The sequence below is a fragment of the Rhinoderma darwinii genome, chromosome 2 (genome assembly GCF_050947455.1).
Source record: "Rhinoderma darwinii isolate aRhiDar2 chromosome 2, aRhiDar2.hap1, whole genome shotgun sequence".
Taxonomy (NCBI): domain Eukaryota; kingdom Metazoa; phylum Chordata; class Amphibia; order Anura; family Rhinodermatidae; genus Rhinoderma; species Rhinoderma darwinii.
This window is the reverse complement of record NC_134688.1, coordinates 252,968,669-253,112,847: the sequence shown is the minus strand read 5'-3', so window position 1 is coordinate 253,112,847 and position 144,179 is coordinate 252,968,669. Positions and strand designations below refer to the sequence as shown.

Sequence of the window (144,179 nt, the reverse complement as noted above, 5' to 3'; positions counted from 1 at the left end):
TAAAGGAGAAAAAGCCGCCCAAAATTTGGAACTAAATCTCTCCCAAGTATGACAATACCCCACATGTGGTAATAATTGTTTTTTTTTAATAGAATTTAATTAACCTTTGCAGGACTGATCCTTTTTTGCTTTTCAATTTGTTTTTCACTCCCCACCTTCCAAATGCCATAACTGTTTTATTTTTCCGTCAGTAGAGTGGTGTGAGTGCTTATTTTTTTTACGGTAAGAGTTGTAGTTTCAATTGCGACCATTTAAAGTACCATTTAATGTACTGGGAAACCGGAAAAAAATTATTTGCGGGGTGAAATTGGGAAAAACTATCCATTGTTTTTTGGGTATTGTTTTTACCGCTTTCACCGTGTGGTAAAAACGACAACTTAAACTTTATTCTGCGGGTCAATACGATTACGCTAATACTAAATGTATATCGTTTTTTTTATATTTTACTACTTTTACAAAGAAAAAAACTATTTGTTAAAAAAAAAAAATTGTTTTGTATCATCACATTCTGAGAGCCATAACTTTTTTATTTTTTGGTTGATTGAGTGGTGTGAGGGCTTATTTTTGGCGGGACGAGTTGTAGTTTTTATTGGTACCATTTTTGGTACATACAACTTTTTGATCACTTTTTATTAAATTTTATTTGACCAAACTGGATGAGATTGAGTTAGACGGTGACTGCATACTCGTATCTTTCGATGTGTGCAGTCTGTACACCTCAATCAATCATACCAGGGGTTTGCGTACAGTATCTGATGCACTACAGAGTTCAGATTATACCCATGAATGCATTAACCTTCGGATGTGTCTCTTGGAAATTATTCTAACTGAAAATTACTTTCTACATGGTGACACTTTTTATGCCCAAATGAGGGGAACTGCCATGGGATCAAACGTGGCACCTACATACGCAAACATGTTTATGGCAGCTTTAGAGGAAGGTACTGTCTATGTGTCTCCCCACTTCACTAGGGTCCTGAGGTGTTGGAGATACATAGACGACGTCTTGGTTGTTTGGATGGGCTTCCAGGAGGAGCTTGAGTGTTTGTTTCTTTTAGTTTCTAAATTAAATGGATAGCGACATTAAATTCACTATGGAATCTTCAGCGACATTATTGCAGTTCCTTGACACGAGAGTCTTTAGAAAAGACAATAAACTATGTACCGATCTGTATAGTAAACCTACAGACCACAATAATTTGCTGAGGTTTAAAAGTTGTCATCCTCATCCAATGATTGCTTCCCGACCTTTTAGCCAGATGTTGAGGGTCAAAAGGATTGTACAGGATCCTTCCACATTGGAAATTAGGTTGAGAGACATGTCCCAAAACTTCAAAAACCGTGGGTATCCTAAAAAATTATTGGATAACATAAGATTGAAAGTTGATGAGATTTCCAGACAAGATCTTTTGAAGAAAAGAACACAGACTAAATCACATAGATTAGCATTAGTATCTACATATTCCCACAAAAGCAATGAAATTGCAAAAATTATTTAAAAAGAATGGGGGATATTGAGGAGTACCTATGATAAGATTCCAGAATTTGTAGCTCCACCACGTATGGCCTATCATAGGACAAAATTTTTTAGAGAACGTTTGGTCCATGCGGATGTGGGGTCATCGGTTAAAAATGATCAATCCCTTTTAGCACCTATAAAATCAGGGTGTTTCCCATGTCTGGGGTGTAATAATTGTAAAAATCTGGTTAAAGGTGAGGTCTTTGTCCTTCCGATAAAAGGCACTGTATATAAAATTAAACACCATCTAACATGTAAATCAGACCATGTGATATATATTATACAATGTCCCTGCAAACTATTATATGTAGGTGAAACCACCCTGTAATGCAGAAAATGCATCAATAACCATAAATCAACAATCCGTACTAAAAAGATTGACTTACCTTTGTCTAAGCATTTTGTGGAGAAAAGCCAAGGTGAAAACGATTTTAAATTATTCATAGTTGACCATGTACCCCGCCATAGACGTGGCGGTGATAGGGTCTCGAAATTAAAACGTTTAGAGCTCGAATTGATCTTTAAATTAGATACCTATCCCCTAGAAGCCTTAATGTGGATTTTAAAATCTTCCCTAGTTTCTCTAGATAACCCATAGCCTTGCTCTGATATGAACACTTGCTTGGAGTCCCATAATGGTTTCTATGTCTCTTTCTTTCCCTCTGTTGAAAAACAATAACAGTTTGACCATTGAGTAAATATGTATATCCATTTATGGTATGAATATTTAAGAATATAACCATTTGATATGTTGCTTATATATTATTCTTAAAAATATGCCCCTTTTTTTTTTTCTTTTTCTCTTTTAGAGAATATTGCTCTCAAGTTTCACCTCTAGGACTGGCTGAAGACACATATACACTGCCACTGAAATCCTTGGTTGGCTTTTCCACTCTGTACTTGAAATGTTTCTCTTAAAATTTTCTCCATTGGGTCCGTGAAATTATATCACATCCTATTTTTTCATTATTCACAAATTACCTGTGAGATTTATATACTGTACCTTCTCCTTATGTTAATGTGGTCCTATATATATATATATATATATATATATATATATATATATATATAGATATATATATAGATACATTATAGACTATATGTATATATGTAATTGATTTGACACAATGTAAAAATAAAAAACACAAATTATATTAATCCCACTATCACATTTCCTATAATATGAATATATGATGGGATTTGATACTTACTGATATGGGGATGAACTATATTGACATAGGATTAACGGAGTTCATGGTCGTATGTAAAATTATCTTCTCTATATATATTTGACATTGCTTGTACTCTACAAGGTGAAAAGTAATTTCATAAAGTCATTTTCGAATGATAATAATTTGGGATATATACGGGATATGAGAAAACAGCAGTGCCCTCTTCCAAGATGGCGACTCACATAGCGAGTGTGAATCGCGCATGCGCAAATGGACGTTATACGTCGCAACGCACATTAGCGTAACATTGAATGTGATGTAATCTATGGACATGCGCAGTAGACAGTGTGGGACACCAACAGCCAGATGTTTTTAACAGGTTCCCGACCGCTGGCTGTATTTATACGGCCAGCGGTCAGGGTCTCTAAAGTCCGCCGTATAGACTAATTACGGCGGCACTTCAGAGACTGTGCATGCGCGATCGCGTGCACACAGCTCTATGCCCTGGCTGTTGCTAACAGCCATGGGTACTGGGCAGAATGTCAGGGGCCAATCTTTTGGCCCCTGAACATGTGATTGTTGTGACAACCAATCACAGCGATCACATGCATTTGTACGTATAAAACAGTGTGCAAACCTATCACAGCGACCGCATTTGTTTTATTTTGACTTTTCTGGCAGCAAATCTCCTGCCTCTTTTCTTCTCCTCAAACATTGTTTCAGTGTGAGGAGAAGAAGAGACTCGAGAGAATTGCTGCCAGAAGAATACAGTTACAGTTACAAAAAAAATACAGTTACACTATAAAACATTCTCTGTATAGATAGATTTCTATCTATCTATACAATCTATCTATCCATCTATCTTTTTTTTCTATCTACCTTTCTTTCTTTTATTCCATTAGAATAGGCAGGTAGGGAGTATATAATTATATATATATCCACATATATATAATATATATAGCAATAGCGGTTTATTTTTTTGTTAGTGGTAGTGTAGATATATATACCAGTTTGTGTGTTTTATAAAAAAAAAAAAAAAAAAAATTTGTTTAGTTAGTGTTAGTGTTAGTGACGTTATGGCGAGGAAGTTGTTTAGCGCCGAGGAGGCATACGCCATGCTGTGGTCTGAGTCGGAGACCGCATCAGAGATGGCGTCAGAGATGGAACCTGTTTTGGGCAGTGACGTTGATAGCGTCACTTCAGGTTCATCTTCAGGGGACGTTGTCCCTGACGCAGTTGAAACTGCAGAACATGAAAGCGCAGGGCCAAGTAGCGCTGTAGCACGGGACAGCCTGGTCCCTCCAGTCCAGGCTCTTGTATGGGCACCTGCCCCATCTTTTGGTCCTAGAATCCACGGATTTACTGCCACTCCTGGCATAACCGTGGACAATACAAATTTTGTCCAAATGGATTACTTCCATTTATTTATAACGGACGACATCCTAAATCAGATTGTCAACTAAACAAATTTATATGCCACTCAATATATAAGGCAGAAACCTTCATCCACCCATGCCAGAGATTGGACGCCCACCAATTTGCATGAATGAAAAAATTTTTTGGAGCTCACCCTAAATATGGGTATTGTCAAAAAGCCCTCCATTAGGTCTTACTGGTCAACAAGGCCCAAGCCACCCCAGTATATTCTGCAGTAATGCCCAGGTCTCGTTATGAGACAATAATGAGGTTCCTCCACTTCAACGACAACGCACAGGCCCCCCCAAGTACCGATGCAAACCGGGATCGGTTGTTCAAAATTAGACCACTGATAAATTCCCTGAATAATTTATTTCTGCAACTCTACACCCCTGAGCAGAATGTAAGCGTGGACGAATCCCTCCTCAACTTCCATGGAAGACTTAGCTTTCGCCAATATCTACCTTCCAAAAGGGCAAGATATGGCGTTAAGCTTTATAAACTGTGCGAAAGCGGGTCAGGATATACCACCGCCTTCAGGATTTATGAAGGGCGGGACCGCTCAATAAATGTTCCTGGATGCCCCCCTGATCTTTCCACCAGCAGTAAGATTGTGTGGGAGATAATACAGCCTTTGCTTCACAGGGGGTACCACCTGTACTGTGATAATTTTTATTCGAGTGTGCCCCTGTTTAGGCATTTGCATGCTGCAAGGACTGGGGCATGTGGTAATATGCGCAAAAATCGAATTGGTTTTCCACAGCAATTAGTGGGGAAGCGCATGGTAAAGGGGGACTCCTGTGCTAATGCATCTGAGGAATTGCTGTCGGTCAAGTTCAGGGATCGCAAAGACGTGTATGTGCTAAGCACGATTCATACCGCAGGAACAGTGGCAGTGAGGGAAAGGGGGGCATCATCGGACAAGCACAAACCAGTGAGCGTGTCCGAATATAACAAGTACATGGGGGGGGTGGATTTAAGCGACCAGGTTTTACAGCCCTATTTAGTAAAACGCAAAACAAAAACCTGGTACAAAAAAGTGGCCATTTATCTGTTACAGGTGGCAATCCACAATTCATTTGTGCTCTACAAAAAAAAGAGACACATACCTGGATTTCCAGGAGAAAATTATTGAAGGCCTCATATTTGATGTTCAGGACACCCGAGAATGCCCCCAGTCTGAGGATGTCACGCGACTGACTGAAAGACACTTCATCAGTCGGATTCCCCCAACACCAACCAGAAGCAACCCTCAGAAAAAGTGCCGCGTCTGCAGAAAAGACGGACACCGCAAAGATTCCCGATATTTCTGTCCCTCATGTCCCTCGCAACCAGGCCTGTGCATTGAGCCATGTTTTAAAAAATACCACACTGTTCTGCATTATTAGATTTTAGTTAATTCGTTGAAAATATATTTGCCCTACATTACGTTTTTATTTTTCCCCTGATTTTACTCCAAGGGTGAGGGAGGGAATGGGTGGGTGGGGGGTGGATGTCATGTTTGCATATTTTCTAAAGTTCATCTGCTGGAGAGCTCCATTTGCATAAACCTGCAATTTCTTATTTTAGAAAACCCCAAAAAATAAATTCCCATTATACCCCTAGAAGAATATTTTGGGATCTCTGCTTCAAGAGCAGATATTTTGGAAGTGTTATAGAAACTGTTCAGTTTTGTAAAACCAGCTTTGAAAGAAGGTGATTTGTGAAATAAGCTTCTTCTATCGTCCGCCCTCCTACATCTCTATGTGATAATAAGGCACACATATTTGGTATCCCCATGCACAGGAGAAGTGGCAGAATGTGAAAGGAGATGAATTTTGTCCATGGTCTATACTGTGTGTGGAAAATGCTATCATAAACTGACGCATTTGCTAAAAAATTGCTAATTTTATTTTGATCCATCTTATTCAAGAAACTTTCAGAAGAAAACTGGACTGTCTAAAAATATGATAAACCCCTTGAAGAAAACCCTGTGGGGTCTACTTGCGTGAATGAAGTAATTTATGGGGTGATTCTAAACTTTCAGCAGCATTAGGCACCCCAGAAAACAGTATGCTGCTATAAAATCAAGTGCAGAATTCTTTGCCCACTTTAGAGAAAAAAATAAAAATTATATATACTGACAAATGCCACTAAAACAAAGCCCTATCTGTCCTTTAAAAAGAGTGTAAAATTCAAAGATGAACTTTATTCACCTGCAGAGTTATAGTCATCTAAAGAAGCGCATAGCAAAATTGTGAAATTTGCTCTGGTCATTTAGCTGTAAAACAGCCTAGCCCTTAACCGGTTAAAGTCTGATATGTACACTTGTGATATTATTCACATGCTGTCACAGATATGTTGCCAATCTCACCGATTGGCCTTATTAATATAATATGATGATTACACTAGCTACACGTATTATTCGATATATATATTCCCATGTATATATGAGTATACCCATAAGAGATTCTATTGACACAATTTTGTGTGTACCAGTTTTACAATTTTATCACCATTTTATGAAATGCATGTAATTAGATTGATAATTGTGATTTGCTTATATATGTGCAATTTGTGCTTCACTGTTATGCTTGAGAAAGGCCCACACTGAGATGAAACGTCGCACGAACGTGGAATAAAAGGATCATTTTTTTCACAAATTTGGTAGTGCTGCCTTAGTTTCTTCTGTCTATATTGAAGGGTCATTGGACTGTGACCCAAAAGGCGTGCACACAACTTCATTTTTTGTCCAGTGCTGCTGATCTATACTTGTTTTATTTAGAGCTAAGGTGACCAAAAAACAGTGATTTTGGCGTTTTAAATTCTTTATTTCTTATGGCATTCATTATGCGCTAATCAATCGTTGGTACGATTACGGTGATACCATATGTATATAGTTTTTTTTTATGTTTTGCAGCGTTTGAACAATAAATCCCTTTTCTATAAAATAATTTATTTTTCTCTGTCATCATATTCTGAGAGCCATAACTTTTTTATTTTTCAGTCAAAAATGCTGTGTATGGGCTTGTTTTTTGCGGGACGAGTTGTAGTTTTTATTGATACTATTTTGGGGTACATGCGACTTTTTATTCTATATTTTGGGAGGGGTGGTGACCGGAGACGCGGTGATACCAAATATGTGTACTGTTTTTTAACGGTTTAATTTTTTTTCCTATAATAAGAGACTTATAGGAAAAAAATATCTTTTATTTTTACACTTTTGAAAAACATTTGTTTTTCCTTTTTATACTTTCTTTTTTGACCTACAGCTCTGGTCGTTGCTAGAATACATTACATTACCTAGGTAGTGTAACGTATTCCAATTGTCAGTGTGACGTCACAGTCACTCTGACAGTAAGTCTACGAGGACCAGCTAGAGCAGAGGTCTCAAGCACGCGGCCCGCGGGCCGCATGCGGCCCCTGGGGCTGTCATCTGCGGCCCGCGGGACACAGAGCCGCTAGTATCGGCTCTGCTCCGAGACTCTGGAATTCCCTGACATCGCTGTCCACATATGAACAGCGATGTCTGGGGCTTCCCCAGAGCCGGAGTCCCGAGCAGAGCGCTGGTGTCGGCTCTGCTCCGGGACTCTGTGGAATTCCCTGACATCGCTGTCCACATATGAACAGCGATGTCTGGGGCTTCCCCAGAGCCGGAGTCCCGGGCAGAGCGCTAGTACAGGCTCTGCTCCGGGACTCTGTGGAATTCCCTGACATCGCTGCCCATATATGGACAGTGTGTCAGGGTCTTCCCCAGAGCGGAGTCCCGGGCAGAGCGCTATTATCGGCTCTGCTCCGGGACTCTGGGGAAGCCTCTGACATCGCTGTCCATACATCGACAATGGTGTCAGGGGCTTCCCCAGAGCAGGAGTCCCAGTGACGTCAGGAGCACAGCTGGAGTCCCAGGAAGAGCCTACTAGCGCTCTGCCTGGGACTCCAGCTCTGGGGTTGCCCCTGACATCTCTGTCCATATATGGACATTGATGTCAGGAGCAGAGCTGGAATCCCAGGCAGAGTGCCAGAAGCGGCTCTGCTCCGGGACTCCAGCTCTGGGCAAGCCCCTGACATCACTGGGGCAGCCTCTACAGAGGGCACTGGGGCAGCCTCTACAGAGGGCACTGGGGCAGCCTCTACAGAGGGCACTGGGGCAGCCTCTACAGAGGGCACTGGGGCAGCCTCTACAGAGGGCACTTTGGCAGCCTCTACAGAGGGCACTTTGGCAGCCTCTACAGAGGGCACTGTGGCAGCCTCTACAGAGGGCACTGGGGCAGCCTCTACAGAGGGCACTGTGGCAGCCTCTACAGAGGGCACTGTGGCATTATCTACAAGTGGGTGTGTGGCAGTATCTGAAGAGGACACTGGCATTATCTAGGGGTGTGTTGCATTATCTACAGAGGGCACTGTGGCCTTATCTACAGAGGGCACTGTGGCCTTATCTACAGAGGGCACTGTGGCCTTATCTACAGAGGGAACTGTGGCCTTATCTACAGAGTGCACTGTGGCCTTATCTAAGAGTGTGTTGCATTATCCACAGAGGGCACTGCGGCAGCATCCACAGAGGGCACTGCGGCAGCATCCACAGAGGGCACTGCGGCAGCATCCACAGAGGGCACTGCGGCAGCATCCACAGAGGGCACTGCGGCACTATCTAAAAAGGGGCTGCCCAATCTTGACGTGTGCTAACTGAGCCGCCGGACTGCATTTAGCGACACAAACTGGAAAGCTGGATTGTTGAAATAAGCACGTGGAGAAATATCTCAAATTTTAAACCTAGCGCTATTATTATAGTAATGTAGTATTATTATTCTAGTAATATAGTGTTATAGTAGTTCAAATAACTAATTGATTAACAATAATTTTGTATTGTATGAAATTTGAAAGTAATGCGGCCCGTCAACTTCCCATTTTTTCTATATGCGGCCCACTTACCCGGCCGAGTTTGAGACCCCTGAGCTAGAGGCTGGTCCTCGTAGGCTTCCATACATGGCAGACACAGAGGCCGTTATCTGGCCTCCGGATGCCATCACAAGCATCAGCAACACCCACAATTGCATGGGGGCTGCTGATGTGCTACAAACCCCCCAAATGCGGCGATCGCAATCGATGAGCCGCTGATCGGCAACAGTGGAGTGTCAGCTGTCGGGGACAATTGATCTCCCGGTTCTCGATGCACACTGTCACCGACAGTGTGCATCGGGAATGACACTGACTTCCTGTCACTCTGATAGGATGTCTATCAAGAGGCTGATCCTGATAGGCTTCCGTACATGGCAGACACGGAGGCCATTACTTTCCCTCCGGTCGCCATGCTAGCCATCTGCAAACCTCACGATTTCATTGTGAGGTCTCCCATTGTGCTAGACACCCCTAAAATGCAGCGATTGCAATCGATCGCCACATTTAAGGGGTTAATTGCCAAAATCAGCGGAAATGGGCCGCTGATTGGCACCGCTGGAACGTGAGCTGTCGGGGACAGCTGGTCTCTCGGATCCCAGTGCACACTGTCGCCGACAGTGTGCTCCGGGAACAGCGCCGTAACTGGACGTCCTCGTGCGCTAAGACACTGGCCACCCGGACGTACAGTTGCGTCGTTGTTCACCTAGGGGTTAATAAATCTCACCCATTGTGTTTTATCCGATGTTCTATAGGACTGCAGTTAAACATACTGATCATAAAGCAAGCAGTTATCATAGTGCATTAACCCTTTCACGCCGCAGCCCTTTTTCAGATTTTCATTTTCGTTTTTCCCTCTCCACATTCCAGAAGCCATAACGTCTTTATTTTTCCGTCGATATAGTACTATGAGGGCTTGATTTTTGCGGGACAAGTTGTAGTTTTTCGTAGCACCATTTATTTTGGCGTATAATGTACTAGGAAACGGGAAAAAAATTATTTGTGGGGTACAAAATGAATAAAACAGCGATTCCACCATGGTTTTTTGCGCGCCATTTTTACGGAATTCACTGTACAATTAAAAAAAACATGTTAATTTTATTCTATGGGTCAATACGATTACGGCGATACCAAACATATGTAGTTTTTTCTATATTTTACTACTTTTACAAGTAAAAACCTAAGTGTAAAAAAGAAAATTAATTTTGTTTCGCAAAATTCAGAGAGCCGTAACTTCTTTATTTTTCCGTCGATTAAGTTGTAGAAGGGCTTATTTTTTTGCGGGATAAGCTGTAGTTTTTAATAATACCATTTTGGTGTAAATGTGACAGTTTGATCACTTTTTATTTAATTTTTTGTGGGAGATTAGGTGACCAAAAAATAGAGATTCTGGCATTTACATTTTTTTTTTTTTACGGCGTTCGCCGTGCGGGTTAAATAATGATATATTGTGATAGTTCAGACTTTTAAGGACGCGGCGATACCAATTATGCTTATTTATTTAATTTTTTACTATGCTCTAGGGGGAATATGGGAAAAGGGGGTTTTTTGAACTTTTAATTTTTAATTTTTTTTTACACAAAAAAAACAACTTTATTTAACTCATTTTTACATTTTTTATTAGTCCCCCTAGGGGACTTCAACCAGCGATCGTTAGATCGCTTGCACGATATACTGCAATACTAATGTATTGCAGTATATCGTGATTCTGACAGTCTCCTATGAAGCCCTGCCGAAGGCAGAGCTTCATAGGAGTACCAAGATGGCGGACCTGGGGGACTTTGTCAGACCCCCAGGCAGCCGTGTAAACCAACGGCTCCCCCCGATCTCGCCGCGGGGGGCCGTTGAGACATTACAGGGGATCGCCCCCCTGTTTTTGGTAATTTAAATGCAGCGATCTCTATTGAACGCGGCATTTAACGGGTTAAACAAGCGGGATCGCGCTAAAGCGCGATCCCGCTCGTAACCCGGAAGGGTCGGCTGTAACACACAGCCGACACACTCGCTCTATGGAGCGGACTCAGCCCGTTCCATATTCCCACACCCGGCGTGCGCCGTATATATACGGCGGATGTCGGGAAGGGGTTAAAGAAACAAATACCTAAGTATATTACATTTTATAGCTAGACTAGAACTTTGTTCACAATGCTAACTATGCGTAAACAAAAAAACTCATTCTTAGGCCTCATTCACACTTTTAGTTTTGGCTTACAAATACTGATGCAAAGTACATAAGCGGAACATAAGGCCTAATGCACACGCCCGTTTTTTTTTTGTCTATGTGCTATCCGCAATTTTGCGTATAGCACAAGGACCCATTCATTTACTGTATATAACCCCATGCACATGACCGTGACGTTCACAGACCCGTATGTGGGGCTGCAAAAACTCAGGACATGTCATTTTACTACCCGTATTTGCAGCTCATGTGACCTACTCAGGGGGTTCCAGCCTACCCTCTTTTTTTTTTTTTTAACGGATCCCACAATACTGATGACACACTGATGCACCTCATGAGGTTTTTTGCGGACAAATGGACCATGAATACAAACAACAGATCCGTAGTTTTGTGTGGCTTACAAATTGTACAAATATGCAGACAAACAGTACAGGACTATGGGGCACAGGCTGTCATCAAAAATTAATAAAACATTATGTAGGAGACAGGGATTTATCAATGAAGTCTTTATAAGGCAGGTCTGGGAATCCAGGACGACATGTGGAAAATGTAGTGTGGCTGGATAAAATGTCTGCCAGCATGGTAGCACAAACCCCACAATACTCAATCAAAATGAAATAAAACATGACAACAGTTTCTTTGGATAAAAATGGCCACGGTGTTTATTAAGGGTAACCTAAGATAAAATAATTCGAAGAGAATAACCATAAATAATCGAATAAATAATAAAATATAAATATTTTGACCAATAAAAACCAAGTCCGCCCAGCATTAGCTGGGTGACAAACCCCTCTAACAAACAACGTGACGTGAAGGAATTTAAGAACAATAGGGCGGGAGGGTGGGCGACGGTCCAATCTTCAAAAACTGGCTGCTTGACCACGATGAACTGCTCCTTTTATGTCCAATTTTCCCGCCTTTAGGATTTTATCAATGACCAATCAGCTGGCCTTCCACAAAACTGCCTGGAGATAGAATCTGCCAGAACCTGCTCATGCAATTGCACAGCTGACCTAGGTCCAATCAGCTGGGACCAACTCCAAACTGCCCAGAGACAGAAACATCTGGAAACCGGCTCGTGCCACCAGCACAGCTTACCCGGGGGACACCACGATGGTAAGTACCATTCTAATATAAAATAACAAATGGAGAAAAGAGGGAAAGGGGGAGAGAAAAACATACCAAGCAAAAAAAACATATTTTATTAACAACTTATGGGGGGCCGTGCGACCATGTGTCCCCCAGGCAATAGCCTGGGGGGCCCCTGACATGGTAGCACAAACCCCACAATACTCAATCAAAATGAAATAAAACATGACAACAGTTTCTTTGGATAAAAATGGCCACGGTGTTTATTAAGGGTAACCTAAGATAAAATAATTCGAAGAGAATAACCATAAATAATCGAATAAATAATAAAATATAAATATTTTGACCAATAAAAACCAAGTCCGCCCAGCATTAGCTGGGTGACAAACCCCACAAGCCATGACATTACCAAGACATGGCCCCCCCAAAACACCGCAGCCATTCTTCAATTAAATTCTGCAGGCCCAAATTGAAAATGTCGATACCCACATCAGAAAGATGTATACAATCATTTCTGAACAGCCCGTCTGTGAGGTCTTCAAGGTCACTGTGTCTATAAGAAAGACCACCGAGGACCGACATGTATTTAGACATGGCTCTATTAATCCTTTTACGGATTCGATTAAAAAACTTATAATTTCCAGAGGACCATAGCAGTCTTGGAATAATCTCTGAAAAGGAAATAGTAGCGTCAGGGAAAAGACATTTTATCAAGGCTATATCCCTTCTCATTTCCCAAAGTAAGACCAAAGTCTTTTCTTTACCTAGGTCATTGCCTCCAGCATGGATGACAATTAAATTCGGATCCGGCCAATAAGAACTCAGTGATTTAACTAAAGAAAACACGTTCTTCCATTGCAAACCCCTTACCCCATGCCAAAAAACCGAAAAAACTAGCGGATCCATAGACAAATTTTTTGTATAGGACCTTCTCGCGGCTCTCTTCTGTGCCCAAAATATAAAAGAGTGGCCAAGGATCCAAACAACCAAACGCTTACCTGTGGATATATAATTACACTACTAACAAGTCTGGTCGAACATAAAGTTTAAATCTATTAGACTCCCACCTTCCAATTCTTTTTATAATCCCTTCATCAATTCCTAACTGTGCAGCTTCCGTAGCTGCACCTATTCTAAACGAATGGGAGGATATTTTTAAATGCTCCAACTTCAGGGACTTCAAACATTTCTTTAAAACAGAGTTAAACTGAAATCTGGACAGCTGATCCCCATTCTGATGAATCAGGAAAGCAACCCCAAGACTCGGCCTGATTGACAACCAATGTTTAACATTAGAAACTGGGCAAAGAACAGAACCCGAAAACTGATTAATTCTAACCAAACGACCTTTTCCTAATTGATCTGTCTTAGATTTTTTTTAACAATAACAAAACATGGTCAATTTTGCAACTAACATCCTGAAATGAAAGGCCCGGGACTGAAACTTTACTCTCTGCCACCAGTTCGCTTATTCTCAAGGCTGCAAAGAACATTAACACAAATGCTGTTCTAAACAAACACACTTCAAAATTACTAAAACAAACTAAATGTAACACATTGAATAATTTTAACAACAAATCTAATGAAATAGGCCTTCGTCTTTCCACAACCGGAGCTGACCTATGGTAACCTTTCAAAAGCTGCTTAACTGGGAAGAGCGAAGAAATAGCCGGACAACTGTTTAATTTAAGAAAGAAAGAGATGCCTGCCAGAGACTTAGAAATGGAGGCAAATGACAGCCTCCTACTAATCAGGCTACATACAAATTTTAAAACTAGACCTACCTCATTATGAAAGAAATTACAGTTCTCATTAACACAGAAATTAACCCACTCCTTCCAAGCAGCTGAATAATCAGCCCATGTTCTTGGAGCCAAGGATCTCTGAATATTAACATAGATTAGTCCCATATCAGATTCCATAAATGAGGAGGACACGGAATTCCACAAAGCTCCGCTTCTGGTGCCATCGTTCTGAACCACCGCCACTGACAACGAGATAATGAATCTGCTATATCATTCTTTTTTCCTTCTATATAGCTAGCTTTCAACCAGATGTTCAACTTCAGACAACATAAAGTTAAATGTCTTAATATCTTAACTACTAATTCACATTTTGAAGATAATGTGTTAATTGCAAAGACCACACCTTTGTTATCCGTAAACAACAAAATTCTCCTATTCTTAAAATAATGACCCCATACAACTATGGCTACCAAAACCGGAAATAATTCCAATAAGACAATATTTGAAGTAACTTTGCTTACACGCCAAGCACTGGGCCATAACTCAGCCGACCATTGACCATTAAAGAATGCCCCGTAGCCCATACTACCGGCTGCATCCGTAAATAAAGACAAAGAGTCAGAATCCTCAAAATTAAACTGCCAGCAACTGCGTCCATTAAATTTAGATAAAAATTCTAGCCATACAGCTAAATCTTCTTTTAGCTGAACCGTTAACCTAATATGGGACCTAGGTGACTTAAGACCCCTTGTTGAAAAATACAGTCGCTTTGAAAAAACTCTTCCCATAGGAATAACTCTAGAGGCAAAGCTCAACAACCCTAACAGTGACTGCATATCACGTAATGAACATTTCTTCCTAGCTAACATACTGACTAAAGAAACCCTTAACTTTAACAATTTTTCCTCTGGTAAACTAAATTCCATTCTCTCAGAATCTATTCTAATACCTAAAAATTCTAATGACCTACATGGAAACACAGTCTTCTCTTCAGCTAACGGAACACCAAAAAATTTCATAAACTCGACAAATTTTAACAATAAGGAATAACATAACTCAGAACTAGCATCACCTATAAACAAAAAATCATCAAGATAGTGCAGAACACCTCCATCCGGAATTTGCTTCTGCACTACCCAATGTAAAAAGGATGAAAATGCCTCAAAATAGAAACAAGATAAAGAAAAACCCATTGGTAAACATTTGTCATAAAAATAATCACCTTCAAATTGAAAACCTAGAGAGTTGAAACCTGCAGGGTTAACTGGTAGTAAACGGAAAGCTGATTTGATATCAGCTTTTGCTAAAAAAGCATTTTGACCAAACTGTCTCAATAAAGAGACAGCCTGATCAAACGAAGCATAGTGTACTGTCGCTTTAGACTTGTCAGCATCATCATTTAATGAAGCCTTAACCCCTTCAGGACCAAGCTCATTTTGGCCTTCAGGACCAGACCCATTTTTTCAAATCTGACATATTTCACTTTATGTGGTAATAACTCCGGAACGCTTTTACCTATCAAAGTGATTCTGAGATTGTTTTCTCGTGACACATTGGACTTTATGATAGTGGAAAAATGTGGTCGATAAATTCAATATTTACCAGTGAAAAACACCAAAATTTGGTGAAAAATTGCAAAAATTTGCATTTTTCTAAATGTAAATGTATCTGCTTGTAAGACAGGCAGTTATACCACACAAAATTGTTGCTAATTAACATCCCCCATATGTCTACTTTAGATTGGCATCGTTTTTTGAACATCCTTTTATTGTTCTATGACATCACAAGGCTTAGAACTTTAGCAGCAATTTCTCACATTTTCAAGAAAATTTCAAAAGGCTATTTTTACAGGGGCCAGTTCAGTTGTGAAGCGGCTTTTAGGGCCTTATATATTAGAAACCGCCAAAAAGTCACCCCATTTTAAAATCTTCACCCCTCAAAGTATTCAAAACAGCATTTAGAAAGTTTCTTAACCCTTTAAACGTTTCACAGGAATTAAAGCAACGTAGAGGTGAAATTTTCAAATTTCATTTTTTTTTGCAGAAATTCATTTTTATTCTATTTTTTTTGTAACACAGAAGTTTTTACCAGAGAAACGCAACTCAATATTTATTGCCCAGATTCTGCAGTTTTTAGAAATATCCCACATGTGGCCCTAGTGTGGTAATGGACTGAAGCACCGGCCTCAGAAGCAAAGGAGCACCCAGTGGATTTTGGGCCTCCTTTTTATTAGAAAATATTTTAGGCTCCATGTCAGGTTTCAAGGGCTCTTTCGGTGCCAAAACAGTGGAAATCCACCAAAAGTGACCCCATTTTGGAAACTACACCCCTTGAGGAAATTATCTAGGGGTATAGTGAGCATTTTGACCCCGCAGGTTTTTTGCAGAAATTATTGGAAGTAGGCCGTGAAAATAAAAATCGTCATTCTTTCAAAGATTATGTAGGTTTAGCTAATTTTTTCTAATTTCCACGAGGACTAAAGGAGAAAAAGCACCACAACATTTGTAAAGCAATTTCTCCCGAGTAAAACAATACCTCACATGTGGTAATAAACGGATGTTTGGACACACGGCGGAGCTTAGAAGGGAAAGAGCGCCATTTGGCTTTTGGAGCTCAAATTTAGCAGGAATGGTTTGCGGCGGCCATGTCGCATTTGCAAAGCCCCTGAGGGACCAAAACAGTGAAAACACCAAAAAAGTGACTCCATTGAGAAAACTACACCCCTTGAGGAATCCATCTAGGGGTGTAGTGAGCATTTTGCCCCCACAGGTGTTTCATAGATTTTATTAGAATTGGGCAGTGAAAATAAAAAAAATCATTTTTCTTCAATAAGACGTAGCTTTAGCTCCAAATTTTTAATTTTCTCAACAAATAAAGGAAAAAAAGAACCCCAACGCTTGTAAAGCAACTTCTCTGGAGTACGGCAATACCCCACACGTGGTCGTAAAATGCTGTTTGGGCACACGGCAGGGCTCAGAAGGGAAGGAGCGCCATTTGCTTTTGGTGTACAGATTTTGCTGCATTTGGTTTCTGGTCGCTATGTTGCATTTGCAAAGTCCATGTGGGACCAAAACAGTGGATCCCCCCCAGAAGTGACCCCATTTTGGAAACAACACCCTCAAGGTATTCACCTAGGGGTGTAGTGAGCATGTTAACCCCACAGGTGTTTTGCAGAAATTCGTGTGCACACGATGTGGGAGAATGAAAATGGGAATTTTTCCTTAGATACACCAATATGTGGTGCCCAGCTTGTGCCACCATAACAAGACAGCTCTCAATTATTATGCGGTGTTTCCCTGTTTTAGAATCGCCCTACATGTGGCCCTAATCTTTTGCCTGGACATTCGACAGGGCTCAGGAGTGAAAGAGTACCATGTAAAATTGAGGCCTAATTTGGCGACTTATAAAGTATTGGTTCACAATTGCAGAGGCTTTGATGTGAAATAATAAAAGAAACCCCTGAGAAGTGACCCCATTTTGGAAACTGCACCCCTCAAGGCATTTATTAAGAGGTGTAGTGAGCATTTTCACCCCACGTATCTTTTCCATAAATGATTGCGCTGCGGAAGGTACAAATTAAATAGTTTCCCTAGATATGCCAATTCAGTGTCAAATGTCATGCCCAGCTTGTGCCACTTTTTTTTTTATATACACCGTTCACCGTACGTTATAAACTACATGTTACCTTTATTCTGCGGGTCAGTACGATTCCGGCGATACCTAATTTATAGAACTTTTTTATAACTTTTTGCACAATAAAATTACTTTTGGAAAGAGAATGTATTTTTTCTGTCGCCAAGTTGTGAGAGCCATAACTTTTACATTTTCTCATCGATGGAGCTGTGTGAGGGCTTGTTTTTTTTTGCGAGACGAGGTATAGATTTTATCGGTACCATTTTTGGATACATGCGACTTTTTGATCACTTTTTATTTCAATTTTTGGAAGACAGTGACCAAAAAAACAGTAATTATGGCAGTGTTTTTGAGTTTTTTTTTTACGGCGTTCACTGCGCTGGATAAATAACATAATAATTTTATAGTTCAGGTCGTTACAGTCGCTGCGATACCAAATATGTATGGCTTTATTATTTTTTTCAATAATAAATGACTTATAAGGGAAAAAGGGCGATTGTGTTTTGTGTTATTATTTGAAACTTTTATTGTATGTTTTCCAACTTTTATTTTTACTTTTTTTACACTTTTTTTTACACTTTTCTTTAGTCCCACTAGGGGACTTGAATGTCCAACTATTTGTTTGATGTTCTAATACATTGCACTACCTATGTAGTGCAATGTATTGGAACTGTCAGTTGTTCACTGACAGCAAGCCGATCAGGCTCCGCCTCTGGGCGGGGCCTAATCAGCTTACGTAATGGCAGACAGGAGTCCATTGTTAGGGCTCCTGTTGCCATGGTAGCAGTCGCCAGCCTTGCCATCGCATGGCAAGGCTGCCGATTTTCTACAAACCTCTAGGATGCAGCGATCACAATGGATCGCTGCATCGAAGGGGTTAATGCCAGGAATCGGAGCTAGCTCCGGTTCCTGGCGATAGATCGGGGTGTCCGCTGTAACATACAGCGGACACCCACTGCTGATGACGCCGGCTCAGCTTCTGAGCCGGAAGCTGAGCCGGCGCCATCTTGCCGATGTTACCGGAAGCCTCCTGGGCCCCGCCGACGACGGGGCATAAGAGGATTCCGTTACAGGCTGATCGGGAGGTAAGCATTAGCCCTCCGATCGCCTTTGCAGCCACCGGCAACCCAGCGATCACGTTGCTGGGGTGCCGGTGGCTATAAACTCCTCACATGCTGCGATCTCTATTGAACGCAGCATGTGAGGGGTTAATCGGTCCGATCGGAGGCTAGCTCCGGTCCTGGCCGATACCTTAGGGTGCCAGCTGTAACATACAGCTGTCACCCGGTGGTGATGTCGCTGGCTCAGCTCCTGAGCCAGCTTCATCTCCATGACGTATATTTACGTGAAAATGCGGTAAGCCACCGATTTTAATGACGTATATATACGTGATCCGGCGGGAAGGGGTTAAACGGGTAAGAAAGGTGATGTATTAAACGGAATGAATTCAATTCCTTCTTAGGGACAATTCCTAAAGGTGAAAGTCTAAAGTTTGTAAACGGCGGATGTATAAAAGGACCAGCGATCCTGCCAGTTTCAAGCTCTTTCAGGATTTTCTGATGCACAATATCCTTATGCTGCTGGATGGATTTCAAATTATCCACCCAGCAACAACCAGATCCTTTGAAAGAAGGGATATCAAAACCAAACTTAAAACCGTTAAAAATTAAATTAGCTTTCTCCCTGTCTGGGAACATTTCTAGCCACGGCGCCATTCTTATTAATTTCACTGGCGTCCATGCTTTTGGATAACTATTCTTTGGAACTAGGGGGTTGAGACTGGTTTGCTCTTTTAAAACAGCGACACATTGGGTGCGAACCCCCACAAAAGGAACATTCATGTTTATACCGACAATTGTTCAACCATTTACACTGAGCTTCATTATAAGCAAAGCAAACTCCTTTCCTCAACGTATTCTGAGAACTAGGCTGCTGCTTGGGCACTGACCTTTGTGGAAGCATTAAACTAAGCCACAAACCAACATCCTTAGTGCCCCATTTTAATGAAGGGTACACTGCCATCTTCTGGCGAAACATTTCATCATAATTGTACCATGCTAAACCACCAAACTGGCGGTAAGCCTCAAGAATAATGTCTACATGCTGAAATAAATTACTAGAATTAATGAAAGACTTTTCCCCTAAAACTGAAGCATAGATACAGAACGCCTGTAGCCAGTTAAAGAAAGACTTAGGAGGAGAACGTTTTTTATCCTCATCTTTATCAGACTTACCATCCTGCTTGACAAGAGTCTCCTTCGCGGATGGTAATAAAGAAAATAAATCTATAAACTCGTTCCTCCAAATACGCTCCTTAATTGCTGGCTGTAAATGAAAACCTAATGGCGAAATATCGCAAGACATCACTTCCTTACAACAAGTTTCCGAAACACCAATTCCTTTCTCTAAAACAGGAATATTACTAAAACCAGCATTCTGTAAATGCTGACTACTATGCTTCCATACATCAGCGGGGGAACTAGCAGGAACAGCCGACTTACTGACCAAATCAGCTAATAATTTTAAAATATCAAACATTACATTAGAATTGAGGGGAGGGGGGATGGGGTGGGACAGATAAGGGGTAGCTGGCATCTCACCACTCTGTTCCACCTGTCCTGGGTCGTGCACCACTTCTGCTACCTCCTGCTGCGTGCCTGTAGATCCTGGGGAAACTTGCTGACAGGAAAGTTGACTCCTGGGACCTCTTCTTCTCCTTGATACTGGCGGGGGTGGGGAATAAGCCACCCTAGTCTTCCGGCTCCTCTTCCTCGGTTGCAGCTCTGAAGAAAAGTCCTGCGCCGCCTCTAAAACCAGTGAGGCCGGCGCTTCCGCTGTGTCCTCCACACCATCCTTGGAGCAGGAGGGGGTACCCGACCAACCTGTTGTCTCCCGTTCTCTGACTAAACTTCTGGCCAGCGGGTTAGCCAATTGCGCCGGCACTTGCTGCGCACCTCCGGCACTGTGCGCCACCTTCTTTGATGACACGGTCGGCCGCCTCCTCTCAAGCTCCGGCACCTGGAGCGAACGTCCGTAACTGCGCTCCACCCTCAGTGATGACTCTGCTGCAGACTTCATCCTCTTGGCTGCAGCTGATGACGGCACCTCGAGCGACGACCCAGCAGGAGACACTGCTTCCTCTATGTCGTTTTCCAGCCCAGTAAGTTCGCTTCTTCCCTCGACTTCCCTCGACGGCGCTGCTGCTAGGCATTGCCTCAGCCAGTTTTCTCCTCCTTCCGACTCCGCTCTTCTGATCAGCTCCATCAGCAGGACATCCATGGCGACGGTCCAATCTTCAAAAACTGGCTGCTTGACCACGATGAACTGCTCCTTTTATGTCCAATTTTCCCGCCTTTAGGATTTTATCAATGACCAATCAGCTGGCCTTCCACAAAACTGCCTGGAGATAGAATCTGCCAGAACCTGCTCATGCAATTGCACAGCTGACCTAGGTCCAATCAGCTGGGACCAACTCCAAACTGCCCAGAGACAGAAACATCTGGAAACCGGCTCGTGCCACCAGCACAGCTTACCCGGGGGACACCACGATGGTAAGTACCATTCTAATATAAAATAACAAATGGAGAAAAGAGGGAAAGGGGGAGAGAAAAACATACCAAGCAAAAAAAACATATTTTATTAACAACTTATGGGGGGCCGTGCGACCATGTGTCCCCCAGGCAATAGCCTGGGGGGCCCCTGACATTCCCAGAAACAAACACAAATGGCTGAAAAGATCTTTAACCCTTTAACCCCTTCACGACTGCCATACGGCTATATACGCTGCAACTGCCTAGGCCCCGTGCAGTTGTCACATATATAAACGTTGGCAGCATGCATCGGGGTTTAACCCCTTAATGACCAGCCTATTTTAGACCTTAATGACCAAGCAATTTTTTCGTTTTTGAATCGTCGCATTTCAAGAGCTATAACGTTTGTTTTTTTTCAGGAAGACTTGTAGTTTTTATTGGTACCATTTTGGAGTAGATGTGACTTTTTGATCACTTTTTAATCACATTTTTTTAAAGTCAGGATTCACAGAAAACAGCAATTTTTCCGTCGTTTTTTATTTACATTTTTAGGACGTTCACCGTGCGGGTTAAGTAATGTAATATATTTATAGTCGGGGTCGTTACGGACGCGGCGATACGAAATATGTGTAACTTTTTAACTGTATTTTGGTTTTTTAATAGTAAAGCCGTTTGTAAGGGGAAAAAGTGGGTTTTTCATTTTTTTGCCATTTTTTTTTTATTAACTTTATGAAACTTTTTTTTTTACTTTTTTACTAGTCCCACTAGGGGACTTCACTATTCGATCCTCCGATCGCTATTATAATACACTGCAATACTTTTGTATTGCAGTGTATTACTGCCTGTCCGTTTAAAACGGACAGGCATCTGCTAGGTCATGCCTGCGGCATGATCTAGCAGGCATTCATTACAGGCAGACCTGGGGGCCTTTATTAGAGCCCCGGCTGCCATTAGAGACACAGACACTCGGCGATCGTATCGCCGGGTGTCGGTGGGATGAGAGGGAGCTCCCTCTCTCCAAAACCACTCAGATGCGGTGCTCGCTATTGAGCACCGCATCTGAGGGATTAAACGGGTGAGATCGATACTAATATCGATCTCACACGGCAGAGCAGGGACGCTCCCAGCCCTCAGCTGCCTCTAGCAGCTGAGAGCAGGGAGATTTGACAGCTCCCTGCTGTTTACTTATTCCGAGGCCCGTTAGTGACCGACGTAAAAAGACTATGGGCCGGTCACTAACGGGTTAATGTGTGCAGAGCTCCTTCAGTGTGAGCACCTCTGCACTAATCTATGTGCCGGCACCTCTTCCACTTATGCCGGATTCACATGAGTGTGTGCGTTTTGCGCGCACAAAAAACGCAGCGTTTTGCGCACGCAAAAGGTCCATAACAGCTCCTTGTGTTAGCAGCATATGATGCTTGGCTGCGTGATTTTCGCGCAGCCGCCATTATCATGACACACTGTTTGTATGTTTGTAAACAGAAAACCACGTGGTGCTTTTCTGTTTTCATTCATAGTTTTGACTACTGTAGTGCGCATCACGCGCAGCACACGGAAGTGCTTGCGTGTGCCGTGCGTGGTTTTCATGCACCCATTGACTTCAATGGGTGCATGATGTGCGAAAAACAGGCAAATATAGGACATGTCGTGAGTTTTACGTAGCGGACACACGCTGCGTGAAAATCACGGACAGTCTGAATGGCCCCATTGACTAACATAGGTCCGTGCGAGGCGCGTGAAAATCACGTGTGTTGCACGGACGTTTTATGCGTTCGTCTGAATAAACCCTTCGTTTCATAAAACAACCATGTGTTTTTTTTAATGAAACTAAGTTTAGAAGTACAGTGCTGCTCACACTGAAGAGGTGCTGTACTTTTCTGTCCCCTGGCTCTCTCCCCCTTGTGCTGACATCTCCCCCCTTCTCCCTCGGTCCACGGCTTCTGCCCAGAGATAACGGAGCCAGTAACCTGGTTATCTGGGCGGATAATGAGCTGATGATCACCATGACTGTCTAATCATGGTGATCATAGAAGAGTTTGTTTGCTTAACAAACTTTTCAAACAGCTCTGAACTGTATGTGCACACGACAACGCCAAATAAGTCTGAAATTCCGGAGCTATTTTCAGGAGAAAATAGCTCCAGAATTTCAGACGTTTTTACAAGTACTCGCGTTTTTCGCGGCGTCTTTTACGGACGTAATTGGAACTGGTTTTTATCGGAGTCAATGAAAAACGGCTCCAATTACGTCCCAAGAAGTGTCCCGGAAAGGCTGGGTTCACACTACCTATTTTCAGACGTAATGGAGGCGTTTTACGCCTCGAATTACGTTTGAAAAAACGGCTCCAATACGTCGGCAAACATCTGCCCACTACTTTCAATGGGCTTTACGATGTACTGTGCCGACGGCCAGTCATTTTACTCGTCGCTGTCAAAAGACGGCGCGTAAAATTACAGCCTCGTCAAAAGAAGTGCAGAACACTTCTTGGGACATAATTGGAGCAGTTTTTCATTGACTCCAATGAAGAACAGCTCCAAATTACGTCCGTAAAAGATGTACCGCAAAACGCGAGTACATGCAATTACGTCTGAAATTCAGGAGCTGTTTTCTCCTGAAAACAGCTCCGTGTTTTCTGACGTAATTGCAGTTATCGTGTGCACATACCCTAATTTTACACGCCGTCTTTTGACAGCGACACGTAAAATGACAGCTCGTCTGCACAGAACATCGTAAGACCCATTGCAAGCAATGGGCAGATGTTTGCCGATGTATTGGAGCCGTCTGTTCAGGCATAATTCGAGGCATAATACGCCTCCATTACTGAAAAGAGGGCGTGTGCACATACCCTTAGGCTATGTTCACACAGAGTTATTTGACGAGTTTTTTGACGCGGAAACCGCGACAAAAAACTCATCAAAAACGGCCCGAAAATGCCTCCCGTTGATTTCAATGGTTTTCTTCCACGAGCGGTAAAACCGCCTCGCGGGAGAAAGAAGCGACATGCCCCATCTTCGAACGTTTCCGCCTCTGACCTCCCATTGACTTCAATGGGAGGCAGAGATAGCGTATTTCGCGGCGTTTTATGCCTGTGACTCTCAATGGCCGTGGGCGAAAAACGCCGCAAAAAACGCTGCGAAAATCGGCGTGCAGGGAGAGGAAAATCTGCCTCAAACTTCCAAACGGAATTTTGAGGCAGAAATTCCGCCTGCAAAAAACTCTGTGTGAACATAGCCTTAAAAAACGTCCGAAAATACGGAGCCGATTTCAGAAAAAACAGCCACTGATTTTCAGGCGTTTTTGAAGCTGAAAATTTGGAGCTTCTTTTGAGGCTTCTTATCAGGCGTTTTTTGAGGCGTTTTTCATAGTGTATTATGACCATTGTATTATACTTTATTTTGTGATTTGTTCATTTGTTTTATGTGACGATATTTGGGCTGTGAATATGTATGTTCAAGTAGCCAGTGATGCATTCCTTTTTTGTATGAATTACGAATATTTTGATCATTTTTATGTGTTCGTTGAGCGATAGATAGATAGATAGATAGATAGATAGATAGATAGATAGATAGATAGATAGATAGATAGATAGATAGATAGATAGATAGACATATGTATGTATTTCTATTTATTTACTATGTGTTTTACTTATTACATTCACATTATAATGTTCCTGCAATTGTGTATATGATGGTCATATCTAGTGCTGTATGACTCAATACTCATATCACTCTATATTATTTATTTATAAAATATATTTTTTTCCCATTCTTTTCACTTTATTCTTAATATGTTTATATATACTATTTCATCCTTATTTATATTTTCATTTTAGTTTTAGTATCTCCATTCACTTGAAAAAAAAATAATAAAAAAAAAAATATATATATATATATATATATACATACATACACCGCGTTCCAAATTATTATGCAAATGTTATTTTTCGCTGATTTTCCTAAATAGTCGATGCAAATGACAGTCAGTATAATCTTCAAGCCATCAACCGTTGGAGTATAATGCGAATTTTATTGAACAAATCTCCTAATGATAACAAATTAATTTTTTTTAGAAGTAAAAAAACTCACAATGCACTGTTTCAAATTATTATGCACAACAGAGATCAAAACATTTTAAAGGTTGTAAAGAGAACTAAAATAGTAATTTGTTGAATTTGCAGCATCAGGAGGTCATATTTACAGAAATCAAAAGCTCTTTCAATCAAAAAAAACTTAGCAGGCCAAGTTACATGTTAACATAGGACCCCTTCTTTGATATCACCTTCACAATTCTTGCATCCATTGAATTTGTGAGTATTTGGACAGTTTCTGCTTGAATATCTTTGCAGGATGTCAGAATAGCCAACCAGAGCTTCTGTTTTGATGTGAACTGCCTCCCACCCTCATAGATATTTTGCTTGAGGATGCTCCAAAGGTTCTCAATAGGGTTGAGGTCAGGGGAACATGGGGGCCACACCATGAGTTTCTCTCCTCTTATGCCCATAGCAGCCAATGACACAGCGGTATTCTTTCCAGCATGAGATGGTGCATTGTCATGCATGAAGATAATTTTGCTACGGAAGGCACGGTTCTTTTTGTACCACGGAAGAAAGTGGTCAGTCATAAACTCTATGTACTTTGCAGGGGTCATTTTCACACCGTCAGGGACCCTAAAGGGGCCTACCAGCTCTCTCCCCATTATTCCAGCCCAAAACATGACTCAGCCACCTCCTTGCTGACGTCGCAGCCTTGTTGGGACATGGTGGCCATTCACCAACCATCCACTACTCCATCCATCTGGACCATCCAGGGTTGCACGGCACTCATCAGTAAACACGGTTTGAAAAATTAGTCTTCGTGTATTTCTGAGCCCACTGCAACCGTTTCTGCTTGTGAGCATTGTTTAGGGGTGGCCAAATATTAGCTTTATGCACACTTGCAAACCTCTGGAGGATCCTACACCTTGAGGTTCGCGTGACTCCAGAGGCACCAGCGGCTTCAAATACCTGTTTGCTGCTTTGCAATGGCATTTTAGCAGCTGCTCTCCTAATCCTATTAATTTGTCTGGCAGAAACCTTCCTCATTATGCCTTTATCTGAACTAACCCGTCTGTGCTCTGAATCAGCCACAAATCTTTTCACAGTACGATGATCACGCTTAAAGGGAATGTGTTGGCAGCAAAACATGATTTTTTTTTTTTTAGTTAAACAATTAGTGTATAGGTGATTAAACATTGTTCTATTTTTTTTTTTTGTTCACGAGTCAGGAAATATTATAAATTGGATTCAATTGGATTCTAATTTATAATATTTCCCATTGCTGGTCACTAGATGGAGCCATTCCCAAAATTGCAGCATTGCATGTGGTAAAGCAACCACATTGCTTTATGCTGCAAAATTGGGTAAAAAGCCCTCGCTCTAGTGAGCTCTCAGCATCCCCCCCTCCTTTATCCTGGCTAGTGCCGGGATAAACGAGGGGATTGAACGGTCTAACCTCCTACACTGTGTGTCGCCATTTTTTGAGCTAACACACAGTGTAGTAGGTTTACATACAGTAGTAAACACACACAAACACGAACATACATAGAAATCTCTTACCTGCTCCTGCCGCCGCGGATCCCTCCGGCCCGTCCGCTCCGTCTGCTGCCGCTGGTCCAAGTGCACAAGTCCGGAAGCCGCGACCGGAAGTAGTAATCTTACTGTCCGGCCGCGACTTCCGGTCCACAGGAAAATGGCGCCGGACGGCGCGCATTTCAAATTGGACTGTGTGGGAGCGGCGCATGCGCCGTTCCCACACAGACGGCGTACATTGAAGTGGATGGAACGGGCCCCGTTCGCAGTCCCTATGGGACTGTGGCTGCCGTATTCCATGTCTGTATGTGTCGTTAATCGACACATACAGAAATGGAAAAAAAAATGGCAGCCCCCATAGGGAAGAAAAAGTGTAAAAATAAGAAAAAGTAACACACAAACACACAAATTAATCCGAACGTTTTTAATAAAGCACTAACATCTTTAACATATTACAAAAAAATTTGTGGTAACACTGTTCCTTTAAGTTTTCTTGAAATATACAATGTTTTCATACCTTGTCCAAGGTATTGCACTATTTCACGCTTTTCGGCAGCAGAGAGATCCTTTTTCTTTCCCATATTGCTTGAAACCTGTGGCCTGCTTAATAATGTGGAACGTCCTTCTTGAGTAGTTTTCCTTTGATTGGGCACACCTGGCAAACTAATTATCACAGGTGTCTGAGATTGATTACAATGATCCAAAGAGCCCTAAGGGTATGTGCACACGTAGTGACCATAAACGTCTGAAAATACAGAGCTGATTTCAAGGGAAAACAGACCCTGCTTTTCAGACATTTTTTGACCAACTCGCATTTTTCGCAGCGTTTTTCGCGCCGTTTTCGCGGCGTTTTTTACGTCCGTTTTTGGAGCTGTTTTCATTGGAGTCTATGAGAAAATAGCTCCAAAAACGTCCAAAGAAGTGTCCTGCACTTCTTTTGACGAGGCTGTATTTTTACGCGTCGTCGTTTGACAGCTGTCAAACGACGACGCGTAAATAACAGGTCGTCTGCACAGTACGTCGGCAAACCCATTCAAATGAATGGGCAGATGTTTGCCGACGTATTGTAGCCCTATTTTCAGACGTAAAACGAGGCATAATACGCCTCGTTTACGTCTGAAAATAGGTCGTGTGAACCCAGCCTAAGACACAATACCATCCATGAGTTTAATTTAAAAACGAATAATTCAATGTTTATGACACTTAAATCCAATGTGCATAATAATTTGGAACACGGTGTATATATATTATATACATATAGATATACACACACAAAAACAAAAAAAACATAGAAAGAAGTAACGGCACCAGGACTTCACGATTGATGAAAAAGGGTGGATTTATTCACCTCAAGTGAGCAGCGGCATTTTGGTCCGTAAAAGAACCTTTCTCAAGCAGCTTTTACTACTTTTACACAGTGAAAACACTTTTTTTTTTCAAAATTATTTGTTTTTGTGTCTCCATATTTGAAGAGCCGTAACGTTTTTATTTTTTCGCCGATGCAATTGTAGGAGGGCTTTTTTTTTGCGGGACGACTTGTAGTTTTTATCGGTACCATTTTGGAGTAGATGCGACTTTCTGATCACTTTTTATCACATCTTTTTTAAGGCTGGAATTCATAGAAAACAGCAATTTTTGAATGTTTTTGTATTTTATTTTTTACGATGTTCACCGTGCGGGTTAAATGATGTAATAAGTTTATAGTTGGGGTCATTATGGACGCGGCGATACCAAATATGTGTAACTTTATTTTGTTTGTTAATAATAAAGCAGTTTGTAAGGGCGAAAAGTGGCTTTTTCATTTTTTTTTTCACTTTTTATTAAACTTTTTTAAACTTTTTTTTACTAGTCCCACTAGGGTACTTCACTATGCGATAATCCCATCGCATTTATAATACACTGCAATACTTCTGTATTGCAGTGTATTATGCCTGTCCGTGTAAAACAGACAGGCATCTGCTAGGTCATGCCTCCGGCATGACCTAGCAGGCATTTACCACAGGCAGACCTGGGGGCCTTTATTAGGCCCCCTGCTGCCATCGGAGACACAGACACTCGGCGATCTTATCGCTGGGTGTCAGTGGGATGAGAGGGAGCTCCCTCCCTCTCTCCAAAACCACTCAGATGCGGTGCACGCTATTCAGCACCGCATCTGAGGGGTTAAACAGGTGAGATCGATACTTATATCGATCTCACCCGGTCGAGCAGGTACGCCCCCAGCCCTCAGCTACCTCTCGCAGCTGAGAGCAGGGAGATTTGACAGCTCCCTGCTCTGTTTACTTATTCCGATGCCGCGACGTAAAAAGTCTAAGGCATCGGAATAAGGCCCGTTAGTGACCGACGTAGAAACACTATGGGCCGGTCACTAATGGGTTAATATCCTTCTGTTTTTTCAACCTGCCATTATATGGTCGGGTGATAGATATACATTTTGCTATTACCATATCTTTATATAGTCTTTGAGAGTATGTGTACCATTAGCTGGTATTTCATTCAATGAACCTGTATCTATGCATCCATAATTATTTGTTAACAGTGTATTTTATAGTGTAGTATTGGCTTTTTGATATAATAGTGGTGGGGCCATGAAGGGGTGGTTTTTCTACTTTGAGGTGGGTTCTGTTGACCCCTAGGTTTTCAACATCTTACCTACCTGATATTCTCTCGGTGTATGATCTTTTTTTATCAGTTTTTGCATATATTTGTTCAATACCATTTTGTTTGATACCACGTATTGTTGATATCTATTATCTAATAAAGATTTTTCAATTTTTTTGCAATACTTGGGAGTTATAGTTATTGCTCGGGTTGCTATGTTCCTTGTGCTTTTGCTTACAGGTTTTCTCAGGGTTAAAGACCTAGCCATTTTTGTTTTTACATTTTAGTTTTTTACTCCGTACCTTCGAAGAGCCATAACTTTTTTCATTTTTCCGTCAAAGCAGTGGTATGAGGGCTTTTTTTTTTTTTGTGGGAGGCGTTGTAGTTTCTATTAGCATTATTTAAAGTACCGAATAACGTACTGGGAAATAGAAAAAAAAAATCTGTGTGGGGTGGATTTGGAAAAAACACTGCGATTCCTCCATTGTTTGGGTTTGGTTTTTACGGCTTTCACCATGCAGTAAAAACGAGAGCTTAACTTTATTCTGCGAGATAAATGGAGAAAAAAAAAAGGAGGATAAAATTCTCCAGCACCAAATGTTGTGGAATTGAAGTATTCAATCCAAGGCAAGAAGTTTAAACAAGATATATGTTCTCGTAACGCGCAGCATTCTTATCCATTAAACATATATCTTATTTAAACTTCTTGCCTTGGATTGAATACTTCAATTCCACAACATTTGGACAGCGCTGAAGAATTTTATCCTCCTTTTTTTCTCCATTTATCTCGATCTACTGAGGGAGCCCTGACAGCCCCTGCACGGATTTACCAGCTGCAGTCCTTTGAGACCATACAGGCACTTCTGGGTGTTGTGCTCCTAGCCGGGTGTCTTTTGTTTTTCTCTCCTTGTCTATAGATAACTTTATTCTGCGGCTCAATACTACTACGGTGATACCAAATTTTTATAGGTTTTATTATATTTTACTACTTTTACAAAGAAACTATGTTTCAAAAATTATTTTTTGTGTCATCTCATTCGGAGAGCCATACATTTTTTATTTTTTCGTTGTTTGAGTGGTGTTAGGGCTTATCTTTTGCGGGATAAGCTGTAGCTTTTATTGGTACCATTTTTTGGTGCATATGATTTTTCGATCACTTTTAAAAAAAAAAAACATAGCGCTAAGGTGACCAAAGAACAATGATTGTGGTGTTTTACATTTTTTACACCCTTTACCGTGCGAGTTAACTAATGTTAGATTGTAATAGTTTGGACTTTTACGGACGCAGCGATTTTGTTTATTTTTTTACATTGTGGTTGAGCAAAAATGAGAAAAGGTTTTTTTTTTTAACTTTTAATATTTTTTTTACACTCCTGGAAAATGTATTTTTTTACTGATTTTATTAGTCCCCCCAGCGTTAGATCTATGGTACAATACACTGCAATACTAATGTATTGCAGTATATTGTCATTTTCACAGGCTTCTGCTAAGCCCTGCCGGTGGCACAGCCTAGCAGAGGCAGACAAAAGGCAGACATGGGGGCCTTCATTAAGCCCACGTGCTGCCATGACACCCATCCGCGCCCTGCGATCGCGTCGCAGGGGGCCAATGGGCTGCCCCCTCCTATCAGTCTAAATTCCGCGGTCCCTATTGACAGTGGAATTTAACTAGTTAAAAAGCCAGGAACAGAGCAATCTGAAACCGCAGAACGACGATTGGAACCTCTCCACTAGATTAAATACAGCAGCTAGGTCCTTAAAAGATAATAAGGACATAATCATCAAAATGTCCGATAAAGGGGGCAGTATAACAATAATGAATAAAAACATGTACAAAACACAAGTCAATAAGTTATTGTCAGAACAAGATACTTATAAACGTTTAGACTGCAATCCAACAAAAAATATTTCAGATCAAAATAAAGAAGCTAATAACTGACGGATTAATAGCAGGCTTACTTACAAAAAAAACAGTCAGATTATATTGATGTAGAGTATCCAATAACACCAATTATGCATGCCCTCCCAAAAACCCATAAAGGCATCAACCCCCCACCCATGTGACCAATTGTGTCAGGAATTGGGTCCCTTTTGGAAAAATTGTCAGAATGGCTTGATTCCCTTTTGCAGCCCCTCGCACTGAGAACTACTGGTTCTTTAAGGGACACACGGGATGTCCTACGAAACAAAAAATAGTCCATCCCGCATGATGTAGCATATAGAGCCCTTAAAGGGAATGTGTCGCTAGAAAAATATATATATTTTTTTTTAGTTAAACTGTTAGTATATAAATGATTAAACATAGTTCTAATTTTTTTTATTTTTTCACAAGTCAGGAAATATTATAAATTAGATTCTAATTTATAATATTTCCATGTGCTGGTCACTAGAGGGAGCAATTCCCAAAATTGCAGCATTGGCATGTGGTAAAGCAACTTCATTGCTTTATGCTGCAAAATTAGAGAAGACACACTCGCTCTAGTGTGCTCAATTAATCCCCCTCCTTTATCCTGGCTAGTGCCAGGAAAAAGGAGGGGGTTGAATGTTCAAACCTCCTACACTGTATGCCGCCATTTTTTGAGCGAATGCACAGTGTAGTAGGCTTACATACAGTGGTAATCACACTGTAAAACACGAACATACACAAACATAACTTACCTGCTCCTGCCGCCGCCGCTCCCTCTGCTCCTAGTCCTTGCTTCTGAACACATGTCCGGAAGCCGCGACCAGAAGTAGTCATCTTACTATTCGGCCGCGGCTTCCGGTCCACAAGAAAATGGCGCCGGATGTCGCTCGGCCGAAGACCTTCCTTTTGGACTGTGTGGGAGCGGCGCATGCGCCGTTCCCACACAGACGGCGTACACCATAGTGAATGGAACGGCTCCCGTTTGCATTCTCTATGGGGATGTATGTGCCGTATTCCATCTCTGTATGTGTCGTTAATCGGTGGTCAGATGAAAAAAAAAATGGCAGCCCCCATAGTGAAGTAAAAGTTTGAAAAAAGAAAAAAGTAAAACACAAACACACAAATAAATAAAATGTATTTTAATAACACACTAAAAGCAAATTGATATAACATATTTTTTTTCGCGACACCTGTCCTTTAACCATCATTTGTCTACACACAGTGCTTATAGCCAGGAATTACAAACATATATTCTAGATGTTATGATGTTTTTAATGCTACACAATTATTTTCAATTTGATAGCAAGTTCTACCTGCAACTAAGGGGCGTGTCGATGGGGGCCACATTTTCTCCCTCCTCAGCCAACCTTGTCATGGCATGGTGGGAGGAAATATTCATCTTTTCAGTGAACAATCCGTTTGGGAACAGTGTACATTGGTACGGCAGATATATAGACGACCTCCTGTTTATATGGGAGGGCAATGTTTCTGACACACCCTCATTCATTGACTATCTTAATTCTAATACATACAATCTCAAATTCACTCATTCCTGTGACAAAAATAACATGGTGTTCTTGGATCTAGAACTTAAAGGAATAGAAGGAGACCAGATACATACTAAAACTTTCCGTAAACCAATATCAGGGAATACAATTTTGCATGCCAAAAGTAACCATCCAAGACAGACTATCACGTCTATCCCAGTGGGTGAGATGTATAGAACCAAACGTAATTGCAGCTCCCATATCAATTATAAATTGGAACAACAACAAATTTCTGACAGGATGCACAAAAGAGGGTACCCCAATTGGACCCTTAAAAGAGCCAATTCTATTACCTCAAAAAAACAAGAGATGCTTTACTATTCGAATCCAATCCTCCTAAAAAATCTGATCCAAACAAACCAACCTTAATACTTCAACAAAGTAACCAATTCACTGAAATAAAAGGAATCATTTCTAAATACTTACCAATCTTGATGGAAGATGATCTATTGGAGAGCATCCTTAAAGATGGTTGTAGAATAGTGGCACGAAAAGCTCCTTCCCTTGGCAGCTCTATTTCTCCTTCCATGTTCTCCTCCGATGACCAAAAAACCTGGTTAGATCAGAAGGGTTTTTTTTAGATGCGGCTCCAACCCTTGTAAAATATGCTCCTATGTTAACCCAAAAAATGTTTTTTTCGGATTCTGATGACACCAATATCTTTTCAATAAAAAATTATATTAACTGTAATAGTGAGTCAGTGATCTACGTCATCGAGTGTGTTGAATGTAAGTTGAAATATATAGGATGTACAAGTCGCAAATTCAAAATCAGAATATTGGAACATCTAGGCTATATTAGAAACCCAAATATAATTAACATTTCCAATGCCGCAAAACATTTTACAAATCACCATAACAGATCCACTACCACATTCAATTGCTATGCCATAGAAAAGATTCATACCCCCAAACGCGGTGGCAATCTTAAACACAAGATACTAGGGAGAGAAGCCTTCTGGGATATACAGACTCAAAACCAGAGTTCCCAAGGGTCTTAATCTCAAAAAATAATTAATCTTTCATTATTAGATACAAATCAGCACTCTGTTGACAATAAGAAAATTCTGAACAACTAAACTTAAAAAATCAATCAGTCATCGTACAGATTTATGCATCTAAGTCACCTTTTTAGTCAGGGGGGTAATCTCCAATCTCTGTGATCATTGAACGCAAAATACTGCTTTAAACATACAAGGTAAAATAACAAATTGCAGTAATATATTGAATTCTATTAATATCATACATTACAAGACGCTCTAATGATCCATGTCATGCATTTAAATTATAGTGTTCCTGACCATTAATGTATTTTGCCAACCAGTATCGAATTTATTTTTATTTCTACTGTATTAGCTTTTAGCCTTCTCTTCATTGTTGCAATGTGAGTTTTCGGTGGTTCTAGGGGTCTATATCCGGTCAAACAGCAATTTTCGATATAATCAAGATATATCGCTAGAACTTTAAATTATCTGCAAAATAACATTACCACGCACCTAATCAAAACACTACAAATTATCCACTTACCTGATCATTTTAGATATTCAATCCGATATATCCCGTACATGGACGTTAGAATTTTAAGTCCATTTGCATTCCAAATGATTTTCTTCTCCTGGACCGCAATCAAGTTCACATGCGATAGACCGGCTATAAACCCCAGTTACATGTCATTTGGTTTAAACAAGCCATGAATAAGGACGCTGTGGTCATCTGAAATGCGTAGGCATCACTTATACCTTTAATCCACCCTTGTACCTGGAATATATTCTTCCCTTTTTTAATGCGCTTTTTCAATAAAATTGGAACAGAGTTTCCTTTTTAAACATTTTTCTTGTCTTGGCGCTGGATCCATTCTTTGCATCCTTGTCTGTTCCTACACCGTGTGCCGACACGGGGATCCGGGCGCAACTAGCGGCGCAAATCTGCTAAAGATGAGCTGGAGGATTCCTCCTACAAACATTTTTCAACTTTATAGATAAATCGAGCATTTACTAATGATTAGTCTTTCTTTTTCTTTTTAGGTGGAAATAGTATGTGTTTGCATATTAAATACCTAGAGATTTTAAATCACTAAGACTGTATTCAGATGAGCGTTGTAAAACTCGTTTTTTGTTTCATCAGGGAAAAACTGACTATTTTACATCAGAGTTAAAGGGAGTCTGTCACCAGAAATGTACCTATCAAACTAGCAACATAGTAATATAGAGTATCCTAACCTGAATCTAATGTTTTTTTTCCCTTTTTCACGAGTGCCTCTCCTTTGCAGAGAAAAAGATTGATTACTTACCGGTAATCGGTTTTTCAAGAACCTATGACAGCACCCCTAGAGAGACGTCCCATCCGCTGGACAGGAAACCTGAGGATATAAAAATGGACACACCTCTCCACACACCCAGTCTTTAGGAAGAACTCAGGATGAGAAGTAGTTTAGTTTATATTTTTGTTTTTTTTTGTGAAATTCCCTCACACCTTTATATATACAATATTTACAGAAATGCTTAAATTTAAGGTTAGCGATCCAGCTTATAAGGATCATTTGCTAGAACCATGGGAGGGTAACAGCGGGGTGCTGTCATAGGTTCTTGAAAAACCGATTACCGGTAACTAATCAATCTTTTACCCTTTCACCTATGACAGCACCCCTGGAGATGTAAAATGGAAACCAATATTTTTAGGGTGGGACCACAGCTTGTAGCACCTTTCTACCAAAGGCCAAGTCAGAGGCTGCATGCAGTTGTAATCGGTAGTGTTTAAAGAAGGTGTGCGGAGAACTCCATTTGGCAGCCTTACATATTTGGTCTAGGGATGCGTCTGCTCTCTCTGCCCATGAAGTGGACACGGCCCTGGTGGAGTGAGCGGCGAAAAACTCTGGGGGCTTGAGCTTCTGATTTATGTAGGCCAATTGTATGGCCTGCTTGATCCACCTTTTTATGGTGGCTTTACTGGCTGCCGAACCTTTGTTGTGACCCTGAAACTGGACAAACAAGTTTTCTGAGGATCTCAGATCCTGGGTAATCTTTAGGTACTGGACTAGGCATCTTCTTACATCTAGGCAGTTAAACTGTTGTTCCCTCTGATTTTTTTGGGGAATCACAAAAAGAGGGAAGGACAATATCTTGGTCTAAATGAAAAGGAGAGACCACTTTAGGAAGGAATTCTGGTAAGGTTTTTAGGATGACTATCATCTAGCAGTAGGGTATGTGGAGGAAAGGCAGAGAGGGCCTGAATCTCACTCACTCTACGGGCTGATGTAATGGCTAACAAAAATGTCATTTTGAGTGTCAGCATTTTCAAGGAGATAGAGTCAATTGGTTCAAATGGTGGATTTATCATAGCCTGGAGAACAAGGTTTAAGTCCCAGGGAGGAACTGGGGATCTTATCTGGGGTGTCGGGGTGTATTACTGGGCCCTGATATAGAAGGTCTGACATGTTTGGGAGAACCCATGGTTGGTGTGAAGACATTTTTCTTAACCACGTGAACCATGGTCTCTTTGGCCAGAAGGGGGCTATTAGTATCACACTGGCCCTGTCTTCTCTGACCTTTTTTATTACTCTTGGGAGGAGGTTCGGGGGGGGGATGCGTATCCTCTCTCTTGACTCCAACACTGGGAGAATGCGTCTATTGCTGTTGGGTGGTCTAAAGGGTTTAGGGAGAAGAATCTCTGGGTTTTTCTGTTTTCCTTGGACGCAAATAGGTCTATTGATGGGGTTCCCCATTTGAGGAAGATTTCCTGAAATACTGTTGTATTCAGGCACCACTCTGATTGGTGAAGCCTTTCTCGGCTTAAGAAGTCTGCCACCTGGTTGTCCTTTCCCTTCAGAAGAACAGCTGATAGAGTCAATAGGTGTTGTTCTGCCAGAGAAAATATCTGTGAGGATAAGTCCATCAGCGAGGCCAATCTTGTACCCCCCTGCCGATTTATATAAGATACTGTGGTCGTGTTGTCTGAATATATTTTCAAGTGCTGACCTGAGATTGCATGTATGGATCTCTTTAAGGCCTGAAGAACTGCTGCCAGTTCCCTGAAGTTGGAGGATCTTTGAGCGGTCTGCTGATCCCACTGACCCTGAAGAAGAGAGTAGTCGTAATGGGCTCCCCACCCCCAAGGACTCGCATCTGTGGTCATGTTGAGAGTAGGGGTTAACTTCCATGGAATACCCCTCATGAGGTTCTCCCTGTTCAACCACCATCTGAGGGACATCCTTGCTGCGGAAGAGATGTGTAAGGGCTGGTCCAAGGAGAGACTGCTCCTGTCCCATTGATTTAAAATGTCCCACTGTAGTGGCCTGGATCTGAAGTGAGCCCATAGTACGGCTGGGATGCATGATGTAATGAGGCCCAGGACTGACATAGCTTTCCTGAAAGATGTCATATGGCTCAGGTAGATATCTGATATCCTGCTTATCAGGGGACCGATTTTTTCTTCTGGAAGGAAGGACATCTGCCTGGAGGAGTCCAGCAGTGTTCCTAAGAATACACATCTTTTTGATGGGTTTTAATTTGATTTTTTTAAATTTATGTTCCATCCTAATTTTGTTAATATATCTCTGACTATTTGTATCTGTAGGGTCAAGGTTTGAGATGTTTCTGCAACCAACAGGAAATCGTCCAGATATGGTATCAGGAGAATGTCGTTCATCCTGATGTAAGAGGTCATTTCCACTATCAGTTTTGAAAATACCCTTGGTGCTTGTGAGATGCCAAAGGGGAGGGCTCTGTATTGTAGGTGAAATACAGACCCGTTGAGTGTCACTGCTACCCTTCGGTATCTTTGATGATGATGACATATAGGTACGTGATAGTACGCATCCTCTAGGTCTATTGAGGCCATCACACAATCCCTGGAGAGATTTATAGTTGATGCAATGCTCTCCATGCAGAATTTTTTGTAGGTCAGATAAAGATTTAATTTTTTTAGATTTATAATGACCCTGTGTTTGCCTCCTGGTTTGTTCACAAGGAAGAGAGGGGAATAAAAGCCCTGACCTGTCTCTATGCTTGGAACTTGGATTAGGACAGAGTGACAGAACTTCTATTTCTAGGATCTTTTGTTGGTCCGGGCTCCTTAGAGCCCTTGTGGGAAAAAAACTGTCTGGGGAAGAGATCTGAACTCTAGTACGTACCCGGTTTTTATAATTCCTAGAATCCATGGATTTGCTGATATCTTTTGCCAATCCTTGAAAAATAGGGAAAGACGACCCCCCACTGTAGGTCCTGTGGCGTCATTGTTGGTCCCTATTTTTAGGGTCCTTCTGGGGCCTGAAGAGAAAGGACTTATTCTTCCTAGTAAATCTTGAAGGTCTAAAGTCCTGTCCCCTAGGGTTAGGTCTTTTGTTATTAGGCCCTTTGGGACGAAAGGAATCTCCTGTTGGCCTTGTTTGTGCAAGGAACCCTTTCTTACTATCTGATGCTTTTTCCAGCAGGTCATCATGTGGGGGCCCAAAAAAGTAATCTCCTGAGCAGGGAATAGCACACAGCTTCCCTTTGGATCCGGTGTCCCCTTTCCAGGTTTTTAGCCAGATAGCTCGTCTAGCAGAATTTGACAGGGCCGCTGATCTGGCGGAAAGGCGTACAGCATCTACTGAGGCGTCTGCCAAGAAATCTGCTGCTTTGGAAAGTGTTGGAAGGGAGGCTAGGATCTGATCCCGAGGGGTCTTGTCTTTTAAATGTAAATCCAATTGTGCGAGCCAGATTTTCAGGGATCTAGCCACGCAAGTGGCTGCAATGCCTGGTTTAAAAGCCCCCGTAGAGGCTCCCCAGGTCTTTTTAAGGTAGAAGTCGGCCTTCCTATCCATAGGGTCAGACAAGGAGCCTAGATCTTCAAAGGGAAGGGAGTGCTTCCTTGATATCTTGGCTAGTGGAGCGTTAAGTCTAGGGATGTTGTCCCAGTCCTTGCATGCCTCGTCCTCAAAAGGATACTTCCTTTTGAGAAATTTGGGAATACTTGTTTTCCTATCAGGATTTTTCCATTCTTTTTTAATGAGGTTAGATATGTTTCTATGCATAGGAAAGGTTCTATTCTTCTTAGGTCCTAGGCCTTGAAACATTATGTCCTGGACGGACTGAGGTTCTTTAGGATCATCTATATTCATAGTCGCCCTAACCGTCTTTAGGAGTAGGTCTATGTCCTCAGTTGGGAACAGATTCCTTTCTCCCTCATCCTCACCTGAGGAATCAAAGGAGCTGTACTCCCCTTCTTCACATAGTTGAGGATCCTCTTCAGCTGAGGAATCAGAATCCATCCGGCTAGAAGAGGCAAACGGAGGATCTCTTTTCCTCATAAGGGATATTAGTGAGTTCCTAACTTCAGCCCTTACAATATCCTTGACACTTGTGGCTAAGTTTGTAGACTCTTCTGAGATGATGTTGTCTAAACATTTCTGACAGAGCCTTTTGTTATAGGATGATGCAAGTTTCTTTTTACATATCGCACATTCCTTGTTATGAGCCTTATCGTATTTTTTCCTAGGACAATCCCTGGCCTAAACATATGTACAAGAGAAAGGGAACAGTATTAGGTAAGGAAGAGGGTTTTTTATCTTACCCCATATTCCTGGCGTCCTCAAGTACCGGACTGGAGGACTTGGCATCCGAGCGGTCAGTGCGTCCTGGCGCTTCTCCTGGCGTTTCCATAATGGAGGAAGAAGACTGGAGCCGAAGCTCCTGCTGTTTCTGGCCTAAATAGGCCATGGATTGGCTGGGAGGCCCTCGGCTCCGGACGCTGGAGCCCCTCCTCCCCACGTGGGTCACCAGAACACCGCCCCCTGGAGTGTTAGACGCATCACCGCATGGAAGTGACGCGTCGCGGCCACCGGAAGTGCCAGTGAGAGCGCCGGAAAGTCGCCAATGCTGGGCATGGTCCGGCAGAGTCGTACGGGACCCCGGGAATCCCCTCCCCGCCAGAGGAAGGCCTCACAGTGTGGGCCTTAAACCACCTCCTTTTGCTGCAGCAGGAGGAAGGCGATGGATCGGGAGAGGAGGGAGTACCTGTAGCAGACTCAAGGTTGCTCCCTCCAAAGGAGACTTATACCTTCCAGAGCACCCCTAGTGGAATAAGGTGAGACCTTGCTAGGGGGTCTGCAACCCCGGGAGAAGTGCTTTTCCTCAGGACAATCCTTCCATCCGGAGGACAGGAAACCTGACTGGGTGTGTGGAGAGGTGTGTCCATTTTTATATCCTCAGGTTTCCTGTCCAGCGGATGGGACGTCTCTCCAGGGGTGCTGTCATAGGTGAAAGGGTAAATCACTTTATTCAATACATGCAAATAAGTTTTTTTGGAGCAACAAGGGTGTCACATTTGCTCCAAAACGCTCTGGCTTCTATCCCCAGTCCATTCCTCCCACCCTTCTATCTTTCTTTGATTGACAGGGGCCAGGCAGTGTAGAAGCAGAGTTCACACCTGACGCCGTATTCTCCCGATTTAGCCCATTGACTTTAAAGAGGCTCTGTCACCACATTATAAGTGCCCTATATTGTACATGATGTGATCAGCGCTGTAATGTAGATTACAGCAGTGTTTTTTTATTTAGAAAAACAATCATTTTTGACGGAGTTATGACCTATGCTAATGCTTAATGAACAACTGGGCGTGTTTTACTTTTTGGCCAAGTGGGCGTTGTACAGAGGAGTGTATGATGCTGACCAATCAGCGACCAAACAGCGTCATACACTTCTCTCCATTCATTTACACTGCACTAGCGATATAGCTATATCGCTATGTGCAGCCACATAAACACACTATAACGTTACTGCAGTGTCCTGACAATGAATATACATTACCTCCAGCCAGGACGTGATGTGTATTCAGAATCCTGGCACTTCGCTAATACACTACAGCACAGCAAGCATCTCGTTTGAAATGACAGTTTACAGCGTAATCTCGCGAGATTATGCTTGCTGTGCTGTAGTGTCGGGATTGTATTAGCGAAGTGTTTGGATTCTGAATACACATCACGTCCCGGCTGGAGGTAATGTATATTCATTGTCAGGACACTGCAGTAACGTTATAGTGTGTTTGTGTCCTCACATAGCGATATAACTCATTAGCATAAAGCTAATATAAATCATAACTCCGTCAAAAAATTATAGATTTTCTAAATAAAAAACACTGCTGTAATCTACATTACAGCACCGATCAGATTATGTACAATATAGGCCACTTATAATGTGGTGACAGAGCCTCTTTAATATGTCAGTGTTCAGTCCGTGTGCTGTCTGTTACTCACTCTGACAGCACACGGACGTAAACTCTTCAGCATAGCCCCTAAATTTTAGGACTTATGTAGATGGTAAAGCCATGTGCACGCAACCTATATGGTGGCATATGGAGTCCCATAAGGGCCACGTTCTGTGCTGCTGTATGGTGCATCCATAAAGGAACCGTATTCTTCCCTAGAAGCAATACTTCTAGTGAAGACTAACTTTGGAATATAGCGTGCAATGCAGAATACCACAATTTTTTTTTCCCCATAGGGAATCATAGTATAGTTTGGAAGGCAAACCCCCCCATGAAGCAATAGCCAATTTCCCTCATCTTAGGGAAAAATTCCTCCCCGACTCCAATGTGGAAATCAGAATGAATCCCCGGATCAATGACCCATCTTCAGTAAGGCCCCTTGCATTCGGCTCTAGCTGTGGGCACGGTCCGTGATTAAAGGCATGGACTGTCACCCGCATTTGCGGGCCGTGCTCCCATTATAAAGTATAGGAATCAGAAAATTCCTATTTTTTGCGGGTCATTTCTACGACCTGGACACAGCCATAAATATACGGGAAGGGGTCTGTGGGCCATAGACATGAATGATTTTGTAATTTGATCCGTAATTGCAGATGAAAATTACGGTCGTGTGCACGGGGCCTAATCTAATAAACAACTTGTAAAATTATTAAACTCAAGAAAGACATCCAGGCCACTCTTGAACTCACCATAACTTCCTCTGGCAGAAAGTGCCATAGTCTCACTGCTCTTACAGTAAAGAATCACCTATGTTTGTGTAGAAATGTTCTTTCCCCTAGATGTAGAGGATGCCCCCTTGTTACAGTCCTGGGATCTTTAATATATTTATACATAGTTATTAGGTTCCCCCTTTGCCGTCTATTTTCTAAACTAAATAACCCCAATTTTTATTATCTTTCTGGGTACCATAGTTCCCTCATTCCATTTATTACTTTAGTTGCCCGCCTTTGAACCTGCTCAAGCTCTACTATGTCTTTCTTGTGCACTGGTGCCAAGAACTGTACACAATCTTTCATATGTAATGAATTATAAAGAGGCAGAACTATGTTCTCATCATGTGCATCTATGAACCTTTTGATGCACCCCATGATCTTATTTGCCTTGGCAGCAGCTGCCTGACACAGGTTGCTATAGTTATGTTTACTGTCACATAAAATTCCAAAGTCCTTTTCCATGTCAGTTATACCCAGTTTTTCCATTTATTATGTAATAGTGACATGTATTTCCCTTCCCAAGTGCATAATCTTACATTTATCAATGATAAACATAATTTGCCACATCACTGCTCAAGCCTCCAACTTTTTCAGATCCATTTGTAATAGAATACTGTCTGTCCTCCTTTGTGTTAATTACTTTACACAGTTTAGTATCTGCAACAATAGAAATCTTGTGCAATCACTCTACAAGGTTAATATTTTAAATAGTATAGATCCCAATACTGACCCCTGTGGTACCCCACCAGTAACAGTGACCCAATCTGAGTACCATTAATAACTACCCTGTTTTCTATCACTGATCCAGTTCCACACATTTTCTCCCAGCATTCTCATTTCTGTAACAACCTTGTATGCAGTACAATATTAAATGCTTTGGAAACATCAACATATATAAAATCCAATGACTCATGCCGGTCCGGTCTAGAGCTTAACTTCTCATAGGAGTTGATCAGATTAGGTTGACAGGACCAATCCCTCAAACCCATGCTGATATGGTTATACCTTTATTCTCATTGATACTCCAAAATAGCACATCTTAGAAACCCTTCAAACATTTTACCCACAAAAGAGATTAATATAATCTGCAAATATTAAAAAAGGGAGTGTAAAAAAAATATAGGCCTGATATTTGCTATGCACGAGTCTGTGGAAAATACCTGGTCATTATAGAATCCTTAACCCCTTCAGGACTGAGCCTGTTTTGGCCTTGAGGACAAAGCAGATTTTTTCAAATCTGACAAGTGTCACTTTATGTGGTATTAACTTTGGAACGCTTTTACATATCCAAGTGATTCGGAGATTGTTTTCTCATGACATATTGCACTTTACATTAGTGCAATAATTTGGTCGATAAATTCAATATTTATTTGTGAAAAACACCAAAATTGAGAATTTGAAAAAATTAGCATTTTTCTAAATTTAAACATATCTGCTTGTAAAACAGATAGTAATACCACACAAAATAGTTACTATTTCACATATCCCATATGTTGTTTAATCTTACATTTATCAATACCACTTTACATGGTTATCCATAGATTTATCAATACCACTCAGTATCACAGATTTATCAATACCACTTTACATTTATCAATACCACACAAAATAGTTACTATTTCACATATCCCTACTTTGTTTGCATAGTTTTTTGAACATTCTTTTATTCTTCTAGGACGTTACAAGCTTAGAACTTTCGCAGCAATTTCTTACATTTTCAAGAAAATTTCAAAAGGCAATTTTTTCCAGGGACCTGTTCAGTTCTGAAGTGGCTTTGAGGGCCCTATATATTAGAAAGTCCCCATAACTCACCCCATTTTGAAAACTGCACCCCTCAAAGTATCCAACACAGCATTCAGAAAGTGTTTTAATCCTTTAGGCGTTTCACAGGAATTAAGGCAATGTAAAGGTAAAATTTACAAATTACATTTTTTTGGCCAAAATTCATTTGTAATAAAAAAAATTCTGTAACACAAAGTTTTACCCGAGAAATACAACTCGATATTTATTGCCCAGATTCTGCAGTTTTTAGAAATATCCCAAATGTGGCCCTAGTGTGGTAATGGACTGAAACACTGGCCTCAGAACCAAAAGGAACACCAAGAGGATTTTGGGCCTCCTTTTTTTTTAGAATATATTTTAGTCACCATGTCAGGTTTGAAGAGGCCTTGTGCCAAAACAGTAAAAAACCCCCAAGAGTGACCCCATTTTGGAAACTACACCCCTCAAGGAATTTTTCTAGGGGTATAGTTAGCATTTTGACTCCACAGTTTTTTTGCTGAATTCATTGGAATTAGTTTGTGAACATTAAAATCTACTTTTTTTCTAATTTATTATTTTACATTTTTACAAGGAATAAAGGAGAAAAAGCACCCAACCATTTGTAAAGCAATTTCTCCCGATTACGGTATTATGCCATATGTGGTAATAAACTGCGGTTTGGACCCACAGCAGGGTTTAGAGGGGAAGGAGAACTATTTGGCTTTTGGAGCTCAAATTTAGCTGGAATAGTTTTCGGGTGTCATGTCACATTTGCAAAGCCCCTGAGGGACCAAAACAACGGAAACCAGCCAAAAAGTGACCTCATTTAGGAAACTGCACCACTTAAGAAATCTATCTAGGGGTATAGTTAAAATTTAGACCCCACAGGTTTTTTTCCAGAATTTATTACAATTAGGCCACGAAAATGAATATCAACATTCATTATTTCCACTAAAATGTTGAACTATTTCATTTTCATAAAAGGAGAAAAAGCACCCCAACATTTGTAAAGCAATTTCTCCCGAGTATGGCTATACCCCACATGTGGTCATAAATGTTTTTTTCCTTAGAAATTAATTAACCCTTTCTGGACTGATACACTTTTTACTTTTTTTCCCTCCCCGCTTTCCAAGAGCCATAACATTTTTTCTCTTTCCGTCAGTAGAGTGGTGTGAGGGCTTATTTTTTTGCGGGAGGACTTTTAATTTCTATTGACACCATTTAAAGTACCATTTAATATACTGGGAAATTGGAAATAAAATTCTTTGCATGCGGAAATTGGAAAAAACGGATTCCTCCATTGTTTTTTGGGTTTTGTTTTTACGGCTTTCACCATGCATTGAAAACGGAAACTTATACTTTTTTTCTGCGACTCAATACGATTACAGTGATACCAAATTTATATAGTTTTTTTTAAAATATTTTACTACTTTTACAAAGTAAAAACTATTTGTTAAAAAAAAAAATTTTTTGTTTCACCATGCCTCCGAGAGGCATTACTTTCTTTTATTTTTGGTCCACTGAGAGATGTAAGGGCTTATTTTTTGCAGGGCAAGCTGTAGTTTTTATTGGTACCATTGTTTGGTACACACAATTTTTTGATGAACTCCTGTAATAGCATGATCACTGTTCCTGTCCGTGCCAGCTGTAATACACAGCTAACACCTGCAGCGTATGGCGTGTGCTTAGCGTGTGAGCCCGCACCATGCATCACCCCCCGCACCACGACATGCTATTAAGTCGTGGTGCGCGAAGGGGTTAATGCGCAGGGTGAAAATTAAAATTTTCTAATGATATGCCATTTTAGTGCACAATATGTTGTGCCCAGTTTGTGCCACTGAAGACAAATACCTCATAAAATGTTAATCGAGTTTCCCAGGGTATGGCGATGCTATATCTGTGGATGTAAACTGCTGTTTGGGCACATTGTTGGGCTCAGAAGAAAGGGAGTGTCATTTGGCTTTTGGAGTGCAGATTGTGCTTGGTAGTAGTTCTGTTCTGGGTTTTGCTTGTATTCCAGTTTATAATGTGGGGGCATATGTAATCTGTGCAGAGTACATCAGGGTACAATAAGGGGCTACAATAATGGGGTAAATAAATAATTCAGATTTCTCTCCAGTGTCGCACTGATAAATGGTGCCAAGTCTTATCCGCTTTTGCATCGCCATATTCTGAGAGACAGAACTTTTCTATTTTTTCCCCAACGGAACTGTCTCAGGGCTTATTTGTTAAGGGACAATCTGTAGTTTTCATTGGTACCATTTTGGGGCACATGCGATTTTTTGATCACTTTTTATTAAATTTTTTGGCAAGCAAGGTGACCCAAAACCGTCAATTCTGACAATGTTTTTAATTTTTTTTATGACGTTCACCCATGGCTATAAATTACAATTTTACTTTATGCTACGGGTCGATACGATTACGGCGATACCATATGTATATAGTTTTTTGTGTGTTTTGTAGCGTTTGCACAAAAAAATAACTTTTTTTTATAAAATAATAAATTTTGTGTGTCACCATATTTTGAGGGCCATAACTTTTTTCTTTTTTAGTCAAAAAAGCTGTGCAAGCGCTTCTTTTTTACGGGACGGGTCATAGTTTATATTGGTACTATTTTGGGGGTACACGCGACTTTTTGATCACTTTTTATTCTATATTTTGGGAGGGGTGGTGACAAAAAAAACAGATTCTGGCATTGCTTTTTATTACTTTTTTTGCGATGTTCACCGTGCGGGAGGCAGAGCTTAATAGGTGCCCAAAGATGGCGAACCTGGGGGCCTTCATTAGGCCCCCAGGCAGCCATAGCAACCATCGCCCCCCCCGGCATCGTATGGAACGGGTTCACTCCGTGAGCCCGTTCCATACTTCCCCTACCCGACTTTGGCGTATGGATACGTCAAATGTCGGGAAGGGGTTAAATGGCCAACACTTTTAGTTTTAACGGTTTTATTATTTATGTAGAAACAACAGAGAAACTAACGGATCTCTAACAGTGAGCCAGAGTACAGTACAAATAGTATGGTGCCACCAGGAGATAAATACATCAAAGAAAAAGAAAGAAAAACCTGGTATAAAAGGGGCACTCGACTCATGGAATATATTAAAAAAAATAAACTAATTTTATTCATACAAAAACTATATTATTAATAAATATATCAATGTCAAGACAACCGCACTAACGGTAATCCTATATAGCGGGATTAGAAAAGACACACCCGGCCGGGTCTAAATTTCACAAGCCCAATGTCGTAAATATATTATTAACCCCTTAGTGTCTAAGCCTGTTTTGGCCTTGTGAACACAGACGATTTTTGCAAATCTGACATGTGTTACTTTATGTGGTAATAACTCCAGAATGCTTTTGCCTATCCAAGCGATTCTGAGATTGTTTTCTCGTGACATGTTGTACTTTATGATACTGAAAAAATTTAGTCGTTAAATTCAATACTTATTTGTAAAAAACACCAAAATTTAGAGAAAATTTGCAAAAATCTGCATTTTTCTAAATTGTAATGTATCTGCTTGTAAAACAGATAGTAATACCACACAAAATATTTACTAGTTAACATTTCCCATATGTCTACTTTGTTTGCATCGTTTTTTGAACGTCCTTTTATTTTTCTAGGACGTTACAAGGCTTAGAACTTTAGCTAGAATTTCTCGCATTTTCAAGAAAATTTCAAAAGGCTATTTTTTCAGGGACCAGTTCAGTTCTGAAGTGGCTTTGAGGGTCTTATATATTAGAAAGTCCCCATAAATCACCCCATTTTAAAAACTGCACACCTCAAAGTATTCAAAACAGCATTCAGAAAGTATTTTAACCCTTTAGGCATTTGACAGGAAATAGAGCAAAGTAGAGGTGAAATTTACAAATGTCAATTTTTTTTTAATGAAATTAATTTGTAATAAATTTTTTCTGTAACACAGAAGGTTTTACGAGAGAAACGCAAATCAATACTTATTGCCCAGATTCTGCAGTTTTAGAAATATCCCACATGTGGCTCTAGTGCGGTAATGGACTGAAACACAGGCCTCCGAAGCAAAGGAGCGCCTGATGGATTTTGGGGCCTCTATTTTATTAGAATATATTTTAGGCACCATGTCAGGTTTGAAGAGGTCTTGTGGTGCCAAAACCTAGGAAAACCCCCAAAAGTGACCCCATTTTGGAAACTACACCCCTCAAGGAATTTTTGAAGAGGTATAGTGAGCATTTTTAGCCCACAGGTTTTTTGCTAAATTTATTTAAACTGGTCTGTGAAAATGAAAATCTACTTTTTTTCTGAAAAAACATACAATGTTTTAGTTTTTACAAGGAATAAAGGAGAAAAAGCACCCCAACATTTGTAAAGCAATTTCTCACGATTACGGCAATACCCCATATGTGGTAATAAACTGCTGTTTGGATCCACGGCACGCCTCAGAAGGGAACGAGGGCCATTTGGATTTTGGAGCACAGATTTTGCTGGAATGGTTTTCGGTGCCATGTCGTGTTTGCAAAGCCCTGGAGGGACCAAAACAGTGGAAACCTCCCAAAAGTGACCCCATTTTGGAAACTACACCCCTCAAGGAATTTTTCTAGGGCTATAGTTAGCATTTTGACCCTACACGGTTTTTGCTGAATTTATGGGAATTATGCAGTGAAATTGAAAATCTAAATTTTTTCTAATAAAATGTAGTTTTAGCTCAGATTTTTTCATTTTTACAATAGATAAAGGAGAAAAAACACCCCAATATTTGTAAAGCAAACTCTTCTGAGCACAGCAATACCCCATATGTGGTAATAAACTGCTGTTTGGACACATAGCGGAAGTTAGAAAGGACGGAGCGCCATTTAACTTTTGGAGCTCAAGTTTTGCTGGAATGGTTTGCGGCCCCATGTCACATTTGCAAAGCCACTGAGGGGCCAAAATAGTGCAAACCCGGCAAAAGTGACGCCATTTGGGAAACTATACCCCTCATGGAATTTATCTAGCGGTATAGTGAGCATTTTGACCCCACAGTTTTTTTGCTGAATTATTGGAATTATGCAGTGAAAATGAAAATCTACATTCTTTCCACTAAAATGTTGAATTTTTTTTATTTTCACAAGGAATAAAGGAGAAAAAGCGCCCCAACAATTGTAAACCAATTTTTCCCGAGTACGGTAATACCCCACATGTGGTCATAAACTGCTGCTTGGATACACCACAGGGCTCAGAATGGCAGGAGTGCTACTTGGCATGTAGATTTTGGTTGTTTTTTGGGCGCCATGTCGCATTTGAAAAGCCCCCGAGGTACCCGTACAGTAGAAAGCCCTGAGATGTGACTCCATTTTGGAAGCTAGACCCCTCAGGGTAATCATCTAGGGGTGTACTGAGCACTTTGATCCCACAGGTGTTTCATAGATTGTATTAGAATGAGGCAGTATGAAAATGAAAATTTATTTTTTTTTCCCAAAAAGATGTAGTTTTGCAACCAATTTTTTTCCCACAAGGGGTAATAGGAGAAAAAACCACACATAATTTGTTACCCAATTTCTCCCGAGTACGGAAATACCCCATGTGTGGCCCTAAACTGCTGTTTGAGCACATGGCAGAGCTCAAAATGGAAGGAGTGCCATGTGGCTTTTAGAGCACAGATTTTCCTGGACTGGTGTATGGGCGCCATGTCGCATTTGCAGAGCTCCCTTAGGTACCAGAGTAGAGTGTAAAACCCTGAGAAGTGACCCCATTTTGTAAACTACACCCCTCAAGGCATTTATCATTTGCCTGGACATATGACAGGGCTTAGGAGTGAAAGGCGCATGTGAGACCTATTTTGGTGATTTTCACAGCATTAGCCCACAATGGCAGGGCTCTGGGGTCAAATAGTAAAACAAACCCCCAAGTAGTGACCCCCATTTTGGAAACTGCACCCCTGAAGGCATTCTATTAACGGGTGTAGTGAGCATTTTGACCACACAAGGTTTTTTTTTTTCTATAATAAATGAATGCTCAGTGGATGGTGCAAAGTGAAAATTGCAAATTTCCACAGGTATGTGCCATTTTAGTGCACAATATTTTGTGCCCAGTTCATGCCACTGAAGACAAATACCTCAAACTGTTAAGCGGGTTCTCCCGGGTATGGCGATGCCATATATGTGGACGTAAACTGCCCGTTGGGCACACTGCAGGGCTCAGAAGGGAGGGAGTGCCATTTGGCTTTTGGAGCGCAGATTTTGCTTAGTGGTAGTTTTGTTTGGGGTTTTGCTGGTATTTCAGTTTATGATGTGGGGGCATATGTAATCTGTGCGGAGTACATCAGGGGCATAATAAGAGGGTATAATAATGGGGTAAATAAATAATAATTCATAGATATGTTGCCGGTGTCGCACTGATAAATGGTGCCAGATCTTATCCGCTTTTGGAACACTCCGCACATTTTGCATCGCCATATTCTGAGAGCCAGAACTTTTTTTTTTCTCCACCGGAGCTGGGTGAGGGCTTATTTGTTGCGGGACAATCTGTAGTTGTCATTGGTACCATTTTGGGGTACATGCGATTTTTTTGATCACTTTGTATTTCATTTTTTTTGGCAAGCAAGGTGACCAAAAACCTGCAATTCTGATGTTTTATATAATTTATTTTTTTACGCCGTTCGCCATGCGCTATGAATGACAATTTTACTTTATTCTACGGGTCGGTACGATTACGGCGATACCATATGTATATAGTTTCTCTTATGCTTTGCAGCGTCTGCACAATAAAATCACTTGTTTCAAATTTATTTTTTGTGTCACCATATTCTGAGAGCGATAACTTATTTATTTTTCCGTCAAAAAAGCTACGGGAGGGCTTGTTTTTTGCGGGACGGGCTTCAGTTTTTAATGGTATAATTTTGGGGTACATGCAACTTTTAGATCCCTTTTTTTATTCTGTTTTGCGAGGGGTAGTGACTAACAAACAGCGATTCTAATTTTTTTTACGGTGTTCACCGTACGGGTAAAATAGCGTGATATTTTTATAATTTGGGTCGTTACGGACGCGGTGATACCAAATATGTGTACTTTTTTTAATGTTTTTTTGTTTTTCCTATAATAAAAGACTTATTATAGGAAAAAAGGCTGTTAGTGTTTTTTGAAACTTATTTTTTTAATGAAACTTACTTTTTGACAACATTTTTATTAACTTGTTTTACCTTTTTTTTGTGTCCCACTAGGGAAATTGAAGGCATGAAGCCCTGATCGCTATTCTAATACACTGCACTACCTACATAGTGCAGTGTATTAGAGCTGTCAGCTATTCACTGACAGCAAGCCTATTAGGCTTCGCCTCCCGGCGGGGCCTAATAGGCTTCCGTACTAGGAAGCGATTGTTAGGCTTCGTTTGCCATAGCAACCATCGGAACACCCGCGGGTGCCGATGGTTGTCATTAGTAACCATAGCGTGCGGTCTTATCACTTAGATGCAGCGATAGCTGCATCTAAGGGGTTAATCGGCCGGATCGGAGCCCAGCTCCGATCCTGCCCGTTAGAGCACGATGTCAGCTGTGACAAACAGCTGACATCCGCACCCGTGGCAACCATCGTGGTTGCCGACAAGCTACAAGACACTTCGATGCATCGATCGCGTTGATCGATGCATCGAAGGGGTTAATCGGCCGGATCGGAGCCTAGCTCCGGTCCTGGCCGTTGCAGAGGGGTGCTGGACATCTGATTACCGGCGGTGATAGCGCTGGCTCAAGGTGAGCCAGCGCCATCACATACACTACGTCATGGAGCTGTGATTGGTCAGTCTGCTTTGACTGACCAATCACAGCGATCACTGGCAGGAGACCGCTGTGAATGGTCCCCTGCCGTCTTACTGTGCCAGTCAACTGTCATAAACAGTTGAGGGCACAGGTTGTGTCACCTTGTCCTTTGACAGGGTGACAGTTTTTAGCCAGGACGCACTGGTACACCCTGGTGCCTTAAAGCACTTCAATATAGGACGTACCGGTGCGGTAAGGGGTTACACACAGCCAGTAGTACAAATACAGAGTCACAACTAGAAGGCAAGTGCATGATAATATATAGGCGTTTTGAGGACATGCATAAAGTATTCCGCCATATAAGTATATATAGTTATATATTTAGTACGGTGGAAAAAAGAAATATGTCCATCAAGTTTAACCAAGGGATGGGAAAAGGTAAGGGAAAAATTTCTACACATAGGAGCTAATATGTTTTCATTCTAGGAAATCATCTAAAATGATGTAAGGTTGGTTAACAATTACCATCTATAGAGAGATAAGGTATGTGAAAAGGCATGTACAGTCTACCTAAAGTAATACATATGGTTAAATAACATATCATACAGTATAGTTAAATGTTTGTAACAAATTTATATCTGCTCAGGGATATGAATGTGCAGCAAAAAGGCGTGTATGGTAATAATGGACAAACAAAAAGGGTTACATAGCACAGAGGACGCTCCAAAAGAGCAGATATACTAGTACTTCTCAAGGAATCAGAATATCATCAAAAAGTGAATTTATTTCAGGAATTCAATTAAAAAAGTGAAACTCATATTCTATAGATTCATTACGCACATTACGAGTGATCAATTTCCAGCATTTTTTTCTTTTAATGTTGCTGATTATGGCTAAGGGTATGTTCACACGGCAGCGTCCAATACGCCTGAAATTACGGAGCTGTTTTCAGGCGAAAACAGCTCCTGAATTTCAGACGTAATTTCTCGTACTCTCGTACGCGTTTTTTGTGGCGTCAACTACGGACGTAATTGGAGCCGTTTTTCAATGGAGTCAAAAAAGCCTGTGTGCACAGAACATCGTAACCCCATTGATTTCGGAGCCGTATTTTCGAGGCGTAAAACTCCCGAATTACGTCCGTAAATAGGGCGTGTGAACATACCCTAATAGTTAAAGAGGCTCTGTCACCAGTTTAGAACTGCCTTATATCCTACCTAATCTAATAGACGCTTTAATGGAGATAACAATATTTATTGTTGTTTATTTAAACGTTTGTTTTTGACCAAGTTATGATAATTTTATGCTAATTTGTCCTTAATGCGCAACTGGGCGTTTTTTTAACTTTTTCACCAAGTGGGCGTTGTAAAGAAAAAAAAGTGTATGATGTTAACCAATCAGTGTCATTCACTTCTCTTCATTCATGCCCAGCTTGTGTAACAGCACAGCGTACTCTCGCTGTGACAGGACTTCCTCCCACAGGTCCTTCACCAGAGCAACGGAAGAGTCAGACCCGTCGGAGGAAGTCCTGTTAAAGCGAGATCACGCTGTGCTGTGAAACAAGCTGGCAATGAATGAAGAGAAATGTATGACGCGGATTGGTCAACGTCATACACTTTTTTTTTTTACACCGCACACTTGATGAAAATTAATAAAACACCCAGTTGGACATTAGGGACAAATTAGCATAAAACAAAAACTATCATAACTTGGTCAAAAATAAAAGTTTTTCAAAAAAACAAAACTTATCTACATTAAAGCGCCTATTACATTAGGTAGGATATGGTTATAAACTGGTGAGAGAGCCTCTTTAATGAAAACCCCAAATTTAGTCCCTCAGAAAATTAGATTAAACAAGCCCAATTTCAAAAATGATTTTTAATACCGAAATATTGGCCTACTGGACAGTATGTCCAGTATATGCCCTCAATACTTGGTCGGGGCTCCTTTTGCATGAATTACTGCATCAATGTGCTGTGGCATGGAGGCGATCAACCTGTGGCACTGCTGAGGTGCTATGGAAGCCCAGGTTGCTTTGATAGCGGCCTTCAGCTCGTCTGAATTGTTGGGTCTGGTGTCTCATCTTCTTCTTGACAATACACTATAGATTTTCTATGAGGTTTAGGTCAGGCGAGTTTGCTGGCCAATAAAGCACAGTGATACTGTGGTTATTAAACCAGGTATTGGTACTTTTGGCAGTGTGGGCAGGTGCCAAGTCCCGCTGGAAAACTTGTCAGCAGAGGGAAGCATGAAGTGCTGGAAAATGTCCTGCTAGACGCTGCGCTGACTCTGGACTTGATATAACACAGTGGACCAACACCAGCAGATGACACGGCTCCCCAAACCATCACTGACTGGAAACTTCACACTGGACCGCAAGACACTCCACTCTTCCTTCAGACTCTAGGACCTTGATTTCCAAATGAAATGCAAAATGTACTTTCATCTGAAAACAGGACTTGGGACCACTGAGCAACAGACCAGTCCTTTTAACCCCTAGGCGCACCTGGACGCAACTGTACGTCCATGTGGCCATTGTCTTAAGGCACAGGGACGTACAGTTACTGGGTGGTTCCCGATGCACACTGTCGGCGACAGTCTCCACAGGGAACCGGGAGGCCAGCTGTCCCTGACAGCTCACACTCCACTGTATGCCGATCAGCGGCTTATTTCGGCAATTAACCCCTTGATTGCGGTGATTGATTGCAATCACCGCATTCAGGGGTTTCTAGCTCATCGGCAGACCTCACAACGAAATCGTGAGGTTTGCAGATGGCTAGGATGGCGATCGGAGGCCAAGTAATGGCCTCAGTGTCTGCCATGTATGGAAGCCTATCAGGATCAGTCTCCTGATAGTGACAGGACGTCATCGCCGTTCACGATGCACACTGTCGATGTGACAGTGTCGGCGACAGTGTGCATCGGGAACCGGGAGGTCAGATGTCCCTGACAGCTGACACTCCACTGTTGCCGATCAGCAGCTCATTTCCGCTGATTTCGGCAATTAACCCGTTACATGCGGGGCTCGATTGCGATCTCCGCATGTAGGGGGTTTGTAGCACATCTGCAGCCCCCATGCAATTGTGGGGGCTGCTGATGCTTGTGATGGCAACCAGGGGCCAGACAACAGCCTCCGGGTCTGCCATGTATGGAAGCCTATGAGGATCAGCCTCTGGCCAGTGTTCATCGCAGTGGCCTTTTCCCAATTTAGAGGCACAGTGCTGAACACTTCAGTGACTGCGGTTTTCCATCCCATTCAAATGAATAGGGACTAAGCTGCAATCCCTTTGAATGCCATGGCCCCTTTAGTCAGCCGATCGATGGGGGTGCTGGGAGTCGGAATCCCACCAATACAATATTGATTACCTATACTAAGGATAGGCCATCAATAAAACAATGTTTGGACAACCCGTTTAAGAGTGTATTCAGACGTTGCAGTTGGAGCAATAAAAACCGCATTAAAAAAATAAATCTGAAAACTGCTTTTACGGCGATTTGATGCGGTGGCATTTTCTACTAAAAAAAAAAAAAAGTTGTAAGAAGCGCATGCAGTCTTTGGGTACGTTCTTTAAATTCAGTTTTAACCATACCTCAACTACAGAGTCTGAATAGCCCCCAGGTCCTTAATCTAAGTTTCCTTTGTGCTTACCTACACCATAGGATCGCTTGAAAAGGGGTATTATCCATTCATAACAGTAGTAATGAAATGCTGAACATGGATCTCTAGGCATTTAATTATTTTCTGCTATGCATGTGAATTTAATTTGTAATTTGACAAACTGAGTAATGATTCCTGTGCTTAGAACATCCCCTATATGGATGATTTCCATTGCATCTTTATAGAGACGTGCAACTCTCTAAAAACATCCTTGCCTGCATTTTGCCCGCTAAAGTGCTGAATTATGAATCCATATTTCTGCCTACAGGATTTTACTTGCAACAAACTCCATGAATATATATGTGTTTAGTGAACATTCAGAAAGCATGGACATTCATGAGTTGACCCTGCCCTCATTTTGCAGCGATAACCGCCACCATTGTTATAGGATCACTTTCCATTAGATACCGGAACATGGCTACTATCGGCTTTTTCCGCTTGTTCTCCACCAAACTTTATAGTTGGCCCTACACATTTAGACAGGAAGCATTCTTCCAAACAATTACCAAACCTAGATTAGGCCATTAGACACCGAGATGTTGAAACACGTTCTTCAGAGGCACTTTGGACCATGCTGCAACCAACTACAGGCAATGAAATTCTAGAAACTCATGTGGGCTAGTGGTTAATGGTTAAGTGGCGGATTCTACACATTTCCAGTTTATAAAAAGCACTTACAATTGACACATCAACTCTAGCGCTGTAGGAATTTTATGAACATGTTGGAAAGGTAGTATCTTATGACAGTACCATGGTGAAGGTCATTAGGCTCTACATTAGGACTAGTTCTAGGGTAAACATGCTATGGACATTCACTTTATAAACCCATTAGCAATGGGTGGGTCCGAAATGGGAAAACCTACCATTTGTAAAAGGTGTCCATATAAGTTCTAACAATATAGTGTATAATTATAGGTTTGTTATTTTATACATGCACTTTAAAAAGACCTTTATCTAAAATTATAAAGTAGTCATTTTGAGGGTATGTTCACACATATAAAACAGAAGTGGCTGAAAATTACTAGGCTGTTTAAGGGAAAACCGCCTCAGATAAGGCATTTTAAAGCTGAAAATGAGGCTATTTTTAATTTGAAGCTTATTTTGAGGCCGTTTTTCATAGTGTCAATGGAAAATCAGCTCCAAATTCGGTAGTGTAAAAATACACGTCATGTGAACAGCACAGTGTGTTTCGCACTGAAAACAATGGGAAACGGTTTGCATGCTTATTTCAAGTGTATGAGGCTTTTACGCTCCAAAAACAGCCTGAAAATAAGCCATGTGAATATACCTGAAAGGTTGTTTACTCTGCTGATTGATATTAACCTGGTCTGCAATATGTTTAAAGAAAGGGAAAAGAACATTACCCTATTACAAGATCCATAGATTTCTATGGGGCCCTGCTGTACCTCGACATAACTCCGGGTTTTACAGAATCAAACAGGGAAAACTAAGTGCCTATGGCTGCATAGTATGGAGTTAAAGGGACTGTCAAGCCTTCGTACACATCCATGTGGAGGATCCCTTAACTTATGTAAGAAATACAGGCCTAAATAATTCATCAATATTTTATGCAACTGGAGGGTGTGTGCATAAATGACAAAGACGACTGAAGCATAGAATGTGTAAAATATTTTATTTAACGTATTTCATGAGATCAAGGAAATTTCTAGCACTTCATGAATTACACTTAGATCACCTCTGCCGCGGGACCTCCTTCAGCCGCTGTATCTTTGAAGCAGGAAACCGAGTGTGGAAAGTTACATTAGACATACAATTGTTATTTGACCCCTGCATGACATTGCCTTACTAGTGGGAATAAAGGGGGACTTAGGCACAAGTTTCCCACTTTTTAAAGTACAAGGGATAAAAGTAGTTATAATTCTTATTGGGCATAGTTGTATAAAATACACAGCCAAGTCAGGACTAGACCACATGACGTCTTGTGATAATATACAAGTAAATAGGCATCAGTCCCTTGATCTTTTTGAGCAGCAATATTTTTTTTCTTTCAAGTCCATAAGGTTTTATAACAGTGAAAGTATTCACTGCCACATTAGAATTCATGTTTTTGCACATATGATACAATCTTCAATGATATTTGTATTCATAGAGGAACTGGGGTTAGGAGGCTGAGGCACACTTGAATTCTGCACTTAGCGGCCCTGTCAATTTAGCCTGTGCTATAGAATTGCGTTCCTGACATGGACTACAATACAGCATCTTTCTATTACAAACCAGAACGAAGTGTTAATAAAGTGAATTAACTTGTGCAGGGTCTCCTTCTCTAGAAGCATAACTAGAAGTTTAGAATAAAAAAAGATCTGTTGACCCAAACGAGACGGCACACCTTGCAGATCCAAGTAAGGGGGGGGGGGGGGGGGGAGACAAGCTTGATAAACAACGCATTCGGAAAGTCTTAAGACCCTTTACATTTTTTTCACATTTTGTCATGTTGAGGCCTTATGATGAAATATAAAACAAATTAAAAAAAAAAAAAAATCACGTTCCCCCCCCCATCATTCTGCACTCAGTACCCCATAATGACCAAGTGAAAACAGAATTTGACATTTTTTCAAGTTTATTAAAAAAGAACAACATTTCGCATGAACATAAGTATTCAGACCCTTTGCTAGGACACTTGAAATTTAGCTCTGGGGGCCTCTCATTTCTCTAGATCATCTTTGAAATGTTTCTTCACCTTGATTGGAGTCCACCTGTGGTAAATTCATTTGATTGGACATGATTTGGAAAGTCCCACCTGTCTATATAAGGTCTCACAGCTGACAATGCATATCAGAGCGGAAACCAAGCCATGAGGAGGAAAGAACTGCCTGTAGCGCTCACAGACAGGATTGTGTGGAGGCACAGATCTGGAGAAGGGTACAAAAAAACAAACCGGAAAAAAAAAAAAAAACTGACTTCTGCTACACTAAAAAAAATCCCAAGAGCACAGTGGCCTCCATGATTCTTAAATGCAAGACGTTTGGAACAAGCAGGACTCTTCCTAGAGCTGGCCGCCCCACCAAACGAAGTCATCGTGGTAGAAGGGCCTTGGTAGGAGAGGTGACCAAGGACCCAATGGTCACTCTGGCTGAGCTCCAAAGATCCTGTGTGCAGATGGGAGAAACTTCCAGAAGGTCAACCATCACTCCAGCATTCCACCAGTCTGGGCTTTATGGCAGAGTGGCCAGAAAGAAGCTTCTCCTCAGTAAAAGACACATAAAAGCCCATCTGGAGTTTGCAAAAAAAGCAGGTAAAGCACTCTCAGACTGAGAAACAAGATTCTGTGGTCTGATCAAAGCAAGAGGAAACTTTTTGCCCTCCATTCTAAGGGTATGTTCACACACAGTTTTTTCAGGCGTATTTCTGAGCGTAAATGCCTTGACGTACGCCTGGAAAAACACTAGCAAGACGCCTACAAATAGTCTAAAATGGTCTGAATACTTATGTCAATGCAATATTTTCGTTTTTCCTTTTCAATAAATGAGCAAATATTACGAACCTTCTGTTTTCACCTTGTCATTATGGAGTATTGAGTGCAGAATGATGGGGAAAAACTAGAATTTTTTTTTTCCCTCTTCATTTTAGCACAAGGCTTCAACATAACAAAATGTGACAAGATTTAAAGGGTCTGAAGACTTTCCAAATGCATTGAACAAAAATATGGATGCAAACCTGCTGGCCAAGTCTTCAGCAGAAGCTTGGATACAGTGCAAAATATGGCTGCCGTTCTAAAAATCGCAAATTCATCCATGTTTGGCATGAGCCTTTAAATAATGGCATTCTGACTGACATGGTTGCGGGAGAGGGGGAGATTAGAGGACTTATTTTCGATGTTATTTGGACTATTAGCTGCCATAAAAAACACAGATAGCAAAGGATTTGGCTTAAGGCTGGAAGCAGTGCTCAAACAAAGCATCATTAGAGCCGTGGTGGCAGCAGAGAGATGTGAAGGGCCCTGAGCAGTACGGATGTTCATCTCTATCACCTGCATCCCTTACTTTGGATCACTTGCTGTAGACCTAGCCAATTTCAAAAAGATTAGTTTGTCTAAAAAAAAATATTACAAAAAATGACCCTCATATAGTGCTCGCCCACCTGCACCTGAAGGGGGGAAAAAAATAAAATGCCAGCGTCATTCATTTGGTCCAGTCAACTTCCCCAGTATCCTCTTGCTTTGCCTGAATACAGGTGTTTTTATATGTGCTCTGTATTCATTTTATAGTTGGTGCCCCCCTTAAATGTTTAATACTTGAGCCAATACATTGAGGCAGCGCCTGAACTCTGTAGATCTCACCTGCTCTGTTACATTTTGACATTAAAAGGTTAATTGCACATGGACCTATATTCTTTCCCCTGCCCAGCTTCTAAATGAGGAGAAAACGTATAGAAACCTGCTTTGATTCTTTTTTTTTGCCTATTGTGGCACTTATTGTAGTTTTGGTGGGACGGAGGAGAGACCAGTCTATAGATGTTGATTGTTCTTTTCCACTTGATCCATTGCCCTGGGTCGCAAGAGTCTGGTCAACCTGGGTCTTTCCATTCAGTTTTATTGCATACAGCAGTGACCATTGGCATCCTTGAATCGCAAGCGCATCTTGGGCCTGTACTTCTCCAGATAAAGCAGCTGTTTGGAGTTAAACGCTCCTCTTCGTTTCCTAGCAGTAGGGAAACATACCTGGTTTTAACAAGTTTTGATAATGGTTTTTAAGAGACCACAACGTGTAAATCGGGACTCAAAAGTGATTCTGATACTAAATAGTCAATCTGAACCAAGGATAAGAAAGGGTAACCCCCTTTCCTCTTCAGCCATTTTTAGTATTTTCACTTTTGCTTTTTCCTCCCCACCTTCCAAAAGCTATAATTTTTTATATTTTTCCGTCTATATAGCCATATGACGGCTTGTTTATTGCGGGACATCATGTAGTTTTTCATGGCACCATTTATTGTACTGCATAATGTACTGGGAAGCTCAAAAAATTGTGGGGTGCAACGGGCAAAAAAAACAGCGATTATGCCATTTTTGTTGGGGGGGTTTTGTTTTTATGGCGTCCATCAGGCGGTAAAAACGACATGCACCTTATTCTACAGGTGGATACGATTATGGCAATACCAAATTTATATGTTTTGTTTTAGGTTTTACCACTTCTAAAAAAAAACAAAAAAAAACTATTTGCTAAATTAAAAAAATCTTGGTCACCATATTCTGAGAGCTAGAACTTTATTTTTAAATCACTTTAGGAGGTGTGAGGGCTTAAATTTCGCGGGGCAAGCTGTAGTTTTCACCGATACCATTTTGGGGTACATGCGACTTTTTGATCACTTTTTATTACATTTTTTAGGAGCGCTAAGGTGACAAAAAAACAGCAATTTGACAGTTTTATATATTTTTTTTTTGCGCCATTCACCGAGCGGGTTAAATAACGCTATATTGTGATAGTCCGGACTTTTACAGACGCAGTGATACCAGTTATGTTAACTTTGATATTTTATTTTTTTTAACATTGATTTAGGATAAAAATTTGAAAAGATATTTTTTTGAACTCCATACTTTGTTTTTTTTTTTATGTTACAAAAAAAATAATAGCTTTTTACTTATTTTATTAGTCCCCCATAGGGGACTTGAAGCAGCGATCATTGGATCGCTTGCATGATATACATGTATTGCCGTATATCGTGATTCTGACAGTCTCCTTTGAAGCCCTGCCTGAGGCAGAGCTTCAAAGGAGTACAAAGATGGCGGACCTGGAGGACTTGGTTAGGCCCCCAGACTGCCATAACAACCATGGTTACCGGCCGATCGTGCCCCGATAGCTTGTTTGAGGGGGCGCCCCCCTTATTCTAACTTTAAATGCTGCAGTCGCGATTGACCGCGGCATTTATGGTGTTAAACGGGCGGAATCAAAGTGAACTTTGATTCCACCCCTTGCAGCGAGTTGACGTACAGTTACATGATAAAGCGTTAAGGGGTTAAATCAAAATCATTTTCACAATGGTGACAAATTCTACGGAGGTTTTCTTATCGGTTATCAGCTAAATAGAACATTAGTGCATATACATTAACCCCTTAGTGACCAGCCCATTTTAGGCCCTAATGACCAAGCTATTTTATTCGTTTTTCTGTAGTCGCATTCAAAGAGCTATAATTTTGTTATTTTTCCGTCTACATAGCTGTATGAGGACTTGTTTTTTGCAGGATTAGTTGTACTTTTTAATGGCACCATTTTTGGGTACATATAATTTTTTTATTAACTTTTTTTGGGGGGGGGGGGGAATTATAAAAAAAACTGAACTTCCGCCATTGTTCTATGCGTTTTTAAATTGACGCCGTTCACTATGCGATGTAAATAACATGTTACCTTTATTCTGTGGGTCTGTACGATTACGGCGATACCACATATGTAGAGGTTTTTTTATGTTTTACGACTTTTGCACAATAAAAACACTTTTGAACTGAAATTATTTGTTTTTGCATCGTCGCTTTCCAAGAGCCGTAACTTAATTTTTCCATCAATGTAGTGATTTTTTTGGGCTTGTTTTCTGCGGTACGAGACGTACGTTTGATTGGTACTGTTTTGGGGTGCATGGGACTTATTGATTCATTTTTATTATGACTTTTTGGGGGGGGCAATGGAAAAAATAGCAATTTCGCCATTGTTTTTTGCGTTTTCTTTTTTACGGTGTTCACCTTGCGGTTTAAATATTAACTTTATTAATGGAGTCATTACGGTCGCGGCGATACCATATATGTGTACTTTTATTTATTTTTTACACTTTTACTAAATAAAGCCACTTGTTATGGGAAAAAATGGTTTTTTGTTTTTTTTTACTGTAACTTTTATTATTAATCATCTTTATTTCACATTTATTATTTATTTCATTAGTCCCACTAGGGGACTTTACTGTGCGATCTTCAGATCGCTGCTATAATGCTCTGGTATACTTCGTATACCAGAGCATTATTGCCTGTCAGTGTAAATCTGACAGGCAATCTATTAGGACGTGCCTCCGGCGCGTCCCAACAGGCATATGTCCAGGGCAGACCTGGGGGCTTTTATCAAGCCCCCGGCTGCCATGACACCCCATCGGAGACCCGCGATTGCATTCGCGGGCCGCCGATGGGTGACAGAGGGAGCTCACTCCCTTTGTAAACAAAGTTAAAATGCCGCGGTCGCTATTGACGGCGGCATTTAACGGGTTAAACGGCCGCGATCGAAGTAAACTTCGATCGCGGGCGTTTGAGCAGGAGCTCAGCTGTCATCAGACAGCAGAGCCCCGGCTCCTGCCTGCACGGGAGACCCGTGCAGGACTTAGACTAGGCGAACGTTAAAAGGCGTCAGCCTAGCCTAAGGCCCCTTAGTGACCGACGTGAAAAGGCGTATTGGTGGTCACTAAGGGGTTAAGCATATATAGGTTATGCATCCAATGCACTTAACCACAGATGCCATAAGAAAAGGGTGGTGTAGGTCCACTTTCTCCAGAAAGCTGCTCGCTCCCCTATTTAAGCAAGACGTATAAAGTCTGAATAAAACGGTTTAACAAGCAGCTTTTGCAGAGCATTGTTTAGACAGGAACGGAAGTCTCAGGAGGTAAGGTCAAGATGCGAAGGGAGGAAGGAGGTGTTGGTGGAAGAGAGCAAGTCTGTTAATGAGTTCACTTACTGCCTGATAAACTGCACAGCATCCTCGTACTTCATCCCGCATTCAATCAGCGCGAGAGCAACCAGCACAGGGGCCCTGGAAGGACAGTACAGAGATTAGTTGTGTGCGCAATTCATAGACTGGATCCTTGGGGCTCACCTGAGGTGCAGACACCCGAAAAGTATGATTAATTGGATTAAAACCAACTGCACATCACCCATCCACTACCAGACCTACCCACAACACTGCGCAGAACGACATTTGCTCTAAAGCCTGACTGCCCGCCCTTATATTATTTGGCTGGGTGTAAAACGGAAAAGTAGGTCAAATAAGACTACAGTATGAGCTGCTTCGCTGGTATACTGTTAAGGGTTAAAGTTCTTTGCATACCTTACTCCAGAGTAGATTTAATGATAACCGCATTTATTAAAGTCCAGCTCAACTGAAAATAAGCATTCGATCAGCCTAGTTTAAGCCCACAGCTCATATCCTGCAGTTTTCTTCACTTTTGCTGCCATACACGTTATCATCTGCATCTTAGCAAGCTGCCAGTCTGGGTCCAGCAACATTCCCCTCTACAAACACTCAAAACCCCCTGTGCCCACAGGCAGCGCCTGCCAGCGCCAGTATAATAAGTGCTCTACGCTAATTAAACAGATCCATGGCACACCAATTATCCATCACAAACACACCAGATGCTGCTTCATATCTTTTACTGACATTATCTTGCAACCCATCCAAAACCCACAAAAAAAAACAAAAACAAAAAACACAATACAGGGGACTAAAAAGGAGTCAAATATTCATATTCTCCATTCAAAATACATAATGATGTGCACATCTGGAAGCAATGTACCCACCTGCCCAGTCCTGCCACACAGTGTACTGCAATGCAGCAACCTGGTTCCTCACGAAATTTGGTTTTTAAGAGATTTAGCCAATCATCCACTATTTGCGTAGGAGGTGGCGCTCCATCATCAAATGGCCAGTCCTAAAGCGGTAAAAGAAAAGCAAACACATCACTCCCAGGACTAACGACTTCAGATGCCTGAAAAGGGGTTTTCCGAGTAACACATTTTTCATTGCTTAAATGACGAGTGATGATTATTTACTTACAGACGGATGCGGTGTCTGTCAGAAGCAATGTACCGGCGTTTTCAGTGCCGGTTACCTGGCCACGTCAGCGCCCACAGTTCATTGGTAGTCAGTGGTTACGACCACCTGTCCACTAGGGCTAAACACGCCCCCAGCGGTCGGTGCACAACATGTGACCCAAATACATGACCCTGATTTGACTCATTCGAAGGGTGAATATTTGTATTTTTTTTTTCCTTTTTCACAGCATAGATGGTGATTTTATATAGAATAAAAATTGGTAACGCAATTTTTTTTATTTGCCACAAAAGTAATACGCTCAGTAACGTCATAGCAATGTCGCAAATTTCCATGGCAACAGACTGAAGTTTTGGGTCCCAGCGCTAAACACAGCGCTCATTTTGAGTTGCAAGCTAAAGATGTTCAAAGTGAAAGCGCGGCTGAAGTCTTTTCAAAGCTTCATGCCGTTTTCTACCCTCTAAATGGCAATACTGGAGTTAAAGGGGTTTTCCCATAACTGAACGGCACAAACGTGTCTGGTTGCTAGGGACACTGATTAGTTACAGTCTATTCATTGGAAACCAGCCTAAAATATGCAAGTAATTAAAGGGGTTTTCCCATGAAGGACATTTAGGGCACATCCACAGGATAGATGCAGGTCCCATCTGCCACCTGCTGCCTCCCGGTCACATACTGATTACATGGTCAGGAGTTACAGAAACCGCGTAACTCGCTGAGCTATGCCATTTCCGTACCTCCCATAGTAGTTACAGAAATTGCGTAGCTCAGCAAGTTATGCGGTTTCCGTGACTCCCGGCCACATGCGGATTACATGATCGGGAGGCAGCATGTGACAGATGGGACCAGCATCTATCGTGTGGATATGTCAAATGTCCTTCATTAAGAAATCTCATCTACGCTGTGCAGATTTTTGTGCATAAATTGACCTACGGTGCCTATTTTAAAATCTGCCGCATTTCAAATTATCCTGCGGTTCCACATGCGAACTGTATTGGACTAGTTTTACCGGGAAAAAAAAAAAACACACCAAAATCCGCAGCATAGAACCGCACCAAAATGTAAAACAAAAAAAAAACGCACCTAAAAATGCACCATTAGGTGCAGTTTTAACGGCAGAATTACGTGCATTTTCAGCATCAAAGTACGCAACCTGTGCCTTTAGCCTTCGAGAATTTTCTGCATGCAGGTCTAGTATTTCAATATTTCAAAAACCGCTTTACGCAGAGCAAGATAAAAAACAGGATGGTAAACACTCACTAGCACTTGTATTCCTTCCTTCTCTACCGGAGCCTTGTCATATGTGGCTTCACAAACTCTCACAAGAGTGGTGACTCCATATTTCTTCAGCTCCTAAGAAAAAACAAAAAAAATAACACTTTACAAGAAGAACAAGTTATGGATTAAGAAGAATGAAGAATACTTTTTGATTTTTCATTGGTCAGCAATACGGTTCCTCATGGCATAAGCTGGTAGGTAGATGCGCTTTATATTATAACCATTTAGTGAGGATTGATCAACAGTTGATTCTCTTTCAAATTCGAAGAGTATTTTCCCTGGAAATATTAAGAAGCTTGAGTCGTTCTTTCAGTGAAGTTGTTAAAAAGGTTTTCCAGTCATAAGAATCTAATGGCCCATTCTCAGGAGAGGCCATCAATATCTGTCTAGTGGGGGTCCGACTGCCGGCACTCCCGCCGATCAGCTGTACGAGTGCTGCTCCCCCCTTCATTTCTTTTGCTGCTAACACTGAATCGCAGACACACTTTTAGGGGCGATTCACGGTATTACAGCCTTCTCCCATTCAAGTGAATAGACTAATACTGTGAACCGACGCTACAAGTGTTAGCGATTCACAGTACGAGCAGTGACCGTAATAAAGGGGGAAGTAATGCTCCTACGAGCGCCGCGTCCCCTTCAAAACTGATCGCAGGGATTCCCGAGACTGACCCCAACCGATCAATTATGGATGGCCTATCCTAAACATGTGTACTTCCTCACTAGAACGCCCAAGATAAAAAGGTGCCTCTGGGTGGTATGAAATCACCCACGTACTGTAGGCATAAAAGCAAATGGTGGTAGGGCGAGGGGGACAAAAACTAGCGACAGGTAATGTGTGGATTTAATAATCAATTCCATGATGGAGAAATTATATGCATCCATGACAGAAAAAACAATAAATAAAACCCTCAACACAGGGGATGTGTAATAAAAAAATAATTCATTATATATGTCCCAGGATTTTATTAAAAAAATTTAAAATTCTATTTTCTTTTTTTATAGGTCTGTCAGAAGCTGGGATAGCGGTGTTATCGAAGCTTTCCACTGTATGCAGATCCACAAGCAGACTCCTCCATACATTTCTGGAGGTATCGGGGGATTACGGCAAACACTTCTGCTTTGTTTTTCTCTTATCTGCTCCTCACATTATCGTCTACAAGAATTCTCCCCTGCAACCCCCACGCTCTGGAACTCTCGATCATTCAAGCTCAAAGGCAGCCTGAAGACCCTGCTCCGCAAAATGCTTACAACCTACAATAACCCTGCTGCCACGACTCCAAGAGCAGCTTCTACCCTCTGTCTACTTCAGTCTCCTCCCACTTTCCTTGTAGATTGTAATTCCTCGCAGGAAGGGACCTCTCCTTCCGTACCGGTTGATGTTTTTTTTGTGCTTGTTTTTATAGTCTCATGTTGTAACCCCTTAATGACCAGCCTATTTTAAACCTTAATGACCAAGCCATTTTTTACGTTTTTCCATCGTCGCATTCCAAGAGCTATAACCTTTTTATTTTTGCGTCGACATAGCTGTATAAGGTTTTGTTTTTTGCGGGACAAGTTGTATTTTTTTAATAGCACCATTTTGAGGTCCATATTATCTATAGATTAACTTTTATTAATTTGGGGAGGGGGGGGGGGGAAATAGAAAAAAAAACCTGAAATTTCGCCACTTTTTCGCATCTTAAATCTACGCCGTTTACCGTGTGATATAAATAACACAATAGCTTTATTCAGCGGGTTGTTACGATTGCAACGATACCAAAATGTGCATATTTTTTTATATGTTTTACCACTTTTACACAGTAAGGGTATGTGCACACACACTAATTACGTCCGTAATTGACGGACGTATTTCGGCCGCAAGTAGTGGACCGAACACAGTGCAGGGAGCCGGGCTCCTAGCATCATACTTATGTACGACGCTAGGAGTCCCTGCCTCTCCGTGGAACTACTGTCCCGTACTGAAAACATGATTACAGTACGGGACAGTTGTCCGGCAGCGAGGCAGGGACTTCTAGCATCGTACATAACTATGATGCTAGGAGCCCGGCTCCCTGCACTGTGTTCGGTCCGGGACTTGCGGCCGAAATAAGTCCGTCAATTACGGCCGTAATTAGTGTGTGTGCACATACCCTAAAAACGCTTTTTTTTCAAAATTATTTGTTTTTGTGTCTCCATATTTGAAGAGCCATAACTTTTTTATTGTTCCGCCGATGCGGTTGTATGAGGGCTTTTTTTTGCGGGAAGACTTGTCGTTTTTATTGGTACCATTTTGGAGTAGATGCGACTTTTTGATTACTTTTTATCACATTTTTTTTTAAGCCAGGATTCACAGTAAACAGCAATTTTGCCATAGTTTTTTTATTACATTTTTTACGGCGTTCACCGTGCGGGTTAAATAATGTAATAGATTTATAGTCGTTACGGACGCGGCGATACCAAATATGTGTAACTTTTTTACTTTATTTTGTTTTTTTAATAGTAAAGCATTTTGTAAGGGGAAAAAGGTGGGTTTTCATGTTTTTAAAAAAAAATAAAAAATTAGAATTAACTTTAATTTTTTTTTTTTACTAGTCCCACTAGGGGACTTTATAATAGCGATCGGAGAATCGCATATTAATAGACTGCAATACTTTTGTATTGCAGTGTATTACTGCCTGTCCGTTTAAAACGGACAGGCATCTGCTAGGTCATGCCTGCGGCATGATCTAGCAGGCATTCGCTCCAGGCAGACCTGGGGGCCTTTCTTAGGCCATCGGAGACACAGACACTCGGCGATCTTATCACCGGGTGTCGGTGGGAGAGAGAGGGAGCTCCATCCCTCGCTCAAAAACCACTCGGATGCGGTGCTCGCTATTGTGCACCGCATCTGAGGGGTTAAACGGGTGAGATCGATACTAATATCGATCTCACACGGCAGAGCAGGGACGCCCCCAGCCCTCAGCTGCCTCTGGTAGCTGAGAGCAGGGAGATTTGACGGCTCCCTGCTCTGTTTACTTTATCCTGATGCAGTGCCGTAAAAAGGCATATGCATCAGAATAAAGCCTGTTAGTGAAAAGGCGTATTGGCGGTCACTAACTGGTTAAACCCTGCTTCAGATGTACAGAAAAACAATAAATCTGATACCTGTTGGCCATCAGATCTCTATTAGAAGTGATCTGCACACAGAGGATTGTTGGGAGGATACAAATCATGTCCTCCCTGCATGCTCCTCTCATCCATCAGACTGTTTAAAGAGGCTCTGTCACCAGATTTTGCAGCCCCTATCTGCTATTGCAGCAGGTAGGCGCTGCAATGTAGATTACAGTAACGTTTTTATTTTTAAAAAACGAGCATTTTTGGCCAAGTTATGACCATTTTCGTATTTATGCAAATGAGGCTTGCAAAAGTACAACTGGGCGTGTTGAAAAGTAAAAGTACAACTGGGCGTGTATTATGTGCGTACATCGGGGCGTGTTTACTACTTTTACTAGCTGGGCTTTCTGATGAGAAGTATCATCCACTTCGCTTCACAACGCCCAGCTTCTGGCAGTGCAGATCTGTGACGTCACTCACAGGTCCTGCATCGTGTCGGCACCAGAGGCTGCAGATGATTCTGCAGCAGCATCAGCATTTGCAGGTAAGTAGCTACATGGACTTACCTGCAAACGCCGATGCTGCTGCAGAATCATCTGTAGCCTCTGGTGCCGACACGATGCAGGACCTGTGAGTGACGTCACAGCGTGATCTCTCGAGAACACGGCTGTGTCTGCACTGCCAGAAGCTGGGCGTTCTGAAGAGAAGTGGATGATACTTCTCATCAGAAAGCCCAGCTAGTAAAAGTAGTAAACACGCCCCGATGTACGCACATAATACACGCCCAGTTGTACTTTTACTTTTCAACACGCCCAGTTGTACTTTTGCAAGCCTCATTTGCATAAATACGAAAATGGTCATAACTTGGCCAAAAATGCTTGTTTTTTAAAAATAAAAACGTTACTGTAATCTACATTGCAGCGCCTATCTGCTGCAATAGCAGATAGGGGTTGCAAAATCTGGTGACAGAGCCTCTTTAAAGTCTATGAGGTCATCGTGCCATCATGGGTTTCTTTGGAAGTGTAAAAAAAAAAAATCATCTGAAGTGATCAGTAATGTACAAAAATAAAATAAAAAATGTAATATTAAAAATTCTGAATTATTCAAATATAACTTTTACTTTGTAACTAAAACCACAATTGATGCCCCCCCATCATTTTATCTCACCCAAAAAAAAAAAAGGATCAAAAAGTTGTATAACCAAAAATGGTAGCAATAAAACCTACAGCTCGCACCGAAAGAAAAACAAGCCCTTAGTCTCCTCCATTGACCGAAAAGTGAAAAAAAAAAAAGTTAAGCCTCATTATATGACGACATAGAAATGTTTCGGTTTTTAACAAAAAAAATTTCTTTGTAAAAATAGTACATCTTAAACCAAAAAAAAAAAAAAAAACCCACACACTACATAAAACTTGGTATCGCTGTAATTAGATTGATCCGCAAAATAAAAGTTAACATGTCGTTTTTATTTTTTTTGCAGTTTCCCAGTACATGATATCACTAAAAAAAATACAACACATCCCGCAAAAAAAAAAACAAAAACCTTTATATGGCTATATCAATGGGAAAAAAAAAAAACGTTTTTGGTCGTGGAAGGCGGTAAATGTGTCCTGACAGTGAATAGACATTACTACCAGCCAGACGTGATGTCTATTCAGAATCCTGACCCTTTGGTAACGTTTGTGTGAGTTTTACAGCACAGCAAGCCTAATCTCGCGAGATTACGCTGTAAACAGTCATTTAAAAACGAGATTACGCTTGTGCTGTAAATTTCACACAAACGTTACGGAAGTGTCAGGATTCTGAATAGAAATCACGTCTTGGATGGTAGTGATGTCTAGTCACTGTCAGGACACTTGAGTAACGTTAATATGTGAGTAAGTGACTGCACATAGTAATCTAGCTAGATCACTATGTGCTGTGTAAATGAATGGAGAGAAGTGTATGACGCTGATTGGTCACGGATTGGTCAGTGTCATACACTTCTCTCCATAACGCCCACTTGGTCAAAAAGTAAAACACGCCCAGTTGTCCATTAAGAAAGTCATTAGCATAAAACTAATATAGGCCAAAACTCTGGCAAAAATGATAGTTTAAATAAAAACCACTGCTGTTATCTACATTACAGCACCGATCACATTATGTACAAGATATGCCACTTATAATGTGGTGACAGAGGCTCATTAACCTGTTAGTGACCGGCCCATAGTCTTTTTACGTCGATCACTAACGGGCCTTATTCCGATGCCATAGACTTTTTACGTCGCGGCATCGGAATAAGTAAACAGAGCAGGGAGCTGTCAAATCTCCCTGCTCTCAGCTGCCAGAGGTAGCTGAGGGCTGGGGGCGTCCCTGCTCTGCCGGGTGAGATCGATATTAGTATCGATCTCACCCGTTTAACCCCTCAGATGCGGTGCGAAATAGCGAGCACCGCATCTGAGTGGTTTTGGAGGGAGGGAGGGAGCGCCCTCTGTCCCCCACCGACAACCGGCGATAAGATCGCCGAGTGCCTGTGTCTTCCATGGCAACCGGGGGCCTAATAAAGGCCCCCAGGTCTGCCTGGAGCGAATGCCTGCTAGATCATGCCGCAGGCATGACCTAGCAGATGCCTGTCCGTTTTAAACGGACAGACATAATACACTGCAATACAAAAGTATTGCAGTGTATTATAATAGCGATCGGAGAATCGCATATTAAAGTCCCCTAGTGGGACTAGTAAAAAAAAAAAAAAAAAAAAAAAAAGTTAAATAAAAGTTAATAAAAATAAAATGTGAAAAAAAAAAAAAAATGAAAAACCGACTTTTTCCCCTTACAGGCTGCTTTACTATTAAAAATCCCCAAAATAAAAGTAAAAAAGTTACACATATTTGGTATCGCCGCGTCCGTAACGACCCCGACTATAAAGCTATTACATTACTTAACCCACACGGTGAACGCCGTAAAAAAATAAAATAAAAAACGACGGAAAAAATTGCTGTTTTCTGTGAATCCTGACTTTAAAAAAAATGTGATTAAAAACTGATCAAAAAGTCGCATCTGCTCCAAAATTGTACTAATAAAAACTACAAGTCTTCCCGCAAAAAACAAGACCTTATACAGCTATGTCGACGGAAAAACAAAAAAAAGAGTTATAGCTCTTGGAATGAGACGATGGAAAAACGTAAAAAATAGCCTGGTCATTAAGGTTTAAAATAGGCTGGTCATTAAGGGGTTAAACAAGATTACCTCTATTTACATTGCTACATGAGAAATATGCTGCAGCGATGTAAATCACCAAATTGGCAAAGTAAGAGGTACATTTGCCATTCAAAAATAAAAAAACACGCAAAGAGATGCTCCCACGCAATAGAACTCAGCACAATTATGCATTTAAGGTTGAGTTCACACGTCGGTGAAAATGCATTTTGCTGCAAATCTTAGCAAAAAAAAAAAAACACAAAACATTTTGACCATGACGTCCGGTCCCAGCCTTGTAGTAATGCACACAAGTGCGGACACCAGCAGTCTACCATCCCCAGTAACTTTACTTTCAAGGTAAAATAAGTAAAATCTGAGGGCAAAAAAATAAAAAAAAAAATAAAAAAACAGACAAACATTCAATTATGAATTCCATGCATCTACAAATGTATAGTTTTATGAAGTTTATTCTGGAATTAACAGTAGTTTTTCCTATGTCAAATGTTTGGCAAGCATTAGAAGTGTAAGCTTTTCTCAGCAGGTACAGTAGTAAGAGTCTATAGTGATCACCTTCAGGTCAGGCTGTAATCCAGATAATCCTGCACATTAGGTCTTGCTCAGATACTAAATACTACTAGTAAGGCGGACTGATGAGCAGAACATCCGCTTGCCCTTGAATTCACAAGGCCCGCTAAGATCTCGACATTACCATGGAAGCGGTTTTTACACATTTTCCCCATACAAATTCAGATTCTTGTACAAATATAGGATAAGACCATAATAATTGTCCTTTAGATTTGCTACCTACTGCACATACTTAATCATATAAACCAGGAGAATTTGTGGTTAGTAATATAATCTTAGAAGTCGCCATAGAGGGATACAATGCACAAAATAATGTTAGATTACAAAGTAGCATGAACATCACAAAGCACCAAAATAATTTCCAGTACAGTGCCTGGTGTAAAGGTGACATGTCCCAGAACACCGATCACCAAAGAAATCAGTGTAGGGACTGAACCAGCAAAAGATGCTAGGAGATTTCAGCTCTGAAGCCTGCAAAACAGAATGCAGCTCTCTCTAGTCCATACTACAGACTCATCAGTGGTACAAAGATAAATGATTGAACGTATTACTTACTCAGTATGTAGACTAAAAATGCCATACAAAAAAGGTGGACATACATTGTGAAAAATTAAAAAAGGAAAAAACCTGGATTGACAAACATTTAAAAAACATTTTTTTTTTAAATTACACACTAGAATAATAATTTTGTCACAAATTATTAAAAAATACAAGGCTTCGTTCACATCTGTGTAGTGACATTCCATTGTTCTCCGCAGAGGAGCAGAACAAGGGAATGTTGGAAACAACGGTTCCGTTACAGAGAGCGCCGGCGGCCGACGGAACCCATTGACTTCAATGGGTTCCATCGACGTGTCCGTGATTTTACCGGACAACCTTGCAGCATGCTGCGCTATTGTCTCCAGTAACCCCTTCCGGATCTGTGGCGGAGGCCCTTAACAGAGTCTCCAACGCAAATATGAACAAAGCCTAAGTGGCAAATGTCCCCAGTATGAAGAAGCCTCTGAAACACATTCCCATATCCCAAGAAACCTGTTTGAGTAGTACTACATACCTCTGTGAACTTGTTGAGTGTGGCATTAGTTGGATTATGAGTGATTAGAAAACGCATACACTCGTATGATATTTCCACTGGAGCTGGACGGTTCATTGTGATAAGTTTAAAAAAATACGTTTTATTTAAAAAAAAAAAAAAAACTGAAAAATTCACAGCAAAATATTAAAAATTTCTAAAAAGAAAAAATTATATATATATTTGCAGGTGGAAAAAAAAGTATTTATTGCAAAGTCCCAAATGAGAGATGTTTATTTCTTGGAGATAAGATCTTTTGGGATGCAGAAGAGCATCCAAAAGAAACCTCTCACATTACTCCTTCGAGGAAAAATGGACTTAAAAATATATATTGAAACCGAAGGGCTCTACTACTGTGAGGCACTCATTAAAGGAGAGTATTTTCCTTTCAAAATTCTTCCCTTCACAAAAGGAAAAGTGAAGTAGTGAAAAATATTCGGCTTTGAGGTGGGATAATAAATAAGAACTCCCATATGCTTTTTTGAATCTGACAAGAGACTGGAGGGGTGGGCTCAGGATGTCAACCGAAAAGCCTCTCTGCTCACTTGTCTGCACCAACGCTGTGCTGAGCCTGGCAGTATTCTGTCCTTACTCGCCGAATCGCCATAAATGTGCGACATATATTCCAAGAGTAACCCTGAAACAGAGAAAATAAAGACACCATAAGAACATGAATAAAAATAAAAAAAAACAGCAAATGCATAAGTGTAAAGGTGCCACAGGTTACATAAATAACCAGCAGGAAAAGCTAAACACGTAAGGAATCGTTCACATCTGCGTTGGAGGTAAAAAAAAATGCTGGTCAAAGTAACACAGTATGCGGTGCTATTTTGTAAAACGACAGACACCATGGCGGAAACCAGAAGGTACCCATTAACGCCAATGGGTTCCGTTGGGAACCGATGGTGTCTGTCATGTAACCTATCCGGCATTTCCGACATTTCATTGTTCAGCTCCTATGAAGAAGCATAGTAACAGAAACATTGACGCAGGCGTGAACCAAAAGCATAAGCTTGCCATTCCATATTACAAAGATGAATTATTGCTTTAACCTTTACGAGTTTGAGTTCACGTGACAATAATGTAAACACTACAAAAGATTCCCGAAACAAAATGCTCTATGCAAAGCACATTACGACATACCACAAGCCGCTATATATAACCCAGAACAATGCCACCCAAGAAAAAGAAGAGCCCAGTGATCAGAAAAAAACAAAACACTAAATGGTACAAGAATTAGAAGCTACTGACGTAAAGAAGTTATTTTATCAATAAACACCCACGAGAGACTATGAATGGAACATTAAATATCTAGACACCTCTTCACACTACATAGTAAAGATAAGTGTCACCAAACACAAATCTGCATAGAACAGATACAAAGGGTAGCAGCTTGTGCTTCTGAGAATCGCAACGTGCAGCCGTGCTATGACCTATGGTATGGAAGCACTGGCTAGGAGAGTAATGGGTCAATGGCCGGCTAGGAAGTTAATGAGTTAAGAGGTTAGTGAGTGGGCTGCTTACAGCCCAGACTACTAGGTTGGCCAGGATTCATGCTGCTGGACATGGTTCACATAACACCCCGCCATTGAGCTCTTTATCAATGAGCTGCCGGAGTTCATGAGATTCCAGTGCATTACATAGGCTACAACCCACTCATAGCATTACCATGCCAAAAGGAGGCTCAATTGATATAATAAAAAGGTAGAATACAACCCCGGTAGTCTTCAATGAAATATATATGACATATGGAGTACTTGCAATGATAAATGTGACAATTACATAACATGATCTTTAGAAGAAAATGTCTCATTGTGGCTCTGTTCACATGTGTAGGCCCTTCCATTTCTTACGGATTTGTCAAATTTAAACAGAAAATGACGTAAGAGAAAACACGGAAGGTAAACTATTAATATTTTTTTCGTTTTTTGTTCGTTAGGCAACCAATATACAGATCCATCTTTTTCTGTATTTAGGTTTATTTTTTGGATGCAGGAAGTGGTGCGCATGCACAGTAGAAAAAAAAAACAACTCATCTGTTAAACAGAATGAATAAAGGATCCGTTTCGTAGCAGTCATCGAATTATTTCAATGTTAAAAAACAAAGAAAAAAAACAAAAACTCAAACACCCAGAAAGCTCCTCCGTCGCAGATCCGGCAGGGTTTGCCGGAATTTACCAGACACCATAGCACAGCATGCTGCGCTACGGTGTCGGGTAAAAATCACGGACACCCCGATGGAATCCATTAACGTCAATGGATTCCGTCGACAATATCCGTTATGCAACGGAATAGTTGGTTCCGTTACTCACTTGTTCTGCTCCTGACGTAGCAGAACACACCAACGCAGGTGTAAACCCAGCCTAAAATATTGTTTCCAGCAAAAAGATGAAAACCTGACAGAACGGAGCCGAACTGGAAACGGAGGCTAAAAAAGCAAAATCACATTGAAATCAATGGGTACTATGACGGAAACGTTTCTCTCCATTCCTACGACTGAACAGAAAACACAATGCAGATGTGAAGAGCCTAAGAATGGTTAAGTCTATGGCCAACTATAGCCCGTTGTTGCCAAGCTACTTTAAGAGACCACCCACACTACCTACTAGTTAGTCACCTCTTCTGCAATTTAAGTCTTCATTCACACGGTTTGTGACCTACCTATCATTCATCAAGAACAGGAGTCTGCAGGACTAACACACTGAAGGGGTTAAGACAAACTAGTCTCATGATAAAGAGACAGTTCTTGCTCCCAACCTTGCCGGTGTATCAGATACTACACAGTACATAAAAACACTATAAACTGTACGGAGGACCCCAGAAGTACAGGATGTCTATGGGCAGCGTCTAAAGGGTTAACGACAGATGATACGTCGCCATTGTGAACAGAGCCTTAGACTGAATATTTCTGGAGTGTAGGTCACACATACACATTCTTTTCTATGGGTACATCTTATGGTGTCCCTGAATATTTGGGAGCATTTCATCAATTCTTCTATAGGGAGACTTGATATTATTGTTTGGTTTCATCTTTAACCCTTTAAGGACCCGACCAATTTTGGCCTTGAGAACAGAACAAATTTTTTCTATTTCCCTCTTTGCATCCTGACGCTCATAACTTTTTTATTTTTTGTACGAAGTAGTTGTATTGGACTTTGTTTTTTGCGGGACGGGTTGTACTTTATGTAGGTACCATTTTTTTGGTACATTTACATTATTGTTTAATTTACACACATTTTTATTTTGGCGAAAATGCAAAAAAAAAAAACATACACCGATCATAAATAATGTTATACATTAGTTGTACAGGTTGATACGGTCGTGGCGATACCAAATATGTCTATATTATTTCATGTTTTGGGACACATTTTTTTACAATCAAAAAGCTTTTTAAAATAGATTTGTGGTTGTGTCTTTTTAATTAATTTCTTTTTTTTTTTTTTTTTTTTTTTAAATCCCAGAGGGATTTTTCATTTTGATTTTTTTAACTGCAATGTACTGAAAAAGTTATGGGCTTTGATCACGACACAGGGATTTTCTGTGATGCGATCAAAGGGCAGTCCCCCCTCTTATTTACTTTGAATGCCACGATCGGCTGTGATGGCGGCATGCAATGGGTTGACGGCGGAGAGAAGGAGGTTTCTCTTTTATCCGCCATTAGAGCAGGGCTGCGGCTGTGCATTACAGCCGTTGCTCCGCTCCCAATCATGTGCAGACACGGCTGTCACACAGGACGAGAATGCTTGTCCTAATGCGCAAAGTACCCGCCACTCAGGACGAGTATTCTTGTCCTGTTTCGGCAAGTAGTAAACACATGTTTAGTCAACTAAAGCAATGGTTGAGTTATAAAACTCTTTAAATAGGACCTGTCCCCTTTCCTGACAGGTCTGTTTTTTGTAAATCATTTTATTTCTCATAAAAATAAATAACCTTTTGAATAGTCAGGAGAGCCGGGGTCTCAAAACACACAGCCTGCATGTGGCCCCTGAGACAGTCATCCGCAGCCAGCGGGGTACCGAAGCTCCCTCGGGAGAGGACGAATAGGGAGCGTGCCAGCGTTCCTTCAGGACGTCATGATGGAGCGCAATCCCTTTCCCACCCTGCTGGATCGTTGGTGGTAGGCGAGCAAGGACCACACAGCCCCCTGTAGATGGCGCCCTACCCTATACCATTGTAGTTCACTCCATTGGGGCTCCCTCTAGGACTGGAATCCACAGCTAGAGCGTTGCATATATGGACAGTGACTTCAGGGGCCCCTCCAGTAGAGGAATACCCAGCCCGAGCAACACTCTAGCCGGAGAATCCGGTCCAGGAGGATCCCCTGACATCACTATCCATATATGGACAGTGACTTCAGGGGCTCATCCAGCAGAGGAATACCCGGCAGAGCTTCTGGCTGGGGACTCCACTCCTAGAGGGAGCCCCAATCGAGCTAACTACAAAAGGGAACGGTTCCATTCTTGTGCCTGCCAAACACTGCCAACTGAGCAGCCAGACTGTATTTAGCAACACTTAAACCGAATTGTTAAAATAAGCACGTAGAGCGTCCGGTACATTTATTGTTATAGTAAGCAATTCGTTATTTGAACTACTATAACGATACTACATTAACAATAATATGGTATTGTATCAAACTTGAAATTAATGCGGACGGTCAACTTCACATTTTTTTTCTATATGTGGCCCATTTACCCGGCCGAGTTTGAGACCCCTGCTTTAAATGGTCTGCCGGTCACATTTACTCCAATGTGTATGGGCACCTTTAGTTTGGTCACATTGAGAGTTTGTAGAATATGCACAATAGCGAAAGTAAACTCCAAAGTCTTTATACCGCTTGACCATGCATAACAGTAGAAGGGGATATGAGGAAGTAAGTTTCTGTTAGGATTAGGCCTCACGCACACGACCGTAAGAGTTTTCACTGTCCACAAATATGGACCAAACGGCTACATATACACATCCGTAGCCATCTGCAATTGCGGAAGTGCCCATAAACTATGGGCGAGTCTGATGAAATTGCAGACAAGAATAGGACATGTTCTATATTTTTGCAGATAATTTCTACGGCAGACACATCTGTAAATATACGGAACGGTGTCCGTGGCCAATAAAAATGTATGGGTCTGTAATTTCAGGATGAAACCTACGGTTGTGTGCACGGGCCCTTAGGCCCCATGAACACGACCGTGCCCGTAATCACGGTCCGGCACGGGCGGCGAAAGTAACTCGCATTTGCAGCTCGTTCTCTCATTATAAAGTATAGGAGCACGGTCCGTAAGATAAAAATAAAATAAATAGGACATGTCCTATTTTTTTTCGGAAGGTTTCTACGACATGGACGCCTTCCTGTAAATATACGGGAAGGGGTCAGTCAGCCATAGAAATGAATGGGTCCGTAATTACGGTCCATAAGTACACACGAAATCTGCGGTTCTGTGCATGGGGCCTTAATGTTGCACTTTATCTTAAGGTATTGAATATGAAGGGCATAGATTTCTGGCTTCTAACCTCGTGACTAGAAATGGCACAGTAATTTTATTGTTATATTGTTTTGCCAAGGCGGTTGGTACCTGAATAATCCAGTTCCTCATATTTAATACGATCAGCGACATGTGAACAAAGCAGGGCCACGAAGTCCATGTGAGGGACGCAGGGCCAAGAATTTAGGACTGAGAGACTCAAACCCCCACCTATTGGAGCAGACTCCTACACACAGGTCCTGCTTTACTACCTTTATGTTGGACAGGAACCAGAAGCTGCACGGACTGGCTGGCCTTGTACAGGCAGCAACAGCTTAGATTTTGAAAGGTGTACGAAATGCAGATACTGGAGGAGTGGTGGGATCACATTTCAAAATAGTCAGAGCAAAGGAACATGGACATACTGTTCAAGAGAACCTCCGAAACACATGCAAATAGAGGAAACAAGGCAATGTTCCATGAGCATTACACCAGCAGTCAAAACCCAGGAGGAGAAAAAAAATAAAATAAAAAAAAACACATCCAATCTCAAAATATGAAAATCCATGACTGCCGTTTACCTCAATATTCCCTTACCACCTCCCATATCACACACACAGGGGTCTGTAAAGCGATTATATGGGGAGTTACATGTCGGGGTCCTAGCAATAGAAAGCTGGTGGTTACTGGAGATTTTCATGCCCTAAATAGCGGTTCTGAGGGTTTAGGAATATATATTTTAGGCACAGCGTGTGATATTAGTATACAATATATGTATATATTTTACACATTACTTCAGGTTTCCAGCAGAAGGGTTCATGCACACAGCAAAGCCAGCACCGTCCTTGGTATGAAGCAACACGGCTTCCATGCACGTCATACAGGCTGTCGTATATGTACAGACATTTTACAGGCATACATAGTCAGATTGAACACGCAGCTTTTTTTTCCTCTTATGGATTCATACAGCTTCATATGAAATTGAAGTATACAGTGGAGGCCTCATGCATATCTATGGTAACCCTATTACGGAACACAGCCGTGTGCATGATCCCTCAGGGACAAATACACACAATGTTCCATTGGACTCCATACGTACGAAGCTATTTTATTCTAAGGAACCATACAGCCTTCATGCACTGCCGTACAGGTTCTGTGCAATGGATTCTGCCATACGCATCAGACCTAAGGCTTACAGACTTGTGGTCCCAATTCCATCCTAAATGGGCTGGGATGCAAGCGGTGACATCCTATTGACAGCCTTTACTAAGCAGACACAAAGTTATTCAACTATCTTTTCAGTTATTGCCAATACTTCGCATACACCTGAACAAACCCTTTAAGGCCTAGTTCACACTTTTTTTTTTTTGCAGGCGGAAAAAAAAAAACAGTCTCAAAATTCCTTTAGGAATTTTGTAGCAGATTTTGACCTGCCTGCCCTCTTTGCCAAGTTTTTTGGCCACGGCCATTTTGCCGTGAGCAAAAAATGCTGCGAAAATAGCTTTTTTTTGCCTCTTATTGATGTCAATGGAAGGTCAAAGACGGAAATGCCTGAAAAAAAGGGCATGACTTTTTTTCCCTACAAGCATTTATTTCGCAAAAAAACGCCTCCACCTCCCATCAAAAATCCACGTGTGGCGTTTGACCTTTTTTTGGCAGGGTTTCAGACGTGGTTCCCACTTTGAAAAGAGCGCCAAAAATCTGTGGTAACAGGGCCTAAGATGACCTGGCCATAACCAATACATAATGATGCAGCACACCAGCCAGATCTAAACTCTGAACAAAAATGGCAGCAACATGATCAATACTTTCCTATTTCAAGGCTTCGCTGGCATCCATATTCAACGTGGTATAATTACATGCCAGAAACGCACTTTTAATATTAAAACAGGTCACATTACTACGTTTACAGGGCTATTCTAAAAGTTGCAACACAAATTGTTGCAAACAACTGTCAGAGGTATCCATGTGCTTCTCATTTCAGAAAGAATGGTGGCACAGCAAATTCAGTCACATATACGAAGGCCCCATGCACACAAACTTATTTTTTCCCGTCCATAAATACGGGTCCTTTGTCACCTGTATTTACAGAAACCGGTTTTCCCTCGGCTATATTGCACTGCACTAAATCGGCAGCCCCTTCTCTCTATCAGCGCTGGATAGAGAGAAGGGGCAGCCCTCACGGGCAGTTTTTGCAGCGATTGAAAGTAAAAGAAGTTCATAGGTACCCCGGCCGTTGTCTTGTGACGCGTCCCTCTTCTGACATCCAGTCCGACCTCCCTGGATGACGTGGCAGTCCATGTGACCGCTGCAGCCTGTGATTGGCTGCAGCGGTCACATGGGCTGAAACGTTATCCCAGGAGGCCAGACTGGAGGAAGAGGCAGGGAGTCCTGGGTAAGTATTAACTTTTTTTTGTTACAGGTTTTTGAAGTTAACATTTGACATGTATATTGTGAGCGCCGAGCATGGTACTCACTGTCCAGGGTGCTGAAAGAGTTACTGTTGACCAGTGTAGCCCCTTCTCTCTATCCCACACTGATCGTTTAACTCTTTCAGCACCCTGGACAGTGACTATCCCCTGACCTCGCAACGCTCCCGTAATTACGGGTGCACACAAGTAGCTACAAGTAATTACGGGAGCCCCATAGACTTCTATGGGCCTGCCTGTGCCGTAATTACGGCCTCAAATAGGACATGTTCTATATTTTTCAACGGCCCGGGCACCTTCCTGTAAGCAAACGGGAAGGTACCCGTGGCCAATAGAAGTCTATGGGCCCGTAATTACGGCCGTTTTTACGTTCGTGTGCATGGGGCCTAAGTATGTGGACCAGCGTACAATAAACCATAAAATGAGTCGAGTGGCAGCAAACGTCAACTTTCACAAATCTTCACACCTAGAAGAACTCAACACGTGATGGATTTATGTAGGTCAGATAACATTTGTTTAGCGCAAGTGCAATGAGGATCCATTAAATAAGAAACGACTGCAATATCAGTTATATGAAATAAGAGCACCTGTTCATAAAGTTTTTGCACAATATTTAAAAACAAATAAAATAGTAGCATAACACTATAAAGAATGTGACATTTATAAAAAAAAAATAATTCCATTCTACCGTTCACATGGCACATTATATACAGGGAAGGGAAATGTTGAGGTAAATGTCACTGCTGGAATCCCTCTGTCAATTTCCACTAAAGGTCCTATTACACGGAGCGATATGGGCACAACGAGCTAGTATGGTGATGAGCAGTCGTTACTGTGATCGCTTGTTTCCATACGTTTCTATCATGTCGGCAGCGCGTCTCCCAGTTGACACAGGGAGATATGCTGCAGACACCGAGAATATTTTCTGCTGCATAAAAAAAAAAAAAAAAAAAAAAAAAAATCAGCCGATGAATGAACGTTTGCTCGCTCATCGGCTGATTATTACACGGATTACTCAGGGCAGTGATCGGGAACACTTGTTTGCCCAATCATTGGCCATTGCCCATTAGACCATGTTCTTACAGTGCAGATTTGATACAGATTATGCATTAAGCCAAAATCAGAACTGGATCCAGAAGAGAAGACCTATAACAAGGCCTTCCTTTACATAATTCTTCTGTTTAGGTTATGCTCCGGTCTTGGTCTTAAAAAATACATGCAAAAACTGCACTGTGTGAACAAGGCCTAAGGGTGCAGTCACACACAGCAGATTGTGTTGCAACTGAAAATCAGTTCGTCATCTGAATGTGGATGTTTCTGAAGCAGGTACATGGATTTCTCCATATTCCACTCAGATGAATGGAACGGATATTCAGTCACAACAAAATCTGCCAGGTGTGACTGCACCGTTATTTGGGTGACTTTCTACTAATCCACATACCAAACAGGTTTTCATAGGGCTCCTAATACTACAACATTGTTTCAGTGATATTATCTGTAATGCCTGAAGCACATGACCGCGTGTGCCGGTCGAGTCAAATCCGTGATACATGAAAAGATAGAACATGTCTCATCTTTCCACGGATCGGAGTCAGGTCAGTTTTCACGGACCCTAATAACCCGCTAAAGTGAATGGGTCCGTGGAAACTATCGGGTGCCTCTCAGATGCCGTAAAAAAAAGGCCAGAGTGGCACAGTCATGTGTAACTGGCAGAAAAAGCGTGATTTAGTTTTAAGCCATATATAAGAACTCAAGCCGGTGTTCAAATACTATGGCAGGCACTTTCATTACTAATAGACATGACATCTCTGGACTATGGAATATGCAATGCTCATAAACCCATGACTTCTGTGCCTGCAGTCTAGGAGATCGAACCTGTGCGGCCAGAGGAAATCGAGGTTCTCTGAAGAGACTCCAGGAAGAGGGTGTCAGCCTCACAGAACGCGTCAACATGCTGAGCTACGTATGTCAGCCGAAAGTCTGAGAATCTTCATATCACACAGCCCCCCACGCAGCATCTCTTAGGTAGCAGACAATCTGTGCCTTCTCTTCAGCCCAGCAGTAGCTTGCTGTAATAACTTGTATTACTCAAATCAAGCTTAAAGAGGCTCTGTCACCAGATTTTGTAACCCCTATCTCCTATTGCAGCAGATCGGCGCTGCAATGTAGATTACAGTAACGTTTTTATTTTTAAAAAACGAGCATTTTTGGCCAAGTTATGACCATTTTTGTATTTATGCAAATGAGGCTTGCAAAAGTACAACTGGGCGTGTTTAAAAGTAAAAGTCCAAGTGGGCGTGTATTATGTGCGTACATCGGGGCGTGTTTACTACTTTTACTAGCTGGGCGTTGTGTATAGAAGTATCATCCACTTCTCTTCACAACGCCCAGCTTCTGGCAGTGCAGACACAGCGTGTTCGAGAGATCACGCTGTGACGTCACTCACAGGTCCTGCATCGTGTCAGACGAGCCGGCACCAGGGGCTACAGATGATTCTGCAGCAGCATCGGCGTTTGCAGGTAAATCGATGTACCTACTTACCTGCAAACGCTGATGCTGCTGCAGAATCAACTGTAGCCTCTGGTGCCGACACGATACAGGACCTGTGAGTGACATCACAGATCTGCACTGCCAGAAGCTGGGCGTTGTGAAGAGAAGTGGATGACACTTCTATACACAACGCCCAGCTAGTAAAAGTAGTAAACACGCCCCGATGTACGCACATAATACACGCCCAGTTGTACTTTTACTTTTCAACACGCCCAGTTGTACTTTTGCAAGCCTCATTTGCATAAATACAAAAATGGTCATAACTTGGCCAAAAATGCTCGTTTTTTTTAAATAAAAATATTACTGTAATCTACATTGCAGCGCCTATCTGCTGCAATAGCAGATAGGGGCTGCAAAATCTGGTGACAGAGCCTCTTTAACCCTCTCGTGACCAAAGGTCATTGATGCCAGTGCCCAGGGCAAATGTTTCATTTCTGATATGCACGGCTTTAAACGATAACATCTTTGCATCCACTTTGAATATAAAATACTTTTACAAGACTTGAGGCTTTCATTTTCTAGATTAGTTTAATTCAACGTTTTAAATTTTTATTATGAGCAATCACTAAAAACCATGAAGAAAAAAAAGATATATATATATATATATATATATATATATATTTATTTTTTTTATTATTATTTTATTTATTTAAAAAAAATAAAAAAAGGCCGTTAAAAAAACAGAACTGTCAGTTTTTCATGCCCGTTTTGCAGTTTCTCTCAAACTTTGAATCCATTTCCCAGCCGTCTGAGTTTTTAAACGGCAAAAAAAAAAAATATAATTTTATTTTATTTGTAAGGGGGTTTTTGTACATTGACGTCAGGGGCCCACGCTCTGGCCAGGGATTCGGCAGTTGGAACGTATATGGCCGTCGTGAAGGAGCTAAAGGGATTTTCTGGTTCCTAAAAATTGATGGCCTATCCTCTGGTTAGGCCATCAATAGCTGATGGGTCGGGATCCAACTAATGGGACCCCCGCCGATCAGGTGTTTTGAAGGGGATGCAGCACTCATACGAGTGCAGTTTCCCCTTAATTTCTACTTGTTCACGGTTTATCGTCGACACCTGTAGCAGCGATTCACAGTACTACAGCCTTCTTCCATTGAAGTGAACGGGAGAAGGCTGCAATACTGTGAATCTCGCGGACTGTGATTACGGGCACAGCCGTGTGCATGAGGCCTCAGGCCCAATCCACACGACAGTATTTTCATCCATCCCGAAATACTGTCTGTAAATACAGCTCCATAGGCATCCGTATATACAGATCCGTATAAAAAGAGGGAGGTTGCAAATGATGTCAACATGTTGCCTAGCAATGCTCCGGTATCTACCGACGGTTTACGGATGCACATCAGTAGCCGTTCGTATTTGCGGAAGCTCCCATAGGCTTCTATGGGAGAGTCTGTGCCGTAATTACTGACAAGAATAGGACAGGTTCTATAAAAAAATTTCAGCACGGACACCCATCAGTAAAAATACTACAAGGTGTCCGTGGCCACTAGAAATTAATGGGTCCGTAATTACAGTCAGTAATTACTGATGAAAAATACCGTTGTGTGCCCCAATGGGGCCTTAGAGTGAATTCACACGCAGCAGATTTTTTAATTTCCTTTCATCTGTATGGGGTTGTTTCTGCAGCAAGCACATGGATTTCTGCAAGTTCCATTCTTTTGAGTGGAACAGATTTTTTCACAGAAATTTCTGCAACGAAACCTGCCACATGTGAACTTACGCTGCAGGTCCATTCACACGTTAAGGTTTCGGCGCGGTTAGAACCACATTAAACAAACGGTAAGCGAAGGAGTACCAGAGAGAGGCACAGTGGGGGAGGTTTATTAATTCTAGTGCAAGTAAAGAGTGGCGCAGTTGCCCATATCAACCAATTGCATTACATCTTTTAGATGTCCTTTGGAAAATGAAAGCAGGTCTCTAATTGGTTGCTACGGGCAACTCCTCCACATCCCTACATGTCCTGTAATGTTCCCTAAAGGATTATTGAGAACCAATTTACTATCATATCCAAGAGTCGAATGAATTGGGTTACTCTATGAGAGACCAACGGACATTGAAAAGGTCTCGGGAATGGCAAGAGGGACAGGAAGAGAAATTTGACATCTTGATCAGCAAAATAGAAAGCAAAAGGAGCTAGAAGGGTGTGTGGTAGACATGTTTCACGTCCTTACTTCACATGAGCCATATCCTGCAGCTTGTCCTTGTGCGCGCTACTCTGTGACCCCTAAACACACCATCTCCTTGTAACCTCCCTCCAGTTTGTTTGCAAGGCTAATCCCTTAAAAAAAAAAAAAAAAGATATAAAAACAATAAATTGGATGCAGAGATTCATTAGACATGGGATAGGTGAGCTCAGTATGAAATTTCATCAGTGTATTATATGAACTAATATTGCAATGTCTGCCGCCAGGCGTAGGATACTTCAGAGCACAGGGGAAAACATGGTAGCCGGCGCGCACACGCTAGATTTTGGCATTATGAAATACAAAAGGACTGCCCAGTGCACAGACACAAAATTCCATTTACCGCTTTACATTGTAAGCGCTTCCAAACTGTGTGGAAATTCAATGAGCGTAAACTGGGTAAATTGTTTTTTCAGATAAAGTGCTCAGTCTCTAGGGAAGAAAGAAAGCATCAACCAGACTGCCCCAGAGGAGGCATCATTGACGGAGAAGATGGGATAAATCCGGTATAATCATATGTCTGACGTGCATCGCTAAGCATTGAGAACATACTCAGAGCTATAAGAGCAGCCGTCATCAATACGCCGTGTCTTCAGATCCTTGAAAACTCATTTTAGAATGAAATATATATATATATATATATATATAAAATTTTTCTTTGTTCGGGTTATTTGATTTGAAATCGTAACATTTTCATTCTTGCCACATCATTCAAGCAGTCTTAAATAACACAAGATGTATTGAACGGGTTCTTAGGGGTTACAGGGCAACCAAATAAGCTTATATATGTGGTCTTGCAATGTTATCTGTAGACAAGAACATGCAGAAAACACAGCGCAGGTCTCCTCAGGATGCCCTCTAGTCCCCTTTGCCACAGACCCATCCCGAATACAGAGGCCATGCTGAGCGGTGTGTTCAGAAGTTTTTCCGGTCAGGGAATGGACTTTGTTTGCGGTCACAGCACACGGTTAGGTGGTCAGTGTGACACTTCTATAATCAGTTGTGACTGCAGTTAACCACAGTACCCCTCCAACACTATCCACGTCATACAACGCCCCAAGTTTCTGCTTGCTGATCAGGGCCCAGACAATGGAAACCTGGGGGTGATTTTCAATTCCAAACTAACAAAAAATGGTGAAGTTAGGCCTTATTCACACGAGCGCGTTTGTCAGTTTGCTGTCTGTTTTAACAGCACTCTAAACCATGCAACACAATGGAGCTTGTGTCTGTTGCAACAAACTTACTACATGTCCCATTCTGGTCCGTTTTTGCAGACCAGACTCGCCCACTGAGTCGTGAGTCTATGAGTGTGTGATAAAACCAGACAGCACATGGATGACATCTGAGTGCTGTCAGTTTTTCACGGATCAGTAGCTGAAAGAAATGGTGAAGAAAAAAAGTGACACCAGCAAATGCTTGCAGAGGAGAAAAACGGATGACACAGAAACCACACCGATGCAACAGTCATATGCATGAAAAACGTTCCTTTTTTGCAGACACAAATCAGACGCTGGTGTGAATACGGCCTTAAACCTCCTATTACACGGGCATAGAAAAACAAGTGTGCACAATAATAATTTTTCTAAATGACTTGTATTAGCAATTTGCTTCTAAATACAGTACGGACTGGCCGTAGCCTGTCTGTGCTGCCGGCCGCTCATAACTACGCGTTAGGAGAAAGTGTCCTGCTCATCCCCATGGCTCCCTTATTCAGGTCGGCCGCCAGCACTGTAGGATCACGATCACACTTTACGACGCTGGCGGACGTTCTTTATACGGGAGGCATGGAGACGAACAGGACGCTCAGTCTCTTAATGCAGTGTAACGAGCAGCCGGCAGCACCGACTACGGGCAGTAGTTGCTGTATATAGAAGCAGAATCCTAATAAAAGTCCCTTAGGAAAACTATTATTGTGCACACTCCTGTACTAGAATCCTTTTTCTATATAAACCGCCAGTTTTGCGTAAAAAAAAACGGCCACGAAAAAGTGCAGGACACTTCTTGGGACGTTTTTTGGAGCGGTTTTTCATTGACTATTGAAAACAGCTCCAAAAACGGCCGTAAAAAAACGTAATGAAAATCGCAAGTGGCTTAAAAAAAACTTCTGAAAAGCTGGAGCGGTCTTCCCTTGTAAACAGATTCGTATTTTCAGACATTTTTGAGTTTGTGTGTGAACATACCCTAACTCTCCATATTTTACGTGTATGAAACTAACACGTGGGTTCCGGGGTTAACTGCAGGGAGTTTTAACCAGACTTCGGTTTCTTGCGTGGAGTGTGTGAACATCTGTGAATGTACATGGTTTTATAGATACCCCAGGAAATATCTTCAATTGATAAATTATGTAAGGCTATGTTCACACAGTTTTTTGCAGGCATAAAATTCTGCCGCAAAATTCCATCTGGAATTTTGAGGCAGATTTTGATCTGCCTGCACGCCGTTTGCCGCGTTTGTCAATGGGAGGTCAAAGACGTAAACCACCGAAGTTAGGGCATTTCGCTTCTTACTCCCGCAAGCCAGTTTAACCGCTCAAGGAAAAAAAAAAAAGAAGCCTCCGCCTCCCATTGAAATCAATGTTCTGCATTCTCAGCCGTTTTATGGCGCGTTTTCCATGTAAAACAACTCAGTGTGAACAGTTTTAATCAGAAGTTAGTATATTTATTTATTTATTTTTCATATTAAACGGGTTATTCCCATCTTGGACATCTACAGTATGGCATATCCACAGGTTATGCCATAAAAGTCCGATAGATGCAGGTCTAAGTGGTGTGAACCGCATCAATCTTTAGAATGGGGCACCCGAGCCCCGTTCTACTTTCTGCCGCTGGGCTCCAGCAACTGAAATACAAGGTGGCTGGGTTTACGAGAAACAGTTGAGCGTGTTTTGCTACACTGTTTCAAGGATTCCCTCAGGCTTCGTTCACATCTGCATCAGGGTTCCATCGGAGCTTCATGTCGGAACAGAACCCTGACAAACAAACCGAAACCAAGAGTTTTCAAAGCCGATTGATTTCAAAAGGTGACTGATCCATTGCAAATGGTTTCCGTTTGTCACAGTCGTACAAGGGTTCCATTGCTTTGACGGAATGAATACTGTAGTCGACTGCGCTATGGATTCCATCAGAACGACGGAACCCTTGCACAACAAACAAACCATTTGCACCGGATCAGTCACTAACTAGATCAATGGTGATGCAAAATGAAACGTATGGTTTCCGTTTGTTTCAGTCAAGGTTCCGTTCTGACAGGAAGCTCCGACAAAACGCCAGAAGGGAACCCTGACGCAGATGTGAACGAAGCCTTAGAAGTGAAAAAAGTTACGAAAACAGCATAGCAGAGCGAGTTATGCTGTTTCCATAGCTCCCGAGTTCTATAAACAGCGAGTGGGATGTGCATCTATCGGACATCCACAGGATATGCCATAAATGTCCGAGATGTATGTGGTTTCCATATTGAAGTTTATATATCATTTTCCCCCTTGAAATGGCCGTGTAAGCAGCTAATAGAAAATAACACTCGCCTGCTGATATTCGTACACATCTGATCATTTGTAGTACAAAAAAATGCATCACTTTCAATCCAAGTGCAAATGTCACATTTTTTCTTATAAGCTACAAAAATAGGGACTTCCACTAAACAAGACAAAGCAGAAACGACCAGCCTGAAAAGGACAACACTAAATTTCACACTGATAAAGGATGCTTAAAAAGAATAAAAAAAAAAATATTCCTGAATATTGTGCCAACAACCATGAGGCTCTGTAATCTACCCAGTCCCATGTGATACTGAATAAGGTTAAGTCAGGCCGAGTTACAGCACAGAGGAGCAAAGTCCGACACTAATCACATGCAAATCATTGGTGTTCCCCAAAGCAATCTATAAATGTAGCCGTTCATAGACGATAGAGTAAAGCTAAACCGTGGACACCCACCTCCCTTTTTAGGTTATATTTACACTAGAGACCGTCCTACTCCATGTATTACTCATCATAGCCATTTTTATGCCATTTTTTCCCCCCGCTCAATTGTGAAAAATAAAAATACATTGACATCACGTTGTTTTTGGATCACTATACACTAGGTTAGTGGATAACATTTTTATATATAACTATTTCTGCACATTGCAAACATCCAGATACAGTTTGATATATTCCAATTTATGTCAAAGGGATTCCATAGAGACATTCATTCCCAACCATCTGCTTTTTTTTCATAAACTTTAATCATCAAGACCCCCAAAACAGACCGGCACATCTGCTACCTGGGTATTGTCAAGCCCCACTTACAGGTAACACTATGATAATAGTAACTACATGCTACTTACTATACATTAAAAAAAAAAAGTTAAAGACCTCAGTCTGGCCAACAATATACAGATATCCCCTGGATTAATAGAACTGCTGCGACTATCAAGGCTTTAAATCAGCAATGTCATGTTATAGATAGAAACCAATTGGTTAAGTTTAATATTCATCTAACGTAAAGTATTCAGATTCTTCAAGCATGACATGACTTGTCCTTTACACTACTTGGCTCGGGTCCGTTTCTATACAGCATGAACGGTGAGTAACACCGAGGAAAGTCATCGGAGGGAAGACGACGACACAGGTTGTGTCACAGTCAGGCAATGCAGAAGGTCAGCATGTTCTCAGGTATAACCTGAATCACGTAAAGTAGGGCATAGCCAGATTCCTGTGGGTGGTAGGGAGGGAGAAGCTGTGCCCCAGGCTGGAAGAGAGCTGTAATTGTTGATCAACCTGCCACAGGATAGAAAGTCATTGTCTGACAGGTCAATGGTTACACTTGTGTGACCTGTCAACGCACTAGGTTCTCTCTGGAAGCCATGTGACAAGGAATGCTTTGCCAGCACACGTTGCCTCTATGGAACATTGTCTCTCTTGCCACAAACAGTTAATTAAGTGCGCTGCTAGGTGATAATGACAGCCCCTGAGGAAGAAATGCACAAGCCACTGACTCAAGATCCATATGGAGTACAAACAAAGCTCACATGACAACTACATGCCACAACTCAGCCTGCGAAGACATTGCACAAGAAATAGACTGCAGTGCACAGTTCTGTTCAAGGACATAAAACAATCTATGTAAAGGTCCATTCACAAGGAGCGGTTAGAACCGCACTGAAAAAAACAAATCCGAAAACCGCATGAGATTTTAATGCAGTTGCCTTTCTTACCGTAACCAAATAAAAAGCTGTATCAAATCACAGTAAAAACACATGCAGTTTTCAGAGGTTTATTTTTTTTCTATGCGGTACTAATCCACCTAAATGTGTGAATGAACCCTTACATTTATAACGAGTCAATCAGATATAATTCAATAACCAATTGAAGGGCATGAACAAACACCAGGCACATTTATAAAAAAAATATTTGTTAATTTATCTTGGTTGGATCCCTATATCGAGTGTGGGCTACAAGTAAATTGCAACCAAACACTATGTAGATATGCCGCACACCACGGCTTCATCCACTTTTTTTGGAATATGCTGCGTCAAGCCACAGAGACTCTGTACTTCCATGGCAGAGCAAAGAGCTTTGCACATTTTTTTTCCCCCTGTAGCAAAAAAACCCATCTGGGTTTCTACAAGAACTCGACTCCAGTGAATAGAGAGAAGTGGGCCATGTTTGTAAAGATGTACGCAGCAAAGAGTGACAGATCCACAGCTACTAAAAAAAAGTTTATTCAGTAATACAGGGGGGGGGGGGGGGGGGGAGACTGATACAAACAAACTAAAGAAGTGACATAAGAGTCCAAAAACCAAGCAGTGCCAAAACTATGGGTGGGCAGGGAGGGCGCTTAAGTCGATGTAGCTACTTACCTGCAAACGCCGATGCTGCTGCAGAATCATCTGTAGCCTCTGGTGCCGATGTGTCCTCGCTCGTCTGACACGATGCAGGACCTGTGAGTGACGTCACAGCGTGATCTCTCGAGAACACGCGGTGTGTCTGCACTGCCAGAAGCTGGGCGTTCTGAAGAGAGGTGGATGATACTTCTATACACAACGCCCAGCTAGTAAAAGAAGTAAACACGCCCCGATGTAACACACATAATACACGCCCACTTGGACTTTTGCAAGCCTCATTTGCATAACTACAAAAATGGTCATAACTTGGCCAAAAATGCTCTTTTTTAAAAATAAAAACGTTACTGTAATCTACATTGCAGCGCCGATCTGCTGCAATAGCAGATAGGGGCTGCAAAATCTGGTGACAGAGCCTCTTTAACCAAAGGTTCTGGGAGAAGTCCATCTGGCCGATTTTAAATGGACACTTAGGAAATGCCTTTTGCCGCTGCTTTGGGACAGGCAGCTCCGTTCATGAGTGAGGCTTGAAAATATTCACATCTATATCTGCATCCTCCATAGCAGAAAAAACCCAAAAACAATTTGTATTTGCTCTGGCTACTCCTTATAAATTCATAATGTCACCTCAATAGAGGCTTAGATAAGTCAAGGTAGTGCAGGTCATCAAACTCAAAATGGAGAGCTACCCAAATGAGACCTCTTGTTTATCCCCTAAGGATTAAGTGAACCCCCTGGACTGATAACCAGGGTTAATTTCCGCACAGAAGAGAAAAGCCCCTTTTATATAGGCCAATGGAGCGTTCATACGAAAGCTCGTTCCCGATCATTGCCCTGTGTAAACAAGGCAACGATCAGCCGATAAACAAGCAAAAGCTCACATAGGCTTATGCAGCGTGAAATATTATCGTTGTCGGCAGCACTTCTTTTTGTGTAAACTGGGAGACGTGCTGCCGATAAGATAGAAACGAGTGATCGGAGTAACGAGCGCTCGTCCCCAAACTAGCTCCTTGTGAAAGAAGCAAAGGAGTGACGATCAATGCGCTGTCTCGTTGATTGGCGCTCGTTTACACGGCCCATGTCGGGCCATGTAAGAGGACCTTATGCCTCATTGCCCTGGCAGCTATTGGTAATGAAATTAAGCGTGCCAACGTCACCCTAATGACTTGGAATTTTACAGTTTTCTTAGGCGAGAAATAGCTCCAGGTCGAGGAATATTTAAGTAACATAGGGCAAGGTACTATAGCCTCTTTTAAGAAGCTCAAATAAATAGGGTTCTGTGTTAGTTGTGGAATGAGGATATTTAATGATCAAGCAATGGAGTTAAAGGAATTTGAGGACACTCCTTAGTGGAATCAAAATACTAGTGCCGTTTTTATCCTTGGAAATCGGCGCTGGCTGTTCTGCCTCAAAATTATTTAATAATACATTTATATCTGTCCCTTTGCCTAGGCTTAAGGGAGGAATTCCAGCATTGTGAGAAACTAGACATGGACCGCACAATCCACAGTATATACGTTGATCTGAGCCGCAAGGCATAATTTAGAAACATGAACATGAGGTTCTTTGTAAACATTTTGATTAAACTGTACAAGCCCACTTGCCACTTCACGGCGACCTCTTTAAAGTGGGTCCCTACTCTAGCGGTTGCAGCACCGCATGGCGGCTACCACCACCGCAGCACCGCTCCTGCAGAGGGAGCAACCCAGGGGCCCAAAAGCACCCATGCCTTCAGACCGTGCCAAGCCTCCTTGGCTCTGGGCCACGTCCCCCCACAAGTGCAGCACTACAGCAACAGACACCACCATACGGCACCACAACAAGTGAACAGATGGAATGAGCTCACCTTGCCATGCGCCCCCATTGGCCAAACTGAGAGCACAAGCAAGAGCAGGAACATGGGTGCTTTTGGGCCCCTGGGTTGCTCCCTCTGCAGGAGCGGTGCTGCGGTGGCGGTAGCCGCCATGCGGTGCTGCAACCGCTAGAGTAGGGACCCACTTTAAAGAGGTCGCCGTGAAGTGGCAAGTGGGCTTGTACAGTTTGATCAAAATGTTTACAAAGAACCTCATGTTCATGTTTCTAAATTATGCCTAGCGGCTCAGATCAACGTACATACTGTGGATTGTGCGGTCCATGTCTAGTTTCTCATAATGCTGTTAAGGGAGGAATTGATCAAGTCAATTGCTTGGAAAGAGCCCTGAAACTGAGAACTACCAACTAGAGCTGCAATCCACATTATTGAGGACAGCTGGTGAGTAGACCTGGGGAGCACTGAAGACGACATTCCCTTGTCAACCCTAAGGCCTCATGCACACGACCGTAGCCCTGTGCACCGCAGAACACGGGCGTAAGAAGACATGCCCGTTCTTTCTGTGGTCCGAGCTCCTGGGCCATGCACGGACAGTAGTAGCCGTGTGCACTCCGTGTTTCCGCTTCCAAGCGCCGAGCATGGTACTGTCCGGAGTGCTGAAAGAGTTAATGGGCTGCACTGATCGGCGGTAACTCTTTCAGCACCCTGGACAGTACCATGCTCGGCGCTCGGAAAATAAAATTTTAATGTAATAAAAAAATTAAATAAATAAGTTCATACTTACTTTCCTCCTGTCCGGCCTCCAGGGATGAAGTTTAATCAAACGTGACCGCCTCTGCAACCAATCACAGGCTGCAGCGGACTCTGCAGCCAAACACAGGCTGCCGCGTCAGAAAGGAAGGTCGGACTGGAGGAAGAAGAGGGACTCCTCACCAAGACAACGACCAGGGTACGTATGAATTGCTTTTTATTTTATTTTTAATCAGCAGCCTCTTTTCTCTATCAGTGATTGATAGAGACAAGTGGCTGCCGATTAGTGTAATATTTCTGTAATGTTTTTCTGCCCGCCCGGCCGTTGCTAGGCAACGGCTCCGTAACACACGGCACACGGATGCCTTCCGTGTGCCTTCAGTTTTTTGGACGGCCCCATTAACTTGCATGGGCCTCACGGTCACGGAAACTCGGACCAAAGTAGGACATACTCTACTTTGGATCGGAACGGAGCAACGGGACCATCCCAAAAACGGAAGTGTGCACGGCCCCATTGAAATGAATAGGTCAGTGTGCTAGCCGTCAGAAAAACGGCTAGCACCCTGAAGAAAAAACTGAAGTGGGCATGGGGCCTAAGGCTATGTTCACACGGGGTATTTTGCAGGAGGAATATCTGCCTCAAAATTCCGATTTTCTCTGAGTTTTTCGCGCCGTTTTTTGCCCGCGGTCATTGAGCGCCGCGGGCATAAAACAGCACGAAATACGCTTTCTCTGCCTCCCATTGAAGTCAATGGGAGGTCAGAGGCGGAAGCGCCCGAAGATAGGGCATGTCGCTTCTTTTTCCCGCGAAAAAGACGCCGACGACTCCCATTGAAATCAATGGGAGGCATTTTCGGCCATTTTTGCCGAGTTTTGCGACGCGGTTTCCGCGTCAAAAAACTCGGCAAAATACCCCGTGTGAACATAGCCTAAGGCTTCTACACAGAGTTGTTGATTTTGTTCCGCCCCCCATCCTATTTTGTTAATCCGTAAGAGGACTCAGAGGCGGCGATGATCTTGTGGAATCAGTTTCCTCAGTTATCTTGATATGAAGCGAACACGGTGTGCGACCATCTCCCCCCTGACTTAGCGTATATGCTCCCTGACCACACTGACGCATCTGTCATAATTGTAATATTATATGGGACGGTTTCAAATCTCTGTTGTAGGGCCTTTGCGCGTCTTTAGAGGACACGCTCATAAAAAGGCTAAGAGTCGATTGTGAACCACAAGAATACCAGTCAACTTTTCCACATAACCGTGAATCATGTGTCTGCAAATAGGGATGGAATTAAAGAGGCTCTGTCACCACATTACAAGTGCCCTATATCCTACATACAGAGATGGGCGCTGTAATGTAGGTGACAGTATTGCTTTTTATTTAGAAAAACGATTTACCACTTTATTAGCGATTTTAGATTTATGCTAATGAGTTGCTTAATGCCCAAGTAGGCGTATTTTTACTTTAGACCAAGTGGGCGTTGTACAGCGGTGTATGACGCTGACCAATCAGCATCATGCACTCCTCTCCATTCACTCAGCGCATAGGGATCCTGCTAGATCCTTATGTGCTGTCTTAGGCCTCATGCACACGACCGTAAAAACTCCCGTTATTACGGGTCGTAATTACGACCCGTAATAACGGGCTCATAGACTTCTATTGGCGACGGGTGCCTTCCCGTTTTCTCACGGGAAGGTGCCCGTGCCGTTGAAAAAGATAGAACATGTCCTATTTCAGGCCGTAATAACGGCACGGACAGTCCATAGAAGTCTATGGAGCTCTCGTAATGACGGGTGGCTACATGTGTGCACCCGTCATTACGGCAGCGTTGCTAAGCGACGTCAGTAAATAGTCACTGTCCAGGGAGCTGAAAGAGTTAACTGATCGGCAGTAACTCTTTCAGCACCCTGGACAGTGACTACCGATCAGTATAAACCTGTAAAAAATAACAATAAAAGACGTTCATACTTACCGAGAACTTACTGCTTCCTCCAGTCCGGTCTCCCGCCCGTTGCCTTGGTGACGCGTCTCTCTCGACATCCGGCCCGACGTCCTGGATGACGTTTCAGGCCATGTGACCGCTGCAGCCAATCACAGGTCAATCACAGGCTGCAGCGGTCACATGGACTGCCGCGTCATCCAGGGATGTCGGGCTGGATGTGAAGAGAGGGACGCGTCACCAAGACAACGGCCGGGTAAGTATGAATTTCTTTAACTTTTATTACAGAAAGGGCTGTCCCTTCTCTCTATCCTGCACTGATAGAGAGAAGGGGCTGCCGATTAGTGCAGTGCTATTTTGCCGCCAAAAACGTGCCCGTAAATATGGGTGGAATACGGGTGACACCGGACCCATATTTACGAGCACGGGTTCGTAAATACTGGTGCAAAACGGGTTGAATACGTGTGACACCGAACCCGTATTTACGCCAATATTTACGGGTGGGAAAAAATACGGTCGTGTGCATGAGGCCTTATACTAAACACATTAACAATACTGAAGTGTTTAGACAGTGAATAGACATTCCACGGGATGTCTATTCACAATCCCTGCACTTCGTTACTGTTTTTGTGGTAGTTACAGCAGAGCAAAGCGTAATCTCGCTGTAACCTGTAATTTACCGCGTAATCTCGCGAGATTACGCTTCCTCTGCTGTAACTACCACAGACAGAGTAACGAAGTGCAGGGATTGTGAATAGACATCCCGTGGAATGTCTATTCACTGTCTAAACACTTCAGTATTGTTAGTGTTAGTATAAGACAGCACATAAGGATCTAGCAGGATCCCTATGCGCTGAGAATGAATGGAGAGGAGTGCATGAGGCTGATTAGACCAAGTGGGCGTTATACAGAGGAGTGTATGACGCTGACCAAAGTAAAAATACGTCCACTTGGGCATTAAGCAACTCATTAGCATAAAGCTAAAATCGCTAATAAAGTGGTGAAAACAGATCGTTTTATTAAATAAAAAGCACTACTGTCACCTACATTATAGCGCCCATCTCCTTATATAGGAGATAGGGCACTTATAATGTGGGGACAGAGCCTCTTTAAATCCCTTTTTTCTAACAGTAGCCGACGATCTGGGTAAAACATTTACTGTCCAGATAAAACAGGCAAGAGACGCCTTTGAAACGGAAACAAGTAATTATTGCCTTTGTAAACCAGATGTATAGAGCGCAATGGGGAGACCAAAAACTACAACGTTCCAGCGGAATACTGATTTTCCACCTAAACTGCAAGAGGCCTCTCTTTTGGTACAACATGAATCATGTTTAACGCATCAGTCAAGTCTATTTTGATGAGAACCTTTTAGAAAGTTATACTCTTCCTTCTGCAGTAACATTGGGCGCGGAGAGACGCTTTGCGCGCTCAGCTGTACTGTTGCCATGGCAACCATATGATACCCGGAGCGTAACATGCATGTGTTCAACCAATTAGACCCGCGTACTATACTCTCCGGGCATCATACAGTTGCCACAGCAACAGTACCGCCTCTCCCTGCCAGATGTTAGTTCGGGCATGAGTGTATAAATTGAGGGACACTATAAAGGTATCTCAAATCTGATACTTTTCAGATTAAATCTTTTCAGTTCCAGATATTTGTTGAGGTATTGGACGTTGAAGACAGGACAGACTGAACCATCAGTTTTTGTAACCAAAAAAACATGACTCACCCAACCTCTTAACCCCACAGGAAAAAGGGAGATATGCTCCAGATCTAGGGGTAGCAAAAGTACCCGACCCAGTGACTTGTCTGCTTGAAGGGTGGACGTTATCTTTTGAAAAGGGAACTTCCTAAATGGAACATGAAGGCCATTGCATAGAACGTTCAAGATCCACCAATTTGAAGTGACCTCCTCTCAAGCTTTCAAAAACAGTCAGGAAGGAATAGCAACTGATGGAAAAGTATACCAGGAAGATGAGGTGCCCCGATCAAGATTTAAAGGAATTTCTTCTTGCAGGGTGTTTTAGGCTAGATTCACATGAGCGTTTCAAACCTCAGACGTGAAAAACTGCAGTCTTTCACGTCTGAGGTGAAACCGTGCTGTACCCTGCGGGACGCATTGGTGGGCTAACCCTCTGAACAAAGAGGACTGTTTGCAGACTTAAAGCAACCTTTTCCAAGTAAATTACTTCATGGCCCGGTACGTAACACTACCTGAATAAAATCTGCCCCAAAGAGATTTGAACATTTCAAATTAGGAAACTCACAGGCATGGCACACTTCGTGCCTAAGGCCCGTATGTGCCTTCTGGCCCTTCGCACGTCGGTGACAGTTATAAAGGACTGTTCTTCTATGTGAGAAAAGATTTGGGGTCTTTCCTTTAAGTCCCACTCTAAACATCTGCAGTTGGCACCACTTGCCCCTCTGAGGAGGCTGTGGATCTTAGCACATTCTTAGATTCCCAATGGGCATATTCATAGTGGGCAATGTGCTCTGGTAAGTAGAACAATTCCTGAGTCCCTTCAGCGAGGGTAAGAAGAATACTTTGCTCGGATTCATGAAGCTGAATGTTCTGAGGAAAGCCCTATGCCATCGTGGGAACTCCATCATGTCCCATCTCCTGACTGGCCAGAGTGGGGGGGGGGGGGGGTCACTGCTACCCACTGCCTGTTGCTGGGTCACTGCTACCCACTACCTATTGCTGGGTCACTGCTACCCACTGCCTGTTGCTGGGTCACTGCTACCCACTGCCTGTTGCTGGGTCACTGCTACCCACTGCCTGTTGCTGGGTCACTGCTACCCACTGCCTGTTGCTGGGTCACTGCTACCCACTGCCTGTTGCTGGGTCACTGCTACCCACTGCCTGTTGCTAGGTCACTGCTACCCACTGCCTGTTGCTAGGTCACTGCTACCCACTGCCTGTTGCTAGGTCACTGCTACCCACTGCCTGTTGCTAGGTCACTGCTACCCACTGCCTGTTGCTAGGTCACTGCTACCCACTGCCTGTTGCTAGGTCACTGCTACCCACTGCCTGTTGCTAGGTCACTGCTACCCACTGCCTGTTGCTAGGTCACTGCTACCCACTGCCTGTTGCTAGGTCACTGCTACCCACTGCCTGTTGCTAGGTCACTGCTACCCACTGCCTGTTGCTAGGTCACTGCTACCCACTGCCTGTTGCTAGGTCACTGCTACCCACTGCCTGTTGCTAGGTCACTGCCTTTCCATGAAAAACCATGCTCTCCTTGCTGCACATAAGGGAAATGTACAAGTCAGACTCAGAGAAAACACCTGTTGGTTCCTCAGGGATGAAGGTTTGATATTGTGGAAACTTCCTGAAACAAATGGGTCGGACTAGTCGCAGCTTCCTTACAATCGTCTGGATTACAGCTGATGTGCAGTAATCTCTACTCAAAAAAAACTTCCCAGTCTCACCGCCTAGAGGAACAATTGTTAGATTAGTCTGCAACAGGGAGCAGCTCTGAACTCCTAGACCTAGCACAATAAGGCTATGTTCACACGGGGTCTTTTGCCGAGTTTTTTGACGCGGAAACCGCGTCGCAAAACTCGGCAGAAACGGCCCGAGAACGCCTCCCATTGATTTCAATGGGAGGCGTCGGCGTCTTTTTCCCGCGAGCAGTAAAACTGCCTCGCGGGAAAAAGAAGCGACATGCCCTATCTTCGGGCGCTTCCGCCTCCGACCTCCCATTGACTTCAATGGGAGGCAGGAGAAAGCGTGTTTCATGCCCGCGGCGCTCAATGGCCGCGGGCGAAAAACGGCGCGATAATTGCTGTTCACACGGAGTATTTTGGGGGAGGAATATCTGCCTCAAAATTCCGTTTGGAACTTTGAGGCAGATATTCCTCCCCCAAAATACTCCGTGTGAACATAGCCTAAGCCTCCAAGGGCCTAGCAGCTGAAGGTCTTGTGGACAGACAATTCTTATTATACAGGAGATTCTAGAAAATCAGGATTCATGCGCAAGGACCAGCAGTATCATATGTCCCATACGCAAGGACCAGCAGTATCCTATATGTCCCATACGCAAGGAACAGCAGTATCCTATATGTCCCACACGCAAGGACCAGCAGTATCATATATGTCCCACACGCAAGGACCAGCAGTATCCTATATGTCCCACACGCAAGGACCAGCAGTATCCTATATGTCCCACACGCAAGGAACAGCAGTATCCTATATGTCCCACACGCAAGGACCAGCAGTATCCTATATGTCCCATACGCAAGGACCAGCAGTATCCTATATGTCCCACACGCAAGGACCAGCAGTATCCTATATGTCCCACACGCAAGGACCAGCAGTATCCTATATGTCCCATACGCAAGGACCAGCAGTATCCATATATGTCCCACACGCAAGGACCAGCAGTATCCATATATGTCCCACACGCAAGGACCAGCATTATCCATATATGTCCCACACGCAAGGACCAGCATTATCATATATGTCCCACACGCAAGGACCAGCATTATCATATATGTCCCACACGCAAGGACCAGCATTATCATATATGTCCCATACGCAAGGACCAGCAGTATCCTATATGTCCCATACGCAAGGACCAGCAGTATCCTATATGTCCCATACGCAAGGACCAGCAGTATCCTATATGTCCCATACGCAAGGACCAGCAGTATCCTATATGTCCCATACGCAAGGACCAGCAGTATCATATATGTCCCATACGCAAGGACCAGCAGTATCATATATGTCCCATACGCAAGGACCAGCAGTATCCTATATGTCCCATACGCAAGGACCAGCAGTATCATATATGTCCCTCACGCAAGGACCAGCCGTATCCTATATGTCCCATACGCAAGGACCAGCAGTATCATGTCCCATACGCAAGGACCAGCCGTATCCTATATGTCCCATACGCAAGGACCAGCAGTATCCTATATGTCCCATACGCAAGGACCAGCAGTATCCTATATGTCCCATACGCAAGGACCAGCAGTATCCTATATGTCCCATACGCAAGGACCAGCAGTATCCTATATGTCCCATACGCAAGGACCAGCAGTATCCTATATGTCCCATACGCAAGGACCAGCAGTATCCTATATGTCCCATACGCAAGGACCAGCAGTATCCTATATGTCCCATACGCAAGGACCAGCAGTATCCTATATGTCCCATACGCAAGGACCAGCCGTATCCTATATGTCCCATACGCAAGGACCAGCCGTATCCTATATGTCCCATACGCAAGGACCAGCCGTATCCTATATGTCCCATACGCAAGGACCAGCCGTATCCTATATGTCCCATACGCAAGGACCAGCAGTATCATATATGTCCCATACGCAAGGACCAGCAGTATCATATATGTCCCATATGCAAGGACCAGCAGTATCATATATGTCCCATACGCAAGGACCAGCAGTATCCTATATGTCCTAGGTGTCAGAGACCGTACTGAACAACAGCTCTGAAAGGAAGAGGAGATAGATAGGAGATACTGCCCGAAAATGATCAATGACCTCCAACTCGTGTAGACCACATGGTCGCAATAAAAGGGCACACACCTGAGCTAGAAGTACAAACATCAGCCATATTAAGAGTGACCCTTCATTCTCCAGTTTTTCTAATACCGGTAGGTACAACAAACATTACAGGAGAAATATGCCCATTTAGGATACGGATAAAGGTCAAATACGGATCAGATTGGTAAACAGCCCCAGTATGGGAGAGGCGCCATACCCGGCGTTCAGCTTCACAATACTACCAGGAGTAAGGCCTGCCCTGCCATAACTTCAACATACGTCCATCGGAGCCAAAAACCGGGCGTGCCTCCTTCTAGGGTTACACACTGCCAGACACGATGCCGGCCCGTACCCAGAGCTTCCACTTGAGCCCAGTTCTCGCACCCAGAGAGCGATGCCCAGTACCCACAACGGAGATCTACAGGCTCGTACACTACAGAGCAGACTCAGATACTTACAGGCGAGCTGTTCATTGAAGTCCGGCTATCAATCGGGCCGCTATAATCTCCAATCTCCCACTCCTCTTCTGACGGTTCCGGCCGCTATGACACCTCTGACACAACGAAGTAACCCGCTCCGCCCATAAACCAGGCTAAACCAACTGAGAGCCAGGAAGAAGGGGCGTCAGAGCGACTCTTAATTGGCAGAGCTCTGAAGAGGCAGAGCAGGGTCTATTTACATTCCCTCTTTACAACCAATGGAAAGCGCTTTAAGATCCATGTACGTTTTGAGCGAGATGAGTGGGCGGTGATTGTCAGTACAAGGAGAAGGTGCGCTTCAGCCAATCAACAGCAGCCCCAACAACCAGCGAGTCAGGTGCTACAGCGTGAGCGCAAAGCGCGAAGATGACAGCCAATAACCCACGGAAGAACCTGATGACGTAGACGCCTCACTCACGTGATCAATTTGTTACCGATACTGTGACGTAATTTCCGATACTTTCTGAATGACTTTGTTGTAAACCTCTTTTTCCGTCTGTTGGTAATGACGTGACTGATACTGGAAATTGTGATAGAATACATTATGTCCATTAACCCCCTCCGCTACCGGGAAGATTTGATGTGTTCGGTAGCAATAGCTGTTCGTCACTAGACATAGTGACCGTCACTAGGCCATTACAGGAGCTATGGTGGGGCCAGTGAAGCTCGTATGCCTGCATCCAGAGGAATATTCCGCATGACTGTTGGTCATGCATATTATATCGGTAGTTAATAAGAATGACTCGGCAAAATTTGACCCTTGGGTGAAAAGATGAGCTGTAGCCATGTAGTCATTTAAAGCAATATTCTAGTTTCCCCCAATAAAGTCTATTCTTTGCATAGTTGGCAACAATTTTTTTTTCCAGGGATACTGAGGGTGTGGCTTAGCTGGCAGGTGTGTCTTGTGGGGTGTGGCTTATCGGGTGGGTGTGGCTAATACAGCGTGGCTTTCTTCCTAGAATTTCTGCATACAAATAAAGGAACAAACATTTCTGCAGTAGTTTGTTTGATAACTACTATGGTGGCCAGTATCTCTCTCTAGTTATCTGGTTGTTTACTTTATCACTAGGGCTAGGCGATATGTGCTGACCACTACTGGTAGCCATACCTCCCAACCGCCCCGGATCCGGCGGGACAGTCCCGATTTCTCACCACTGTCCCGCTGGGCGCTGCATCAAAACAGCTGATCGCTGCTGACTGCAACAGCAATCAGAAGAAGGCAGGAGTCTTGCGGCGGTGTTCTCACTGGGATCGATGCCGGCACGGGAGTGGACCAGTACAGTCACCTGACCAGTCATCTGACCTCACGGTCAGGTGACTGGACTGGTCCACTCCCGGGCCAGCATCGACACCAGTGAGAACACCGCTGCAAGACTCCTGCCTTCTTCTGACGGTGAGTGACGTCAGTAGGGCCGGCTACCTCTACCGCTCTCCGCTCTGGCGGCAATGTGGCACAAAGTATAAGGGGGTTGTGTTGCGCTACCTACGGGGGGCTGTGTGTGGAGCTTTGTACAGGGGAGCAGTATCTGGCGCTATGTACAGGGGAGCTGTATCTGACGCTATGTACAGGGGGGCAGTGTGTGGAGCTATCTACTGGGGGGCAGTGTGTGGAGCTATCTACTGGGGGCAGTGTGTGGAGCTATCTACAGGGGGGCTGTATCTGGAGCTATGTACAGGGGGGCTGTATCTGGCGCTATGTACAGGGGGGCTGTGTGTGGAGCTATCTACTGGGGGGCAGTGTGTGGAGCTATCTACTGGGGGCAGTGTGTGGAGCTATCTACAGGGGGGCTGTGTGTGGCGCTACCTACAGGGGGGTTGTGTCTGGCACTATGTACAGGGGGTCTGTGTGGAGCTATCTACTGGGGTGCTGTGTGTGGCGCTATCTACAGGGTGGCTGTGTGTGGCGCTATGTACATGGGGGCTGTATCTGGTGCGATCTACAGGGGGGCTGTGTGTGGCGCTATGTACATGGGGGCTGTATCTGGTGCTATCTACAGGGGGGCTGTGTGTGGCGCTATCTACAGGGGGGCTGTGTGTGTAGCTATCTACAGGGGAGCTGTATCTGGCGCTATGTACAGGGGGCTGTGTGTGGCGCTATCTACAGGGGGCTGTGTGTGGAGCAATCTACAGGGGGGCTGTGTGTGGAGCTATCTACAGGGGGGCTTTATCTGGCGCTATGTACAGGGGGGGCTGTGTGGCGCAATGTACAGGGGGGCTGTGTGTGGCGCTATCTACAAGGGGGTTGTGTCTGGAGCTATCTACAGGGGGGTTGTGTCTGGAGCTATCTACAGGGGGGCTGTGTCTGGAGCTATCTACAGGGGGGCTGTATCTGGAGCTATCTACAGGGGGGCTGTATCTGGAGCTATCTACAGGGGGCTGTGTGTGGAGCTATGTACAGGGGGCTGTGTGTGGAGCTATGTACAGGGGGCTGTGTGTGGAGCTATGTACAGGGGGGCTGTATCTGGCGCTATATACAGGGGGGCTGTGTGTGGTGTTATGTACAGGGGGGCTGTATCTGGCGCTATGTACAGGGGGGCTGTATCTGGCGCTATGTACAGGGGGCTGTGTGTGGCGCTATCTACAGGGGGGCTGTATCTGACGCTATGTACAGGGGGCTGTGTCTGGAGCTATGTACAGGGGGGCTGTATCTGGCGCTATGTACAGGGGGGCTGTGTCTGGCGCTATGTACAGGGGGGCTGTGTGTGGTGCTATCTACAGGGGGGCTGTATCTGACGCTATGTACAGGGGGCTTTGTCTGGAGCTATCTACAGGGGGGCTGTGTCTGACACTATCTACAGGGGGGCTGTGTGTGGAGCTATCTACAGGGGGCTGTGTGTGGCGCTATCTACAAGGGGGCTCTGGTGGATGATTTTTCAATTGACCGGTAACAGAGTTACACAACTGGAAAAAAAAAAATCCCTATCATGTAACTCTGCTACCTGTCAATTGAAAAGTCATCAACCACAGGGTCTCCCTCTTGACTTTCATTGTTCTCAGCCTTTTGGTTTGTCCTGCAGCTGCTGCCGCCGTGATGAGCAAATGTTATACCCAAGATAGGAAAAGTAACACAAAGACGATATAACCGGATCCATAATATCTGTGATATCCAGACCGTCTAGAGATCCGCAGTGACAATGTGAGCGTGTTATTTGCAGAAGGATCTGGCCGTGATTTGATGTGTTAATGCGGGATATTGGGCGTGGTTAGGGGGCGTGGCTTAAAATGTCCCTCTTTTCCAAATTCAAAAGTTGGGAGGTATGCTGGTAGCCTAAAAACCAGCGTAGATAGTGCCGCACTCAGTGCCCCTTGTAGATGGTGCTCCACACGGCCCCCAGTAGATAGTGCCACACACTGCTTCCTGTACATAATGCCACAGTGCCCCCTGTAGATAGTGCCACAGTGCTCTCTGTAGATAATGCCCTTTTTAGTGCCCTCTGTAGATAGTACCAGCCACACCCTTTTTAGTGCTACAGTGCTCTCCGTAGATAGTGCCGCTCAGCCCTCTTGTAGATAGTGCCACACTGTCCCCCTGTAGTGCCACCCACTCCCCTCTTTATAGATAGTGCTACACTCCTCCCTTTGTAGATAGTGCCACACAGCCCCCTGTAGATACCGTAGTACCCGGATGCAGGACGCAGATTCAAATGAATATGGCAGTTGCCCGGACACTTCCGGAAAGTCATTTGCTGGGATTGTCCCTGTAAATTCAGGACAGTCCCGGCCAATTCTGGACTGTTGGCAACTATGTCTTTTGTATGATTAAAAGTTATACAGTTTTCAAATATACTTTATGTTAGGGATCTGCCAGGTACTACGTATAGGTATACTCCTGGGATTAATAAATCCACACCTGAGGCCAGACCTGTTCGACTGACACCGTCTCCCACCAACCAGGGTGGCAGGCTCAGGAGTGGGAGAGCCTATCGCGGCCTTGTCAGTCGGAGTTAGCTCCGCCCCCTGTCCTTTATTACCTGCCGTGTTCTCTTCCTCAGTGCTTGTAATTCTTCTGGATTCCTGGCCTCACTGCTGCTTGCTCCAGCCTGCTTCTGCCGTGCTTCTGCCTTGCTGCAGTTCCGCTTAACCTGCTTCGCTTTGCCCCTGGCTTGCTTCCTTCTCCGTGCTCACGTTGGTATACTCCACTTCATCCTGGTCCTGACTATTCGTTCACCGCTCCGTTTCCTCACGGTGTTCCGTGGGCTACTGCCCCTTCCCTTGCGTGTTCCCTGTTTGTTCTCCCGTGCACTTAGACAGCGTAGGGACCGCCGCCCAGTTGTACCCCGTCGCCTAGCGCGGGTTGTTGCAAGTAGGCAGGGACAGGGCGGTGGGTAGATTAGGGCTCACTTTCCCTTCACCTCCTTCCTGCCATTACACTTTATGTATTCATTTCTCACGGTTTACAAAATCTCAGCCTACTGTCATTTGATAGGAATCTTTATTGATTATTTACAGTGGATAAAAATCTGTCCCTGTCATGTGATGATCACACAGGGGCATGGCTCGTTACAAGACACCGCTCTGATCGCTGTAAATGTGGCCATACACATTAAGGTATGTTCACACACTAGACTAAAAACATCTGAAAATACGGAGCTGTTTTCAAGGGAAAACGGCTCCTGATTTTCAGACATTTTGGAAGCCACTCGCGATTTTCGCTGCGTTTCTTACGGTCGTTTTTGGAGCTGTTTTCAATAGAGTATATGAAAAACGCCTCCAAAAACGTCCCAAGAAGTGACCTGCACTTCTTTTTCGCGGCCGTTTTTTTACACGGCCGTTTTTCAAAACAGCCGCGTAAAAAAACGGCCTGTCGGAACAGAAGGCCGTTTTTCCAATTGATTTCAATGGGCAGATGTTTGGAGGCGTCCTGCTTACGATTTTTCGGCGATTTACGGCCCGAAAAACGGCCGAAAACACTCTGTGTGAACATACCCTAACTGGTTCAGGACCGCCCACTGTATATATACAGTGGGCGATCCAGGTACTTAAAAACTGTGCCTTAGTATATCTACGGTGCTGGCTTTAGCTGGCTGCCTAAGCTATGAGGAAGATAAATGTTCGGCGTCCGGTAGTCAGAGATTGCCCGGGACCCTGGAGAGAAGATAGAAGCATTTTTCACTGCTTCACTCCTCTCCGGTTTCACTTACATTGAGCGCTGTGCATAGAATAATGGCAGCGCCACCGCCGCCGCCTCTATTGGTTACGCTGATCATGTGACTAGTCACATTATCGCCAGGATGCTGCTAGTGGAAGGCTTCTGCTGGATTTGTCTAAACCCAGCACACCCCTATCCGTGACAATAGTTACTACAAGAGGCCTGATTTCCCCTTTAAATGGGGCTGATATGCAGCACCAATTAAGGTATGTGCACACGACCTGTTTTCGGTCGCTATTCGGGCCGTAATCGTCCCGAAGAACGGCTGAAAAATCGGAAGCAGGATGCCTCCAAACATCTGCCGATTGATTTCAATGGAAAATACGGCGTTCTGTTCCGACGGGGTGTTTTTTTTACACCTCATTTTTTTTTTTAAATGGCGCGTAAACAGACACCCACGAAAAAGAAGTGCATGTCACTGCTTGAGCCGTTTTTGGAGCCGTTTTTCATAGAGTAGAAAAACAGCTCCAAAAACGGCCGTAAAAAACGCAGTGAAAAACGCGAGTTTGCTTAAAAAACTTCTGAAAATCAGTAGCTGTTTTCCCTATTTTCTGACTTTTTTTTTAGTAAGCGTGTGAACATAGCCTTACAGTGGAAAAACATGGAGTAATAGAAAAAACATAAAGTCCCTTAAAGGTCTTTTTTGACCTTCGAGGGGAAAACCATAATCATAAAAAAAAAAAGGAAAAATAAATCAAATAATAAATAGAGATAAGATACCCACCCAAAAAAAACGTTTCTTACGCCAAAATAGATATATAATAGATCAAAATCTACGGTAGACAATGACGATGACAATGACAAATGAAAAGTCTATATTAGGGTAGTGCTATATTATTACCAGAAAAAATGGCTAAAAAAGTAAAAAAGCATATTTTCTTACTATTGTTTTGAAAGTATAAGCCTGAAAATTCTAAAATATCAAAAAGGACGTGTATAAAAATGATGAAAAAAGAAATCTGCATTGTCTAGGAAAAGTACCTTGCAAAAATCACGTCGCTAGCCGAACAAATAAAAAAGTTAAAGCAGTTTAACTAACGCGTGCTAAAAATGGCTAAGCTGTGTCTGGTCCTGTAGGTTCAAAACTGCCTGGTACGGAGCTTCCTCCTGATATCTGGGAGGTCTCCATACACATTAGATCTTTGGCTAAGTTTCAACTAATCTGTATGGGCACCTTAAGGCCCCATGCACACGACCGTGCCCGCAATCACGGATTGCGGGCACGGCCGGCCGCTGACTGACTCAATTGTTGCAGTCAAAACATGTTTTTTGCAGCAATTTTTACAAAATTGTGGCAAAAAATGCAGATTGACTGCAATGTGTGAACCCAGCCTAAGGGTATATTTACATGTGGTAGACATTTTGTTGCAGAAATATCAGCGACTGAAAATCCGTTCCATTCATCTTAATGGTTTTGTTTCCGCAGCAAGCACATGACTTTTTGCAAGCCGTATTCAGATGAATGTGACAATCGCCGAAATTTCTACATTTTATCTGACACTTGAAATCACCCCTTCTTCACATGGCAAAAATGCAATACGAAACTGCCTGTTGATTTTATGGGGCGTATTTTTCAGTGGGTGGATTTAAAACTGCCTCGATGAAAGAAAAATAAATGAGATGCCACATCTTAAAAGCAGTTTCTGTATCGTATTCCGCCCGAAAACTGCATCGGTTAGCCACACGTGGATTAGTCCCATTCAATGGAGCAAATCTGCATGCAAAAAAGTTTTCAATGCAAAACTGCAGCAGAAATACGAGGATCAGCATCGGATTTCTGCCGCAGATTCCCTGACAATTCTATGTCGTCTTTTTGTTACTTCGTCTACCCCAATATGTTTTGTTTGTTTTTTTGCTGGACGCTTCGGGCTTTCTTATTATTTAAAATTTGAGCAGATATCAAATAATTTGGTAGGTCTTTGTTATGGAAACATGGGTACATGTTTTAGGCTGGGGCTAAGCGGCGACTTTGGCAATGACACAGGCATGTACAAAATGACACAAAATGAAAAACGCCACTAAAAAGCAATAACAAATTGACATTTTAATAACGCTGGCATTTTTAGAAGCGTGCTTTGATGGTTTGAATGTGTGTGAAGAAAGCCTAAAGATTTAATGAATAATACTTAACCCAAATATGAATCCTCTAATTCGCCAATGTCAAATATGTGTACATTGTTAACGTATCGCTATAGCGCCAAAACAAAAACCCTATTTTAGCTTTAAGGGTAGGGACACACGCAGCGTATATACACCGCAGGTTTTCTGCAATGGATTTAATTGTAGAAAATGCGCAGCATAGTACAGTAGCAGCAGTGTGGATGGGATTTGAATAAACTTCATCCACACACAGCGGATAAAATCTGCTGAGAAACGTTCATAAATTGACCTGTAGTGCGGTCTTTTAATTCGCAGCATGTTTATTTATGCTGCGGAATGGCGGCTTCTTCTATTGTGGGTTTTCCACATTGAATTCAATGGGGAGGTAAAACCCACAGCAAAGCGCCATGTTTAGCGACTTTTGCGGGGGAAACGCTGCGATTCCGCCACAAGATCGTAAATGAGAATTTTTTTAAATTGAAAATTAATAAAAAAAGCTTATACTTACCCCCTGCCGTAGTCATAGCGACGCAATCCTCTTTTCTAAGCGCAGCCCGGCTTCCTGGGATGATGTTTCAGCCCATGTGACTGCTGCAACCAATCAAAGGCTGCAGCAATCACATGGACTACAGCATCATTCCAAGGGGCCAGGCTGTGCTCAGAAGGGACGCGTCGCCATGACAACACCGGGGTGGTAAAACAGTTTTTTTTCTATAGTATTTCCGCAGCGAACATTCGGCTTGAAATACTGCACCACAATTTGGTGCAGTTTTCAGGCGAAATTCCACGTGGTTTCCAGGGCGAATACGCTGTTTACTTTTGCGCAGCGTATCTGCCCTGTGTGTTCCTACCCCAATGGTGGATTCACACCAGGCAGATTTTGTTGCAGAAATTTTTTTGTGACTGAAAATCAGTTCCATTCATCTGAATTGAACTTTCAGAAATACACAAACTGCAGCAGAAATAACCACATACAGATGAATGGAACTGCAGAAAATTTCAGCAACAAAATCTACTGCGTGCGACTGCACCCTAAATGTGTAGACGCAGCATCTGCACATGGATCATAAGCATCCAAATACAGAAATTTTTAAGCAAAGTCACAAAAGCAGATAGGTCCAGAGAAGAACAGACTAAAATTGGTGGAGGGGGGGGGGGTGATTATTTTATGTTTAGGGTAACGTACGTCCTGGCTGACAGCAACGTATTAGTGCCTGAGCACTTGATGCCTATAAACAATGTGATTTCAGTTCCTTGTCACAGTACAGGATTGGGATGTCAATGTGACAGTCCAATGTTGCCAATGGCAGTAGCGTGCAGTCCCATCAAATTTAGCCCTTAAATTAACAGGCTTCTGGCACAGGGACCAGTCCATTTGCCCGTTAATTTATATGGAGAGGGCAGAGGCGTAGCTAGGTTCTCCAGCACCCGGGGCAAAGATTCAGTTTGGTGCCAACCCCCCCCCAACCTCTTTCCCGACATCTCCTTCCCCTTCGCCGTGTTTGTTTTCTCTACCAATCGACGTGTCATTTCTTTTTATGTAACGCGAGCATAAAAATATTTGTACATTTCACAAGCAATATGGTTCTATACACAACACCAGAACCAAGCTCACTACATATATACAACACCAGTACAAATACAGCTCAATTTAGTGCAACCCCTGCTGTATAGGTGTGTAAAACTACAGCTCCCAGCATGGCCCGAACAGTGGTAAGGATATGCTGGGAGATGCCGTTTCACAAAAAATAAATCCTATCATATCACCCATCATCTCGCTGCAGATCATACAGTGACTACATTACTGATTAGAGGCAGAATAAACATTTACATTAAGTGACTCACCGGTGACGTCTCAGATTCTAGTTCTTTCTCTCCATCCGGTCCAGACCTCTATGATGTATTCTCCCGGTCACAGCCCATTTCTGCAGTTTGCCTCTCAGATTTCTTCAGCTTCTCACTTTTCCAACATTTCTGCACCTATAAATAAAGATAAAGTTCTCATTATACCGAACACTACGCCCCTAAATATAATAGCGCTATACACTGCACCTCTAATTATAATAGCACCATACACCATGTCCCACACACACACACACACACACACACACACACACACACACACACACTGTGCCCCCTCTAGATAGTGCCTGCCATAGAGCCCCCTGTAGATAGTGCCCCCATATAGACCACCCCTGTGTATAGTGTCCCACAAATAACTACCCCTATAGTGCTCTACAGATAGCCCACCCCTGTATATAGCCCCCCCTTGTACATATAGTCCACCCCTGTATATAGTGCTCCACTAGATAGTCCACCCCTGTATATAGTGCTCCACAGATAGCCCACCCCTGTAGGGTGGGCTATCTGTGGAGCACTATATACAGGGGTGGACTATCTAGTGGAGCACTATATACAGGGGTGGACTATATGTACAAGGGGGGGCTATATACAGGGGTGGGCTATCTGTGAAACACTATATACAGGGGTGGACTATATGTGGAGCACTATATACAGGGGTGGGCTATATCTACAGGGGGACCATATCTACAGGGAGACCATATCTACAGAGCCCCCTGTAGATATAGCCCACCCCTGTATATGGTGCTCTATAGACAGCCCAGCCCTGTAGATATAGTCCCCCTGTATATAGCCCAGCCCTGTAGATATAGTCCCCCTGTATATAGCCCAGCCCTGTAGATATAGTCCCCCTGTATATAGCCCCCCTGTATATAGCCCAGCCCTGTAGATATAGTCCCCCTGTACATAGACACCCCCCGTGTAGACAAAGTCGTCCCCCCCCCCCCCCCCCGCAGATACAGCCACACACTTCTATTACACTTTAAAAAAAAATAGCAGGTAAGTCGATGTAGCTACTTACCTGCAAACGCTGATGCTGCTGCAGAATCAACTGAAGCCTCTGGTGCCGGTGTCCTCGCTCGTCTGACACGATGCAGGACCTGTGAGTGACGTCACAGCGTGATCTCTCGAGAACACGGCTGTGTCTGCACTGCCAGAAGCTGGGCGTTCTGAAGAGAAGTGGATGATACTTCTCATCAGAGCGCCCATCTAGTAAAAGTATTAAAAACGCCCCGATGTACGCACATAATACACGCCCACTTGGACTTTTACTTTTAAACACACCCACTTGGACTTTTGCAAGCCTCATTTGCATAACTACAAAAATGGTCATAACTTGGCCAAAAATGCTCGTTTTTTAAATATAAAAACGTTACTGTAATCTACATTGCAGCGCCTATCTGCTGCAATAGCAGATAGGGGTTGCAAAATCTGGTGACAGAGCCTCTTTAAGCATATTTAAAAAGCCATTGGCATGCTGGGACTTGTATTTTGCCAGAGTACCAGTTGCCCATATAACATGGGTGAGCTGCAAGGAACTAAATGCCCCCAGTAAAGACAAGCAGTCACCTAAAGTGTATTATTCATGCCATCATGAAAACATATTGAGGCATATTTATCAATGCAGTTACGCCAATTTTCAGGTTCTGTCCTGGATGCCCTAGGACTTCTGTAGAAGATGCAGGGTATGATTTCAGTTGACGTCAGTGGTGTAACTACCGCTGTAGCAGCCGTAGCGGCCGCTACGGGGCCCTCGGCATGAGGGAGCCCCTGCCGCCCGCCTACACGCTCCCCTCTCATATGCCCGGTGGCGCCGCTAGCAGCCGTTATGGCTGCTACAGAGGTAGCGACGCTACCACGGGGCCTGCGCCGCTGAGTCTCTAACATTTATGGGCCGGGCGGCACGGCGACGCGGGAACGGGATCAGGGTGAGTATGTCAAGTTTTTTTGTTTTTTTCTACTAAAACTGTGAGTGGCATTATCTACAGTGGGGGCTCTATCTACAGGGGTGGGCTATATGTGGGCACTATATACAGGGGTGGGCTATATGTGGAGCACTATCTATAGAGGGAGCTATTTGTAGGGCACTATCTACAGTGGTGGGCTATATGTGGGACACTATATACAGGAGTGGGTTACCTGTGGGGCACTATCTACTGGGGGGCTATATGTGGAGCACTATCTATAGGGGAAGCTATATGTAGGGCAGCACGGTATGCTCAGTGGTTACCACTATTGCCTTGCAGCTCTGGAGTCCATATGTGGGCACTGTCTACAGAGGGCTGTATGTGGGGCACTATCTACAGAGGCTCTATGGTGGTTACTATCTACAGGGGGCACGGTGTGTGTGTGTGTGTGTGTGTGTGTGTGTGGGGGGGGGACACAGTCAATGGCAGATTATCATTGGGTATTTTGGGCGGCCCCAAGTACAATGCGTTTTTGCCACGATTTTGCCGTGAATCACGGGGAAAAAAACTATACAAAACAGCATTGTGTATGTCCTGTAAAGGACCTGCAGACATAAAGGTCACATCACCTTATGTCTGCATTTCTTGTTACTGATTAGAGATCTGCTGGTCACATAACCGCAGGTCCTACAACAGCAGCAAGAGAGAAGACTGTGAGGTGAGGTGATCTGCGAGGTAAGTATAAGGGGGTCATGGATTTGTTTAGGGGGTCTGTATTTAGGGGGTCTTCATTTTGGTGGTTTGGTCCGGGGTCTGTATTTAGCTGGTCTGGTCTGGGGTCTGTATTTAGGGGGTCTGATCTGGGGTCTGTATTAGTTTAAGGGGTCTGTATTTAGGGGGTCTGTATTAGTTTAAGGGGTCTGTATTTAGGTTGTCTGGGGTCAGTATTAGTTTAGTGGGTCTGGTCTGGGGTCTGTATTCAAGGGCTCTGGGGTCTGTATTTAGGAGGTCTGGAGTCTGTATTAGTTTAAGGGGTGTGTATTTAGGGGGACTGTATTTGTTTAAGGGGTCTGGGGTCTGTATTTAGGGTTCTGTATTTAGGAGGTCTGGGGTCTGTATATTTAGGGGTCTGGTCTGGGGTCTGTATTTAGGGGTCTGGTCTGGGGTCTGTATATTTAGGGGGTCTGGGCTCTGTATTTGTTTATGGGGGTCTGGATTCTGGATTCATTTAGAGAGTCAGGTATGGGGTATGTATTAGTTTGAGGTATGTATTTAGGGGGCCTAGTCTGGGGTATGTATTAGTTTAGGGGGTCAGGTCTGGGGTCTGTATTTAGGGGTCTGGTCTGGGATCTGTATTAGTTTATGGGTCTGTATTTGGGGGGCCTGGTCTGGGTATGTATTAGTTTAGGGAGTGAGGTCTGGGGTCTGTATTTAGGGGGTCAGGTCTGGGGTCTGTATTTAGGGGGCCTGGTCTGGGGCATGTATTAGTTTAGGCAGTCAGGTGTGGGGTCTGTATTTAGGGGGCCTGATCTGGGGTCTGTATTAGGGGGTCGGGTCTGGGGTCTGTATTTAGGAGTCTGGTCTGGGGTTTGTATTAGTTTAGGGGGTCTGGTCTGGGGTGATTATTTTTTTAGGGTGTCAGGGCTGGGGTCTGTATTTAGGGGTCTGTATTAGTTTATGGGGTCTGTATTTAGGGGGCTTTGTCTGGGGTCTGCATTAGTTTAGGGGGTCAGGTCTGGGGTTTGTATTAGTTTCACCCACTGCCAAAATTCAGCTGTTTCACTCATGTAAACGCCATCACTTTCTATGGGGATGGGGGGAGCAGGAGTAGTGTGGCTCAGCAAGACACGCTGCATGTAAGGCCCCATGCACACGACCGTGCCCACAATCACGGCCCGCGATTGCGGGCACGGCCGGCCGCTGACTGACAGCCGCATTTTCGGGCCGTGCTCCCATACAAAGTATGGGAGCACGGCCCGCAAAATGCGAAAGAACGGACATGTTCCATAATTCCCGGAACATTTCCACGGCACTGACACCCTTCCGTAGTGCTACGGAAAGGTGTCAGTGTTCAATGAAAGTGAATGGCTCCGTTTTTGCGGACCGCAATTGCGGTCCGCAAAAACTGAGGTTTTTTTGCTGTCGTGTGCATGGGGCCTAAGTCTATGAAGGGGAGGGGCGAGCAGAGGGCGGAAGCAGCAGCAGAGAAAAACACACAGAGATGCTGCTGATAAGATGTAAATCTCATCCCAGTGCTGGACCCCCAACCACACTACTCACAAATGCTGAACAATTTCCTCTATGCTGCTGCAGCCCCCATACATGTGACAGACAGAGACAGGAAAGCAGGTTCCCCTTCTCCCTGTGTGCAGTGCATTTGAGACATGGCGGCCATCAGGCCCTGCCCACCAGACAACCAAGAATCAGAGACAGAGGACACAGAGGGGAAAATTGCCAAACAATGCCACACACAAGGGCCAGAAATAGTGTCCCTCCCCACGTACAAGACAGCTCATTTTGGAAAGCCACCCAAAACGCCAGGCATACTCTCAGAATGGTGTGTAAGAAGTTGTGATTGTATCTATAAATGTGTACAGGAGGTAACACTTATTCAGGGAGGGAAAGGAGCATACACTCCATGCTGTTCCGAGTATCGCTTCTCCTAGAAGGGGGAAATGTTAATGTTGGAAAGTAGATGGATTTTACAGCTCGTAGCCATTGGGCTAGTAGATGATACGAAAACTTTGGCGTTAGTACCTGATGGGGATTCAAATAATAGTTTTGGATATCTCATTCAGGCCCTGGGGTCGTAGAGTCTGGAGTTTAAACATCCAGTAAACCTCATTTTTTTTTTTTTTTTAGGGTTTCAAATGTTGTTGATTTTGCGGTGTATAAAATCAATAGGTGTCACTTTGATGGGTTGTGTTACCATGCTGTGCGTCAAACTGCAGTGTCTGGATCAGGGCTGGTGTAAGCACCGGCGAACCCGGGCAAGTGCCCTTGGGGGGGCCCACTTGGCTGCCGGGGGCTGACGCTGCCATCACGGCTCCTCCAGGAGTGGAATCCCCGGCCAGAGTCTCTCCGGGGATTCTGCTTCTAGAGGGAGTCCCTGTCTAGGAGGCGGTGTAACTACTGCTGTAGCAGCCATAGCGGTTGCCACAGGGTCTGCGGCATGAGGGGGCCCGTGCTGCCCTTCGTCACGAGCCCCTCCCCCCATTTAGTCAGATGCTGAGGATTAGGAGGATAGTGGACGATGAATCAACTATGATTGGTCGATTAGACGAGATGGGAAAGAAATTTCGATCTAGGGGTTACCCGGATAGACTTGTCGGGTCCCATATTGCCTGAGTTAGAACTAACGAGAGTCAAAGGGATCACTCTAAAGATATTAGAGGTTCTAAGAATAAAAAACGTATCCCTTGTGTCACCACTTATGACACAAACAGTCCCAAAATTATGCAGGTGGTTAGGAGACATTCGCCTATATTGGGGAATTTTTACGATATTCCAGAATTTAAATCCCCCCCTCTATTTTCTTACAGGAGATCGTCTAACTTGAAAGATAGACTAGTAAAAACTTATATAGGTCCTAGAGACAGTGGGAGTTTGGCTAGCCAAGATCGTATCTCACGATGTCGTTGTTATCCATGCTTAAATTGTGTGAATTGTGGTCTAATGATTAAGGGAGATTCCTTTACACACCCAAACACCGGTAAGACATAAAATAAGACATTTTTTAACCTGTAGATCAAGCTTTGTGATCTATGTTCTTATATGTCCATGCAAACTGTTATATGTGGGTGAGACTACTACGGAGTGTAGGATTAGACTCAATACACACAAATCTACGATCAATACAAATAAGACTGAATTATCTATCCCCAGACATTTCTGTGAAGCCCAACATAGGGTTAACCAGCTTCGCTTTCTTATCATAGTTCATGTACCCCCTCTTAGAAGGGGTGGTGATAGGGAGAAAGTATTAAAAAGGAAAGAAGTGGAGTGGATTAGTAGACTTGATATGCTGCAACCTAAGGGACTCAACTTTGAGTATAATTTAAAAGCATTTTCATAGATTTCTTTTGGTTTAGGATACTGTGGATTGTGATATTTTCCCATACTGCTACTGGATCCTTATGTAGGAAGAGTTAATTTAATTATTTTATTTTCTATTTTTATGAGGGGTATCTATATATATATATATATATATATATACACACATTTTATATACACACATTTTATATTTATTTTATGTTTAGATCGCACATATTTTTTCTGGGATTTAGAGTTTTTTGTAAGTTTGGATAATTCATTATTATTTTTTTATTTTTCAGGTCTGATTTATAAATAACTGAATCTCTTCTCTGGATGCTGACCCAAGCCGGGGGACACATGGACGTTTAGAGTGCTTTTTTCTTTGTGGATGTAGATACTGTATAATATTATTGTACTTTATTACTACACATGACCCCCATTGATATATATCGCCTGAATTGCTCTATTTTCTTTGAGATCCTTAGAACCCTTTTGTATCTAGACACTATGACGTGGTTTTATCCACAATCATATTTGTCATGATTTCGGACCATGCCACCTATATTGGTGATATTGATCGGGTTAAATAGGACTCTTTGATTTCAATAGACTTACGCTGGGGTCTGGGATCTATACACTTGATGCCTGTACTTTGTTTTCTCTCCGGCATTCTTATACGCATGCGTGGTTGCTAAGACGCTAACATGGGGCTGTTTTGACAGCCGCTCACGTGATATTTTTATGACGTGATTTAGTGCTGAGCATGCGCAGTTGAAATGCATGGACGCCGTAGATTTTTGAACTTGGCGCACTACACGTCCCATGTTATGTACCTTTGTTTGGGTGAGTGCCAATGTTTGTATGTTCATTCATAAAAAAAGCACACATGTGCATTGATTTCTCTCACCTGAGTCTGCGTAGCTGCAGAATATTTTGACTAATCAGGAGATCTTGTGTGATCTGCCACTATGTCACTTTATTTGAATAAAACACCTTCTTGGATGTTCACTAAACACAATTTTATAAATGTCATTACATTATGATGATGGACCTTATATGGTCGATTTGATATACACTTCTAAACTTAAAATTTTGTACTTTAATGTTTAAATCCGTTTTGTAACTCCTCCCATTGTGGGTTGTATAAAAGCACTGAACTGTCTGTTTTATATTGCTTGACAAAGGCTGCATTGAGCAGCTGAAACGTTGCACCTTTTTCACTGATGGGTGAATAAACTTTCTATTTTTTGAACCTTGGAGTGCTGCCTCTTTCTCCTTACATTTGTATACCATTGGGGATTTACAAGTCGGATCCCTGGAGGCTTGCACCCTTATGCCCTGGAGGTTTTTGTTCTACTGTGCTGCCCATACACCTTCTCTTGGACATATATGGACAGTGACGTCAGGGGCTTCTCCTGAAGCGGAATCCCCAGCTAGAGTGTCGGCAATGCTCTGACTGGGGATTCCACTCCCAGAGGGAGCCCCAAAGGCGCTACCTACAGTCAGGGGTGCTGTGTGGCACTACCAGGAAGGTGGGCTGTGTGGCACTACCAGAGAGGGGGCTGTGTGGCACTATCAGGAAGGGGTGCTATGTGGCACTACGAAGAAGGGGGGCTGTGTGGCACTTCCTGGAAGGAGGGGACTGTGTGGCACTCCCTGGGAGGAGGGGACTGTGTGGCACTCCCTAGGAGGGGGCGCTGTGTGGCACTCCCTAGGAGGGGGCGCTGTGTGGCACTCCCTAGGAGGGGGCGCTGTGTGGCACTCCCTAGGAGGGGGCGCTGTGTGGCACTCCCTAGGAGGGGGCGCTGTGTGGCACTCCCTAGGAGGGGGCGCTTTGTGGCACTCCCTAGGAGGGGGCGCTGTGTGGCACTCCCTAGGAGGGGGCGCTGTGTGGCACTACCTGAGAGGAGGGGGCTGTGAGGCACTATCAGCAAGGGGGGCTGTGTGGCACTATCTACAGAGGGCACTAAAGTTATGGGGGTACAAACTGGGGGCCTAACTTCTATATAGGGGCATAAACAGGGCCTAATGTCTATATAGGGGCACAAAGTGATGTTTTCTGCCATTTTACTGCCGCCGTCCCTGACCGCTGTCACTCCACTGTTGCTGATTAGCGGCTCATTGCCGCTGATTTTGGCAATTAACCCCTTAAATGCGGCAATCGATTGCAATCTCCGCATTTTATGGGTTTCTAGCACATCGGCAGATCTCCCAATGAAATTGCGAGGTTTGCCGATGGTTAGCATGAAGACCAGAGGCCAAACAATGGCCTCTGTGTCTGCCATGTATGGAAGCCTATCAGGACCAGCCTCCTGATAGGCTTCCTGTCAGAGTGACAGGAAGTCACTGTCGTTCCCGATGCACACTGTTGGTGACCGTGTGCATCGGGAACCAGGAGGCCAGCTGTCCCTGACAGCTGACACTCCACTGTTGCTGATTAGCGGCTCATTTCCGCTGATTTCGGCAATTAACCCCTTAAATGCAGCAATCAATTGCAATCGTCGCATTTAGGGGGTTTGTAGCACATCGGCAGCCCCCATGCAATTGTGGGGGTTGCCGATGGTTGTGATGGCATCCGGAGGCCAGACAACGGCCTCCGAGTCTGCCTTGTATGGTCCTAATAGGCTTACTGTCAGAGTAACTGTGACGTCACACTGACCGTTGGAATACATTACACTACCTAGGTAATGTAATGTATTCTAGCAGCGATCAGAGCTGCAGGTAAAAAAAAAAAAAGTGTAAAAAGAAAGTTAATAAAAATGTTTTAAAAAAGTGTAAAAATAAGATGTTATTTTTCCTATAATAAGACTTTTATTATAGGAAAAAAAATTAAACCGTTAAAAAAAGTACACATATTTGGTATCACCGCGTTTGTAACAACGCAATCTATAAAACTATAATGTTGTTTTTTCCGTACGGTGAACACCGCAAAAACAATAAAGGAAGAGCAATGCCAGAATCACTATTTTTTGGTCACCACCCCTCCCAATATATAGAATAAAAAGTGATCAAAAATTTGCATGTACCCCATAATAGTACTAATAAAACGACAACCAGTCCCGTAAAGAACAAGTCCTTTAACCCCTTCCCGCTCCTGGACGTACTATTAGGTCATGGCAGCTGTATCGTTCGCGCTCCATGACCTAATAGTACGTCTCGGGAGTAACGGCCATTTCGGCCGTCCTCCCGACACATACAGGAGCTGTGACAGCTGCTGTCTTGTTCAGCAGCTGTCACAGCTCCTGTATGTGTCGGGAGGACGGCCGAAATGGCCGTTACTCCCGAGACGTACTATTAGGTCATGGAGCGCGAACGATCGCTGTGTCCCCGCTGATTAACCCCTTAAAAGCCGCGTTCTATAGAGATCGCGGCTTTTTAGGGGTTAAGCTGCCATCGCCGGCCTGCTACACGATAGCGGCAGGCGATGGTGACTATGGCAACCGGACACCAAACAATGGCGTCCGGCTATGCCATAGACGGAAGCCTAGTGGGTCCTGACAACGTCAGGACCCACTATGCTTGCTGTCAGTGAGTAGCTGACAGTTCTAATACACTGCACTACGCATGTAGTGCAGTGTATTAGAATAGCGATCAGGGCCTCCTGCCCTCAAGTCCCCTAGTGGGACAAAGTAATAAAGTTAAAAAAAAGTTAAAAAAAGATGTGTAAAAATAAGAAAATAAAAGTATTAAAAGTAAAAATCCCCCCTTTTCCCTTATCAGTCCTTTATTATTAATAAAAATATATAAACAAACAAATAAACTATACATAATTGGTATCGCCGCGTCCGTAACGGCCTGAACTACAAAATTATTTTGTTATTTTTCCCGCACGGTGAACGCCGTAAAAGAAAATAATAATAAACCGTACCACAATCACAATTGTTTGGTCACTTCACCTCCCAAAAAATTGAATAAAAAGAGATCAAAAAGTCGCATGTACCGAAAAATGGTACTGATTGAAACTACAGTTCGTTACGCAAAAAATAAGTCCTCGCACGGCTTTATTGATTGAAAAATAAAAAAGTTCTGGCTCTTAGAATAAGGTAACACAAAAAGTGAATGATTTTTTACCAAACGTATTTTATTGTGCAAACGCCATAAGACATAAAAAACTATAAACATCTGGTATCGCCGTAATCGTATCGCCCCACAGAATAAAGTGAATATGTCATTTATAGCGCACGGTGAACGCTGTAAAAAAAATAGAATAAAAAAACAATAGTAGAATTGCTGTTTTTTAGTCACCACGCCATTTAAAAATAGAATAAAAACTGATCAAAAAGCTGCATGCACCCCAAGAAAACTACAATGGATTCCTCAAGGGGTCTAGTTTCCAAATTGGGGTCACTTTTGGGGGTTTTCCACTCTTTTGGCACCACAAGACCTCTTCAAACCGGACATGGTGCCTAATAAAAAGGAGGCCTCAAAATCCACTAGGTTCTCCTTTGCTTCGGAGGCCGGCGCTTCAGTCCATTACTGCACTAGGGCCACATGTGGGATATTTCTCAAAACTGCAGAATCTGGGCAATAAATATTGAGTTGCGTTTCTCTGGTAAAACTTTTTGTGTTATAAAAAAAATGGTATAAAAAGGATTTTCTGACAAAAAAAAAATGTAAATTTCACCTCTACTTTGCTCTAAATTTCTGTGAAACACCTAAAGGGTTCATAAACTTTCTAAATGCTGTTGTGAATACTTTGAGGGGTCTAGTTTCTAAAATGGGGTGTTTGATAGGGGTTTCTAATATATGGGCCCCTCAAAGCAACTTCAGAACTGAACTGTAACCTAAATAAATAAATAAATTAGGCAATACTTCACTTCTTACATTATACTGATAATGAGCCGTGCCCACCCCGAGATGACCCCAGTTTTGACAGTTTGTATAAACGGAGACCCCTATTAGACCGTTTCAGTGCCCGGTTTTCCCAAGCATACACCCCCGAGAAGTGTATTTCTATTGATGAGTCCCTGGTACATTTTAAAGGGAGGGTTCAATTCCGCGAGTACCTGCCGGGTAAGAGGGCAAGGTATGGCGTGAAGATGTATAAGCTGTGCGAGAGTGCATCAGGGTATACCTGCAGGTTTAGGATATATGAAGGAAAGGCCACCCCCAAACCAGACTGCATCCTGGACTACAATAGGTACATGGGAGGGATGGACTTATCAGATCAAATCCTGAAGCCCTACAGCGCCATGCGGTGTGGTATAACAAGCTGGCCGTGCACATCATACAGATGGCATTGTACAATGCGTACGTGCTACATCGATGTGCAGGCCAGAGGGGAACTTTCCTGGAATTTCAAGAGGTGATTATCAAGAACCTAATCTTTAGGGACCAAGAAGCGGGGCCACACGCATCGTACCAGGGCGGCAACACTTTCCAGGAGAAGTTCCCCAAACTGGCTAGAAGGGAAAAAGTCAAAAGAGGTGCAAAGTCTGCTATAAGAGGGCGATAAGGGATGACACAATATATCAATGTGACACGTGTCCCGAAAAACCAGAGCTCTGTATGAAAGAGTGTTTTAAAATTTATCATACATCCCTTGGTTTATAATTTACCTAAATTTTACTTACCCTGATGCACTCCGCACAGCTTATCCCCCCTAGTCTTTCCCCTCTGGGCCCTGCTGAGTGCACAGGCAGCTGATAACAGCCACATTGAGGGTATTGCCATACCCGGGAGCAGGGCCGCCATCAGGGGGGTATTAGGGGTAGTGGTGTGAGGGGCCCGGCCAAACCTAACTGAAAGGGGGGCCCGGCAACTGCCGCGACATTCTTTTGGTAGGAAAAAACGGGCCCCTGCAATGGGGCCCGTTTTTTTCACCAAAAGAATGTCGTGAGCTGCTGCTGCTGCGGGCCCCCTCCCCTCGTCATGGGGGGCCGTCAAACCGTCCGCCCGCGCGCGCGCACCCGATCGCGCGCACAAGGAAACTCCCGCGCGTGCGCACTCGCGAGCGCGCACCCACGAACGCCCGCACTGGAGACCGCCCGCGCGCGCACCCGCGATCGGCCGCGCGCGCACCGGCGATCGGCCGCGCGCGCACCCGCGAACGAAGCGCAGACGCGTGCACACACATGGACAAAACTTACCTGGAGCCTGGCTGGAGGTGAAGGACTGGACGTCTGGACCGAAGACCTCGCCTGGAAGACATCGCCGTAAGAGTACTGGAGTGGGAGCATCTCGTCTGACACGGTGAGTAAATTATCTCAAAGTGCTGTTTATGTATGGCCCTGTTCACACAGAGTATTTTGCAGGCAAAAAAAAATCTGCCTCAAAATTCCTTAAAGAATTTTGAGGCAGATTTTGACCTGCCCACACTATCTTGCTGTGTTTTTTGCTGCGTTTTTTGCCCGCGGCGATTGAGGACAGCAGACAAAAAACGCAGCGAAAAATGCATTTTCTGCCTCCCATTGATTTCGATGGGAGGTCAGAGGCGGAACCGCGGCAAGAAAGGACGTGCTGCTTTTTCTTTTTTCCGCGACTGGCTCCCATTGATTTCAGATTAAATCAATGGGAGGCAGTTTTGGAAGTTGTTTGGTGCTGATTCTGACGCAGTGTCCGAGTCAATATCAAGGCCCAAAAACTCTGAACTGGACCTTATTGTTAGGGCTTATTCAGACGAACGTGTAATACATCCGTGCAACGTGTGTGATTTTCACGCGCCTCGCACGGACCTATGTTACTCTATGGGGTCGTGCAGACTGTCAGTGATTTTCACGCAGCGTGTGTCCGTGTGTCCGCTGCGTAAAACTCACGACATGTCCGATATTTGTGCATTGTTCGCACATCACGCACCCATTGAAGTCAATGGGTGCGTGAAAATCCCGCCCAGCACTTCCACAGCCGTATAAACTATGAATGAAAACAGAAAAGCACCACGTGCTACAAACAGAGTGTCATAATGATGGCGGCTGCGCGAAAACCACGCAGCCGCGCATCATACGCTGCTGACACACGGAGCTGTTATGGACCTTTTGCATGCGCAAAACGCCACGTTTTTTGCGCATGCAAAAAGCACACGCTTGTGTGAATCCGGCCTTAGGGTAGGAACACACTAGGCATGAACGCTGCGTATTTTATGCAACACATTTTATTGTGGAAAATCCGCAGCGTATCACAGTCGCAGCAGAGTGGATGAGATGTGAACAAATCTCATCCACACGCTGCAAAAATAATGGACCTGCTGTGTGGCTTTTTAAGCCGCAGCGTGTCAATGTATTCTGTGGAATCGCCGCTCGTCTGTTGCGGAAATGCTGCGGTTCTGCCGCAAAAATTGATAAAGTTTAGACTTGCCCCGGCCGTAGTCCTGGTGACGCGATCCTCTATTCTTAGCGCAGCCCCGCCTCCTGTCATGACGTTTCATCCCATGTGACTGCTGCAGCGGTCACATGGTCTACAGCGTCATCCCAGGAGGCGGGGCTACGTTCAGAAGAGAGAGATGCGTCACCAGGACTACGGCCGGGGCAAGTCTAAACTTTTTTTTCCCTGCAGGATTCCCGCAGCGGACATGCCTCACGAAACCTGAGCCACTATTTGGTGCGGTTTTGCTGGCAGAATTCCCTGCGGCTCCCGGGATAAGCTGTGTAGTTTTACTCAGCATATCCGCCTAGTGTGTCCCTTATGATGTCGCTCCTGGAGCTGCTGCCGGTCTCTAAATAGGCAATTGGTTCAGTAGAATTTGGAATTATTTTTTTTTGTGAACCAGCTTAAAAAAATACAAAACTTTTGTGTTCGGGCCTGTTCACATCACTGTTCGCTTCCGCTCCGGGGTTCCTTCTGAGGTTTCTGTCGGGTGAACCCCGCAACGGAAAGTGAAAGTGATAGCACAGCTTCCATTTCCATCACCATTAGCGCAGTCGACTGCGCTATTGATTCCGTCCGAAAACCAGCCGGAATGGTGACGAACGGAAACCATTAGCGATGTTTCCGTCACCATTGAGATCAATGGTGACGGAAACGGAAGCTGTGCTGTCACTTTCACTTTCCGTTGCGGGGTTCACCCGACAGAAACCTCAAAAGGAACCCCGGAGCGGAAGCGAACAGTGATGTGAACAGGCCCTAACACAAAAGTTTTGTGTTTTTTTAAGCTGGTTCACAAAAAAAAATAATTCCAAATTCTACTGAACAAACTGCCTATTTAGAGAGCGGCAGCAGCTCCAGGAGCGACATCATAAGGGTAAGAACACACTAGGCGGATATGCTGAGTAAAACTACACAGCTTATCCGCCCCGGTAGCCGCAGGGAATTCTGCCAGCAAAACCGCACCAAATAGTGACGCAGGTTTCGTGAGGCATGTCCGCTGCGAATCCTGGTGACGCATCTCTCTCTTCTGAACGTAGCCCCGCCTCCTGGGATGACACTGTAGACCATGTGACCTGCAGCAGTCACATGGGATGAAACGTCATGACAGGAGGCCGAGCTGCGCTAAGAATAGAGGATCGCGTCACCAGGACTACGGCCGGGGAAGTCTAAACTTTTTTATAAATTTAAAAAAGTGCCTTTTTTTTTTTTTCTCATTTGTGATTTTTGCGGCAGAACCGCAGCATTTCCGCAACAGAGGAGCAGCGATCCCACAGAATACATTGACACGCTGCGGCTTAAAAAGCCAAAAGCCGCACTGCAGGTCCATTATTTTTGCAGCGTGTGGATGAGATTTGTTCTAATCTCATCGACTCTGCTGCGACTGTGATACGCTGCGGATTTTCCACAATAAAATGTGTTGCATAAAATCCGCAGCGTTCATGCCTAGTGTGTTCCTACCCTAAGGCCGGATTTACACAAGCGTGTGCTTTTTGCGCGCGCAAAAACGTGGCGTTTTGCGCTTGAAAAAGGTCCATAACAGCTCCGTGTGTCAGCAGTGTATGATGCGCGGCTGCGTGGTTTTCGCGCAGCCGCCATCATTATGACACTCTGTTTGTAGCACGTGGTGCTTTTCTGTTTTCATTCATAGTTTATACGGCTGCGGAAGTGCTGGGCGGGATTTTCACGCACCCATTGACTTCAATGGGTGCGTGATGCGCGGACAATGCACAAATATCGGACATGTCGTGAGTTTTACGCAGCGGACACACGGACACACGCTGCATGAAAATCACTGACAGTCCGCACGGCCCCATAGAGTAACATAGGTCCGTGCGAGGCGCATGAAAATCACACACGTTGCACGGACGTATTACACGTTCGTCTGAATAAGCCCTAACAATAAGGCCCAGTTCACAGAGTTTTTGGGCCTTGATATTGACTCGGACACTTCGTCAGAATCAGCACCAAAAAACTTCCAAAACCGCCTCCCATTGATTTAATCTGAAATCAATGGGAGCCAGTCGCGGAAAAAAGAAAAAGCAGCACGTCCTTTCTTGCCGCGGTTCCGCCTCTGACCTCCCATCGAAATCAATGGGAGGCAGAAAATGCATTTTTCCCTGTGTTTTTTGTCTGCTGTCCTCAATCGCCGTGGGCAAAAAACGCGGCAAGATAGTGTGGGCAGGTCAAAATCTGCCTCAAAATTCGGTGCGCGGTTCCAGGCGGTCGCCGGTGCGCATGCGCGGGAGTTTGCGGGTGCGCGTGATCGGTCGCACGGTGTTTGACGGCCCCCATGCTACCCAGGGCCGCCATCAGGGGGGGTATTAGGGGTACTGATGTGAGAGGCCCGGCCAAACCTAATTGAAAGGGGGGCCCGCAGCTCATGACATTCTTTTGGTGAAAAAACGGGCCCCATTGCAGGGGCCTGTTTTTTTTCTACCAAAGGCAAGTCGCGGCAGTTTGCCGGGCCCCCCTTTCAATTAGGTTTGGCCGGGCCTCTCACATCAGTACCCCTAATACCCCCCCTGATGGCGGCCCTGGGTACCATGATATAGTGCTGGACGGAGTACCGTTAACAGGCGGTGCCACGGTAGGGGGGCCCAGAAAATTTAGCTGTAGGGGGCCCTGAAATTCCTGATGGCGGCCCTGCCCGGGAGAACCCACATTACAGTTTATGGGGTGTAGGTCTCCGGTCAAAATGCTCACTACACCTCTAGATGAATGCCTTAAGGGTGTAGTTTTGAAAACGGGGTCACTTCTTGCGGGTTTCAACTGTACTGGTACCTCAGGGGCTTCTGCATACATGACTTGGCACTAGAAAATCCCCAGTAGGCAAAATGGTGGTCCTTTCCTTCTGAGCCCTCCCATGGGCCCAAACGGCAGTTTATCACCACAAATGGGGTACTGCCGCACTCAGGACAAATTGGGCAACAGAATGGGGTATTTTGTTTCTTGTGAAAATAAGAAATTTTCAGCCAAAACGACATATTATTTGAAAAAAATAATTTTGTTTTCATTCCCAGCCCAATTCAAATAAGTTCTGTGAAAAAACTATGGGGTCAAAATGGTCACAACACCCATAAATGAATTCCTTGAGGGGTGTAGTTTCCAAAATGGGGTCATTTGTGGTTGGTTTCTATTGCTTTGATACCTCTGGGGCTCTGCAAATGCGACATGGCACCCGAAAACCAATCTAGCAAAATCTGGACTCCAAAGAACACATAGCGCTCCTTTCCTTCTGAGGCCTCCCATGGGCCCAAACGGTAGTTTATCACCACAAGTGGGGTATTGCCGCACTCAGGACAAATTGGGCAACAAAATGGAGTATTTTATTTCTTGTAAAAATAAGAATTTTTGAGCTAAAATTACATATTATTGGAAAAAATATATTTTTTTTTAATTCCCAGCCCAATTCAAATAAGTTCTGTGAAGAAACTATGGGGTCTAAATGGTCACATTACCCATAAATGAATTCCTTGAGGAGTGTAGTTTCCAAAATCGGGTCACTTCTGGTGGGTTTCCATTGCTTTGATACCTCTGGGGCTCTGCAAATGCGACATGACATCCGAAAACCAAACCAGCAAAATCTGTACTCCAAAGAACACACAGCGCTCCTTCCCTTCTGAGGCCTCCCATGGGCCCAAACGGCAGTTTATCGCCACAAACGGGGTATTGCTGCACTCAGGAGAAATTGGGAAACAAAATGGAGTATTTTGTTCCCTGTAAAAATAAGAAATTTTGATAAAAAATTACATCTTATTGGAAAAAATTGCATTTTTTTAATGTCACAGCCCAATTGAAATAGGTGCTGTGAAACAACTGTGCGGTCAAAATGCTAACAACAACCATAAATGAATTCCTTGAGGGGTGTAGTTTCCAAAATGGGGTCACTATTGGGGGATTCCTACTGTTTTGGCACCTGAACACCTCTTCAAACCTGGCATGCTGCCTAAAATATATTCTAATAAAAAAGAGGACTCAAAATGCACTAGGTACTTCTTTGCTTCTAGGGCTTGTGTTTTATTCCACGAGCGCACTAGAGACACATGTGGGACATTTCTAAAAACTGCAGAATCTGGACAATACATATTTAGTAGTGTTTTTCTGGTAAAACCTTCTGTGTTACAGAAAAAAAATTAATAAAATTGAAATTCAGCAAGAAAAATGAAATTTGCAAATTTCACCTCCACATTGCTTTAATTCCTGTGAAATGCCTGAAGGGTTAAAAAACTTTCTAAATGCTGTTTTGAATACTTTGAGGGGTCTAGTTTTTAAAATGGGGTGTTTTATCAGGGTTTCTAATACATAGGCCCCTCAAAGCCACTTCAGAACTCAAGAGGTACCTTAAAAAAAAGGCTTTTGAAATTTTCTTAAAAATATGAGAAATTGCTGTTTATGTTCTAAGCCTTGTAACGTCCAAGAAAAATAAAAGAATGTTCAAAAAACGATGCCAATCTAAAGTAGACATATGGTAAATGTGAACTAGTAACTATTTTGGGTGGTATAACCGTCTGTTTTACAAGCAGATGCATTTAAATTCTGAAAAATGCTATTTTTTCACAATTTTCTCTACATTTTGCAATTTTTCACCAATAAACACTGAATATATCGACCAAATTTTACCACGAACATGAAGCCCAATGTGTCACAAGAAAACAATCTCAGAATCGCTTGGGTAGGTTTAAGCATTCCGACGTTATTACCACATAAAGTGAAATATGTCAGATTTGAAAAATGGGCTCTGAGTCTTAAAGAGGCTCTGTCACCAGATTTTGCAACCCCTATCTGCTATTGCAGCAGATAGGCGCTGCAATGTAGATTACAGTAACGTTTTTATTTTTAAAAAACGAGCATTTTTGGCCAAGTTATGACCATTTTTGTAGTTATGCAAATGAGGCTTGCAAAAGTCCAAGTGGGTGTGTTTAAAAGTAAAAGTCCAAGTGGGCGTGTATTATGTGCGTACATCGGGGCGTTTTTAATACTTTTACTAGCTGGGCGTTCTGATGAGAAGTATCATCCACTTCTCTTCAGAACGCCCAGCTTCTGCCAGATCACGCTGTGACGTCACTCACAGGTCCTGCATCGTGTCAGACGAGCCAGGACACATCGGCACCAGAGGCTACAGTTGATTCTGCAGCAGCATCAGCGTTTGCAGGTAAGTAACTGCATCGACTTACCTGCTAACGCCGATGCTGCTGCAGAATCAACTGAAGCCTCTGGTGCCGATGTGTCCTCGCTCGTCTGACACGATGCAGGACCTGTGAGTGACGTCACAGATCTGCACTGCCAGAAGCTGGGCGTTCTGAAGAGAAGTGGATGATACTTCTCATCCAGAGCGCCTAGCTAGTAAAAGTATTAAAAACGCCCCGATGTACGCACATAATACACGCCCACTTGGACTTTTACTTTTAAACACACCCACTTGGACTTTTGCAAGCCTCATTTGCATAACTACAAAAATGGTCATAACTTGGCCAAAAATGCTCGTTTTTTTAAAATAAAAACGTTACTGTAATCTACATTGCAGCGCCGGTCTGCTGCAATAGCAGATAGGGGTTGCAAAATCTGGTGACAGAGCCTCTTTAAGGCCAAAACAAGGCTGCGTTAACAGATTTCTTCATTGAAAAATAAAAAAAGCTCTCAGAATATGGTGATAAAAAAAATTAGTTCTAAAGTTCTAAACCTTGTAACTTCCTAGAAAAATAAAAAGACGTTCAAAAAATGATGCAAACATAAAGTAGACATATGGGAAATGTTAACTAGTTACTATTTTGTGTGGTATAACTATCTGTTTTACAAGCAGATCCATTCACATTTAGAAAAATTCAAATTTTTGCTAATTTTCTATAAATTTTGGTGTTTTTCACTAATAAATATTTAATTTATCGTCCAAATTTTTCCACTTACATAAAGTACAATATGTTACAAGAAAACAATCTCAGAATCACTTGGATAGGTAAAAGCATTCGCAATTTATGACAACATAAAGTAACACGTCAGATTTTAAAAAATCGTCTGTGCCACAAGGCCAAAACAGGCTGCGTCCTAAAGGGGTTAACCTATAGTGTAGTTTCTGTGTTGTTCTCCCTACGTACTGGAGATGAGCTGTACACTCTATGAGATAGATGATGAAATTTGAATGACCGTTGAGTTTGTATTTGATGGGAAACTCTGCGCCAGTAATATGAGATTTACATTTTGTGCTGGCATGTGTAATTGTTTTACAGCATAGACAGCGCTGATGACCACATTTGTAGCTTCCTGTGCGTGTTTCCTCTTTTGTATGTTGATTTTGCTTGGAGCTAGAATGTTTTTTATAGAAGGATCTCTTCTATTGGTGACCATTGATCGTACTGGGATGTTGGGTTTAGATAGGGATAGTGTTTTAGGATATGCCAGTTCTGGAGGATTTTTGATTTACTGCCGTGGGCTTCGTTATAAGTTGTAATAAAATTTATTTTAAAGTTTTCAGCGTTTTTTAACAGGTTCCCGACCGCTGGCTGTATTTATACGGCCAGCGGTCAGGGTCTCTGAAGTCCGCCGTATAGACTAATTACGGCGGCACTTCAGAGACTGTGCACGCGCGATCGCGTGCACACAGCTCTATGCCCTGGCTGTTGCTAACAGCCATGGGCACTGGGCAGAATGTCAGGGGCCAATATTTTGGCCCCTGAACATGTGATCGCTGTGACAACCAATCACAGCGATCACATGCATTTCTGCGTATAATACAGTGTGAACGCGATCGCGTGCACACAGCCCTGTGCCCACGCTGTTACCAACAGCTCTGGGCACTGGGCAGAGTATCAGGGACCAATCTGATGGTCCCTGAACATGTGGTCGCTGTGAAAACCTATCACAGCGACCACATTTGTTTTATTTTGACTTTTCTGGCAGCAAATCTCCTGCCTCTTTTCTTCTCCTCAAACATTGTTTCAGTTTGAGGAGAAGAAGAGACTCGAGAGAATTGCTGCCAGAAGAATACAGTGAAAAAAAATACAGTTACACTATAAAACATTCTCTGTATAGATAGATTTCTATCTATCTATACAATCTATCTATCCATCTATCTTTTTTTCTATCTACCTTTCTTTATTTTATTCTATTAGAATAGGCAGGTAGGGAGTATATAATTATATTTATATCCACATATATATAATATATATAGCAATAGCGGTTTATTATTTTTTTAGCGGTAGTGTAGATATATATACCAGTTAGTTTGTGTGTTTTATTAAAAAAAAATATATAAATTTGTTTCGTTAGTGTTAGTGACGTTATGGCGAGGAAGTTGTTTAGCGCCGAGGAGGCATACGCCATGCTGTGGTCTGAGTCGGAGACCGCATCAGAGATGGCGTCAGAGATGGAACCTGTTTTGGGCAGTGACGATGACAGCGTCACTTCAGGTTCATCTTCAGGGGACGTTGTCCCTGATGCAGTTGAAACAGCAGATCATGAAAGCGCAGGGCCAAGTAGCGCTGTAGCACGGGACAGCCTGGTTCCTCCAGTCCAGGCTCTTGTATGGGCACCTGCCCCATCTTTTGGGCCTAGAATCCACAGATTTACTGCCACTCCTGGCATAACCCTGGACAATACAAATTTTGTCCAAATGGATTACTTCCATTTATTTATAACGGACGATATCCTAAATCTGATTGTCCACGAAACGAATTTATATGCCACTCAATATATAAGGCAGAAACCTTCATCCACCCATGCCAGAGATTGGACGCCCACCAATTTGCAGGTATTAAAAAATTTTTGGGGGCTCACCCTAAATATGGGTATTGTCAAAAAAAACCTCCATTAGGTCTTACTGGTCAACAAGACCCGCCCAAGCCACCCCAGTATATTCTGCAGTAATGCCCAGGTCTCGTTATGAGACAATAATGAGGTTCCTCCCCTTCAACAACAACGCACAGGCCCCCCCAAGTACCGATGCAAACCGGGATCGGTTGTTCAAAATTAGACCACTGATAAATTCCCTGAATAATTTATTTCTGCAACTCTACACCCCTGAGCAGAATGTAAGCGTGGACGAATCCCTCCTCAACTTTCATGGAAGACTTAGCTTTCGCCAGTGGCGTAACTACCGCGGTAGCAGCCGTAGCGGCTGCTACGGGGCCCGGGGCTTGAGGGGGCCGTGCCGCCAGCCGACACGCCCACCCAAATGCCCGGTGGCGCCGCTAGCAGCCGTTATGGCTGCTACAGCGGTAGCGCCGCTACTGTGGGGCCCGCGCCGCCGAGCCTTACACAGGCCCTCTCATGCCTGTAGGTGTCGCTAGCACCGGAGGGGGCCCCAGTGCTTGCGGCAGCCAAATACATGTATTAGCACTGAATGGCCGGGCATGTTCCGTGCCTGACCATCCAGTGCCTTACAATGACACTGATTGGCTAGCGGCGCGATGACATCATCGCGCCGCTTCCATGCTTGGAAGGTGCTGATTGGCGGGGCAAGTCATTTTGCCCCGCCAATCAGCGTCATTGGAGGACGCTCGTTCAGCTCCTGCAGACATGCTCAGAAGAGAGCATGTCTGCATCGCCAGTGAACAGCGTGGGAACGGGATCATGTGAGTATGTCAAGTTTATATATTTTTTTCCTCATAAAAATGTGAATGGCATTATCTATAGTGGGGGGTCTATCTACAGGGGGGGGGGGTCGTCTTTATGTGGGCTATTATATATAGGGGGTCTATATGTGGGGCAGTAGCTACAGGGGGGTCTATATGTGGGGCAGTAGCTACAGGGGGGTCTATATGTGGGGGTGTGGGCAACTATATACAGGGGGCTCTATATGTGGGCCATTATATACAGGGGGGTCTATATGTGGGGCAGTAGCTACAGGGGGGTCTATATGTGGGGGTGTGGCCCACTATATACAGGGGGCTCTATATGTGGGCCATTATATACAGGGGGGGTCTATATGTGGGGCACTATATACAGGGAGGGTCTATATGTGGGGCACTAGCTACAGGGGAGGTCTGTATGTGGGGATGTGGGCCACTATCTACAGGGGGGTCTATATGTAGTGCACAGTCTACAGGGATGGGCTACATGTGGGACTCTATATACAGGGGGAGCTATATGTGAGACACTATCTACAGAGGTGGGCTATACGTGGAGCACTAACTATAGGGGAAGCTATATGTAGGGCAGCACGGTGGCTCAGTGGTTAGCACTATTGCCTTGCAGCTCTGGAGTCCATATGTGGGCACTATCTACAGGGGCTTCTATGTAGGTCACTATCTACAGGGGGCACGGTGTGTGTGTGTGTGTGTGTGTGTGTGTGTCAGTTATATTTAGATGTGTTGAGAATTTTAACTTTGTTTATAGGTGCAGAAATATTTTAAAAGTGAGAAGCTGAAGACATCTAAACGGAAAACTGCAGAAATGGGTCATGGCCGGGAGAAATCCATCATAGATGTCTGAACCGGAGGGGGAAGAAAAGAACTAGAATCTGAGACGTCACCGGTGAGTCACTTAATGTAAATGTTTTTATTCTGCCTCTAATCAGTATTGTAGTCACTGTATGATCTGCAGCGAGATGATGGGTGGTATGATTTTTTTTGTGAAACCGCATCTCCCAGCATATCCTTACCATTGTTCCGGCCATGCTGGGAGCTGTTTTACGCCATACAAACCTATACGCAGTGGCGTAACTACCGCTATAGCAGCCGTAGCGACTTCTATGGGGCCTGCAGCATGAGGGGCCCGTGCCACCCGCCGGCACGGCCCCATCCCATGGCCGCAGGCTCCGCTAGCAGCCGCTATGGCTGCTACAGCACGATGCCACTGAAGGGGTTGTTCCTACAAAAGACATGCATCCCTTATCCACAGGATAGGGGATACATGTGGGATTGCTGGGACGCCCAGCGATGAGGAGAACGGGGGACCGAAAGTCCCCCCTAAGTTCTCCATGACAAACCTCGGACTTCCGGGGTCTGTGTCGGTAGCTCCATGGAAATGACTTGCGCACCGGTCGCGCTTGTGCGCATGCGTGACCAGCGCTCCTTTCATTTTTATTGAACTGCGCAGACGCCGGAAGTTCGAGGTTCGTCACGGAGAACTTCGGGGGACTTTCGGTCCCCCGTTCTCCTTATCGCTGCCAGCGATCACACATGTATCCCTTATCCTGTGGATATCCTGTGGAGAGGGGATACATGTCTTTTGTAGGACACACTATAGGCCGTTTTTTTTTTGGGGGGGGCTATATGGCGTTATCTACAGAGGGGGTCTGTATGGCGTTATCTACAGAGGGGGCTGTATGGCGTTATCTACAGAGGGGGCTGTATGGCGTTATCTACAGGGGGGACTGTATGGCATTATCTACAGGGGGGCTGTATGGCGTTATCTACAGGGGGGCTGTATGGCGTTATCTACAGGGGGCTGTGTATGGTGCTATCTATAGGGGGGCGCTGTGTGGTGGAATCTATAGGGAGGCACTATCTACAAGGGGGGGGGGGGTGTTGTGTGATACCCAGCAGAGGGGGGGGTCCCAGTCAAAAGTTTGCTATGGGGCCCAGTCTTTCCTAGTTACGCCCCTGGCTTTCGCCAATATCTACCTTCCAAAAGGGCAAGATATGGCGTTAAGCTTTACAAATTGTGTGAAAGCGGGTCAGGATTTACCACCGCCTTCAGGATTTATGAAGGGCGGGACCGCTCAATAAATGTTCCTGGATGCCCCCCTGATCTTTCCACCAGCAGTAAGATCGTGTGGGAGATAATGCAGCCTCTGCTTTACAACGGGTACCACCTATACTGCGACAATTTTTATTCTAGTGTGCCCCTGTTTAGACATTTGCATGCTGCAAGGACTGGGGCATGTGGTACCATGCGCAAAAACCGAATTGGTTTTCCGCAGCAATTAGTGGGGAAGCGCATGGTAAAGGGGGACTCCTGTGCTTATGCATCTGAAGAATTGCAGGCGGTCAAGTTCAGGGATCGCAAAGATGTATATGTGCTAAGCACGATTCATACCGCAGGAACAGTGGCAGTGAGGGAAAGAGGGGCAACATCGGACAAGCACAAACCAGTGAGCGTGTCCGAATAGAACAAGTAAATGGGGGCGGGGGTGGATTTAAGCGACCAGGTTTTACAGCCCTATTTAGTGAAGCGAAAAACAAAAACCTGGTACAAAAAAGTGGCCATTTATTTGTTACAGGTGGCCATCCACAATTAATTTGTGCTCTACAAAAAAAACAGAGGCAGAGACACATACCTGGATTTCCAGGAGAAAATTATTGAAGGCCTCATATTTGATGTTCAGGACACCCGAGAATGCCCCCAGTCTGAGGATATCACGCGACTGACTGAAAGACACTTCATCAGTCGGATTCCCCCAACACCAAACAGAAGCAACCCCCAGAAAAAGTGCCGCGTCTGCAGAAAAGACGGGCACCGCAAAGATTCCCGATATTTCTGTCCCTCATGTCCCTCGCAACCAGGCCTGTGCATTGAGCCATGTTTTAAAAAATACCACACTGTTCTGCATTATTAGATTTTAGTTAATTTGTTGAAAATATATTTGCCCTACATTACATTTTTATTTTTCCCCTTATTTTACTCCAAGGGTGAGGGAGGGAATGGGTGGGGGGTGGATGTCATGTTTGCATATTCTCTAAAGTTCATCTGCTGGAGAGCTCCATTTGCATAAACCTGCAATTTCTTATTTTAGAAAACCCAAAAAAAAAAATTCCCATTATACCCCTAGATGAATATTTTGGGATTTCTGCTTCAAGAGCAGATATTTTGGAAGTGTTATAGAAACTCTGTTGAGTTTTGTAAAACCAGCTTTGAAAAAAAGCGATTTGTGAAATAAGCTTCTTCTATCGTCCGCCCTCCTACATCTCTATGTGATAAATAAGACACACATATTTGGTATCCCCATGCACAGGAGAAGTGGCAGAATGTGAAAGGAGCTGAATTTTGTCCGTGGTCTATACCGTGTGTGGAAAATTCTATCATAAACTGACGCATTTGCTATAAAATTGCTAATTTTATTTTGATCCATCTTATTCAAGAAACTTTCAGAAGAAAACTGGACTTTCTAAAAATACGATAAACCCCTTGAAGAAAACCTTGTGGGGTCTACTTGTGTGAATGAAGTCATTTATGGGGTGTTTCTAATGTTTCAGCAGCATTACGCCCCCAAGAATACAGTATGCGGCTATAAAATCAAATGCAAAATTCCTGGACCGAAAAGGCCAAAAAGCCTCCTTTTATGCCAAGCCCTGGCACATGCCCGCACAGTGAATAAGGCACACATATTTGGTATCCCCATGCACGGGAGAAGTGGAAGAATGTGAAAGGAGATGAATTTTGTCCGTGGTCCATACTGTGTGTGAAAAATGCTAGCATAAACTGACGCAATTGCTAAATTCTTGCATTTTTTCCCAATTTTGCCCACTTTAGAGAAAAAAATAAAAATGATATATACTGACAAATGCCACTAAAACAAAGCCCTATCTGTCCTTTAAAAAGAGTGTAAAATTCAAAGATGAACTTTATTCACCTGCTGAGTTATAGTCATCGAAAGAAGCGCATAGCAAAATTGTGAAATTTGCTCTGGTCATTTAGCTGTAAAAAAATTTAGCCTAGTCCTTAACCGGTTAAAGGATTATTTGTATTTTTCTATTTAAATTCTAAACAGGATTTCTGGTTTCATTTTTTTCTTTGTCTCATTGAACGCGTGTGACGCTAGTTTTTTTTGGGTAGCCCTTCTCATAGAAGCGTTTCTCAAGGATTTTTGCCTGCTTTTTGAATGTGCTGTCTGGAGTGCAGTTTTTCCTAATCCTTTGGTACTGGCTAAATGGAATATTTTCTAACCATTTTTTATAGTGTCCACTGGTGAAGTTTAGATAGCTATTAATATCACACGTGGCAAATTTTGTGCGCCTTCGGCTCCCGTTGGCTCTCCTTAAATAGCTGTGTGCGAGATTAACAAACGACATAAAAGGTATATAGCCAGTAGTAGATGGCACTCAAAACTTCGACTGCTGGCAGATCTTCACAACAGTTGTATACATAAGAATGGAAGGGGGATTGGGATATCGTCCTATTCTTATGAACCCACTAAAAGCTGAAACATTTTGCATTTACCTGTACCCATGCTTCTACACTCTCCGCTTCTTTACTGTCTGTTTTGAGCAGTTGCCTCTTGAACCCTAACTTAGGCCCCATGCACAGAACCGTAATTTTCATCAGTAATTACAGATGAAATTGTGGACCCATTCATTTCTATTGGCCACGGACACCTTTCCATATATTTACAGATGTGTGTCCGGGCCATAGAAATGATCCGCAAAATATAGAACATGTCTTATTCTTGTCCGCAATTGCGGCACAGACTCCCCCATAGAAGACTTTGGGCGCTTCCGCAATTGCTGCCGGCTACGGATGTGTATCCGTAGCCGTCGGATCCCTATTTGCGGACAGTAAAATCCCTTACAGTCGTGTGCATAAGGCCTTATATAGGACCACAGTGATTATGATAATATATGCTGAAATGGCCTTCTGTTCTTGAGCAGAAAATATCTCACAGAAGATTACAATTACTGACATCGTCTAAAATACTAGAGATCGTCCTATTATTAAGAACTATCCGGGACTGGAAAAAAGGGTCTTTTTTTTTTTCCAGAAACATCACCACTCTTGGTCTATGGGCTCTGTCTGGTTTTGCAGCTCAACCCCATTCAAGGTTGTACCTATCTATTAAACTTGATTTACCTGTTCTTCGCTACTACCTGTGTTTGACATGGATTGACTGGCTGGCTACCTGTTTTGTGACCTATGTGCCTCGACTGGATCGCTACCTTCTATGTTACGAACCATGGCACTTTTTCTGACCACCTGTTCGTCTGTGCCCCCAGTACTGCTTTTTGCTTTACTCTGGTTCAACCCCAGTAAGCCTTGTGACCATTTTCCTACGGCGTGTATCTATCTGTATAATTTTGGCCCTGCAAGTTGACTTCCATTTCTACAGGAAACCACTTGCTCCTTTACCTCTTCCCACCCTGGTTTCTTATATAATATCCAGATAATCAACTATTGTACAACCAAGACCACAAACAAAGTTGTGGAAAAAGGGAGTGCTCTAGGTGAAACACATGGTCCATTGAAAACTTCTTTCTAGAAGAATTCCAGAATCAAGTTTATTACAGTCTAATATGCCCTAAACCCCTTAACGCATTATCACGTAACTGTATGTGACAGGCGTTATGGGGTTGTATGGAGTGGATGTTGGTTGTATGTTACAGCCGACGCCTCACTGCAACGATCAGAATCAAAGATAACTTTGCTACTGCCCGCTTAACCTCTTAGATGCCGCGGTCAATAGCGAACCACATCTAAGCGGTAAAAAAGAGGAAGACGGCCCCCTCTGGCATCCCATCACCCCCCGCCCCCTGGTACGAGATTGCGGCGTGACGATGGTTCTCATGACAGCCTGGGGGCCTAATGAATGCTCCCAGGTCTGCCATCATTAGTATTGCAGTATATAGTGCGAGCTATTCAACACTGGATGGCTGGTTCAAGTCCCCTAGGAGGACTTATAAAAAAAAACACAGTTTAAAAAAAAGTATTTTTTTAATGTACAAAAAAAATATATTAAAAGTTACAAATAAAACCCTTTTCCCCTAAAGTATTGTTTAAAAAAAAAATACAATTAACATAACTGGTAATGCCCCATCCATAAAATTACAAAATATTACAATGTAACGTTATTTAACCCTCACGGTGAATGCTGTAAAAAAAAATTTTTTAAATGACAGAATCCTGGAATAATAATAATTGACGGAATAGTATGGCTCTCATGTGGCGACAAAACACAAGTTTTATTTTTTTTTATTACCAAATCGTTTTGTCTTTGTAAAAGTAGTAAAATATTAAAAAAACTATATACATTTGGTATCACCAGAATTGTATTAAATCTGTAGGATAAAGTTAACATGTAGTTTACTAAAATGAAAAAACTAAAAATTGGCTGTGGAGGGAAGGGGTTAAATAAAAGTGACTGAATTCCATTATTTTCAGGGCCTGCTCTGCCTGGAGATCTTCCCATTTTCAGTAGACATCTGGACAATCCAGGAGGATCATCAAGTATGAATGTTTGAGTTTTTGTATAATTTTACTACTTAAAGATGATCAGTCACTAGTTTATTAATTCCCCATCTAACTAATCTAATGGGCACTATGATGCTCATAACTACAGGCTGTTTTTTTCAGAAATTTTTATTATTTGCAAAGTTACGTCCATTTTTCTAAATATTCTAATGTGGCTAAACTTGCCAAATGGGGAATTACTCTTTCTTTTCACTTTGGGCTGTGTAATGTTTTCTGTATGACGCTGTCCAAATCAGTGTGATACAGTTCTCCCCTTCCCTGTCCAGCAACACAATGTGATCATATAGTATACAGCTTCCATTCCCGACTGTGTTTTCAACTGGTAATACCTCCGGTTATTTCACAGCTAGAAGTGTGACCCCTGGCATATTACGCTATTGCTTCCGGCAAAACGACGGGTCCGGTGCACAACAGAGACAAACATAAATCATGGGCGCTGGATCCATCACCATTGAAATCAATGGTGATGGAAAAGGAAACCTCTGGGTTCTGTCTGTGTCAGTTTGCGTCTGTTCAGGGTCCTGTTCTGATGGAAAGCGCCGACGGAACATCAGAACGGGACCACAATGCGGATGTGAACGAGGCCTCAGACCCTGTTCACATCACCGCTGCCCTCCGTTGAGGGGTTCCGTCGGAAGTTTCCGTCGGGTTACCCCTCAACAGAAAGGCAAATGGAAACCTTACCTTCCGTTTGCATCATGTATTATTAGGCTGGGAAAGGCCAAAAAAACAGTGGCCCTTCCCACCCTGGTAATGCAAGGCTGCTACTGCTGCATTGTATCTGGCTGGTTATAAAAAAATGGGGGGGACCCCACGTCATTTTAAAAAAAATAAAAAATAATTGGAAAGAACGATGTGTGTTCCCCCATTTTAATAACCAGCCAGACACAACATAGCAGCAGCCTAGCATTACCAGGGTGGGAAGGGCCTCAGTTTTTGGCCTTTCCCAGCCTAATAATACCAGCCTGCGGCCGCTCCGATGCCCCTCCGTCACTACAGATGGTCGGGTACTGGATCGTACCCGGCTCTTCCCTGTACCCCAGGTGGTGGTGGGTATCGTGGTAATAATGGGGATTAGCGTTAGCCTCTTCATGTCCAACATTAAGCCTCGCCTTAGTAATGGATGTTGTCAGCCAGCGGCCTTTACTAAGGTGGTAGTAATAAAGTTTAAAAAAAAAAATACACAGACATAGATAAAATATTTTATTGAAATAAAAATCCCACCCACAACCCTCGTTATCCATTTTATTAAGAATTTTTAAAAAAACGCAGTTATCGAAGTAGTCCTCGAATCTGACATAATCCAACAACCAAACTTGTAAAAAAACACACACACATAAAAAGGAAAATAATTCTTATACTTACCTTTCCTGGGTCCAGCGCTGGAGCCAGAATGTTAGTGAACTGGACCCTGGGTTAGTGAGCTGGGTCTCTACAGCAGATACTCTTGGATTCAGAGAGTAAGTGTGAAGATTACATGACCTAGCGGCGGCCGGGAACACGTGAAATACAGCACCAGGCAAGAACAATTTATTTACTCAATACAATTCGGGCTGCTTGCAACCACCACGATTAAGCGCTCACTACATCGATTTTTACTAGCTGTGTAAATTCATATACAGTGAGCTCCACCTAGTGGAAGGCTGTAGGCATAAAAAATTATATAATTGGCCTTTCTGGTGGCGGGGTTGCAGGTGGCACAGCTGGCCCCTTATTTGGCAGGTCCCGAGGGCAGTACCACCTGTACTGAACCGATTGTAACTCTGATCGTAAATATACCAGTATTTGTCTTCAATAACACTTTTCATCCTGACCAGAATGTTTCTGCTACCAGGAATACAACTCTTTCCATTTCTATACCTAAGAGAGACAGAGTTGTAGTCCTATATAATGTATAGGTTTATACTGTGTGCAGAAATAACCACAAAGAGCCACAAAGGAATGTAAGAATCAAGAGATCAAAGACCAAGCAGTCAAACAGCTCAGATAGTTACCATTTACGTTGTATATCATATTATTGATAAACCAATCTAAAAACAAGAAGACGAGTCTATATAGCTCAAAGAGACATGTTTGTGGAAATATACTCCTAGTAAAGTAAAAATACTTATGTCTTACACAAACAGCATGATTGTGACATAGACATTTGTAATAAAATTCTACAAGCCCCGGCAACCAATTGACATCTGATATTTAGATAACCAATGCTGTATTTCAACAACGTGTTTCCAGAACTCTTAATTTCCTGCCAGCTGGAATTTTACAGCATGCCGCATGCCAGCAAGCTTGTGTGCGAAAGAGCAAGAGACAAGGAAGTGATTAGGAAAGGAAGGCAAAGTGCACACCCACTTCACAACCTGTTCCTATTCCATGCCAGCAGTGGGCACCGTGAACAAAACTAGTTTAATGTCATCAGTAGAGTCAGGCACTCCATGACATGACTTGATACACTTTGAGTTTCAAATCGAATAATATATGACTAACAGAAACAGTCATATACTATATGTATTTATTTTTTTGGGTGATTATATACACTACCATTCAAAAGTTTAGGGTCACTTAGAAATTTCCTTATTTTTGAAAGAAAAGCAGTTTTTTTCAATGAAGAGAACATTAAATTAATCAGAAATACACTCTATACATGCTGCAAACGTCTGGTTTTTAATGCAATATCTACATAGGTGTATAGAGGCCCATTTCCAGCAACCATCACTCCAGTGTTCTAATGGTACATTGTGTTTGCTAACTGTCTTAGAAGGCTAATGGATGATTAGAAAACACTTGAAAACCCTTGTGCAATTATGTTAGCACCGCTGTAAACAGTTTTGCTGTTTAGAGGAGCTATAAAACTGACCTTCCTTTGAGCTAGTTGAGAATCTAGAGCATTACATTTGTGGGTTCGATTAAACTCTCAAAATAGCTAGAAAAAGTAAGCTTTCATGTGAAACTCGACAGTCTATTCTTGTTCTTAGAAATGAAGGCTATTCCATGCGAGAAATTGCCAAGAAACTGTAGATTTCCTACAACGGTGTGTACTACTCCCTTCAGAGGACAGCACACACAGGCTCTAACCAGAGTAGAAAGAGAAGTGGGACTCATTTGATAAGCGTGAGTTTTCATGGAAAACACAATTTTCTGGGTGACCCCAAACTTTTAAATGGTAATGCGTGTGTGTGTGTATATATATATATATATATATATATATATATATATATATATATTGTATATGACTTTCTGGTAATCAGATATTATTTGATTTTAAAGATTTGCAAAAAAAATTATAATTGTCTGCACATTTTTTTGGATACATATATTTTTTTCAAAGAGAATTGAAGACAATAATAATTATTTTTGAAAAACGAATTCCTGAGGTCAGACAGGCCAATTGTGCCTAAGAAGAAGCCGTGTATGTGAAGTTAATCGAGCCTTAAATACAGTGCTTTGCAAAAGTATTCAACCCCCTAAAATGCAGACAGACTGTCCCAGTAAAGGCTACTGTTTAGCCAACCTCCCATATATGAAGTTGTATGATGAGCTCTTGAGATGGCTGACTGGTGGGTAGACCATTATCAACACTACAACCCTGACAAAATCATTTAGACTACAGTATAGTGATAACAGTGCACTTTGTCAGGCATTTATTGAGGCTTGTACGTCGATACTGCATGTATTCTATAATTGTGGTATAAGGTCTATCTTATCCCAATTCAAAAGGATACAATTCAGTAGATAAAATACAACCAATATACATAACTCCTTGGTGATCTTTGACTAGTATGAGTGCACTAGGTCTAACAATAAATTAGGGAGTTATAGTACTATCAGTTGTCCCACCATTTTACCTCTAAAGATAAGTTTGAATGTAAAGTATGTCCCTAGAATTTTCTGGCTTTCCACTTAAATCTCAAAGTTTGTAAGACTCTTCGAGTGTCAGAATGAGTGAAGATCAATGCCAAAAAATTCTCCATCAGCTTTCTTAGTTAAAAATGGGCAGAAGAAAATGTGGAACAGGTCCAATATTGGGAGGCACCGTCTGTAGTCTACAGAATCTTCCTCATAGTTTAATCACATCCTTATAGAACTATGAATAAGAAAAGGCTTTAGGACCTCTAGCTGAGGTTAGCCCTGCACACCTAGGTATAACGGTAAGCACTTGTGTTTGTGAGCCGCTCTGCATTTGGGCAGACGGTTACACCATAACTTAACAGGCAGAAAGTACCACCTGCACAGGAACCACGCTGTGACAGCCAACCTCAGCTTCCTCTCAGAAAAAATCCATTCCACACTGTTGAAAGACATTTCACATAGCCATCAACGCAGATGGTTGTGTAGAGAGTAAGGCAATGACCCTTTTCCCATACTATGTAAACTCCAATGATGTAATCAACAGGGTTTCCTGAGTCCCAGAGTCTATTAAGTGTAATGGCTGCAAAAAAAACAACAAAAACACAGACTCAAAAAAACGAAAAACAAAACTAGCCATCAGTACAGTGCCTGTAAATGGTATTCAACCCCTTCTTTTATTGTGTAACAACAATGGATACAATTAGGTTTTATTATGGAGAACACAACATGTGATGTTAAATACCTTTTTTTTTTTTTTTTTTTTAAAAGACAAATATATTATAGGAGCGATATTTTTTTGGGTTAGCCAATAAAAGTGATTGCAAGCTTTTGGAGCACAGAGGCCCCTTCATCAGGCAAGTTTACAAATAAATGACTGGGAGAGGAGCACAACATTTAAAAGATGTTACACAAAAGGCATCGTACGTGGGGTGATACATCTTTAGGATAAGCCAAAGCGATAAAACTGAGATTTAAAACGTTTTAATCTGTTTTACTGTATTGTGGTGCAGAGAAGTGTTCGCCCATGGGTGTATCCAACTTCTTCTGTATTGTGTCTTTGTAGATTCATCCTGGATTGTAGTTTCTACTGGGTCACCTTGTAAGCGGTATCAGTTACAGCACATTGAAGGATGT

General features: G+C 43.1%; 1 protein-coding gene and 1 long non-coding RNA gene across 4 annotated transcripts; one reads left to right on the top strand and one right to left on the bottom strand.

The window, feature by feature from the left end:
• Positions 1-56,459: 56,459 nt before the first annotated feature.
• Positions 56,460-102,945, bottom strand: PTP4A2 (protein tyrosine phosphatase 4A2). 3 transcript variants are annotated; one of them, XM_075853149.1, is made up of 6 exons: positions 102,882-102,945; positions 72,765-73,419; positions 64,859-64,951; positions 63,346-63,476; positions 62,507-62,581; positions 56,460-59,503 (listed from the first exon to the last, which is right to left on the bottom strand). In XM_075853149.1, exons 2-6 carry the CDS (start codon positions 72,858-72,860, stop codon positions 59,395-59,397), a joined length of 504 nt encoding a protein of 167 aa, XP_075709264.1. In that variant the 5' UTR covers positions 72,861-73,419; positions 102,882-102,945; the 3' UTR covers positions 56,460-59,394. The 3 variants fall into 3 exon arrangements, with proteins under 3 accessions (XP_075709264.1, XP_075709263.1, XP_075709265.1); XM_075853148.1 differs by lacking the exon at positions 102,882-102,945 and adding an exon at positions 101,709-102,070; XM_075853150.1 differs by lacking the exons at positions 72,765-73,419; positions 102,882-102,945 and adding an exon at positions 101,709-102,073.
• Positions 101,919-118,000, top strand: LOC142742918 (uncharacterized). The gene is made up of 3 exons (XR_012881459.1): positions 101,919-102,147; positions 116,288-116,457; positions 117,080-118,000. It is a non-coding gene; the product is annotated as an uncharacterized LOC142742918 (long non-coding RNA).
• The last annotated feature ends 26,179 nt before the right edge of the window (positions 118,001-144,179 follow it).

Coding starts and splice junctions, on each gene's coding strand:
- PTP4A2 (XM_075853149.1), bottom strand. CDS start 72,860: ATGAACCGTCCAGCTCCAGTGGAAATATCATACGAGTGTATGCGTTTT. Junction 62,582..63,345: donor TGTGTGGCAGGACTGGGCAG/GTGGGTACATTG, acceptor CTGTCCTTCCAG/GGCCCCTGTGCTGGTTGCTC. Junction 59,504..62,506: donor GCTGTGCAGTTTATCAGGCA/GTAAGTGAACTC, acceptor CCCTACTGCTAG/GAAACGAAGAGGAGCGTTTA.